The sequence below is a fragment of the Amblyomma mixtum genome, chromosome 9 (assembly GCF_055824585.1).
Source record: "Amblyomma mixtum isolate Tamu chromosome 9, ASM5582458v1, whole genome shotgun sequence".
Classification (NCBI taxonomy): Eukaryota; Metazoa; Arthropoda; class Arachnida; order Ixodida; family Ixodidae; genus Amblyomma; species Amblyomma mixtum.
This window is the reverse complement of record NC_143020.1, coordinates 83444401-83555073: the sequence shown is the minus strand read 5'-3', so window position 1 is coordinate 83555073 and position 110673 is coordinate 83444401. Positions and strand designations below refer to the sequence as shown.

The following is a 110673-nucleotide window of genomic DNA, read 5'->3' as shown; positions in this document are numbered from 1 at the left end:
TACAGATTTTTTTTTTTGTTCAGTGTCTGAACATTCTTCGTTGCACGCGATGGAAATAAGCAATGAAAGACGGGCTTGTAAGCAGCGGTAGAGATACTTAAGGAAAAAATTTATTACGCAAAGGGGCAATGCGGATATGCATTCGCTCGCTGGCATGCGATAATGATTAGGTCCAGAAAGGTGCTATTCTAATGAAATGCAGCTGTGATGAAATGATTGTGTTACGCCGATGCGCTGAAATTTTTCTGCTTATGTATATAAAAAAGTGAAATCGTTAGTGGACGGCTTCGTCACGTGTTCTCGGGCTGCTGGATCTTGAATTATCTGACGTGCGCTTGTAGCTGGTATCTGCCTTTCGGTGTCGCATTGTGTTGTTGGTGTCTCAGATGAGAGGCTTATGCTTGTAGGCGTTCTTCTGTAGAATGCTTTGGCGACGGCTTACGCGACCGCTTTCTCAAGGCTTAAGGGATGTGTAGCTGTGTGCGTCAAGCCTCACATTCGCAAGTGCAGCTGGCTCACTGGGTCATTGGACGCCTCGATCCCGCTGTGAGTAGACGGTGGCGTCCACCAATTGAGGCAGTTATGCACCTTTCCTGTCTCAAAACCAGCGGGAAGGTCTAGTTTTTTTTGTTTTTTTTTTTGGGGGGGGGGGGTTTAGAGGGAGGAAATGGCGCAGTAACTGCTGTCTCACTTATCTCGGTGGACACCCGAACCGCGCCGTAAGGGAAGAGAGCAAGGTGGGAGGAAAAGGAGAAAGGAATAAATAGGCGCCGCAATGGAGGGTTGTGGATTAATTTCGACCACCTAGAGGGATATTTAACGTGCACTGACATCGCAGAGCACACGCGCGCCTGCGTTTCGCCTCCATCGAAACGCTGCCGCCGCAGCCGGGTTCGATCCCAGCAACTCCGGCTTAGTAGCCGGATGGCCTAACCTGTGATATTTAGGAAAGGAAAGGCGCGTAACTGGCTGCATGGGTCAGTGGACACCTCTATCGCTCTTTATAGTACGAGGCGGTTATGTGCACCTGCAAAAAACCGTGCTTTTTCACAATATTCCGTGCTTGGCAATGCTAAATCAGCAGCCATTTTAACCTCTGAGTGCCCGGATGTGCGTCCACCGAAGTGCGCAAGTGTCCAGTGTGCATCAAGGGTGGAGGCTGCCCACGGACATGCACAGGCACGCGCACGCACGCACACACACACACACGCGCCCACGCACACACACACAAACACACACACACACGCGCGCGCGCGCGCGCGCGCGCACGCACGCATGCATGCACACACACGCACGCACGCCACACACATACACACACGCACAAACACACACACATACATACAAACACAAAACACACAACCCCTATTGGGATTCGAACTAGTCGCGGCGCAACAGGGAAGCTTCGATTTTCTGACGCCTTTGGTGATGATGATGATGACGATGTCATCAGGCTTAATCTACTCGGCCATCTCCGAAGCTTGTTTTTCTTTTGTCTTATGGAATATCACGAACCTCCCTGACTTTCTCTTGCCTTACTTGACTGGGCCGAATTCAGCGATCTCGGCATGCGCCCTCACGCCACCATCACTTCCTTATTCCGCCTGCGCATCAAAATTCCGGTAGGCGCACACGAAGAAGCGGCAACCAATCTGGAGGTTTAACTTGCGCAGCATGTATCTCCTGCGCTAAAATGCACTGTACTCTGAACAGTGACCTCGTTGAAAGCGGTGTTTCTGCGTGTTCATCCATCATGCGGCTTTTCCACACGATAAGCAGTCCTATTAACACGAAAAGTTCACACGAAATTTCAGCGTCTTTCATCACAAGAAGAAATGTTATAGTGTAAGACGTGATCTTAATGTCCTTTTTAAGAGTCTCCTGCAGTTTCTGTCAAACGAACACAAATAGTTTTTATTGGTAGCACCGGTAGCAATTCACTGACGGTGGCACAAACGTCCCTTGGAACGATGCACGGCCTATGCGCGTAAGTCGAAAAAAAGTTTTTCTACTGACGCGTTTGGTCCAAAAAACGCTTTGAAGTCCAAAAAAGAAAGGCTAGGTAAGGCTGCACGTTTATACGAAGAAGTAATGACCGATGAGAACCTTTCTCATCTGCATTTCGAGAGGCCGTACAGGCGTTACAAGAAAAAGCGGAGAGGAAACCGAATGTATCAGCGCAAAATTTTCTCACGGCCATGTCCAGAAAAGACATATGAGGACTTAATCACCCGATAAGCACAGCGGCCGGGAAGGGGTCGTTTGTGGTTTTGAAAAATTAAATACCTTGAATCTAGTTAGTGGACAAAAACGTGATAGGCTTTTACAGTAGTTAAACCGAGTAGACATGCGAAATGATGTGATAATTCCGCGCCTCATCTTTCTGGCATCTGCAAGTGCACACAATCTCGTTTCTCGATGAGGGTAGCTGATTGGGCAAGTTGGTTGTTCATCATGAAGACTGCAGAGCTCGGAAACATGGACAACACGAAGTATAGACTACGTGGGCTAAATCGCCTAACCGCGTTTCTCGTTCTTCATCTCCACACCCTCTATCCACTCAGCGGAAGCTGGCGCTACTCCCTCCTCCCATTGGCTACAGCTGGCGCGACGCTGGTCCGAACTAACTCGAGTTTACCCGAGTTACTCCGAGGTTTCACACAAGATTCGTGGTTGGGTTTGACCCCGTTTAGTAGTCCTTTCGTGCCAAAAGTACAAGACGGGTTCACCAAACTCTATCAACACATTAAAAAATCTGGTTGACGCATAAGCTTCCTTTGATAGCGTCCCAGAAAGGTCACAAAATTTATGTAGCTAATTTACCCTTTTCTTCACACAATGCAGCACTTGCAAAAGTGTCACAGTGCAACGTTGCAACGAAGGTGTTGCTAAATATGTCCGTACAGAAACAAAGTGCTACCAACCCACCCAAGCTTGCATTTTATTATCATACGCTTTTTGTCAGAATTAAAGATGGAGACGACATGAGCACAGGCCAAAGTCTTAATTTTACACGTTCCTGGTGAGAAGCCACGATTTGCAGTGTTTTTGGAGACACAGAGCTTTAGGGGTCCGAGATGCATAACGCAAGCTTCAAAGGCGCTGTCCAACAGGTGATTGAAATAAACTTGATTGATGGGGAAGGGGGTGACTGTTAAGTTGGTTTTGTGGTGAAGAAAAAGTGCCTTCTCTGTACATACCTGCCGATACGAAGGAGAGCTTCCTCTCCCAATAGTGTACGGTGACGTAGAGGGTTCCCGTGTAAGCATGCTGCGTAGGAGCAATTCCCGACTCAAAAGTTTCGCTTGACAGACCTGTTACTCGAGCGACGGAGTCTCAGAAACTGCTCAGGCTGAAGGGTTTTTTAGATGCAAAATCCACCAGCTTTTCTCCTTATATATCTCATCAGATGAATACTGAAGTATGCATAGCCACTTTACTTATATTTTGAGTTCATTTTATTTCGCGGCTTTTACCGTGAATTCCTATCTTTTTGCGGCGGACAGTAAGCTGAGGTAGGTGCACTGACTACATTTTGCGCTGAGAAAATTTTGCATATTTTTATTCAATATATAAGTGTCACACAGAACAGTAAACAACATAATAAGGTTGATTAAAATGCATCTACGTTTAGCACTTTTTTTGTCTGAACCCGTTCGAACCCGTTTGAACCGGTTCGGAGCTGACCGAACCGGTTCGAACCGGAACGGAATGTTGCTCTGGAGCCGAACCCGGAACTGAACCCAAAAGGCGTGAACCCGAACCCGAACCGAACCCGAAAAAATTCCGGTTCGACACCCTGCGCACAGTACACGAGCCACTAGAATTTCGCCTTCATCGGAATTCGACCACCGCGGCCGGTACCGAACCCGCGTCTTTCGGGTCAGCAGCCGACCACCACAACCACTGAGCCACCGCGACGGCAACATTTAAAGGACCGTCCAAAAGTAGCTTCATAAATGATGTCCCACAGAAGTAACAGCAATGGAATAAACACAGCTCCTTTTCAGTATTGCAGCATCTTTTGGACTTAGGTTCGCAGAGATGCCTCGTTCAATTTTTCAAGCTAGCAGCGCATCCACACTGACCCCTACAGAATCCCACGCAACGTTTTTCCGAAGGTTCTGCTCCATGTTATGATTCAGCATTTTTCGGTGGGAACACAAAGACTCACCTTCAGTTTTTCGAATAATAGAAAATGAATGCCGGCCCTGATTCACATTTTATTACAGGTGTTGTTCCGCCATGCTAAGCTTTACTCCTCGCTTCTATATGTTTTAAATTGTCATATTCACAACGTCAATCATATTGTATAGGGGTGTCAAGTTGCTGCGCTCGTTCCAAAAGTGCTACAACAAATCGCACAGACTTCACAAGGAAACGAGAAGTACCTCTTAAAAAACGGCTCATGTCCTTTGAGCAACTCGGCGTATTTTCAATGGGCATCTATTTCGACAGCCTACGCGCCTTGAACACGCTGATGCTCTAGACTCACCCCGAACCCAAGACTTGACACTCATACTTCGTGGAGCACGCCGTGCATGGCTTCCATAAGATAGCCCGAACACTGATATTCCACAGACATCAACATGGAAACGGCGTTCTGGAGCCGCGACTATCTGCAACTTTTCGCAAAGGACGTAGAACTGCCACTGAATGAATATTTTACAAATTTTCAGCGCCATCACCTGCTGTTGTTTTCATTCATGTTTATTCGGCTGTGCAAACCCCCTTTCATGCTCTTAATGGAGAGTTTCTTCTTGAAAAACCCCGCGAGAAATCTTTGGAAAGTATTGTATGCAATCACGTTTTCATTTACGCCGGGAAACAAAGAATGGCGCAGTGGTGGGCGTAAAAAATTTTATGCACCCATAAATTTAAATATTTTCCGCGCAATGTAGCGCATCTAACAGAGCTGTCTTTTCAATTATACGAAAAAAATGCAGGGCATGAAATGCTTACGAAGAAAAAAATTCTTGCCAAAATTTGAGACATACAAAAATTCATATCAATATTTGATATCTTCAGTTAGAAAATACGAGAATAAAAAATCTTGAATATATGCTTTGTGCGTTAGGTAGTCAGAAAGGAGTTCTGAAAGTTACAGAACTTCTCGTAGTAAACCTTCTATAAAGAAAACAGATAATATAGTGTCCGCAAAACACTTTGGGCTACTCAGCAGTGCAGTGAAAGAGTCAACCCAAGGGCCGTATTCGAGAAACCTCGATCCGCTACACTGCTTATGGCACGAAAATTGTTCAGAAGATGCCCGGTACCTTCAGAGAAGCCGGGAAAGCAGCAAATCTCCTCGGAAGGGGTGAAAACGAAAGTTATAAATGGTCGCCTGTACATATTTCGGAATTGGCGTAGCAGTTATTTCTGTCCGAACTGAATTCAGATGAGTGGATGTCATTCTTTCACACAAAGCTGACACTTGCGTGTACAAATTCAAGTGTCGTTGTTGCGGAATCGCGCGAACATAGATGTTGTTGAGCAGGTGCGGTGTGAGACGAAGACGCCACATCGGACACCATGCCCGCCGAGATTGCTCCGCGTCAAAAGATTGTGCGGAAAGTTTAAAAATACTCCCTCATATGGCTCACGAAAAGCAAAATAAGGAGAAAATAAAATACTTCTCTTTTCCAACATGCTGAATGGCATTACTTGTCTAGAAAAGGCGCGGATCGCGGGCACAACGGGTCATTTCTTGCCATCGGTCATATTGAACAAATTGAATGGACAGTTTTTGAAAAAGACATGGCGCTACAAGTATACGCACAAAAAGGCGAGGAGATGAAGGACAGGCGCTAACTCTCAACTGTTTGTTCCGAAAGTGAAGGACATGTATCTATAGCATCAAGCAACAGCCACTTTCACACTTTCTGTGCCTTATCGTTTCTGACACTTATCGGAAAGAATTCTCGTGTCTGCATTGAAAGTCCAACACTGCCACGCACAAGTCAGTCGAAGCATGGCATACGCAAAGGGGTGCTTTTTTTCTGTATGCGAAAGGCTTCTTACACAACCCTCGCCTGCATCCTCTTGCTTCTGCCTAGAATCTGCCTAGACTGTAGGCGACGTGAACGCAGTACAACACTCGACGAACTCTCCACACCGTCTCTGCTTATTAGGGATGTGATGCATCTGGCAACGAAGGATGTTGGAGAGGATTCTGCCACATGCTGGCCAAACAGCTGGCCAGTAATGGATTCTTTGTCTTTGCAGGATTCTCGAATGAAAACAGCGACGGCGCGAAGGTTCTCAAAAAAGTGGACAGCATTTTGATTCTGCAGATGGGTGTTACGAGGCAAGGAGAAATTGATCAAGTTTACCAAACATTAGAAGACCGCTTGGCTCGAAAAGGTAAGCACTTTCAAGGGGCTGCTGAGAATTGTGAGGTTTTTGAACTTGGTTACCATCATGCAGTGTACTTGTTGCTGTAAAGGGACGCTGAGGGCAGCTTCTTTCAAGTTTTTACTGTAGTAAAAATGGATTCTATCGTTCTTCCTGGCTATGTCGGTGTTTTTTGGCAGAAAATGTACTAATTTGAGACAAAACTATATTTAGCCCCTCCCCCACCCCCACCCCCTCCACTTCGATTCTCACTCAATACATTCACAGCAAAAGGGAGACCATGGTCAACGACTTGGGGTATATGGTGATCTAGCCTGGCCTCAGGTATCCGAGCCAAGAAATATCTCTCGGCGTCACCGTTATTCAGAGAAACTGCCAATGATGTCAATGCCTGCATTACTTTTTTTTTTCTTTTTTAACTGGTAAAAACGGCAGGAACTCGACAGGTGCATTACTTTGACCTGAGCTTCCCGGCACAACCCTCCCGCAACACCCCCCCCCCCCCCCCCCCCCTGATTTCGAGCAAGGGAAGGTTATTGTTCCGGCATAGCGAGCGCCACACCTAGGCATCGGACATGCACATAAGCTCTACCATTCGCCACACTTGTGGCGAATGGTAGTGCTTATGTGCATGTCCGAAAAAAATTATAGCATACATCCAAAACTGAAAGTGTGACATGCACCATTTGTCGCAAAAGAGTAGTAACACCTACATATGACTGCATAGACGAAAGTGCACCCGGGGCCTTCAGTTTGCATATGTGAGTGCGTCTGTACGCTTTCTTTTTTTTTTTTGGGGGGGGGGGGGGGCTGCTGTTGGCATGGATGGGAAGGGAGACAGTACATTAATGCTCCTTTCCCGAATTACTTTCAGTGAAAAGAGCGGCCAAAACTATAGTAGCCTATCTAGTCCTCGAGAGCAGGAGTAAGCATGCAGTACCTCGCTGGAAACACATAGCGCATTCTAGTATTCCTCCTTGATGGTAGTAGCCGCAAACCGCCATTGTTCAGTGCCTTCGGCTGCTCAAAATGCCCGCTTCAACTTTCGAGTTCGGCGCCGTGCATTGTCCTTCTGGCTGCATTCACACTGGTGGCTCAGAGGCGCTGCGAGTTGATTATCGTTCCCAGCAACCTGAGTAGCTTCCCGACCAGCGATGGAGGTGCTTAAGAGCGCGCGCTGGCCCCCATGCAAAGATAGAGATGGCAAGGTCGTGTTTGACAGGAGCTAGATGTTGGAAAGAGGTTCAGCTTGACCGGGGAAACTGTAATCTTCCAGACATGTGTCTTTGACTTAAGCGCATGTGTCTTTGGCTCGTTCTTCGACTAAAACTGCATCGATATGGGCCCATGTTGTGTGGTGTACTGGGACACAACCTGTCATTTGAAAGAATGGGGCTAGCACAGTGTGCAACCCATCCGAGAATTGCTACCCGTGGTACTGTAAAGCATTTCGTGATTATGCGTACTCTTGACGACGCGAGAGGCTGCCATTATTCGAGCTAGGCAGCGCATTGTCTCCTTGGTTGCTTTCGCCCTTTAGCACCCCTCACCATCAGACGCCTTTCCTAGCTGCACAGCTTGTCATTTGACGCTCCACAGCGCTCGCCCGTTCATCAGCGTTAGAGGCCGCCGCGGTGAAGGAAAAAATCGGTGAAGGAAAAAGTCAAAAAGTAAAGGTCAGCGGAAAACAGGAATGCAAGCGAGATCAGGACAGGGAACATATAGAACGTACAAGCAGGAAATTACCAAAGAAAATATTTACGATAATTTTAGGGGAAGGTCTTCGACACCAGGACGGAATTATTTGTGGAATCAGCGTTCGGAGGCCCGTCTTCGTTTCATTTCTCACTGCGCAACCTGCGTCGAGGTCGGATGCTCACGATGACGCACTCATGCTTTAGCCTTCAAGCACTCAAGCAATCTCAAGTGCCCTTTGAATTTCTTTTCTACTCGAAGGATCGTTTATTGCTCTCTAGCAAATGGACAAGGCAGCACAGTAAACAACTACTCTAGCCATGGAGCGTTGCGCCCAAGTACGGGGTGAAAAAAACTGGCTGAGGTTCAACTAGGCTTTACATACTACAACTTCAAGTAAGAGCGCAAAACGCGTATGGGGCACATAAAACGAGAACACACAACAAGCGCTGTACTAGAAATGTAATTAGCCAGAACAGCAGCTTTGGCTTGTTGGCTATTCATCTTCAAGTAACAGCGCAAAAACACAGACGGGACACATAGAACGAGAACACGAGAACACACAACGGGCGAAAGCAAAGCCGGTGGTATTTATAGCTTAGAACGGTGTGACGCCATTTCTGCCTCATCGAAGACGTCACATCAGGCGATGCGAATCTCAGCACTAAAGGTCAAGGTCAAAGGTCAAGTGACAACCGGTCATTGGTCACATGATTGCTGGTCATTAGCTATGACCATATCATAAAGGCATATCATGGCCAAGCGCACCAAGACACATAGTCATACACTGTTAGTCTTGAAGTTGTGTGTTGGATTGACCTTGGTCGGGCTTCAAGGTCAAACGCGCAAAGCCAGGCGGAATTCTAAGGTCAAGTGAAGACTGGTCATCGGTCATCTGGTTGCTGGTCATTAGATATGGCCATAGCATGCAGGCATATCAGGGCTAAGCGAAGCAAGACACATAGTAATACACTGTTAGTCTTGGAGGCATACGCTCGGTTTGACCTTGGGCAAGCTTCAAGGTCAAACGCGCAAAGCCAGGCGAAACTCTGCATTTTTATAGCAGAGCCTTTACGGCTTTCCCTAAGGTAGAAAAGTTCTTTGAAGGTGAGGACAGGGGTTCTCCTTACCATACAGAGATTTAGAGCTTCAGGGCTGGCATAATAGTTTAAATATACGACTGAGAAGCAAAACCATGCAGCCTGGTTACTTTTGACAAAGGCTGTACCTTGAGTTGTGAATGTTTCGTTCTAAAACCACGAAAGGCGCCAGCGCACGCGAAAGAGTAGAGAAGCGGTTCACCTCATATGGATCTGCGCTCCCAGCCCGCGCGGTCAATCACGCACAATAGCCGAGTGATTCGTAGACGGTGGCGGTCTCCTGGGCAGACGTGTCGGATGCGTGTGCGTGCATGGTTTCCGCCAAAAGACAAAGATCCTCGGGAGAAACAGCCTCTTCACGGGCTGCGGAGAGGAGGTCTCGGCAGTTCTGAAAGCGGAAAGACGACAGGCCTTTTCGCCGACGTTTGTGGTGGCATGTGCCCTTCCCTCGAAAACCTTTCGCAACAGCGAGCGCATAACCTCACATGATAATTACGCGTGGCCGTTACTGTAGGTCGGGGGATTGATGCGTATCCCGAAAATGCACTGGAGTGACCGTAGCGAAGGCTTCGAGCGCTCGTTCTCACGCGCTTGCCAGCCAGGCAGCTGTGACAGTTGTCATCTATGCCCGAGGCTTCACTGCACTGCGGAGAAGGTTCGAGGCGGGAACACGGATCTCAGCGTTCATTTTCGTTACTTTTTGTTCACAATATACAGTGTCCTTAGCGGGCTTACTTCGTACTTTGGCTTTTTGTCCTTTTTCACCTTTTCAAAGGACAGCCTTGCTCACCACGGCTTTATTGGTCAATTTTTATACCCTTTCAGCGCCTGCATCTGTTTTAACGCGGTGCCGTTAAGGAGCTCCTGTCGCAGAAAATTCGCTGTCGGCGTTGTCGGCCGTGAGCGAAATATCCACGAAAAAACCTCAGAGAAGCAATCTAGGAGGCAAGTGGAACTTTTAGGTCACGTGACCTTGCCCCGTCATCACGAACTGCCCACCGGATTGTGAGCAAACTGCCCGCCGCGGCAGGTGGCGGTTAAATTAATGATTGATCGCTCGGGAAGAGCAATATGGGTCGCTTAAGGGCCTCCGGTGGCAGCACCTCCCATCCCAAGGCAGTGGCGAATCGTTTAACCAGTGCAACACTGCGCCAGGAGTTGAAATGAGGACTACCAGGATCGATTAATGTAAAGTATAGAATGACCAATTCGTATAAATGAGAATTCAACCCGTTACGCTATCTCGTCATACCCTTAAGTGTCCCCTCCAATTTTTTGCATCCTTTTTTTTTCGTTCAATAACTTACTATTCCTTATTTATGCTTCCTACTGTGAGTGCTGCTCTATGTTATACATTAAAAATTGGTCACCTAATAAAATATTATTGTTTGTTGGCAATATTTGGAATCTCTAATCTTTATTTTGAAACGAATTCGAGCGCACAACAACACGCACACAAGAGAGGAAAGACACAGGACAGGCGCTAACTTCATCTGATTTATTCGCAGGTAAGAGAAAAGCTTATATACATAAATGGAGACATGCGCAGTAAAGAAACACATCGTCAAGATACTTGGCAGAGGCGGTGATAATACGGCACGTGAACTATTAGAAACCTTTCACATCAGGAAGAGGGGGCATGACTGTGTGAGTGACACGTCTGTTAATCTTTTGCACGCAGAGTACAGGTATCTCGAGCACGCATTGTGAACTGACGATGTGTTTCTTTACTGCGCATGTCTCCATTTATGCATATAATCTGCTCTCTTACCTGCGAATAAATCAGATGAAGTTAGCGCCTGTCCTGTGTCTTTCCTCTCTTGTGTGCGTGTTGTTGTGCGCTTGAATTCGTTTCAGAATAAGCTATGCACCATCTAGCCCAAACAGAAGTTTTGTTAAATTCTCTAATCTTTACGACCCTTATTCTCACTACAGAGCATGATGGCCATGTCCGCGGGCCTGTAACCTTTTGCCAATCTGCTCTGTCCCCTTTTCCATTCTTTGAAATCATGCTTCCTGTCTGTAATGCTGAGTAGCATTAAAAAGCTGAGTGGAGCATTTTTACGTTTACGTCTCTCTGTTCCAATTAATGTTTGGTGTGTTTTTACAGCAACAAGAAACGCTCTGTCTTTAAACCGATAGGGTGGTCGGCCGGAACATCTTGCAAGCTGTACTCCATTTAGAGGCATGTCAGATTAACGAAAAAAACACTCCACTGCTCCCTGAGATTGTGAAAATATATAGGTGCACGCGACAGACATCTGCTGTGTGTTAATGTTGTCAAAATGACAAAAAAAGAAACAACTACTGCAAGAGCGCGAGTAATCTGGAGCAGGTGATAACAAAGACCACTTCTGATGTCAGTGATTTCAAAACGATGCTATTTATTTAGCTAATAACATAAATTTTCTAATAAAAGTTTATTAAATGGCCACTTCGCACCTTGTGTCATACCAGTTTTGGGAACGTAAAAAAAGTTATTCTCTAAATCCCTGTAGGGCTAGCAAATGCGGTGCAATTCGTTTTTTGCACGCAGCAAACAACAAAGTGCATCAGATGTGAAAGAAGTTCAAAGCAAACGGAAATCGCATGGTCTCGTGCTGCAATTTGTACGGCGCCCGATTCGAACCGTGACCATCAGTGTACCGCGGAATACAGTTTTTTTTTGTCCGTCGTACACAAAAACGACAGCCAAGTAGTTGGCGATTACTTGTTTTTCATGCAACAAGAGAAGAAAAGAAAAGAAATTGGTTTATGGGGGTCTAACGTCCCAAAGCGCCTAAGGCTATGGGGGACGCCGTAGTGAAGGGCTCCGGAAATTTCGACCACCTGGGGTTCTTTAACGCGCACTGACACCGCACAGTACACGGGCCTCTAGAATTTCGCCTCCATCGAAATTCGACCGCCGTGGCCGGGATCGAACCCGCGTCTTTCGGGTCAGACACCGAGTGCCATAACGACTGAGCCACCGCGGTGACGGAAAATAAATTAGATGTCATGGTTCATTAACGCAGACTTTTCGCATTGGCCACTCCAAGCATCACTATACGTCACCAGCGGACGTCATGTTTGCAGTGAACTTCCTACTTACCTGATGCCCTCTGTTGTTCCTGTTCTGTGTTTAAAAATGGACCGGATAACCTCACGCTGCATGGCTACAGAGTACGCATATAAGGAGTGTTTCACCTAAGACTTCACACAATTTTTAAAAAATACTTTTTGGGTTTAAAAAGCGCTTTTTTCGACATATCATTTTCATCGGTTTTGTACATCAAAATGCAGCTAAGGCGTGCTAACTAGCAGGCTGGTTCACTAATACCGAATAGCTAACTTTTTAACTATTAATGTTAGGCTCCTTAATTATGAAGAGGCGTGTAGCCAACCGTAATTAATATCCATATCAGTTTTCAAGATTTTGAAAACGCGGTTACCTTCGGCGCTGTGGCCCAACAACTGTTAGCTATTTCGACCAGTTGCGTGCACTGGAGAGGTTGTTTTGACTGTAAGCTTCTCGGAAGGGCATGTATTTCGGCATGACGTAGCCAAAATGATGTGGCTAAAATGATATAGACAGATGTAGCCGAGGTTAACCGCATTTTCGAAATTGTAAAAGCTGATATGGATACTACGGTGGGCTACACGCCTCCCTTTAATTAAGAAGCCCGACAGTAATACTCAAAAAAGTTAACTGGTTTGGTTTGATTTAGGGGGTTTAACGTCCCAAAGCGACTCAGGCTATAAGAGACGGCGTAGTGAAGGGCTCCCGAAATTTCGACCAACTGGGGTTCTTTAACGTGCACTGACATCGCACAGTACACGGGCCTCTGGAATTTCGCTTCTATCGAAATTCGACCGCCGCGGCCGGGATCGGACCCGCGTCTTTCGGGTCAGTAGCCAAGCACCATAACAACTGAGCCACCGCAGCGGCTTAAAAAAAACTATTCAATATGAGTTAACCAGCCTGCTAGTTAGCATCTTAGTTCTATTGTGATGTACAACGCAGCTGACATTTTTATGCCGAAAAAAGCACTCTTCTAACCCAAAAAGACTACTTTTTTATTGTAAAGTCTTAAGTGAAAAATCTTGTATATCTTCCACAAGAGAATACTTGGACATGGAGGCGACTACCAAGGAGAGTTCCTTCTAATTATGCACACCATATACGCAAACGGCCACATTATGGACAACCAACTAGCACCCTGTACACTGGTGTGAATAAGAGTAAAAATAAGAAATAAAAAATAATTCAAAATAAATATGCTACTCTGCATTGTCTCGGTCTCCAAGGTATGCTCATTACTTTCGTTACGCAGGACAAGACAGTGCAAGCAACTACACGGTAACAGTAGTCCACATATACTGTGTTATTTCATATCCTTTGTTCCTATGGCTATCAGCGCTGTATATTAGGCTTAGTGTATTATCATTAAGTGTTCTAGAAGCGTGCAACATGCTATTCATTCTCATGCATACGCTGCAGGAGATGTTCCAGACACGCCTCCCATGTTGCCACGGGAGCAGGCGCAAGCTTTCCTCGCATTGTTTCTTTTCATGCAGTTTCAGTTCCAAAGCCTCTTTCTCAATACCACACCATCACCTTTTTCTATCTGCAAAAAAGGGAGACGATGCTTGCTGCATCTTGTTCATTCTACACCGAATGACAGCGCTCAGGCGGCGTACCAAAGAATGACCTTGAAGGTACGCGCTTTAACTGGGGAGACATCAGAGAGGCCTTCGCCCCGCAGTGGACGTAGTCAGGCTGATTATGATGATGCTTTGCGACTACCCTTGGTCATTTCTTTACCTTCGCGGCGCGCATTTACCTTCTTCATCACCTCTGACGCCTCTTCAAGGAACTAACAGTGCACATCACCAACGAATGTCCGAAGTGAATCAACACTCCTGCTCAACGTCTATAGAGCGTCAGGTCGCCTTCAGAAGTCATGGTCACTGTGTCCCTTCTAACACTTCCAGCAGCCATTCTTTTATGGCTGGTGGCAACACGAATACCTTTACTGCTTTATGTTGCGACACACGCGGGTCTAGCATTGGTGTCGCTTAGCTTCGCGTATTGGATGCTGTGGCATGCTCGCCGAGTGGTCTTCAACGGACTCGTCGATCCCAAAGGGAAGGCCGTTCTCATCACGGGTGAGTACGCCGCTCCTCTCTCGTCCTTCTGCGAAATGGGACACCACGTTGTGGTTAGAAGACGCTGCCCTTCAGGTCTGAGCTTGGATTCAAGGCAGATTAATGGGGATCAGCGAAAGCCTGGTGAAAGTAGCGTGCCTTGTAGTGCGATTTTAGACGATAAAATTCTGAAAGAAGAAGGAAACCAGGGCAGTTAGTGCGGCTGACTAATGGCAGCAGCATTGCAGGCAAACTCATGCGCTGTGTTGCTTCGTAATGCGTGATCCGCTAAACTCATCTCAGTTTTCTGTTTTCGCTGCCCATAACAGCGCATTTTGAACGTGACCGTCTGCCAACTTTACATGGTGCGTGCTTTTAAAAACGAAGGTACGACATTGTCCTTGGCACACTATCCCGTGATATTTCAAGGATTTTCCAAGAGTAACCTCATACACGTTGTCGCATAGAAGAAACAAAAATAGAATAAAAGTAATTCCTCTTCAAGGCACTGCAGCACCTTTAGGACTTGATAGGTCCATAAAGAACTCTCGTTCAGTGTTTAGCAGACAAGGGTAGGGAAATGAGGGGCTCGTTAAGACAGATTTGAACGAATCAAACAGCCACCGAAACCACCGAAAGCGTAAGAAAATGTTAATATCTGTTTAATTTCTGCTGTTAATCAATTGAAAATAAGAGTGCAAATAATTTTATGGCCAAAAGTGAATTGATTAAAAAGCATATAGAAGAAAAATTACAAGATGGTTGCAAAGGCTTAACGCTAGATTCCGCGACAGCTGTTATGGTACTTATATTTTACCATATGTTGGGGTAGAACATGCGATAGCGACATCATATCTCTATATTCTAGATGGCTTTTTTTAGTCTTCCCCACATACCCGCCTTTCCACAAGTTCTCCTGTCCAGTCTGCCGCTGCAGCGATGCCACCGATAGACCTCTCCTGGGGTGGCGCATTCCGCAGCAGTTGCCACACATGGACCGTGCTACATTCCTCCGTTCTTGACATTACCTCTTTCTTGCAAGGTAACCCCACTCCGAATGCTCGTATGCTCTAGCTGAATACTCCCCCTTCCGTGGTAACCATTCTCCGCCTTCTTCCCCGAGAACTACCCGCTGTGTGGTTCGCCCACCGGTAGCGAATTCCTCCACTCACACCACCATACTCACTCATACCACACCCTCTACAGCCACTACTGCTATTACTACTACAACTACAATTGCTACACTAAAACGACAAACGCCATCTAAATTCTGTTTTTTCAATTAAAGAGATTCCCTCTCCCTCTCTCACTAAAACGGCGGCGACAACGACACGCGCTTAGCAGCTGTCGCTGTGAGACAAGCAAGTACGGTGGGATCCAAACCTACGACCTCCAAATGGCGCATGCGGCGCAATTCTGAGGTCGCCGGTTGGGATCCCGCCGGTGGTATGCGGTTATAAGGCGCATTCAGAGGTCATGGGCTTGAATTTCACCGGCGGCATGCCGGTGTTTTTTCTTCCACTTTCTTATCAATTATCTTTTGAGCCATAAGTTAATTACACTGTTATTTTTCATTGATTTAACACCTCATGCCAGAATCGCGTGCAACATCTTTCGTAAAGTTTTGCTTGCTGTTAGGCTTTATAATTTTTTTATGTAAACATAATGAGAGATATAATAAAGGCCAGCGAATGTTGGCCATTATTCAAATTTTATTATATACGGTTGCCAGCCATATTAAGGCGTACGTCTCGCTGTTATACCTTTTTCATTTGTCGTGTGCACACCCATATGCGTATCCTACAAGCACGACGAGTTGTTCCACTCGTTGCACAAGTGGTAGAACACATCCCACAGAGTTTGAAACGAATCGCTCAAGAAGAGTCTTAAAAAAAGTTCTGGCCATTCTGGGTTCTTGATGCGCCAGTCCATTCAACCCTTTAGCTGATTCTCAATGAGCATGCATTTCGATAGCTTGCGCAGCTTGAGCGAGGGTTTTTTCTAGTTTCTCTCCGAACTTTAGACTTGACATGTAGACTATACTTATAGCACTTTACGCATGGCTTACATAAAACAGCAGAAACACTTATTTCAGCGAAAACTATAACATTGACATGGCATTCTGGACCCAGCACTGTCTGCAACTTATCACAAAGTACGTTGAAACTGCTACAAAATGTACATTGTTGCCCAATGACAGCGCTATGATCTCCTATTGTTTGAAGTCTTTATTGAACAGCTGTGAAAACGTCCTTCAATGTCCTTCAGTGACAGGTGTTTAATTCAGTACACCACGAGAAAGCCAAGGAAATAATTTTATGCATTTAAAGCTGCCATCATGGCGGTACAGCACTAATCGAACTCTCCGCACCCCATTTGCTTATAACGGATGAATGCATTTGGCAACGCAGGATGCGACAGAGGTTTCGGCCACAAGTTGGCCAGACAGCTGGCTGGCGATGGATTCTTCGTCTTTGCGGGATGCTTGAATGAATACAGTCATGGAGCAAACGTACTCAAAGAGGTCGAGAACATTTTGGTACTCCAGATGGACGTTACAAAGCAAGGAGAAATCGATCGAGCGTATCAAACCGTAGAAGACCACTTGGACGGAAAAGGTAAATATTTTCTAGCAACTCTTCGTCAGATGGTGTATTTATAATTCACTTTAAAACCGCGCTAAAGACAATTGCATCTAATTTTTTTTCTTTAGGAAAAGAATTATAGGCGATTGATACGGCAGAGTGTGCTTTAGCATTAGGGTGCTCCACGGACGGATCTGAGTTCAGAGTGCGAGCGGGTGGCTTAATCTATTCGTCAAAAAATGGGAGGACACTTTGGAAATTCTAAAGTTAGTTCGGTGAAAGCCTGCGGCCACTCCTCTGCTTATTTCCATGACTTTGTTCTTGCATGGCGCTTCCCCGAACCGCTTGGCGCGGAATCACTGGGCCGCTTGGGAGCCATCCGACTCACTCACTCGACTGCAACGGCACATCTGGCAAAGGAGCGCCGGCGCAGCGCGTATTCGCTCCGCCTGCCGGTACAGTTGACGTCACTGTTGCTATGCGCAGCTGCGCATGCGCGTCGGCGCCGCCACCTGTCGCCGAGGGGCGAGGAGGGTGTGCGCCGGTGCGGGGGGGAGGGAGAGGGGGGGGGACGGGGCACAGCTGGCACTGTTCCAGGCTTTGGATGTAACGGACGGACGGTCACCGCGAATATGAGCCATTAAAGGCTTTCGCCTTAAAAGCGAAGCACCAGGATGGGGGAAATCTTGTGTCCATTAAAAAACTTTTAGATACACGGCGGCACTTTCTGGCCATTGTCCGCGAAAATAGCATGGCGAAACGCTGTGCGCATGCGTTGTCCAGTTATCGCCACCTGCAGAGGTGAAGCTCGCAGGAGTGGTGATAACAGGATTAAACATCCACATGGCTTTTCTCTGCCCACGGCTGAGACGTCCACCTGGCAGATTGGAAATGGCACGTCACGTTATGCTTGGTCAATGTACAAGGGTGCTTCATTTGAATTCACGTTAAGCAGGCGCTCGGGGAGGGATGGGACCATCCCTTAAGACGCTCGTCTTGGTCTCCGTGGTAGCAGCACGAGTACAGGCGGATGAGCCGCTGAAGGAGACGCTGTGAGCAGGGCAGCGATGAAGCGTCGTCCGAGGGTGCTCGCCCTCAAAAACAGTTCATGAAAACGGAAGCTGCGCGGGACAGAGACTGTGAGAAGAAAGCTGGCAAACACTAAGCAGGGGGCCAAGATGGTTGGGAACACCGTCCACCCGCAGACACAGACCTCGGGGGGAATGCCAACCGACATAGTGTTCCCCCCCTCAACAGCTCCACTGAGATTCCTACGGGTCAAGCGCCACGCTAGCACAGAAGAAAGGCGATCTTTTGTCTCGGGTAACTCGAACGCACGGACGGCCCCCAGGGCTTTGTGCGAATGAATCTGATGAGCTCACTCCGTCTGGCATGAGAACATCGACGTCACGCAGACCTAGTCGGGGTAAACATTCGCTAAAGAAGTTAAGCTGTTGAGTCGGACGTCGTTGTCTCTAAAGCGCTGCCCATCCGAGGAACATCTCTTCGTTTGTCGCTAGCCTACGTTATTGTTTTAGCACCAATTAAGGGTGTTTCTGTGTCAGCTTATTATCGTGTTCAATGGGGCCGGGCTTCGTCAAGCTGCTCATACGCAGCTTTTTTCCGTCACTCCCTTTCTTCATTTTGAAGAGAGATTTTATTTCATTTCATTCCATTTCATATTTTTTTCCCAAGAGCTTGGCCCGCAATGGGCGGCTTGCGCGCTCCTGCGCTTCAGATCACGGGGTGGGGTGGACCGTTTGGATGTCAGGCGTGCACTAGCGGAAAACATCCACATAGTCTATTTAACCTACCACCACTACAAAGCTCAGATTCCAGTTAGTGATCATAGCACGAGATTTTATAGATGCATTCCAACTCCAATTTCTCTTCAATGTCCATTCAAAGTTCATTTGAGAATTTCAGTGAGTGTTATGTCTCGCTTGGGTGCATAATCTCGCGCGTCGCACACACAGGTGCTTCCAGCGATTACCCATAGTAATAAACGTTATAAAGCTGAGATTTGCACGCATACGTTCCTGACAAGTTACTACCTTTACATGGTCACAAGCAATTATTCCTTGCATAAATTCGAAGCATACTTTATTAAATGTTGGTATGAAACTGTATAACGTCCTCGATTTTCTTCCTCGATGCTTACTGCAGAGATCTGGGCGGTAATCGCGAATGCTGGAGTCGCTGTCATGGGCTACATCGAGTGGCAGCCTATGAGCAGAGTAAGGTCCGTCTTCGATGTCAACACGTTTGGAGCCCTGTCGGTCTCAACCGCATTCCTGCCCCTGCTACGGAAGTCTCAGGGAAGACTGGTCCTGGTCTCAAGCTTCTTTGGTACGTACACTTTCATGTCTCTTGTCAAATGCGCAGACATGTGGCACTACGACAATTGCATTAGTTTGTAATAGTGGATATGAACCTCCATGAATTATCTTACGTTCATGGTCCTTATTCATGACTGGTGAACGCATACATCACAAATGACAGAATAATAGCTGCTATAGTTCCACATTAGTGCGCGTCGTCAAATTTTTAAGCTGAAATTACAAATCTACCACAGCACGCTGTTATAAGCAAGGGAATGAAGAACAAGAAGCTCGTAAAATCATTCCACCTGTTTCTATACGTACACTGTATAGGTACGAATGACAACAAGAAAGATGAAGCTCACAGATACCGTTCCAGATAAGTCTGAAACACTGTCCTCGTGCATTTCCGATAGATACCGGATTCGGTTAGTTAAGCCCAACGACAAACCACCATTAGTGTGCCCGTTCATGCCTAGTTCGCCTCTGCTTGGCATAAGCTCTTCCCTGCTCATGTTTTTACAAGCCTTGAGAACATATCCTAGCGCCATCAACTCTGACCCACTGTGCGGCTGTTACCGTCCGCAGGTCGTTTGACAATGCCAGAATTCGTGAACTACTGCATGACCAAGAGCGCCCTCACCTCACTAGCTGACGGTCTCCGGCGACAGTACTTCAACAAGGGCCTGCACGTCTGCACGGTCGAACCAGGAGCATACAGGTTTGCTACTCGTCTATTCATATGACATGATAGAAATTTTCCATGCATTGAAAAGCTGCCAAAGAAAATCATGCTTGCCGGAGGTTTCACTCTGACAAGTAGTGCACTTCAAAGAAACTTAATGGTGTGTCATATCATTCTTTTAGCTCCCGTTCCGAGCAAGACTGTTGTGTTCAGAAAACATGAGATCAAATACAGCGAAAATCGTCTTCGCTAATAGTTCGCAGTCAGTCGGCACATGCCTGAGGAGGTTCTAAAAGGGTAACTAGCTAGTTCCTGGGCTACTCACTGATAGCCCAAAACTTAAAACGCAAATAGCTTTGGCGCGTTGCGGTCATGTTTCGATGGTAAGTGTTTTCTAGGAACCCTCTTGTTCTAAGTTTTCTGTTCATGCGGCGCTCAATATATCAATTTACAGCAAACATGTTTCCGCCTGAATAGCATATCAAGACCTAAAGAAAGTCATTTCATCAGTTTTGCAGCTAAGAACCGCAACGGGTATTCTTTCTTCGCCATGTACAAAATTTCTAACAGGCGACAGTGGTAGACATCTGCAATATCCAAATCCGAGGATCTGTCACATAAACAGCCGATAGAATTACTTTTTATCATAAGACGCCTGGCATTCAGAAAAAAACGCTGGTAATGTATTTGGTGGCAAAATTTGTCTACGTTACAGTGGCGCACCGCATGCAGGCATGTTGCAAGGTGTGATAGAAAATTTTCTTAGTAACACCCACAACTCTCTAATCAGGTCCTTCTTGACTACAGTCCCCTGAAAACTCCTTCAGTTTAGAAAAACAAAGAAAATTGCGGTTCCTGATATTTTTCTTATATTCAGTGAACATTTATTTCCTGGCATACCTTGCCTCCCAAATTTTCTTAAAAGAAAAAAATTGCCACAGTAGAACATTACTGAACCCGGATGACCAAGCTCATTGCTGCTTTATTTGCTCTGCTCACTATCTAACTTAAGAAAAACATCCTGTCTTCTACAGGAAGGATGCTGAATTTACATCAAACTAAAAAATTCATCCTATCAGTAGCATACTCTCAGAAAAACCTGAGTTTGTTTTGTACGCAGTTATGAACGACTCGCCTTAGAGGGTTAACGACGAATGTGTTTTTATGAATGATGCGTCAGCTGGGCCTATGAGAGTGGCTGATTTGTATATCAGTGTTTGAGCAAGTTTTACAATTTTCAAATGTGGTCATCTTGTTCCACCTGTACTTATGACGTTCATGAGAGGTGCTTTTTTGTCACATTTTACCATGTATTCACACAAACCAAGTTCAAGACACTTCCCTACTGAAAGTACTGTGACCCGGCAACGCCTAGCCATGCGCGAAAAATCCGCCTTTTTCATATGTGGCGTTCTAGTTGGCGAAACCGGTTGAAAACAAAGGCACAAGGACGACGCATGCGCAATGTGTGTTTGACAGCTGCCGCCATCTGTCGCATGCGCTTGTCATAAACATTAACTGCGCTTGCGCCGTAGGGGCTGGCGGTTTGTTTTCAACCAGAGGAGCTGGAGAAGGATAGGCGCGCATGCGCAAAGTGGCGGTATGAAAACGGTGGATTTTGAAAGCACCACGCGCAACTTATACTGCATTCGTTTTGGAGTTGTGTTATTAACGATGCACGAAAGCACTACAGAAAAGTTTTCACGAGTCTGCCCAAGAGCCATTCATGTCGTGTCGATTTATGGCTAGGTGAAGTCCATTATTATCTGCTGCATATTATTCTATAGGTGTAATTCTCTAAAACTTACCTCTTATTTGACTCCGTTACTGTCTGTGAAGCTCACCTCTGCTCCTACATTTACCTCCAACCAAGACCAAATTCCCCCGCCGCTTTGGCTCAGTGGTTACGGCGCACGGCTGCTGGCCCGAAAGACGCGAGTTCAATCCCGGCCGCGGCGGTGGATCTTCGATGGAGGCGAAATTGTAGAGACGCGTGTACTCTGCGTTGTCAGTGCACGTTAAAGAACCCCAGGCGGTCGAAATTTCCGGAGTCCTTCACTATGCCGTCCCTCATAGCCTGAGTCGATTTGGGACGTTAAACCCCAATAAGCCAATAAGTCTCTAGGTGTAATTTTGTAAAACTTACCTTTTTTCGGCTCCGTTACTGTCTGTGAAGCTCACCTCAGTTCCTACGTTTACCTCAAACCAAGACCAAATTCAAGGACTTGCAAGTCGGCGTACCATGGAAAGAACTTCTTATTTTCTTCGTCGCTCTCAAAAACGATTGCCAGGTAGTTGGCGATGATTTACCTTGCACTAAGCAACGAAGGAAAAAGTTACACGCTTTGGTGCAATAGGGTGGGAGGTTCGAATTCACTACCGTAAGCATTTCCAACATTTCATCAGCAGACGCTACGTTTGCATCAACTTCCTGAGCACCTCATGCGCTCTGTTCTTTCTGTTCGTGCAAAACAAAAAGGCAGATTTTCTCGTGGTGCAGAGCAACCAGAATTTTTTTTTTCCTTCAAAAACTGGTATAGGATCACCTAGTCCGTAGCTACGAACTCGCCATTGATTCAAGCCGTCAGGATGCGCGAAATAAAAATTAATGGAGACTTTTCGTTAAAGACATACTTCATTAGCTTATTTCTTTAATTTATTGATGCTACCCAAAGCTGGCAGTTTACTTTTCAAACAATTTTCCTCCATTTCGGCCGGCAATATTTTTTTTGCATTTTCGTAAATTTGCGCTGAAACGTTCACCATGTTATGAATTTATCCGTTTCTGTCCCCAAGCGTTTTTACCACAATCTGGACATACGTCGTAAAAATCTTTAAATGTGTGTAAAATAACTGCCAGCGTAATTATTACAGCACATAAAATTACTGACTGCCACTGCGGCAGACAGTTTCTTCCTTAGAAAATTCTATTTTGAACACCCTAATCTTAGGAATTCTTCAAACGTCGCTTAAATGCAAGCTGTGTTGTGGATTCAGCAAGTTTCTGAACAACAAGATCTGATTAAGACATTATTACTTCATGACGTTTTAAACAGCAAGATTCTATACGTTCCCACGTAGTCAGTTACCGCCTAGAAGGGCAGACCTGTTTCATAATGTGATAATTTAATTATTTAGCCCTCGCACTCTTCCTTTTTTTACAGAACTGACATCGTTGACCATTCCTGGATGGAAGACCTATTCGATCAAGACTTGAAGCTACTTCACGAAAAAGTGCGCAGTCGCGTCAATGACAAATCCGTGGCCAACTTCAAGCACACTGCCGACGTTCTGCACACGGCATTCATGAGAGACGACTTGCAAGAAGCTATCGACGCCATTAAAATGGCAGTGCGGGAGCGGATTCCGCGAGCCAATTACAAACCAGGTGGAGCTCTATTGGCCATTGTTAGATGGCTGCACAACGTCACGCCGGATGAAATGGCTGACGAAGTCATACACGCAGCTCGCAGGCTGTCGATGCTGGTGAAGAGGAAATAACGCCTGCTTCAGTTCAGATATTTCAATACATTTTCAAGACGTTTCTGAGACATCCAATCTGCGCCCACATGCTGAGGAGTTCCAAACAAGTACGCTGCACTTTGGACTGCGTATTCATGTTGTGCAGCACCGCCTCTTGGACGCACCAGGCGCGAGATGTGGAGGACAGCTGCGCCATTTGTGGGTATCTCGCGACACCTACGCACAAAACTAGAGGAATCTTTCCTTGCTTACCGCTTGAGGATGACGGAAAGATAAAATGGGACATTCGGTCTTTTGCGTGATCGTGAAGGCGGTCAAGCAAATGTCGATATCTCAAGTATGCAGATATACTGACTTCTAACATTTTTAGGTCTAATATTCAGGATAGTGCATGCTCGTCCACCTCTACACAGCTAATTTAAGCCCGACGCCAAAGCATCATTAGCCTCATAAATATTGTTCTACTGAGCGCTAATATTGTGTCATTATTTCACATCATGCAACATCTACCCCCAGTTTCAGCCCCTGCCCATCTAAAGGTAAGCCACAAAGAGTGCTGGTATGCTGGTAATATATATCTACCTTCTGTTCAAAATACCTCCAAAGTGACGCCATGGTGAGTGCAGGGTTTTGCGACCGCGTGTATTCTTTAATCTTTAACAGTGCCACTTCCACAATCCTTCTAAGGCCAACAAGCGTAAAGTTTATGCAGGGGGGTTCACTGAACTCGTCGGGAATCATGGGGTGGTAACGGAGCCCAATGGTCGTGAACGTGAACGTGAATTCTCGCTGGACTTCACTTGAACTCAACTTCTGAACTTGCCAACTGGAATCCAGCCTTGGCTGTTATTAGCCTATATCGAGGTGGATCTTCTATGCCAGCTGGATACAGTGATTTTTTTACATGAACTGATATCAGAGGGCACCCGTAAAGACATTAGAGTAGCAACGTTGTACATGAGTTGACAGAACACAGCCTCTCAAATTTAGATGGTGACTTTTGCAATTCTAGTACAGACTAGAGTGGGGCAAGCCAAGGAAGTTTAGACACTTTCATCTAGTTTGCACGGCTGCCACAGCATGCCGCGTGCCGCTGAACACTTAAAAACACTGCGGAAATTTCGAATTTTCGGTAAACGCCACTGGATTTTTATGGTAGTCTGAAAAAGTTCGCGTGAGTGCAGGAAGTAGTTTATGGACTGGATCTTGCACCGACTAGGAAGCGTAAGCCGTGATAATCAAGATATTCAAACAGGATCTCTCGGGACTCTATAGTTTTTTTTTTTTCAAAATTACAAGTTTAAAACAACCCTTTCAGTTGCGTACTGCTCGCAGCTGGTGGCCGACAGATGTCGCTAGTTGCACAATGTGGGGAAAGCTGGGCTTGGCAACAATATTAAAGGCACTTGTCCCGGCGTTTTCAGTCTTTCTTTCGTCGTGTGTGTTTGCTGAGATCTCAGCGTGTCAACTAGCATAGCTGTGCCTACTACTGTAGTAATTTTCGCACCACTGTACGAGTAAATCCGAAAAATTCTCAGAACTACCATCAACAACACCCAAAAGCGGAAGAGTAGAGGAGGTCTCAGTAGGTAGTCAGCTAAGCGCGGTAAACATGACATGGTCGGAGAAAAAATGCCATACCGGTCCAAGCAATACCTCTCTTGTATATAGTGTAAATAAAGGTTTTACACCACCACCACCACCAGAAGCCATGACGAGAACACAGTGGATTCAGGAGCAAAGACGAGGGGTAATCTGCTACTCAGTGTGAAGAAAGAATTTTCTCGAAATACAACAGGACTACAAAGGTCAACGACGCAAGGTTATAATAAAAGCGGAGAAAACGCATATAAAGGATTATAAATGCCTTGCACACGTGATGTTCTTTTTCGAGGCTACCGTTCTGAGAAGATGGTTCACACTGATGGACTCGACTCGCAGCTGGAAAGAAATGTATACATCTCCATAGAAGGAAAGGCGGAAATGTGCGAGAAAAACAGTGAGTACGGATTACAGCGCGGAGACCCGAGAATAGACTGGGGAAATCAAGTTTGGATGATTTAAGAGGAGCCGGAAATTAGTTACTAAGAAGATAGTTTTGTGCCAGTGGAGGGGGCGGTGTCCACACTGCCCTTCACGACGTGATGCACGTCATGAAATGCTTGCAGACAGGAACAACCGAAGTTAACTCTTTGCTGTCCATCAGCAGCTGTATGTGCTGTTACGTTCTGGGCGAGCCGAGTGAGACGCGTGACGGCGTTCTGGGCCAGCCGAGTAGGACGCTCGCCGGCGTTCTGGACCAGCCGAGTGAGACGCGCGCCGGCGCTCTGGGGATGCTATATCGCGCGTTGTTAGCGCGTCTTGTCCCTCCTACAATGCAGCCAATCTTTACCGTGTTTTTACTAAACCTTCTGGCGTCTGCGTCATCGTGGATGCTTGCTCCCCGAATACCCTGGCTTCTGGACATAGCGACCAATGTCGGGTTACTCGTGCTCACAGTGTTTTGCGGATACTGGCTCCTCTTCCTTCTATTCCTTCTTCAATTCTTTCTACTAAATCCTTGTATTCTAAGCGAAAATCTTACAGTACAGGGCGTGTTATCAATCTCCCAAAAAAAACACGGCATCACGACAAAACACTGCCAGAACTGCCGACACAGACGGCAGTTCACTGTTCATGGCACAAACGTATTCTTAGCACGAAGCCCAAGTTCTGACAGGTAAGGTCGACGAGTGAAGTTTTGAAAAAGAAGGTAATTGCGCCCAATTTAATACACGTCCGTTGTACCCGCTTTAATACACTGTTGATTAGAATGGTCACGTAAGGCTGCCAATAAATCGGTACAAGAAATAACGTCTCAATCACAACTTTTGTCATCTCATTTCTGCAGAGACTGCATAGGTACTGTAAGCAAAAACGTACAGTAAGGAAATCCGCTCGTACGGATTGGTTAAACTGGGATTTTACATGCACATCGCGTGGTTTTTCACGTAATCTGGCAGCTTACGACTGTATGCTAATAACTATTTGTGTTACTATAACAGAACTAATTTAGGGAGTAGTGTTTAAGCGAGTATATGAAAGTGCATGTCGGTGAAGGACGAGTGTACACGAACGACTGCATGTTTGCGTCACGTGACATAGGCGCGTCATGTCATTTGGTAACATTACTAGAACACATGACCGGGTAATAATAAGCTAATCAGGTCAAGTGGAGTCGCTGACGGTACCCATAATAAACCCTATCACGTCATACTCTTAAAGGCGGCACAAAATTTTTTTTAGCTCCAAAGCGCGCTCGCCTTCCTTCGCTGCTCCAGCTGTATTACATGCCGCCGCGTTCAGCAGCTTTTCTTCTCATGCTGTGCAGTACGCTCAGCGTCTTTCTCTGTCTTTGCTGTTTTGACGCGCCGTAGCACTTATCCATTCATCAGTCATAGCGACGCGTTCGTCCACCCCGGACGCCTCCTTCCTTCGTGAACGGCCATGTTGTAACAGGCGTCTACAGACTTAACACGACTGACGGAAAGCGTGGCCTGGACTGCCGCCAGCACCGCGAAGCGATAGCCACCGGGTGCGAAATAATGCTGTCGGTACGTTTACTGCGGCTGACGGCAGGTGGTGCGCAGCTCGCTTTGCTTTCTCGCCTGTGCAGATCGCCACGTAGACAGCACACTCAATACGGAGGCGTTTCTCTGCGTTTTCCCCGCCAATGTCGCACGCCCGGGCAACGCGTGGCAGTTTTCTTATCGCGGGAACCTGAAATCGCGCGCTACGCTGCCTCAGCTCGCGCGCGTTGCGAGTTTGGTACGAAAGCTGCCGAACTAACAAAGAAAATGTTATGTGCAGTGCGGTGCGCTTCCAGTTTGACCATATATGCAGCAACTTCAGGCGGCGATCAGGCACAAGCGAAAAAGCAGTCATAGCAAGCTCCACACCAGCTGTAGTCAGCCGCCGTAAAAATAACGAGAGCATTATCTCGCACCCGATGACTATCGCTTCGGGTAGGTGGCGCAGGCGGCGCTCGACGCAGGTGGCAGTCCCAGCTACGCTTTCCTTCATTCGTAATAAGCCTGTGGGCGCCTGTAAAGGTTCTATTTGCTAAGCAGTCAAGCTTTTCTATCTCTTGATCCAGCTTGCTCTCTTTCACGGCCCAGACAGCAGCGCTGCTAACGCCGAGCACTTGGAAGCGCCGAACGAACGCATGAAACGCATAATGAAGATAATGCACAATTTGCAACATGTAGCGCCAGAGTCTACCAGTCACGCTACGCAGCGTGATAAGCTCTTTTTTGCGAAAGCAACACTACGGGAGTCACCGAGTCATTTCGTGGAACTGACGAAAGGCCATACTGCGCATGCGCGAGGAGCAGTGACGTTACACGGCGCACAGCTGGCGCGCCGCCGCTGTCGCTGCACGGGTGACTCAGAGGTGCCGCCGCATAGCAAGCGTGCCGGGGCCGCCGCCGCTGCCGCGCGCTCTCCATCGCCTCTCTCTCTCTCCTCGTTGCTTTCGCTATCCACCAGGTTTAACCAGAGCTAAACCACTGCCAATTTTTTTCAGCTAACTGTCATTCGGACTGTTTAAGATAGATTCTACCTCCTGTTCGACCATGTTCGACTCCAGGTTTCACTTCATAGTAGGCCTCAGAATCGGCTTCGTGTTCGTGACCTCATGTTGGCCGTGGTTTTGCAGAACACCCATCGCGAACCACGTCAAGCTGGAGGAGTCCTTCGACCGTGACGTCCAGCTGTTCCCGAAAAGGATGCACTGCGCCATCAACGGGCGCTCGGTCGCCCACTGCAAGCGCACAGCAGATGTACTTCACTCGCTTGTTATAAGCGAAAGGCTGCAAGAAGCCGTGGAATCTATGGAGGTGGCCATCCGTGAATGGCTGCCCCGAGCATGCTACTGTCCCGGTGGTCTCCGGGACTGGCTGCATGACATCACGCCGATTGAGATGGCCGACGAAGTCATCGACGCGATTCGCAGTATTTCTGTGGTAGAGAAAAGCAGGTAGCTTTTAGAGATACCTAAAACACCTTTCAAACGGCAATGAACAACAGTACTTAATCTTTCTGAGTACAGTGTGATACCGAACCTCATTTCTCAAATCTTTTTCACTTAGACTATCCTCGACGTGAGAGATATGGACACTTCCTGTTAAGGGCGATGAATAGGCCTATTCTTTTACAATCGCTTATCATCATTACCTAATGCCCATTACGATAAGTAATGAACATAATATGTATATAACCACAAAGGTTCTTACCGGGTGCATGTCTGTGCGCTGCTGAATGGCGATAACGTAATGGGCTAAATCTTCTAATTCAGTCTCCCACCTTGTGTTTTTACAAGTGCATTGCTCAATTCTTTATAGAATTTGCCGTCCTTGTTCTTTAGGTATTTATGCTTTCACTATGCCTGTAATGCCTAGATGTACCCTTAGCATCCTTCGTGACCAAACCAAGCTGGCAACGAGCTTAAAATCGTTACCGAAGCGCAAAAAAAAACAAAGCGTCTTAAGAAAGTGGAGTGGCAAGATATGTGGGATGAACAGGAAAGGCTGTGAAGAAGAGCGCATATTGTAGGAAAAAACCTTAATTATTTAACCTGAACCATAAATTAAGAGCACGTATTTGCGACCACAAATACCTGGTCACTGTGTGATGAGGAAGAACAGGTTGATCATTAATAGTGGTCTTAAGAATTGGGTCGGACAGTGTTTGTGGCCACTGCGGCGTTTTTTGCTAGATATGGCTTTCACATCATCAAACGCAGCGCAGCTATTTCGACACACGATGGCTCTTTGCCTTCATGAACAGCCGGCACGGGCTAGTGCGTGGAGCAGGAGCGAGGCTAAAGCTAAGCTCGGCTCTACCACGCTGCAGTCGACGGTGCAGTGGGCCGGCATTGATGCCAAAATTTCTTGGTGTCAAGGAGCACAGTGCAAGTTGCACCGTCGCGCTTGACAACTGGCTCGCGCGGGCGCCGCAACCACCGTCGCCATATCGGCCTGCCGGAGTAATGAGGTCATCGCGCATTGCCAGCAGCTGATTTCGTTCACTCAAACCACGTTTGAGAGCAGCACAATCGTGGCGCGCGAATGCGCTAGTCACGTGACTTTTTTGTATTTCGCATGCTTTCTTTGGAGCTCGGAAAAAATATACACGTGAGCCTTTCTTCATTGCAAATCAATGGAATGGGGTTTCTGAAGGTGCTCTCCGACTTTGCTATTCACATTTCCTGTCTAAAGTCAATATTTACGCGTTTAAAAATTTTTTAAATTACTAATTAATTAATTGAAAAACAAAAAAATGCCTATGATGCGCAAGCCGGTTGGTAGGTGCATGTAAGTGGCTTCCCTGGCCTACCTCAAATATCTTATTTTTTAACCCTTGGCTAAAGTTAGCCTGGACACCCTGTACACCTGGCTGACATTCCAAGTTGTGGTGCTTGGGCATCATGCTGCCGCGTGTTATCACTTTATTACGTCATGTAACCACCTCGGTCATCGTGGCAATCACTGGGATACAATGTCGTTGCTATGGTGGCCGCCATCTTGAATTCTATTCATGGAATCAGCATAACTCGGAGGATCGAAACGCGACCAGTAGGGCTAGCGCTTTAAAAACGTGATTGTAAAAGAGGAATTGGGTTTCAAGATGCTGTATTGCAGGAGGTTGCTGAGGACGAACGCTGTGCCAACACTGCTCTAATACGCAATGCCTGTTAAGTTGGCTGTTTGTGGAGGGGTCAGCTGTGAAGAGAAAGGAAGTGGTGGTAAGTTTAGCAGATATCAAGAAGGTGTCCTATATTATTATTTAACACCAACTGCCCAAATCGTTGCAAAAATCCCGCCAGAACCAAAACACTTGTGGCTAAATTCTGAAACGTTTACAGAATGGCGCGTCTTAGAACCGTAAGTGCGGTGGGCCGCAACATCGTGCAGAATGTACATAATTTCGAGACACGTCATGTCAAAAAGAAACCCATTTTCCCGGCTCCATGAGACATGTGAGAAACCGCAGGATGCGCTACAGAATACCCCTGTGTTTTAACTTTGCAGGAATAACAAAGGTAAAAAAAAAACAGCAGCTGCAAAAGCTCCTGAGATCTGGAGCACCTCACAAAAAAAGCACAAAAAAATGGAAATAAAACCCACCAAAAGCTTTTTTTGTCCTTGAAAGACGCACAAAGCGCTGCTGCGACCGCGAAACGTCCTATACCCCCCCCCCCCCCCCCCCCTTTATTCGCGACAATTACAGCCTCGCGAACGGCCCCCATTGTCTTCTTGCTCAATGCGAGTACATGCTGGCGGAAGCAACGGTCTACCGTTTTTACGCGCATACTAGGGGGTGCATAAATCCGTGCCCGCAGTTAAAGTTCTCAAGAAGCCCGGTTTTCAGATGTCGAAAAAATTAATCGCAAAAATCTAAGGTTTGCAGCTCCTGTTGCGGACTTCATGGAATTTGGATTTTTAGTAAGGTATGTTAAAACACGGCGTCCAACATTTCTATTTCTTTTTTTCATTCACATGCACGAAGAGAGAGTATGTGCTCCGATTTTCCATCCGCTATGCTGATCTGAATAAAATTTTTTGCGTGTAAAAAAAAAGTGAAAATTTGGAGACTGTTAGAATCCAAAATTCCCCTTCTGATTCGCGATTTTCGCCGTAAAGAATTGATGGCCCATAAGAATGTATGTATTCCTAACTTTTTTCCTCCAACTTTTAACGCTAAAACAATTACAAGTTTTACTTCATAACGAATGCAGCTACGAAATTGTTCTGCTCTAAAATTGTTTAAGCGTTTCAATCCAGGCAGAAATGAACTCTTGAATTACACTAAGCGTGGTGTTCTCAATTCAATTACTTTATTGGCTGTAAATGTATTATTGCAGAAAATGCCGAAAGCTAGAAAAAAGGCATATCAAATTTAGCAGGCCCTGCCGTGTCCAACGTTCTCGGGCAGAAATATTTGAAAATTGGAAAATTGTAAGACACTGTTGCGGAAATATTGAAGTTAAGTGTCCATTCTTCTGTGTTCAAAATCTTTCTATTAGAGTGCTTTCATCGTTCGCATCGAAGAGTTAAGACTGCCATAGAAAACCAATAACGAATGCTTTTGACGATAGCAAAAACGCCAATAGCTAAAATATGTAAACCTGCCCACGAGAGATCAGCAAATATATTAATAGTTACACCGAAATCTTAAAATATATGAAAAAAATGTATTCACAAACTTGTTCGCGCTTAAAAATGCCTTTTTCCAGAATTGGTGGATATGAATATGCAATTTTTTGATATTCTGAGCTTGGTTGGAGACACATCGGACGCCAAATTTTCGTTGAGCATTCCTCTCACATTTTTCCTCCTTCTCTTAAAAGTGGACCGGGGGTGATCTCTCTCTCTCCACTTCCTTACCTAAATTTATCTTAACTTTATTCAGTTCAATTTCTACCTGCCCCCGGTCTCAGGTTTAAATTAAAGTATTTGACTAAGTTGTTAAGATTCCAAGGTATATATTGCAGCGAACAGCCTTCGCTATAAACATTTCAACAGGTCCTTGTACCGCTAGAGCCAACTAATGCAGAAATTCAATGTAAAGGCATCCTGCGAAAGTTTGTCGACAAGAGCAAATAGAGATTAATGGAGCACACTTACACTGTAATGAGTAAGTCGTGAAATTCAGCGAGATAAAGCATATAAATGGTTTTTCTCTTTTAAACAGGGCCTCTTTCATCGCCTACATAACCTCTTCCTCCACGGCACACTTCATGTCTCGGTCCGCTCTAAGATGTACAGTTATCCTGTCTTCCCTTATATCACCCTGTCACCTTTGCAAAGCCATTCAGAAGCTTTTGGCAGCATATATTTTTCTACCGCCTCCCGCACGCACACCCAGCCAACCAATGAAAAGTGTCGCGGCGAAGAAGAAAAAAACAAGCGGCCACTTATAAAAATTAGTCGTTTTACAGCAAAGGAACAGTGTTTCCGACTTTTCGACCGAACATTTAAGTCGTTTGTGTTTCATATCCTCTTCAATGATGCCTATTGCATTTTGCAGAGAGCTTTCAATTTTCACGTCACTCCATCCGCGGATATAATCTCATTTCTGCCTGATTGAACTGCTTAATCAATTTTCGTTAACAATAAGTTCGTGGCTGCATTCTTTATACAGTAAGACTTGTAACTGTTCTATCATTAAAAGCTTGAGGAAAAAAGTTAAGAATGTTTACATATTTGTTGTTCATCAATTTTTTGCGGTAAAAATCGCAAATCTGAAGCAGAATTCGAATTCTAACAGTACCCTACAGCTAGTGCCATCCTGAAACTTTTAGGTGAAAGTGCAAATTTTGCGATGAGGCAGCAACTTTGCTCCACATGTTGTGGACATGTCCGAATAAGAACTATAGCTCGCGCACTCTAGAATCCTAGGAGGGGGGGGGGGGGGGGGGGGGTTTCAGCAGCCCAGACCTAACGTCCAACAGGACGTCATCGTTTAAGCATTTGCTGCTCCTGCGTCCCAAGGGATTCCGGCCGACGGCTAGGGGCGACGTGGGAGATGGACTTCTCTCCTGGCGTTCACTGACTGGTGTTTCAATAAAGTTTCTCTTTCTCTCTCTCTTCAGCAAAATAAATGGCGCAGTAACTGTGTCACAGGAGAAAAGAGAGGAGGAGAGTACGAAGGAAGTGCAAGCATTCGTAAGAAGAAACCGAGGTCAGAGCACAAGAAAAGAGATTCGCAGGACGCAACGGGTACGTCCTCTTAAAGGATGAGGGAGGACGTTTAGAAGAGGGCTTGGACTTTACCTGTAAAAGGATCAGGAGGAAAGGTTGAAGGAGGAGGGTAACGGGAGCAGGCATGGAGAACGATGCCAACGGGCTGCTTCAATGGAGGCGAAACGCAAAATTCGCCCATCGGTTGTGCGTCCAGAACTCGACGGTCACCGGCGGGTCGCAGCAAGTGACGGCAACGTGCACAGGACCAGCGGCGTGCGACAGCTCATCGCAGCGTTCGGTGAAAGTGGCGGTGGATTGCGACGTCAAGGAGCTGGCAATGCGGATCGACGCATCGAAACCGTGAGTTTCCTTGGTCGCATTGCTCACGTCCCTGTGCGTGTGTTCGAGCCGGTAGGACAGTTGAGGGGTACATACGGCGGTATGGAGGGTTATCCATGCCGGCCCTCACTCGATGTGAGGTATCGAGTGGAATTGGCGAAGGCGCGCTTAGCTTACTATCAGTCTGAGCTTGCAAAAGTGAATGGAGGAAAGGCGCCGCTATGCGAGGAAAAACCTCCGGATTTGCAGGCGTTAGACGCAAGGCGCCAGCAGCTAGAGTTCGAGTTGGCTAAGCTCAAAGAGTCTAGGAGAGCTAGTCAACTAACCAGGGAGAACTGCTCCGAGTCCCGAGCGGAGAGGACGCCAGTGCTGGAAGGCAAAGGCCTGTCAAGTAAAGGTCAAGAAAACAGCCAGGCAGAAGTAAGAAGTGAGCCAGATTTCTGCGAAGCTGGAATCGCAGTTGAAGAAAGTATCGTGACGAAACGCAGCGTCGCGGTATTAGAGGCGGCGAACGCGCACTCCGAGGATCCGGCCGCCCAGGTTAGCTCTACCTCAAATGACACCAGGGACGCGGACGCTAGTTCAGGCTTGTTGGAAATCACTCTAATTCCAAAAACGCGGTCTCAAGCGGGCTGCGAAAAAGAGCATTTCGTTCAGCAGGGGGCGGTCGGTAAGGACAGACGTCAGATCGACGAGCGAGTGAAAGGAGGAAATCTGGCGTTGCTGCAACCGCACACTATGTCGGGCATAGGGTATGAAGTGCCCCATAGCGTTGTTGGTGGCAGGAGCATCCCATCCGAGGCAGAGAGCGGAGGTAGGCCTGTTGGGCCGATCAGACCGAGCGCCGCGCGGCTGTCAAACGCACCCAACGGGTGCCCGATCAGTTCATTCGAGGACGGCGAGATGCACGGCGACTTGCCACGGGGCAAACTGGGGTCGGGCGACTGCTAGGGAGCTCATGCAGCCTCAGACTATGGCACGGGGCCAGCGGGCGCTGATCAAGCACGGAGCGGCGGTTTCAAAGTTTGCTCGTGCAGTAAAGGTGCAGATGGCCCCGGGCGAGGTGGAGTGGCAGGAGGCAGGTGCGTGGCTTTCACCTTGAAAGTCGGCGCGTGGAACAGTTCGTTCCGTACTGCAGTACGCCAGATCAAGTGTAGTAAAACCGGCCTCACTGGTACGGTTAGACTGAGAAGGGGATATGCCCCTTGCGCAGGGCGCGGCCCGTGCTGGCGCGCCGGAGAGAGCGTGCCCTCGGGAGCGTCGTGTGGTCAGGGATTTGGACCCATCGAGGGCCGGCATGTGTTTGATCCTGGAGGGCACCGGCTGTTGAGTTGGCACCAGCCTAATGAGCCGAGCGGCAGTTAGGCGTTAATTGTGTTGAGACGCGTAGTGGCTCGAACGCACACAAGGACGCTCGGTGCGACTAAGGAGGCTCACGTGGCCACTTACAGACGTCGTGCGAGTGCTACTGAACGCTCAAGTTGCGAGTGTCTGTTTGTGTGTGTGTGCTCGTTCGCAAGCAGGACGAGGGTGTCTACTTGGAGGTGGTGAACTGGGTACAACCCACCAATTCTGACGCCGTGTTCCGTGCCACCGTGTGTATTTGTGGAATTTGCTTATGTTGTGTGTGCATTTTTCATTTTGCTTTTGGTTTTGTTGGTGCCAGCGCTGGTGTAGCTGCGGTATGTCACCCACAGGGTGGTTTTGTGACCCGTACCGATCCCTTCTTGTTATAATTCTAAAAGTGGCATTTGAGCCCTTTGTAGAATCTTGGGAAGGGCGTGTAAGGGATCGGTAGCGTACGCGGGGTCATCGGAACGCGGCTGGGGGCGCTCAAAGCGAAGCGTCTCCTTTCTTGGAACGCGGCCGCTCGCGAACGCGCCGGCAAGTACGGGTGTTCCCCCACCCTGCGGAACCGATTCGCGCACGTGCTGACACGAATGTGTATTTGTGTTTGTTTTTATTGTTATTTTGTGGTGGAGAGGGTGATTTACCCTACAGGAGTTGGAGGGCTGGCCAGGCTCTCGATAAACCAATCATGTGAACATTGTAACATGATTGGAAGCCACCAAATGTGGGCCGGGCCTTTAGGGCTTTAAAACCGGGCCCCGGAGCTGGAAGCGGGGTTCTGTGCTAAGGTCAGGTGCTATGCATCTTCGGCTACGCCGAGTAGGGGCCTCCCCTAGTGTTAGCCAGTTCCACCTTTTTGTTGTTGTGTATCTCTTTGCCGTTTAATGTATCTCCAGTGCCTAAACTTGTATATGCTTATGCTGTAAATACCTGTATATAAAACTTGAAGTATTCGCCTTACCCCTGCATCTCAACTCATCACGAGAGCGGTGCAAGGGAAGAAAAGAACCTAGGAAATTTACTATAGTGTCCACGCAAAGCTTTCAATTTTCACTCGAACACCCACAAAGACCACATCTAAATAACTGTTGTAGAAGAATATGAGCAAATCAACTCATGTTCTCTTTAACTATCCCCCAGGCGGTTGAAATTGTTCCTTAGCCCAACATTACGGCAACTCTTCTTTCACTCCCACCTTCCTGCCTTTCCTCACAGTGCTGTTGAGGTCTCCACCGAGAAGTGATGCAGTTACTCCGTCTTCCATCTCCTCAAAAGCAATTTTTTCCTGCTTGGCATTGCCCATACGCGTGTCCTCGGCCAGCACATTTCTAGGTCCAATGCTCCTGCTGCGAACGCTTATGTGTGTGCGAATAGTAGTATAGCAAGAACTTTTATTACAACCCTTGTTCCACTCGTCCCTATTTCTTTGTGCGAACTCTGGCCCACCTCTTCTTAGTTTGCGCAAGACTTAAGTTATTGCGCGCGGCAGACGCGAACTTCAGCTCCAAATGGAAACTGCAGGACTGGCTGCGAGGCACCAACACCCTCCGCCACGCGCACTCTATGCAGTGAAGCGCCCCCTAAAGCTGCCGCCCTTCGGACACTGACACTGCCTCGGTGCTTGCTGTGGCGCACCGTCTGCATACGCAGAGTTTTATGTTATTTAAGTTCTTAAAGCTTTTTATTGTTACTCAAAACCGAGTGGGTTTCTTCCTTCATTACCCGACCGTCACCTCAATTACTTGGAGGAAAAAAAATGCTTTGTCTCGTGGCCGCATATTTTTCCTCTTCTAGCAGCGCCAAGCCACGCATATTACTGCGCGTAGAACGCGTTCGCATGTAAGGGTTTTGCCTCAACGTCTGGTGCGGCTCTTGCCTTCACTCCAGGACGGTTTTCAAGAGAACAAGAATAGTCGCGAGTCATGAGCGCTTCAAGTTCTTACTTTGTTCCGAAGTTTACACAAGCTTCATAGTTTGCTTCTGTAAGACATGGTGACGGTGGCGCAGCTAACGCTTCCGGCTGCAGTTGTGCTGTGGCTTGTGGCTTCGCGCATTCCTGTTTTGCTGGCCGTAGCGACAAACGTGGGCCTGGTGCTGCTTACTCTGAGCTGTGGTTACTGGTTGCTGTGGCACGCTCGTCGAACCTTTTTTAATGGACTCGTCGAGCCAACAGGGAAGGCCGTACTCATCACAGGTGAGCAAGCTGAACGTTTGTGGCCCCACCGAAAATCACACTGTTCTTTATGATATTTTAGGTTATGTTCGGTTCTGTTGTGATGCGACATCTTACCTTATGCTTTGTTATGTTTTATTACGTTATCTGATGTTATCTTTTTACGTTGCGTTATGTTATCTTATATTGCAATATGTTTTAGTACCTTATCTTATGTTATCTTTTTTGCGTTATGTTTTGTCACCTTATGTTACGCTATGTCATGTTATGTTAACTTATATTGTGTTATGTTATATAAAGCTATGCAAAAACGAAGACAAGTCCTCTTGTTGAAGCACTGGCAAGCAGCCTGAGGTTTTCCCCTCTTCTGCTAACTTTGGGATTACCAAGAACCATGTGACCAACCTCTCCCTACCATAAGTTATGTTAAGTTGTGTACTCTTATCAATCAATTAATCAATTTTATTTCTGCCCCAAAAAGTGACAGAGGAGCTGCAGAAAAAGCTGTCATAGACAGCTTGACTAAGCCGCAGCCCCCTTATACCGGGCAGCAGTGACAGGCGACGAAGAAATAACAAAAAACAAAAGAAAACAACTCAGAGCAAAACACATTATTAACACCAAGAAAAATCTTACCTCTAGTTTGTACATACATGGTCTGTTCTGAAAGTAGTAGGACTCATTTTTTTAAACAAAATTTATTCAAGAGAATAGTACAAAGGATTACAATTTTTCAAGGTAGCACCCTTCCGCACCTGCACGCTGCTGCCAATGAGTTTATAGTTTTCGTACGCCTCCAGGAACGCCTGGACCGGAATGCTGTTTAGCTCCCTCGTCACGGCCAGTTGAACCACCTCTACCGATCCGTGATGTTTCCCCTCAAGCGTCGATTTTATTCTCGGGAATAGAAAAAAGTCTGGCGGGGCCAAGTCGAGGCTGTAGGGTGGCTGAGGTAGCGTTGCCGCCTTGCGCTGGGCAAAAAATCGGGGTCCTCATTCACATAATGAAGAAGATCCTACCGGTTGGCCTTTTCCTCCTCTGACAACACTTCCGGCACCAGCTTCGCGCACGCTTTCCTCATGGATAAGTTTTCTGTCACGATCTCAAAAACTTGGGTTTGAGGAATGCTCAAGTCATCAGCAATCATTCTGATACTCATTCTACGATCACTGTTAAGTAAATGTTTCACTCGCTACACATTTTCGTTGGTCTTGCTGGTCGAAGGGCGTCTGGAGCGTTCGTCTTCCTCCACTCTTTCCTTACCTTCTCGGAACAGCTTGTGCCACTCAAAAAACACCTGATCTACTCATGGAAGCGTCACCGTATGCCTCCTTAATCATATTTTGAGTCTCTTTGCCCGTTTTATCAAGATTTGCTCAAAATTTGATGGCGTATCGCTGATCCAGTAAACGCTCGACGATTCGGCGTGACGAGACGTTTCGACAGGGGTTCACAGTACAAGCGACCTCCTCTCTTCAACGGCCGAGAGCCGACTGCCGATTTTCCCCAGCATTCCCAATATCCCCCTTCAACGATCCTGCACGCGCAGACCACCTCTCCTCCGCCCGTTCGCCCAGGAAAAAACCAGTCCTACTACTTTCAGAACAGACCCTGTATATGCAATTTACATGGTCATCCAAACATCATTCCATAAGTTAAGTATCTTTTAGCAGTACAACAAAAAGCACAATGAATCAAACAATACAAATTAGAGAAATCAAAAAACACCACTTCGTCCTGTTTAAAGAAAAAAAATCATTTTGTAACACAGTCTATGTATAAGCTGTTATGTAAACTATGTCCATGTTATGTAAACTTAAGTTATATTGTTTTATGTTATGTTTTGTTATGTTACGTTTGTTATGTTAGGTTTGTTATTTTATGTTATGTTATGTTATGTTTGTTATGTTGTCTTATGTTATGTGGGTATAATTCCCATACCGACACGTGGTCTACGAGAGGAACCAAAGTGAAAGGCTAAAAATTGTTTTCAAACACGTAGGATTCTTTAGTAGGCAATGACATTGGACAGCACAGGGAAGCATTTGCATTTCGCCTTCATCGAAATGCGCGCGCAACGGCCCGGATCGATTCCTTGACGTTGGGCTCAATAGCCGGACGCCATAGCCCCGCAGCCGGTGATCAGACATACATTTTGTGGAGAGAAATACGTTGGTAGTGAGACATACATTTCTATGACTCCTTGGTCGCCTAATTGCGACATCTTTAAAGGGCGTAAAAGAAGAAAGGCAAGATACCGCGACAAAATCTAAAGTCAGTGCCAAGTGCCTTTACTTACTTTGAGAGATTGTCATCAGGTTTATAAAGTACAGAACCCCGTGCAAACATAACCCAGCAAAAAAAAAAGTATTGATGAAACAATTAGCTGAAGTGCAATCAAATGACAAGTTTGGTGGGCGTGCCTCTTGCTTCAACGGAATAACTGCTGCATTCGTCAAAGCTGCTGCATCCAGAGGCAAGCACCGTACCATAGGCTTACCTCTGACTTCATTTCATCACGCGGCATCATTATTTTCTTCTGTTGATTTACTTCAGCGTACCAATAAGCGAACTCCTCAGAGCTGTTAATTCAGAAACAACTGCCTGAAAGAATAGCAGTTCAAAGAGGTGATTCCCTACTGTTTTCCTGTTTTTGTTCTACTTTGCTTTCACAACCTTTCTTTCTTTAAGCCACAAGAAGCATTTTTGTGTCCGTCAAAAGCTCTTCCTTAGTATCAAGACAACGAAACGAAAAATAGAACGCACATCACAGAGGCTGCTAGTAGCGTTTACTTTCGGTGTTCAGTAGTCGATTAGGCTCAGTACCTCACCCATTTGGAAGACGGGATGGTTGAAGAAGATGCGATAGTTCCCAGATAGCCCAGCTGTGACCTTTTCTGGAGAAATCGTGCTCTGCGTAGAGCGCGAGCGCCCTGTCACGCTGCTTAGCGCTCTCACCGCTCTCAGGCGCACATAACATTATTAGGCCAACGCGTTTGATAGCCTTTACTAGCGAGTTAGTAAAAGCCATTGAATATGAGTGGCACCACTGCTCAGTAGTGTATTGTGCGACTCGGCAGGAAATATTCTGCGAAAACACAACACACGACCAAGCAAGCTCCATCGACGTGAACTTAAGACTATTCAGAGCAACTTTCATACCGTGTGACGAAGCAATTGCCTTACCACGTGAAAATACAGTGGGATTGTCACATCACGTGACCATTCAAGTAGCGACGAAGTATTTAAACTTTCATACCCCGTGACCATTTCAGTATACACACAGTATACAAGGGAACTTTCACACCACATGACTATTACATTAGCACCACTATACGCAAGGCGATTTCTTTCAACTTTCTTACCAAGCGACCTAGCAGTAGCCAGTCTGTGATTTTATTTTAAACTTTTCATACAACCTGACTCTATATTAGCGGCGGCATCTCCAAGACAATTTCTTTTAAACTTTCGTACCACGTGACCTTCCCCTTACCCCTCCGTGTCCAAGTAACTTCATCTGAAATGTGAAAGGTCGAGGCTTCAGAGACCCATCGGCTTTTTCAAGATTCGTAGTGAAATCGCATTAAAGGAGGTGCACAATTTCCCCCCCAAAAAATGCAGTGAGAACGTTGCATCTAACTTCGCAGGATGCGACACAGGATTCGGTCACATGCTCGCCAAACAGCTGGCCGGCGACGGGTTCTTCGTCTTCGCTGGATGCTTGCACGAAAATGGCGACGGCGCGAGGACGCTCAAGAAAGAAGAGAACATTCTCGTACTGCAGATGGACGTTACAAAAGAAGAGGAGATCAGCCGAGCACTGCAAGCCGTAGAAGACAGCCTGGATAGAAGAGGTGAGGCTTCTAGGTGACTTTTTAAGCGCTAAGTTTCTTGTATAATAACAACAGAACGATAAGAAATGAAGTGCGGCAGCCAACTGCTCCTGATTCATTTTGCATCTGCAGATTTTAACGCTCGATGAGTGTTTAATAAGCGAAATGTATTGAGCCTCAGGGGGCCCTTGAGTGTCAGACGTAACCATGAGCAAATTCAGCTCAGTTGCTTGTCTATGCAATCGACGTAGATAATCTATAGCCTGAACAAAACGTTTTCTACAGTGTGCCTCCCTAAACAGGTGCGCCTCCAACTTTCATCACAGAAAGGATTAAAATACGAGACAGGCTTCTGACGTCACTTAGTAAACAACTCTCTAAAATCATTCCTTGGTAATGCATGCCCACAATCGTGCACGGTCTTTACCTAGACCGGCCCCACCCCCCTCCTCCCCTCGCGCGGCCGATAGCGGCTGACGATATCTTGCATGCGGTTGGCTTAAGTGCTGTTCGTAAGTCGTACTATCTTGAACTACGATAAACACTATAATTTTTTTTGTTGCCACGCTGATGCGAATAAAGGATCTTGATAAATTGTATACTTGTCCTACTAAAACTTTTCTTTCCAACTGTTCTCATCGACTTGGGCTGAATATTTAAATGAGGCGGGCAGGGCCTGTGCGGCTTCTCGCGCATTTTGGATAACCTGGGGATAAGCCACGCCTCTGCTGTACTGACGAGTGCACTGCAGGTTAGAACGGCCATGTCGTGTCAAAGGATCGCTTAGGCGTCCCGCAGATGACTGCCCTGTTGGCTCCCTGCCACGGAGTCGCTGTAGTTATGAGGCCCTAATTAGTACATGTGTTTCAAGCAGTCTCCACCGAGTTCCGCCAAAACGCACTGACTTGCAGAGAAGCAGTAAAGTTCAGTATTAAATTCTTGTACCTCATTGTCATGTTAGTGCTTTTCATACGCTTGAGGTTTCTTTAATAAAATTATTATTCTTTTTGCGCAAGCGCAGTTCCATATTAAACTTTTTTACACTGTTTATCGCTTTTGCATGTAAGACTTTGTTACTAATGTAAAATCTTATCATAATTTAGTTCTGTTGATGCGTGTCTTCGTGTATTTTTTTTGTTCTTGATAAGCAGTTGTGCATGCCATTTTTTTAACCAAACTCACGTTTCAAGTATGCTTCTGAAAGCACTGCTATGTGAAACTTTGTATCTGTATGTCTCCACCGGCTTGGTCTTCCGAGACTGCAGTATCTCTCCAGTAAATAAATAAATACGGCATATGCGCTCCACGCAGACCTGTGGGCAGTGGTCGCCAACGCTGGAGCTGCCTCCCTTGGTTACATCGAGTGGCAGCCCATGAGCCGAGTGCGATCCCTCTTCGACGTGAACACTTTCGGCGCCCTATCGGTTTCCACTGCCTTTCTGCCATTGCTGAAGAGGTCCCGCGGCAGACTCGTCCTGGTCTCAAGCGTATTGGGTACGTACAACCAGCAATCCATTTTTAGTAGTGTGATAGAGAAGGGGAGTTCTTCCTGTTACATCAATTTGGGAACGCGAGCGCGAGCATCCCGATTCGTTATCGTATTCTTAGTGTTGAGCCTTCGTTATGATTTGATTTTGATTATGACCAATGCCCTCTAGTTAGTTGTCTTGAAGTGGCGACAAATTGGTCGCCTCAAAAGCAAAGCTGGTAACATGAAGTCGAAGGGGGACAACTCTCAGCGCCAGCTAGTGGAGGCAAAAAAAATCTGGAGGCATGGTTGTGTGAACGAAATACAATCAGCAATTAACACTCACAAATTAATGCTACTATTTCAAAGAAGGGTTCCCCACGAAGCTAGTAATAGCCGTTACAGCACGTACCACTAATGTTGGTTTTTCAGTGTTGGTTTTCAATTTGTTACTGCGTTCAAATATAACTGTATTGCTTTCATAATGCGATACGGAAGTCGTTATCTATTATATGAAGTAGTCTGATGGCGCTTTTAAGATTTCGAGCGCGTTTATTCTTATTGTGGCCAAAACGAAGTCTCCAGCATTAAAATGAGTTCTTTCTGAATTCTTTTGGAGCCTGTTGTGCCATTGGAGGATCGGGTAGGCATTACTATTTTATATTCTTTTTGTACACCAAATCTAAGGTCAATCTTCATTTTGGGAAATTAACGAAATTAATTTTGAAAACTAGTTAAGCTCAACTTTTGTTTTCTTCGTTCTCTACGATGCTGTTTCGCAACTCCCAGTTAACGCACCATTGGCTGCGTAAAGCTTTTCCATACTTTTTTCTCACGTTCTGTAGCGTTGCCGAGATTAAATCGGTTTAATTGCAATGAGTTTCTATATATAGCGCTGCGCTAGCTAACTTAGCACACAAAGCAAGGACTTACACTCGCTATAATTGCTGCGGTTCGCAGGACGCGTTACTACGCCGGAGTTCGTTGCTTACTGCATGTCCAAGTGCTCTGTGACGTCGCTGGCGGATGGTCTGCGACGGCAGTACTTCAGCAGAGGTTTGCACGTCTGCACGGTCGAACCTGGTGGATACAGGTATGCTCATACCTTTTTTAACTTCGGCAAAGCAGCTTAATTCATTTGTTTGTTTGTTTGTTTGTTTGTTTGTTTGTTTGTTTGTTTGTTTGTTTGTTTGTTTGTTTGTTTGTTTGTTTGTTTGTTTGTTTGTTTGTTTGTTTGTTTGTTTGTTTGGTCGTTTGTTTGTTTGTTTGTTTGTCTGTTTGTTTGTGTACGTATTTATTTCTCAATTTTCATACCCACAACGCCCGAAGGTATTACAGGATTTGACATTTTTCGAAGCGCTAAAAGAACAAGGACGCAGAGGGAACAGACAGGAACGAGCGCTCGTCCCTGTCTGTTCCCTCTGCGTCCTTGTTGTTTTAGCGCTTCTGAAAATGTCAAATCTGCACCAACTAGCCCGATCCGCTACCCTTCTGTATTAAAGGATGATTCGCAGAGTACACAGGTTGCGGTGATAAGGACATGCTGCTCTGATTGTGGCACATCGCACGGTTCGCCAATACAATCATCATTGCCATCAACAGCGACATCTATAAACAAACAATTCCATCCAGAGCGGATTGAAAAAAAAAGAAGAAGACTGAAAGGCGCTAATACTTCAACTGCCCTTTTGCACATTAGACACATGAAGACATCGCGGACATCTGTGATGTGTCTTGAATGTGTAGTTTTCACGATCAATACCAATTTTGCGATTGTAAAAGCTGTGCAACAACAATAATCGTCGTCTCTTTGCTCCTAATTCTAATGACTCTCAACCTGGCGAATGCTTTACTTTTGACATAATGAGTTCCCAGCTAAAGTCGTTAAAGATATATCGCGCTCTTATGGGCTGTATTTTTTTATGTTTCGTTCTTTCTTGAGCTGTCCGCTTTATAAATCAACAGTATCTAGCACTCCACGGATTTTTCTGCTGCCACAATGCAACGCTGAAGGAACAAGTATGACCTCTAAGGAACAATGACCTCTAAGGAACAAGTATTTCCTTAGAGGTCATTGTGAGAAACAAGCTTACAGAAACGGAGGACAGACCAGGAAAGGAGAAAGCAGGCCCGCTGCATTATTTAGCTGGACAGCCTAGTCATACAGCCTTTCAAATTAATCCACATACAAATGCCGACTGATAATTAGCCAGCCATAAGGCTGGTCTTGACGCAGAAACCAGTTACAGCTGACTAGGGGCCTCCTTTTCAGTCATTTTGAAGTTCAAGTTTCGTGCACATCTCCGGGTTTTTTTTTTTTTAAGTGTGCCCAACAAACGCATTGTGCATTAATGACGCGCTGTTTCCGAGCTTACGTGATGTTATCTAACAAACATTCTGCGGCACTCCAAGTACACTTGCGAGGGCCACCACTGCATGCACGAGTGAAGCCCTATTGCACACGGGCTTTTCAACAAAGCTGCCAACAAGTAGGCTTTGGCTTGAGATTAGTTTTTAAGGCGAAAGCCTTTAACGCCTCATCGTTGTCGACAGATGGTTGTCAGCAGAAGGTTGTCAGCAGAAGGTTGTCAGCAGAAGGTTGTCAGCAGAGGTGTCACGCTTTTCGGTTGGTCGAAATGGTTATGACGTCAGAGTGCGCGGATTCGCAGTGATGAGGTCACCTACGGATGCCTGACGCCCCCTTTTGGAGCAGACGACAAATAATCAGAAAAATAAGCAGACGCTTTAAGCCCCCGACAAGGGGCGTAAGGCGTTCGTGGGTGACCTCATCACATACCTCATTACTGCGAACAGAGCCATGGATGCAACCAAACTCATCGAAGCAGAGAGAGAGTCGTGCTAAAGAAGCAGTCAATGTCGGCAGTCAAAGTGTCTAGTTGTAATGTGCAGTCAAAGTGTGTAGTCAAATAAAGCACCAGTACAGCGCAAACAGTATCGCAGTCAGTGCCAAACAGTGCACCAGGAAAGGCTTTCGCCTTGCAGCACTTTAGAGTGCCAAAGTGCCCCCTAAATTTTTTCGCTGTGTTGACCGACCTGTCCCTTACTCTTACAGGACATCACTACACGACCACTCCCGGATGGAGCAGGAGTTTGACAGAGACCTGAATCTACTCCCGGAGAGAGTGCGCAAATGCGTGAACGAACGTTCCGTCGCCAACTTCAAGCACGCTTCCCACGTGCTGCACTCGGCTTTCATGAGGGACGACTTGCAGGAAGCTGTGGACGCGATTAAGATGGCCATACGAGAAACAGTGCCCCGAACCAGCTACAAACCAGGCGGACCTCTTCTGGGCATCGTTCGATGGCTGCACAACATCGCGCCGGCTGAGATGGCCGATGAAGTCATACATGCAGCACGCAGAACATCCATGCTCGTGACGAAGAAATAGCTCCTGTTGGTGGCTGAAATTTCGCCAGGTTGCTCAATTTTTTTCAGGATAGCCAAGTCCTGCATACTTGGAAAAGAATTTTGGTTATTGGAATAATGTATAGTAGTGTTATTGAAATATTCTACGTAATGGTTCATTCCTTCGATTTGTAGCAAAATCCTTCTTTTTAAGTTTTTCAATCGCTCGCATCGAGCTTTTAATTAAGACTGCCATTCAAAACCAATGGAGAACGTTTTTCACTATAACAAAAATGTCAATATAAAAAAATGACAGCTTCCCGATGGGAGATCTGTGGATATAGTAATGTTCGTTATAGTGAAACCTTACATTATATGAAAAAGTTGCGTTCATAAACTTTTTCCCGTTGATAAATGTTCTTGTCCAGAATTCTGTATGGAAAGCATCGTCGTCTTCTGGCTTCCGTGTGCTGCCCTATAGTCGATGCCATCTAGTTCACTTTCAGCGAAGCACATTAGAGGAGCACTGAGCTCGACAGAACTTTAGGTCATAGTTTTGATCTATTGCTAATCTGGAATGGGAGCAAAGGTTTTCGCATCCTACTTTCTCAGCGTTACGTGGGGGTACAATGAGCGTGTAAAACGTGGGTGAGAGACGCCAGCAATGAAGTGAAGACAAAGCAGGCGTAAACATGACAGCGGCAGACTTTCTAGGAAGTAGACAAGGCCAGTTTCAGCATGCGTAGTCGTCTTACTTTGTCTGCGTTTCTTCATTGTTTTCTCTCTTTCGCGTATTCGCAGATTTTCCCAACATTGTGTGTTATCCGAACCAAACTATTTGGCGCAATAAGAAAGTAAGGCAGAACATACAGCTCACTGAAAAATAAAGTACCCTGATTCGACATGGTAATATTCATCTACTCTGTGAAAAAAACAATTACTGAGCTAAACTGAGCCAGAACACTAGTGTGGTGCTCAAAGCAAAGCACCGACCTGTGCCAGTGGACTCAGAGCTCATGACAACGAACTTTCCTTATGTTTGGTTAGGAAGTAATGTCTGCGAGGCTTATTAATTTCTTTTGGCAAAAAAAGAAAATAAAAAGCGCCATCGATGTCATTTAGAAGTTTTCAAAAAATTTACGCTTCTCTTACGGGTTTGTCGACGTCAAAAGTGAAATATACTACTTTAGAGCCATATTGACGCCGAAACAGTGATGAATATTAGTCAACTACAGCATTGATGGTTCCTACAGAGTTGTAAGTTCAGCTGATCTTGACACTGAACTGAAGAAGGTTAGCTTCTTTAAAAAGGAAGGAATCATTTTGACCGCAAGTTCTTGTTCTGCAGAGTTTTTTACGTGACAAATGAGACATGCAAAAAAGGGCACACGCAGGAACTGAACGAGGAGTGGCGCCACCGTTTATACGCGTGCACTTAATTACTTTGAACAAGTTGTATTTTCATAATGGCCACATTTCTGCCTATTCTTAACAAACATTCTGCACACACACTTAAAACTGCTTACGCGTCATAATGCAAAAGCCCTAAAGTGCTGAGTCATGCTACGTTGCACAATGGCTATTAGTCATGACTATGACTATGCATAATGTTTGTACAACTATTTACACCTAACATTACTTGTAAAGTACTGAGTCATGTTACGTTACAAAAGTAAAGTGCCTAGTCATTTGTCATGACTGTGACTACACGTCATGACCGCGCATACTCTGTACGAACTCTATACGCCTCACCTTATGTTACTTGTAAGGTGCTGCTTAATGCCACGCAGCAGAGGAAAAGTGCTGTGTCATGTTACATTAGAGAACGATTATGGATCATGAAATTATCACTTGAATGCACGTCGTGAATACGCATACTTTGTACAAACTCTATAACCTTGCAAAACGTCACTTGTAGAGCACTTAATCGTGATACACAGCAGAATGATTAAGTGAAGATTATGACAACGGGTCAATACTGCATAAGCTACTCCATTAGGGAATCAGATTAATAGGTTTATGCTTAATTGAATCCCACCTAGAAAACTTATGCAAATGGTTGTCAATGACCGCACATCGTCAACATTAAAAATATTTTTTATGGAGTCCCACAGGGCAGCATTTTAGGCCCGTTTCTCTTCAATATATATATTAATGGCATATTTTACATGCCCTTACCTATGACTTTAATAGCTTACGCTGACGATCTCACAATACTTTTGCACGCTGAGAATGAAAGAGATCTATTATTGTATGGAAACCAATATTTAGAGTATTTGCGCGAATGGTCGGGAAACAATTGTTTAAGAGTAAACGCTAGGAAAACTAACGCAATTATCTTCTGTCCAAAGAACAAGTCTATCACCGTTAATTTTTATCTCATGCTGGGTGACACTAGAATTGAAGTTGTAGACACTATAAAATGCCTCGGCGTGGTGCTCACGGAAACCCTTAGTTGGGACAAATATATAACTACTATTCACAAGAAAATGAATCGAGTCAATGGTGCCCTGTGTCGACATAGATACACACTTTCAACAAAGATAAAGATTCTTATCTATAATGCATACTTACTTCCTATTATTACCTATTGCATAAGTTTCGGGAGTACCACAAAAACCATAACAAACACAAGATCTTAGTTGCACAGAAATGTGCTGTCAGATTGATTGCAAATGTGCCATGGCATTCCCATGCGTTTCCTTACTTTAAGCAATATGGTATTCTGTCTGTTGATATATTACACCCGTTCAAATTATTAGGTGCATACAAAAATGCAGTTAAAACAAATAATCAACTGTTGCTTGCAGCCTTTAATCTGCATCAATACACACCAGTGTACAATATACACGTTGTCTTTTACCCCGGCTTCTACACTTTTGCCGTACCTTGTATAGTAAACAGACCTTATCCTATAACTTAGGAAATTACCTTAACAATTGGGCAGCAAATAAGACACCTCAAAGACACCTTAAAGGAACAGTTACTATATGTCATGTGCATTTTCGAGTCTATTGTGGCATCATTGTGAATAGGTTTGGTGTATTGTAATGCATATTGATCCTATTATTTATGTGCGTTTCTCTTGTGTACGCGATCAGGGTTACACCGTTGTTGTCCTTTTTCTTTTTTTATTTTAACGGGGACATCAAGCTTACCTTAAGTCTAATGTTCGCGAAACACACTGCTGTCGATGTATTCATGCAGCACTGGGGACTACTTCAAGCTCCATTTGGCAGCTTTTTGTCCAGTGTCCCCTTTTTCCGCTGTAATGTGTGTGGAGAAATAAACTTTCCATTCCATTCAATTCCATTCCAACAAGTTACCTTTCATCATCGATGACTATGTATGTTCGCTTACATGTGTTTGACATCATACACCTGCGGTCTGACATGGCGAACGCCGGCTTTTCTGCTAATGGAACATTAATTCTTTCGCATTATTAAATAAGTTTAGATTTCTCAGGTATGCCCCACTCCCTCTCCCGTAAATGTACATACACGCACGCACGCGCGCACGCGCACGCACGCACGCACGCACACGCACACGCACGCGCACACGCACGCACGCACACGCACGCGCACGCACGCACACGCACGCACGCACACGCACGCACGCACACGCACGCACACGCGCTCGCGCACGCACGCACGCGCTCGCACACGCACGCACACACGCACGCGCACGCACGCACGCACGCATGCTTGCACGCATGCACGCATACATGCATGCACGCACGCATACACGCATACATGCATGCACGCATGCATACACGCATGCACGCATGCACGCATGCATACATGCATACATGCATGCACTCATGCATACATGCATACACGCATACATGCATGCATGCATGCACGCACGCACGCATACATACATACATACATACATACATACATACATACATACATACATACATACATACATACATACATACATACATACATACATACATACATACATACATACATACATACATACATACATACATACATACATACATACATACATACATACATACATACATACATACATACATACAATGTACAGTCTGCCAAAAGTAACCAGGCTGCACGGTTTCCATCTCAGACATATTAATGCTATTATGCCAGCCCTCAAGCCCTAAATCTCTATATGGTTAGGGGAACCCCAGTCCTCACCTTCAAAAAGCTTTTCGATCTTAAGGGAAGCCGTAAGGGCCCCACTATACGAATGAGAAGCAAACAGTGCAGCCTGGTTACTTTTGGCAAAGACTGCGCATGCCTATAGACCCGCATGCATACATACGTACATCTGTACATGTTTACATGGAATAATATATGCGTTTCAGTCAATCATATTCACATGAATGCAAGCACATGCACGGACCTCATCTTGACAACAAAAAGCCGGAACATTGGAACAAATTCCAAAAGTAATCGGTCCACCAATGCAAAAACATTGTGCCCTTGAAGGCATCACCACCACGCCGGATTAATACGGTTGGAGTGGACGTTTTACAATTTCAGTAAATGAATTTGTTCCAATAAACGCCTTTATACAAGCTATGTGCGGAACACAGTGTTTTTTACTAAGAAACATTTCCTTAATTCTACAGAAAATGGTGGGGAAGGTGTACTGTTACTCACAGTGTTGAATGCGTTGTGGGCGCTTAGAGTCTATTTTCTAGGGAAACGCCACAAAAAATTGTTACAATGTTCATGCTTTGCTTCGTAATGCAGACGAGAAATCTCGTTTCTGATAGTGCGAACTAAAGCGGCTTTTGTGGAAATGTTATCCTGTTAATAACACAAATTTTAGAAAAAATATATTTCTATACCACAACCCACTCACTCTAATACCTGCACCAGGAAAACAATACATCCTTTGAGAAAGATGTCCACCAGTCAAAGTAGCGTTAGCTATGACTGGTACTATTCCCAGCATCGCTCCTCTCTTGAAAATAAACACAACAAAAGCATAAATCCTCTTGCCTCGGCATTAAAATGCAGTGTGAGTATTGGAACTTGTGGGAAACAACTGAATGTAATTTTGACAGAGTTCTCCTAGAAGAGCCTCAAATTCTCAAATCAAGCGCTGATATATGGCACGAATTTAGTAATTTTATGACCAAACAAATATCAGTGCACAGCAGAAAAACCTTCTTCTACGAAGCTCTCTTTGTTACTGGGGCAGTCATTTATAGAATGAGGGAATTGTTTCCCCTGCGGGTCATAAAAAAATTCCCATGTCAAGAGTTTCGCGTACCATTGTGTTAATCTGTTACATAGGTTTTTACCAACACGTCTTGCATAAATATACTACGCAAAGCTCACTTTCAACTATCCGGAAGGTTTCATGACGCTGACAACATCGGCCTCAGAAAATTCTCTGTGGACTGGAGTGTGTCGCGACGGCTTTAAATAAGCCTGCATACATTTGCACTTTCTCTGTCTCGTTTCACTAGCTGACTTCTTGGTACGAGACCAAGAGTGTGTTTTTCCTCATTATCTTCCCATCATCTCATTTTCTCCCCTCGAGAACAATTGCTCTGTCCCGTGACCACGCGTTGTCCTGTCTTTCTTTATGCCATTAACACATGAAGGTCGGTGAGCCGGGAACGAGCTTTCTCGTGTGTTTTGCCTCTACGGCTGGCGCAGCCCTTGGCTTCAGATTGCACGTTTGACTCCAAGACAGTTTCTCGCCGAACAAACGAAGGGCGTGAGAGGCAGCAGCGAAGTCGCTGCTTCGGTCCGCACTTCATAACACGTCGGGATTCGCATGTGCAGGATATGCTGACGGTGGCCCAGCTGACGCTTCCAGCTGCAGTTGTGCTGTGGCTTGTGGCTTCGCGCATTCCTGTTTTACTGGCCGCGGCGACAAACGTAGGCCTAACGCTGCTTACTCTGAGCTGTGGATACTGGTTGATATGGCACGTACGTCGAGCCTTCTTCAACGGACTCGTCGATCCTAAAGGGAAGGCTGTTTTGATCACAGGTGAGATCTTGTACGTGGTCTTAGCGCGAAACATTAAGTTGGCAGTATGTTCTATAACATTTTAATGGGATGATCTGAGGTGGTTGTGGCTGCCTTTTGTGACTACATAAAACAGGGAAAGCAGGATATCTTAAGACAAAATTATTAAGTATATATTCTACCCTACCTAATTTATTTAAAGTGATGCCTTCGGACGTGTAGACGTAAGGAATAAGAAATTGAAAGCGCTTGAACGCACAAGACTGGCAACAAAAAAGATAATCAAACAGCATGAGGAAGTGAAATCGAAATGTGGGCAATGTTATTTTTCTTTCCTCTGGGAATCAAACTTCCTCACAAAATACAGGCTTCTAACACTTCAGTTAGATTTTAATCTCGCTGCATTTGTCGCATTTTTAGCCTTTTTATTTATTATTTGTCTTCGATACATATGCGCGCATTGTTGCGAAGTATTATCGGAGAACATCATCAACTAGCGTAGTCGAAAATTCGACCTCTCGTGTTCTTACTGCGTGGGGTGTCTTTCTTCGACATTCTTGCCTTAATAGGGTACATCACACATGAGGAACTTATTCCAAAACTTCTTCCACTAAATCAAGGTATCCATGAACGCGATCGCGCCGATCACGACGATCGCGCGAAGATTAAAAACACCTGACTAGCTCTTTCTCTGTCCATGTTATTTTTGTTCTTGTTGACGTTTAATGTGCTCAGTTTCTGATTATAAAGGTAGTTTCCAACTAGCCCAGTTAGCAACTTTACTGCAAGAAGCTGCTCGTCTTAGAGCCTTATCAATGCTCTTGTACTGCTCCTGGGGCTCTAGATGCTGATGATCTGGGGTTCAGAATAAAGGAGGGAAGCAGTCGAGAACGCCTTTTTTTATAGAGCGCAAGCGCGTCATGGGTACCTAAGAGAACCAAAGAGGTGTCTTCTATCTCAGGCCTTCTCAGGTCAGACCAGGCCCGGCCTCAGGTCAGTCCTACATCTTGGAACGCACATAAAACGTGTATCCTTCCACATCACTGCAGCGTAAAAAAAGACGAGCACAAAGGAAGAAAACACTTACGACACGGACAAACGCTGCACTCACAACTGATTTTATTTCGCCAGCAATGGGAAATATAAACATTCCGCCGCGAATGAGCGCGCAGGAAAGTACACATGCCATGAATAACAAAGATACATAATCACCCATCAGATACATCTTATCGTATGGCAGAGAAAAGATCACATTCCGCTTCGTACGATTGAATAGAAGTATCGCTTACGCAAAAATCACCCGTTTTCTTTATATGGTAAGCTTCTAGTAGTTCACGTGCAGTTTGATCTTTGATTTTGCCTAGAATCCTTGCACCGTCAAAAAAGGCTACACGTTTTAACTACACGTTTTAATAAAACGTGTAGATAACTCAAGTACTGAACAGACTATATTACAGCATTTACTGAACAACGTAGAGAATATGTAGCGCGATTGCTGAGCGGCGCACGAGTACAGCTAGGCAGAAAATTCTTTTCCAAAAGCTACCGTGCTTTCCTAAACATAAGGCATTGAACGTTTTGCACACGCCACGGCAGGATGCGACACAGGGTTCGGTCACATGCTGGCCAAGCAACTGGCAAGCGACGGGTTCTTTATCTTCGCTGGCTGCTTGGATGAAAATGGCGACGGCGCGAGAGACCTCAAGAAAGCTGAGGACATACTCGTACTGCAAATGGACGTTACAAAGGATAAGCAAGTCACCCGAGCTCGCAAAGTAGTAGAAGATAGTCTGGACGGCAGAGGTAAGACTTTTTATGCAACTATACATGGTGATAAATGTCTTGCATCATATCAACACAGCTTAAGAACTATATGAGATACAGCGGCCAATTACTCATGCTTCGCATGCGCTGCTTCTGAGCATTTCGAAGCGCGCAGTAAGCTCGCCTGGTTTGTCTGAACTATGTTCAATTATTTGCCAGCGTAGCCATCACCCAGTTCTACTTCATTTCTTGTTCTAGCGGCTTACGCAGTCATGTTCTTGACGAAAACAAACTTCGTCACATATTCCTGCTCACGCGTTTCTGCCACTTTATCAGGGGAATGGGGAGTGGTGATGGAGATGCTTAGGTGCACTCGACATTTGCCCTACATTAATCCCGTCGTCAAATATGCCACCAGTCCCTCATATTCAAAGGATACGTTTCCCGTCTTCGCTGCCCCAGAGGGCAAGTGTCCCACGAAATGTTCAAAGGGGCCTCCTACTGCTCCTCTCTGGGTTCGTGTACTTTCAGGGAACACAACGCAAACGGTGCTGGCTGAACATAAAACGCCGGAGACAAGTTGCTCAAAATACAACTGTTGATATCCAATTCTCTATAGTTATGCATCAGTAGAAATAAAGACCACATGGGAAGTGGCATGCTATAGAGCACCGCAGTGCAAACTATCTTTACACGACCAGAGCAGTCAGCCGGCCAGGCCGAGCATCCGATGCTCGGTTTTGCAAACTTAGGTGGCCCACCCTGAGTTTAGAATACAATAAATTACAAAAAAAAAGATTCTAAGGACGATTACGATTCTCCCTAATGCTTAATTTGAGAGTAGCTTCCTTGGCGTTTCAATCTGTCTAGGCTCATTGTTTTCCTTTGCTGGGTCGTCGGCAAGCCTGGCGACGATTTAGTTCTATGGTAGTATTAATTGAAAAAGACGACGATGTACAACACACAGTGCGAGAGTGCGTTGCAGTTTAGCACAATTTTCATTCCGATTTCCCAAGGATCTCACAAAATTGGTCTTTTTTTTCACATATTCGTCTATTTATATTTAAGAGCCGCTTGAGATCAACATGGACGAGTTCTCTAGAATTTCGCCTCTATCGAAATTCGACCGGCGTAGCCGGGATCGAACCCGTGTCTTTGGGAGCACTATAACCACTGAGCCACCGCGGCGGCTCAAAAGAAATATTATGCTACATATCAGAAGAATGGAGCACATTGAAAGTATTGAAAGTATTCATTTTAAATAACAGTATCTTGCAACTTTCCCATTTTCAAAATGTTTATCCCAGATTGATCGACATGAGTTGGCCTAAAGAAAAGTTGTCTAAGTGGGCTAGTAAAAATAACACCTGTTTACAAGGGAGCGGTTGCCCTTATGAAGGGTCACGTGCAACCAACGCTGTTATTTCGTAGCCCCGGATATAGCAAAAATACTGGCTATATTTTCTAGGTTACATAAGAATTTCTGCTCGCCTATTTTATCTTTTTTTTTCAATTACATCGTTATTTTTTTCTGTGCATTTTTTTTATACAAAGCCAAAAAAATCTGGCGCAGAGTGACTAAAACTCCTTCAGAAATACCAGCAGGTGCTAATGGCACCCAGTGAGTCAATGGCGAATTCTGGAATTTAAAAAAAAACTAAAAAAAACTTCGGTGAAACTTTTAAGCGTAGGACATGATAAAAGGCGTTAATGCCAAAGCCGAGGCTCTCGAGGTCACTTTTTGGCCGGCACCATGGGCAAAGGCGTTCGCGGCGAAGAGCATACTGCTGCCGGTTATCCCTTGCCGGTTAGCCCTTGCATCGGCCTCGCCATGCCAGTGTCACCATTGATAAACGTTGCTAGCTGACCACACGGTCGTCAAAAATGGCGGTCCATGTTAGCGTATAGGTAGCAGAAGTTCCAACTCGTGAACAGCTACTCTGCCTGCTGCACTAGTTCAGAAAATATTTCTCTCAGCTCAGCGCTGTCGGTGTGCCGCGGGCTTGCAAAAATGTTGAAAATTCAGCACCCATTGGCCCCATATCAGCTCAAGTCGCCATGGTCACACATTACCATTATTAACTTCACGGAACTTCAAGCTATGGTAAAAGGTGACGGCAGCCTTCCTTGCCAATAAAACAGTGTAAATGGCTACGAGGATGCTGTAGTCGAGTGCCTGTAAACTCTACAAGTCCGTAGGCTTCAAATTGTTGCTGTCGACTTAAACAGAATCGCTAAGACTAACTTTATCAGCCTAGCACAATATTCGCATTTAAGACCATTCACCGTACTTTTTGCATGTGCTAACCGCAGAGCTCTGGGCAGTGGTCTCAAACGCTGGAGTTGCGATCCTCGGCTACATCGAGTGGCAGCCCATAGAAAAAGTGAGACACGTCTTCGATGTCAACACGCTGGGAACCCTATCAGTGACTGTGACTTTTCTGCCCCTGCTGAAGAAATCTCAGGGAAGATTGGTCCTGGTCTCAAGCTTCTTTGGTTCGTATTACATTCACTTTGTTTCATTTTTTTGATGACGCCAGAGGAAACGAGCAATGTCACTGTAGCGTCACCTTGGGAGTACGAGTGTGTCAAACCTCTGCCACCGTAATGTACGCAGTTCTCGTTTGGAAATTATCTGGCTAAATGGCGATTAGTACACTTCATAGAGTAACGCTATGACATTAAGGTTTTATAGGAGGGCACAGCACTTTTCTGTCAAGTCACTTTCCTCTGTAACTGAGAGACAGACAAAAGGAAAGAACTGTGTGCGGTTTTCAGATACTTGTGCGCGCTTAGCTTCCCATCAAGTCAGCAAAAAATAGAACAGTGAAACGATAACTCGGAAGTGTTCAAGTTGTTATTGTTGTTAATAAAAAAGCACAAAACAAACTAAGACCTATGCTACTCTGCTCAACAAAGATGACGCGAATAGCGGGCACCCTGGGCAATCTGTCTAGCTGATTACAATAATGATTTACATTTTACTCGTGCTGACTTGCAATCCGCTAATTTCCTCATACAGTGCCACCTGCTATGTGCTTCGTCAAATCTCGAAAGCTTTATAGCCTTCCTTTAGCTCTTCTAAGCAACGTGCAAACGATTATGCCCCCTTTATTACTTTTTCTGACTTCGTAGCCCTTACACGTTGTTCACTTTGCGGTACATGAAAATTGTAGCTTGTACAATTACAGCGAGTTTGTTGTTCTCTTTTAGAAATTACAGGTCGTACGCTGAAATTTCATTCTGCTCGTTCTCCATGTTTGCTGTTTGCCAACACCAAGTTAACAAGACCACAGGGCTCCTCTAGCCCATAGAGGTTTTTTCCTCGAGGTGCGAAGCCTCGTGCTGTTTACATAAAGTAAACTGATTGCAGTGCACTTCTACGAGGCGTGTCCGGAAAGTAACAATACTCTTCGCGCAGCCTGCTCAGTTACAAAGCCAGGCGAGAGGCGAGAGCAATGTCGTATACCCTGATCCTTAGGCTTCCTTCAACACTGTGGTTTTCAGCGCTCCACCAACGAATGGCCGAGTAGCACACTTTAGAAATATCTACACAAATCCAGATTCCGGGACAGTAATACGGGATGTAATCCAGGATGAGCTTCCTCCTTGCCCTCTAGAGGCGATCCACCAGCGGCCATTCGCAGTCTGACCTGGACTGTTTATGGTGCTATTAAGAATCGACATAGTGTGGTTAAGTGATTCCGCGAATTCTCTGAAGGCAGAGCCGATGTTAACGACGAAAAAACGAGTGGGAGCCCGTCTGTTGTCACTGGTGACGTTTGCAAAATCAAAATGGAATTTTTTCGAATGGGCGGATGACGGTGAGGCATGTTTCCTAAACTCGAACTTCATGCACCCGGACGAAGTAGATAATTGAAGGCCAACAGCGCAACGACGCAGACAAAGTAGAAGAAAACACATGGGTAGAAACATGGGTTTTGTCTGTGTACTAGCTGATAAGTTGGCCACTTTTTCTATAAAATTGTACTGCTTTCCTTGAATAAATTTCAGTTGTGAGTCAGCGTTTGTCCTGTGTTTTCTTCTACTTTGTCTGCGTCGTTGCGCCCGTTTGGCTATAGTGTTGAAGTAGATAACTCTGCTGCATACAGAGAATCCTTGGAACAGTTAGGGCAGTGGATTAAAAGCAAACGGCAAGCACTGTTGACAGGGGGCGTACGCCTGCCTCATGTGAGCGGCCGGGTCCATACCGCGCACGCCGCCACCTCACTTCTGGCAAGATTCAAGTGGAAGATTTTTGAGCATGCCCACAGAGCCCGGACCTGGCGCCTGGTTATTTTCCCTCGTTTGCTCTTCTGAAGAAACATCTCTCACTGGAAACCCATTCAGCGATAACAAGTTCACAAGACAAGTCATTACGTAGTAGTTTACTGTGTCGGCTGGAGACTCTTTTTGACCATTGCATCCATAAGCTGAATCCCAAGCTAAACAATTGTTTGGACAATATCGGCACATAAATAAACGTAATATGATTACTTTTCAGTTAATGATTTGTGAGGTGTAATTTTTCCGCAGCCGTGCTGGCCTTTGCATCTTCATTTTCCGGATGCGCGTAGTAACTCAAGTGGAAATGCTAGCTAGCCTTGCAGAGAAGCAGAATTAACAACTACTATGGCGTAAACTGTTCGCAGGACGCATGACCATGCCCGAGTTTGTGGCCTACTGCATGTCCAAGTGCGCTGTGACCTCGCTGGCGGATGGCCTGCGGCGCCAATACTTCAACAAAGGCCTCCACGTCTGCACGATTGAACCAGGAGCATACAGGTTTGTATCTGCTTTACACTCGGCTCGGGTGAGATAAGTTTCTGGGGCATCACTATCATTTTAAAATAAAGCGGAAGAGTAGACGAAGTTCCTCTGATCCGTTAAGGGATTTCTCGAAAATTTGTTCCCTAGAGACGAATAACATCTCAGTGCATCATTTTGTGCTTCGATGAAAAGTACTGAGGCATCCATGAAGGCCATAATGAAGTAAAATGTTATCTGATGGCAATAAAACGTGCACTGAGAAGTCACAAATTTTCAGTGCCTTTAAGAGAAATTCTTTCCAGTAATTAGTCCTCGTGCTTGAGTTCACCCGTAGTGTAAGCCATACCCAAAAATTCTCGACAAAAGCATTTTTGGACGCGAAATAGTTTGAGCGCAATATATTGTATATATCAGCAGACCTCCCGTCGGCAGGCTTACATTTCATTTTTTGCTATCGATTTTCTTGATACCGTCAAGAGCGTTTGCCTTTGATTTTCTATGTCTGTCTTAACTGTTCGATGCAAGCGATGGAAACACTACAAAAGAAATATTTTTCTACATATAGAAAGAATGGACCATTACCTTCAATATTTCTATAGCAGTATCTCACAGTTTTGCAATTTTCAAAATTTTCGTCCAAGAATGTTGGACATGAAAGGAAAAGAAGAGCCCATTTAAGTAGGCAAGATCTTGTCAATACATCCAAAGCCATACTACTAGAGCTAATTCAAAACTACTGTTTTTGGTTCTTTCTCACGAACGTACAGCCTTTGCTTCTTCTTCCCCCTTTTGCAGAACGGGTATAGTTGACCATCCCCGGATGGAGGAAGAGTTTGACCGAGACTTGGATCTGCTTCCCGAGAGAGTGCGTAAAGGCGTCAACAAGCACGCTGTCGCCAACTTCAAGCACACCGCCGAAGTGCTTCACACTTCGTTCATGAGGGATGACTTGCAGGAGGTTGTCGACGCCATGCAGATGGCCGTACGAGAAATGCTGCCCCGAGCGAGCTACAAACCCGGGGGACCATTGCTGGACATCGTTCGATGGCTGCACAACATCGCACCCACTGAGATGGCAGACGAAGTCATACACGCGGCGCGACGGATATCTATGCTTGTGAAAAAAAAGTAGCTTCCGTGCTTGGGTGAATTTTTTTCTTTTAATTACTAGAACTTTCGGGATCACTGAGAAGGAAGCTTCCTGCTTTGCTGACTTTTATGTGCAACCCTGTACCACAATGTGGTTTGAATCACTACCAAGGAAAGCGAGAAAGGAGATCCCCGAATTCGACAGAACTTCAGACCACAGCTTGGGTGAATTGCAATCCTTGGCTCAAAATAAAGTATTTTTCCTTTTTGAATATCAGTGAGAATGTTACAGACGCGGGGAGCACTTTGAGGCTTGCACTTCCCACATGCAACCGCTGCCAGCCAATGGAAACCACACATCTGCATGTCCCGAATTCTTGGAAAAAAATTTGAATATTTCTAATATTGTAAGCTACTGTGAGGGAAATATTGAAGGTAATGGTCCATTCTTCCAATGCATAGCAAAATATTTTTTTAAAGCTTTTCCATCGCTCGCATCCAGCAGTTAGGACTACCACAGAAAACCAATGCGGAACGCTTTTCACGATAGCAAAAACATTAATAGCAAAAAAAATATAAGCCTGCTCATGGAAGATCTGCGGATACATCTGCGGAGTGAAACCTTACAATAATGAAAAGAATTCCGTTCATAAAACTTTTTCCGGTGGAAAAATGCTTTTGTACATAATTGTTGCATATGATGCGCAAGAAAGATAAACAAGGTGAAAAGTTCTCAGCGCGAAAGATAACAAGGTCAAATATTTCCAGATTATACCCTGTGCTAACTCAAAGCTATTACTGCATTCGAGCCCAACGAATACAATCAACACATTGGGCCCACATACCAGCAGGCCTACTGAACTTTTGCGCTCACCTAGAGAGTGGTGTGCTAAGCAGCAAAGTAGGCACTTTTGGCGGAAGGCCTGCGGTTCCAGATACCACGTTTCTGAGTGCAGTCGCCGTCCCGATTACCTTAGAAACATTTTTCTTTCCTTTCATATAAAAAAATATGCAAGCTCAGGTTGCCAGAAATTCTTCGGTGAAATGCTGTATGCTTATTTTAAAATTTTTGCATCTGCGCAAAGCGACTACCTGTTCAACTTTTGGCAGTTACATCATGCCGGTGTTACTTGGTAAATATCACTCCACTATCTTTTATGCGCAAATTGTTAAAAACGTTTAAAACGTTCAATCCTCCGCGGTGGATTAGTGGTTATGGTGCTCGGCTGCTGACCCGAAATACGCGGGTTCGATCCCGGCCGCGACGGTCGCATTTACGTGGAGGCGAAATGCTAGACGCCCGTATACTGTGCGATGTCAGTGCATCTTAAAGAACCCCGGGTTGTCAAAATTATCTGGAGCTCTCCACTACGACGTACCTCATTGGCTGAGTCACTTTGGGACGTGAAGCCCCATAAAACCGAACTGTTAAAAATGTTGCTTCAGTGACACATTTGCGCTGTAAGGTGCTAGGTTCCATCAAGGCGAGTGTAGATGTGTTGCGCAAGCGTTCATTTATTTATTTATTTATTTATTTATTTATTTAGTTAGTTAGTTAGTTAGTTTGTTAGTTAGTTAGTTAGTTAGTTTGTTAGTTAGTTAGTTAGTTAGTTAGTTAGTTAGTTAGTTAGTTAGTTAGTTAGTTAGTTAGTTAGTTAGTTAGTTAGTTAGTTAGTTAGTTAGTTAGTTAGTTAGTTAGTTAGTTAGTTAGTTAGTTAGTTAGTTAGTTAGTTAGTTAGTTAGTTAGTTAGTTAGTTAGTTAGTTAGTTAGTTAGTTAGTTAGTTAGTTAGTTAGTTAGTTAGTTAGTTAGTTATTGATTTATTTATTTATTCGTTTATGTAATTATTCTTCTGCCTATTTTTGTATTTATCTATTTGTTTATTTAATGTACCTACAGCACCCATGAGGCATTCTCGAAGGGGATTAACGACTGTAATAACACATGCAAAGAAGATATTGGAAACATTTCACATAAGCGCCCCATCTGCAGATGCGACAAGCAAAGTCTGCCCAACAGCTCTGGCTGCAAAATCGTTGCATAGTGCACAAAGGCTTCTTATGATAGCCCATTGTAAACGCATAATGCAACTAAGCATCATTTTTTTTTTTACTATAGGGACGGTTAAAAAAAGAAGCACTTTAGGTCGTGATATGTAGACAGGTTGTTCGTCTGCTTTATTATTACACTCTTCTTAGCGAGTGAGCGCATGGCACTTGACCCGTCGACTGGCTTAAAAGTCGCTTTTGTAGTAAACGTTGAGCCAACTTCTTTCCTCCTCGGCCTGCTCGTTAGGTTTGGACATTATAATCTCATTATAATTCTTCACGCGTTTCTTCTTCCTTATCGTTTCCTCTGTCTTTCAATGAAGGTACGCATTACTTTCCCCGGCGTGCCAGGCCTTTTCATGAAACAACAGAGGGAACCCGGGGGATCTGCGCCCTTCAATGCGACACCCTTTCTCAGAGACAGAGGCGCCGAAAACAGCCTCACACGTGTCAAACTTTCTTTTACGCCTACAATGTGCATAAATTTTTTCTTTCCTTGGCCTTTGCCACAAGTGTATTTTCTCTCCTTGTGGACACTATCTTCTCTAGTACAAAGTTAGCGAGTTATCTTGTGGACTCCTTCATATAACTCCACTCTGGAAGTGGCTACCTTAAAGTCGGTGCGCAACGTCTCTCAACCCCCGCCATGCACCACTACCTGAACGCGGCTCGACTGACTCCATTGGCAGCTGCGTTGCTGTGGATGATTGCTACACGCATACCCTTAATCCTATACATGGTAACCAACGTTGGATTGCTGGTGTTGGCACTGTTTTCGGGGTACTGGTTGCTGTGGCACGCCCTCCGAGCACTCGTCAACGGACTCGTTGATACCGATGACAAATGCGTCATCATCACAGGTGAGGAGGTTCTTACTAGCTCACTGAGTGCTAAACGTTGTGCTTGCTACTTCATACGAAGCCGGGAGATATCCTAGGGTACGAAGTAGGTTCCAGTGACAGTTCAAAGTCTGGAAAATAAGCACCTCGTAAGTACAAATTACAGGGGTGCTCATTTTTTCCTTAGTTATACTACCGGCTTCGCAATTGGTTGCATTTTTTGCCTTTCTTTCTGGCTGACGCAGCTAACGTGACACTTCGTTACGAGTATGAAATGTTTATAAGCCGCATTATGCTGGCTTTAGTTGGGCTCGTACTTCTGATTATCTGAGTTAAATTGCGTTAACAATAATAACAATAACTTCTGAACCAGTTTAGTTGGCTCCCAACCTTTTCGTACGCGAGCAGCTTTTACATACCTTGTTTCGATCCCTCTCCATGTATGATGTGGAAAGAATAATGCAATCTATAAATATGTATTTGTAACGCACTACAAATAAAAACCTGAAATAATTCTTGAACACTGGGGCTTTACGCTTGCAGCTGTATGCCTGCCATTCTTTCTTTTTTAATGCGCTACGATTATATGATTCATTGACAACGAAAGCCAGCATTGTTGTCCACAGAAACGGTCCGAAAACTCCAATTAGATCATCAGCACAGCTGCCATAGCAACCATAACAGTCAAAGGAGAACCCGATATATACACAGACAGCCAATGGCCTTTAGGTCAAAGGCCTTTGTGGTGAACACATTAAGGGTGAACCCTTCTGACACAAAGGCCTTCAACCTAAACTCCTTTTGGCGTAACGGTTTTCAACCTAAACGCCTTCCGCATAAAAGCCTTCACCAAAGGTGTTTACCCCAAAGGTCATGAGGCCTTAGTGGCAGTTACTAACTAGTAGTAACTATTAAATAAATTCGGGTAAATAGTAGCCCAAGATCAGACATAAATGCTTTTTCATTCACAGCTCGTAAGTAGTCAACTGCCCTCCATAATTTTTCCGACTACATTTTTCCGCTTTTCCCGGCATCATCACGCCAGCTTTGATAGAAATGAACACGATTGAGACACCGCAAAGATGTGGCGCCGTTTTAAAGCGATAGCTCTATTCAGTGCAGAAACTCGAGTTTGTGTTCAAGTGACCTTCAAATTCCTTTTGGACTTGGCAATTCGTAGCAACAGTCTTAAGTCAGATGCCGAAGCATACTTTGTCTATAGCCGATACGATTGTGTCCTTAAATCGGCCCTAGTCGCTACAAACATTGGCCCACACCCGGAATATAGCCCTTTTGGATATAGTCCTCATGGATTTGGACTAACATCGATATCCAGGTCCTTTTAACTATGACCAATACAATGGTGGCCTCCAAATTTCACCCGGGCCCGTCTAAAAGTTGGCCCTCCGCACCCCCTGATTACACCTTCTTGGACTTAAACCAAAATCGACATCCAGGCTAATTTGACTATGGCCAACCCGAAGGTCACCCCCAAATTTGTACTGGGTCATTTCCAAATTTGGCCCACCCTACCTCTGAAACCTGACTTTCCAATTTGAACCAAAATCTATATCCAGGCCTACTTGACTATGGCCAACATGATGGTGACCCCCAATACAAATCCCTCTCCTATGTATAAATAATCCATTCCCGAACTGATTATTCATACAGAGGAGAGGGATTTCTATTGGCTCTTGCGTTCCGTCTGTCTTGAGCAGCATTTTTCTTGCGGTGGCTCCCAAATTCGGACTGGGTCATTTCCAAATTTGGCCCATCCCACCCCAAAAACATGACCTCATATTTAGACCAAAGTCGATATCCAGGCTTATTTGTATGTACTTAATACTATGGGGACCTCAAACTTGACCTGGGCCAAACCAAAATAGCAAAATCACAGTAGAAGGAAGAACTGCTATCAAAAGGAAGAAACAGCGCGAACAAACACGGACACACGAAGAAACGACACACACACGAGCGCTGACTCACAACTGAATTTTTATTCTGGTGGAAAGACGCTTAAATAGAAAACATGAGGGGGTGAGTAACAGGGCTGCTGCAGCGATAACCGGCAATCAGTATGGTCGCATCGCAAGATGGCAAAAAACACAACAGGGAACAAAAGAAAGTTATAAGCGATAAAAAGACGGTGTAAAGGGCCGGGAAACGGTGGTCAGGTAGGTAACAATAACAAAATACAATGAAAAAATACCCAAAAGGGCGGGGATTGGTAAACACTATGAAGGCCACAGACAAAATTGTATGGGTAAAAACATAAAAATATAAAAAATATGAAAACGTGAAGAGGTAAAAGTTAAAAAAAACGTGCCCAAAAGGGGGTGTGGAACTAAAAGCAAGATGAAAGCAGTACCAACGAGGATTCCGTGAATTAATAAGCTGTGTGTGGCGCACCAGAAACCTTAGGTATTTTTCAAGCCACCCAGAAAATCTAGCTATTTTTTTTTTACAAGGAGAGGGATGGAGTACTGACGCATTCTTGACCGGCATAATGGATTTTCAAGGCTTCAACGATTTCCCTCGTCAACCTATCTCGTCCTCGCCCAATATTGGTGCAACGATTAAAGTCAGGGGTGCAGATTCCTTCAGGGGTGTCTTCTCCACTCTTGCACTTCTTACAGTGCTTAGCCAGGCGCCACGAAATGGCTATACTTTTAACATTGTTTTGATGTTCTTAGAGTCTGATATTGATACACCTTCCTGTTTGACCAATGTGTGGTGTCTGGTTCAGACCAGACGCATGACACGGGACCACGCAAGCGCAGTATGCAGAAACACTCTCCTTTATTCGTCACAGTCAAGCCACTTATATAGGAAATCATATTGAATGACGATGGCGATATGTACACTGAAAGAAACGAAACTGAAACAAGAAAGGATACAACATCGCCTCCCGCTTGAAAATACAACATAGTAATTTACAACAACCAAAATAACACGAACTAAACACTTATTGTTCAGGTAAAGAAAACCCAAATCTTTCTACAGGTCGGCGTACCCTAGTGCTTCGACGCAAAGGTTGCTCCACCGAATCTTCTAAAGGAGCAACCACTTCTTCAGTAACTTCAGCCCTTGTTTCCGGCAATCGCAACAATTCACCCTGTTCAGCGCCTGCGCGGCTTTCAGGCCCAGCGGTAGCCGAGTAGTGATGAGGCAATTCCCATGCCCATTGTTCTATTGTCTGCGATTGATTGCAGGGAACCCGAACTAGTTTAGACGCGTTCCAGCAACGACCGTCGCTCATCAAAAAGCTATTTTTGCCTTTTCTGCCGACAATCTTGAAAGGTCCCATGTAATTTACCGACGCTTTCCCACCGCCTGCTGGCTTGCGTACACGAACGAAGTCCCCTACTCTAAAGGCTGGTCTTTTCGCACCTCGCCTCCTGTCCGTATACTGTTTTGCATACATCTGCTTCGCCTTAACCCTAGCAGGAACATTCGAACCGGCATGGACACTCTCTCTTGTCGGCAAACCCACTGTATTGAGTCTTGTCCTTGGCTGACGCCCGTGGAGCAACTTAGCTGGCGACACACCCGTTGTCGCATGCGGCGTGGACCTATATATGCCGAGATAGTCAACCACAGCAGCCTGGAGGGGCCGCTGTTCCAATCGGGCAACCTGCATGAAATCTTTCAGCACGCGATTAAAACGTTCAATCGCGCCGTTTCCCTGTGGATAGTACAGAGAAGAACAACGATGCGCAATACCCCTCTCTCTCAAGAATGTTTCAAACATTTGCGATCGAAACTGAGGCCCATTATCTGTGACAATTTCTTCCGGATAGCCTTCTCGGCTGAACACAGTCTGCAAAAATCGACCACACTCTGTGACGTTACTGTAGATGAAAAGGCAACCTCAGGCCACTTGGAATGATAATCGATCAGCGATATCATGTACCTACACTTTGAAGGGGCCCAGTCAATCGGTCCCACTATATCCATTGCTAGCTTCTGCCATGGTAGCGCTGTAAACGTCAACGGCTGCAGCGGTGCAAACGACGGTTTAGCGGACTTGTCCGCGGCCTGGCAGATATGACAAAAATGAATTGCTTCTTCTACCTGTTTATTCAAACGCGGCCACCAGTAAAGATCACGTAGTCTCTGCTTCGTCCTCACAATTCCTGGGTGACCTTCGTGCGCAAAACCAACCAGGAGCGAGGTTAATTCACTCGGAACAACTACCTGCTCGCCGCGCATCAAAAGGCCATCAACGAAAGAAAGCTCTTCCCGCACGTTAAAGTACGGCATTACTTCTGCTGGCAAAGCTTTTCTAGGCGCCCAACCATGTACCACGTGCACAACAACCTGTTGCAGTGTGCTGTCTGCAGCAGTGGCCACCTGCAGCCGTTCCTTTGTTAGGCACTCTGATACAACGGACACAATTTCTTCCTGCATCGTCTGCTGCGAATCACAGTCAAGAGGTAGGCGTGAAAGCGCATCGGCCACGACATTTTGCGATCCCTTTTGGTACTCTACGTCGAAGTTATAGTACAAAAGTCGAGCTGACCATCTGGATATACGCAAAGGTCGGCGTCCTGTACCGGCAGCTGAAAGTAACGTCACCAGTGCCTGGTGGTCCGTACGTAACAAAAATTTTCTACCCCACAAGTAGACGTGCCAGCGCTCGCACGCGAAGAGACAAGCAAGGGCCTCCCGTTCCCCAGCGGAGTACTTCCGCTCAGCAGGAGTCAGGGCACGTGATGCGAAGGCCACCGTGCGTACGCTGTCACCATCGCGTTGCTGAAGAACGGCTCCCAGACCCTTATCAGAAGCATCTGTCGTAACAATTACATCAAGGTCTGGGTTAAACATTTGTATGACTGGGCTTGAAGACAAAGCTGTCTTAACAAGCTGGAAGCTACGCTCAGCCGCATCATCCCACGTGAACTGTTGACCAGACCGCAGGAGCCTTCTAAGCGGCTCGACGAGATCAGCAAATCGCGGCACAAATCGAGCATAGTAACCAGCGAGACCCAAAAATGACCTCAAAGTGGCAACATCGTGAGGAGCAGGCACTTTGACAATAGCGTCAACCTTAGACTGCAATGGTGTGAGCCCTTTTGAGCTCACCGTATGCCCTAAAAAGGATAGTTCTGAAACAGCAAATGTGCATTTCTGGTTGAGCTTCAAACCTGAATCACCAATGCGTTTTAGCACCTGGTGTAGATTCTTGTGGTGCTCCTCACGTGTCTTGCCCCACACAATCACATCATCAATGTAACAAAGTACGCCTTTACAATATTTCAAAATATGCTGCATCATTCTCTGAAAGGCTGAAGGGGCAGATGCAAGGCCAAAACACACTCTCTTAAAACGAAACAATCCTTCGTGTGTGATAAAGGTGGTTAGTCCCCGACTTTCCGGAGTCAGTTCTAGCTGGTGGTATGCCGACGCTAAGTCGAGCTTTGAGAAGCACGTTCCTCCAGCTAGTTCATGAAGTAATTCCTCTGTATGAGGAAGAGGAAAAGCATCGGCAATTACTGCCTTGTTCACTTCACGTAGGTCCACACACAACCTAATTGAACCGTCCTTCTTCCTCACGACGACGATCGGTGAAATCCACTCCGATGCGTCGACAGGTTCAATTATATCTTCGGCCAGCAGGCGTTGTATCTCTACCGATACCTGTTGCCGTAGCGTGAGCGGCAGGCGTCGGAGTTTCGCAACGACTGGTTTCACAGATGAACGACAGTTAACATGGTGAACAAAGCCTTTCACATGTCCTAACTGTTCTGTGAACAAGTGCGCAAACTGGTGCGTAAATTCTGAAGGCAGTGAATCAGGGCATGTCACCTGGCAGCAATTCAAGGTTGAGCCGTTGATAGTGATTCCCAGGCTCCGAACGGCATCAAGCCCCAGCAGCGAAGTGCCCTTGGTTGTGACATGAAAAAGCACACTGGCTCTGTTTCCCTTGTAAGATACGTCATCAAGAAAGCAACCGCTTAACTTGATTTGTTCTCCGGAATAGTTGCACAAATTGGCAGTCGGCGGTCGTAATGAGTACGTGTCGGCTAGATATTTGTGGTAGTGCTCTTCACTGAGCAAAGAAACCGTAGCGCCTGTGTCGACAATCAACGACAATCTTATCTTCCCGATAGAAATGTTGGCTCGAATATCCTTCGCCGACGCATTACGGTCACCGATTTGAAGTACCGTGACGGCGTTGGCCTTCTCGGGCTTTCGAACGGCATATTTCTTTTTCTTCGATTTGCACATGCTTGAAAAGTGACCAATTTTTCCACAAGAGTGGCAACGCTTGTTCCTCGCCGGACATGCAGTCGAGTTAGCCATATGCGATGACGAGCCGCACCTGTAGCAACTTCCTTACTCAGAGTCTGACCTTTTTCGCACATCTTGAATCTTGTTCACAGTGCTATGCGCGAATTCCCCGAGCTCTTGTTGTGTTTGCTCAATTTGCTTCCCGATGTCAACAGCACGCTGCAATGTAAGCGAAGACCCTTCATAAAGCATGCGTTCACGTGTTGTTCGTGACGAAGTGCCTTCCAGTAATTGGTCTCGAATCATACTATCGGTAGCACTGCCAAAATTGCAAGTAAACGCAAGGTCCCGAAGACTGTTTGTAAATGCTTGAAATGTCTCACCAGGCAGTTGTCTTTGGCGAAACCGGCGCCGCTCCACCAAATCATTCGTAGCGCTCGCGAAATGCGTATCCAGTGCAGCAAGCGCGTCCTTGAACTGGTCCACCTCTTCCTTCTTGTCCCCCTTGTCCTCGGCCTTGGCGTCCGCAGTCACGTCTGCTCCTTGTGCAAGGATGCTGTAGAATATTCGCTGGCCTTCAACCCCGAACGAGTTTAGCAGAATTGCCTTGCAACGCTTCGGCTTCAGTTCATCGCCGCCAATGGCCTCCAGGAAATTCAGGAATACGCGTTTCCACTGCTGCCAAGGCACAGCCGGGTCACCGGGTGCAGGCAAGAAAGGGGGTGGTGCTGGGAAACACCCGAGTGACATGGCTCCGATACTGATTCTCGCAATATGTGGTGTGAGCAAATTTCACTTATCTGCGTTCTTGCGCTCCTCCGGCGTCCTTGCGCTCCTCCGTCGTTCTTGCGCTCCTCCGTCGTTCTTGCGCTCCTCCGTCGTTCTTGCGCTCCTCCGTCGTTCTTGCGCTTCTCCGTCGTTCTTGCGCTCCTCCGTCGTTCTTGCGCTCCTCCGTCGTTCTTGCGCTCCTCCGGCGTTCTTGCGCTCCTCCGGCGTTCTTGCGCTCCTCCGGCGTTCTTGCGCTCCTCCGGCGTTCTTGCGCTCCTCCGGCGTTCCTGCGCTCCTCCGGCGTTCCTGCGCACCTCCGGCGTTCTTGCGCACCTCCGGCGTTCTTGCGCTACTCCTGGCCGCCGATGAGATCGTGGCTGCAAGGGCTCCGTGTCGCCTTGCCCCGTAGGCGGTTCATCCTCGTCGCCAATATGTGGTGTCTGGTTCAGACCAGACGCATGACACGGGACCACGCAAGCGCAGTATGCAGAAACACTCTCCTTTATTCGTCACAGTCAAGCCACTTATATAGGAAATCATATTGAATGACGATGGCGATATGTACACTGAAAGAAACGAAACTGAAACAAGAAAGGATACAACACGATGTACCTCTTCCCACATGACACTGGCACCGAGTAAATTATTCCTGAATCACAGGGGACATATTGGTCAGTGTGTGTCACCCTGCACCCTGGGGGTTGGAACAGAGGGCGAAAAGCTTGTTGCGAGCCATGAAGACGACATCCACGCCGGCGCGCTGTGCGACTTTTTTTAGACGATGACTGACTGTGTGGAGGTAGGGCTTTACAACAATATATCTGCGCTCATTGTTTGAAGTATCAGGTTCGATGTGCTGCCAGGACTTCTTGATCATGGAGCCAGCTACGGAGACTAGCAGATGTAAAGGGTAGTCTGCTGCTAAAAGGCTATCGGTCTGGTTATTGAAGCTGTCCAGGAAGAAATGCTCACATGATTTTTGCAGCGCGTTTTGGAAGCGCGGTTTTACTATGCCACGCTTAACAAGTTTTGTGTGGGCTGGTGCAAATAGCAGGAATGCCTTCTTGCCTCTAGGTTGGTAAGACCAGCAGGTGTGGTTATCAGAAAATCGGAGGCTCAGGTCAAGAAATCTGATTGACTGCTCGTTGGGTGTTTCATGCGTCAAAGGGAGAGGAATGCATCGTTCAAATAAGGAAAGGGCCTGCGATACTGCTGAGGTAAAAGATTCGTGGCTGTAATTTAAAAGAACTAGATAGTCGTCGACGTACCGGTAAATTTTTACCACAGTTGTGAGTTGTGAGTCAGCGCTCGTGTGTGTGTCGTTTTTTAGTGTGTCCGTGTTTGTTCGCGCTGTTTCTTCCTTTTAAATGAATTACCAACTAGCCCGGAACCTTGCTCTTCTGAACAGCTATCACTCCACCACTCTGTGTAACAGAGTTAAACCACTAGTCATTTTTAGGGGAACTGCCTTCCCAAACGTGCCTCTACAAATATTCAGCGACATGTCCCTTGACACGGTGAACATTTCTGCACCTCTACCACAATATTTCGTGAAAGCGTACAGAGCGAGAATTAAGACGAAAGATTTTGCTCGAGTTTCCGGACATGAAACATGTTAAAAATGCTCGAGCGTGTGTTTACGCCCGCGCATAACTCCACAGCCCGCCTGCGGTTCAGCAACACTCACACTGAACAGCGCGCTGGTGCAGCAAACTCTACGTCTGTAAGGCCAATATTCACAGAAAGCTCAAGTGCAAGCATGGCGTGAGAACTGAAATAAATGAGACGTTCAGTACGCCTAGCCTCGCTGTGCTTAAAGCTCGGCTACCTGGCGGACAACTCAGCCAGTGATGTTCTAACGGATGAGGCACGCGTGTCTCGTTCCTTCACAGGTTTTTCAGCAGATAATAGGTCATGGAGAATTTTCTTTTTCGTTCGCCGTAAACTTCCGGTTTGGTTTATGTGGGTTCAACGTCCCAAAGCGACTCAGGCTATGAAGGACGCCGTAGTGGAGGGCTCGAAAAAATTTGACCCCTGGGTTTCCTTAACGTGCACTGACATCGCATAGTGCACGGGCCTCTAGGATTTCGGCTTCATCGAAATGCGACTGCCGCGGTTAGCGTAGAACCCGCATCTTTCAGGTCAGCAGCCGAGCGCCATAACCACAGAGCCACCGTAGCGGCTACCGTAAACTTTCGTCGCCGATACAACACGATTACTTCTACAAGGATGTCGTAGCAAAACAACGGTGACCAACGACAATGGTGTTCGACAGCGGTGAACGTGACAGATTTACCTTAATGTCAAGTCGTAAACGATATAGGTCTGATATACGACACGCATTTCCCGCTCAGTCGGGCTTCGTCTTTGATAATCGTCTGCTCGACAGAGCACACGTGATCAACGAGCTTTTCATCTCTAATCTTAATCAATCTTAATCTTTCGAAAAATGGCTGTCAGGCTGGCAAAACTTTTGAAGTCGCACTGCAGACGTATACATTACGACGTGCCCCATACGCGGAGCTAGGGCCCTGCACATGCACGAAAGCGAGCTGAAATGAGGTAGCGAAAGAAGAAAGCGCGTAGTAGGTATCGCCACATTCTATTTTTCGGCAGGAGGTGACGCTGCCATCAGGAGCAGAAGCGCCGTTCGACGGTGCTTTCGGAACCTATTATCAACGGTAATTTTGTGCTTAAAATCACCTTACTCGCTGGCTATTCTAAGTAAGACGTTCAAAGATGGTATAAGTGCGGTGAAATATTAATGTTATGGCCTTGGGACGTGTAAATCAGAGCGGCAACGTCACATTTCACAGCACCATCTAAACGAAGCAATGTAATAAAGGCCCTGACAGCGGGCGCAGATGAGGCAACTCAGAGTAGCGTCATCTCGGTACGGATTAGCAGAGCGGCAACCAATGTTTCTCGCCATTGGAAACGTCGTCACGCCACCTAACTACTTCTAGCTCAGTGCTGCTTACATTTTTAAGAAGGCATGCGCCATTTAAACGGCGTTTACACCTAAGTATGCGTGTCAGCACTCCATGCATACACCGACTTTCAAAAGGCATTGTGGGCATTGTACTCCGCCGACCCATTCCACTCTATGCGACAAAGCTTAATTACTTATTTCCTCCTTGCTTTTGTTGTCCTAGCATGAAGGCTAGACAAAGCAACGATTAAGTATTCCATAGCCGACCGCGCTGTCTCTAGTCGCTGAACCTGCCTTGCCAACAATAAAAATTAAAATTCGTTGCTCCGCTCAAAAAGCTGATAACTTCTTCTAGGAAGCTTCTCACTGGGTTGCGCTGTGCGTGCCAAACATGTTCGCCCGTCAGTGGGACAGTTCATACTGGTCTGCCATGGTGTTGAAAGCGACCTCCTCTTCAGACGTCACCTCATCTTCTTTGTATTCTGTTTTTATTCCAGAATTCAGCCCCCTTCTGGCTTTCCAACTCTTTTACATCAGTACATTAGAGATTACTTTTGCCGGCCCCACAAAAATGCGCTTTCTTTTCGTCACTGCATCCCACTCCGGCTTGCGTCCAACACCTCGGAGCTCTAGAAATGTACAACCTGACCGCGGCTCGGTTAACTTGTGTGGCGGCTGCGTTGATGTGGTTCCTCGCGCTGCGGATACCTTGGCTCCTGTATTTGGCGACCAACGTGGGGTTGCTCCTGATAACGGTCACTACAGGATATTGGTTGCTGTGGTATGCTCACCGAGCCCTCTTTAATGGAAACGTTGATCCCAAAGGAAAGTGCGTCCTCATTACAGGTGAGAAGGCTGTTTGTTTCATCCAGGTTTCAAAACCTATTTAGAGCACCGATCCTAGGTACCCGTTCTTGTGTTCCGCGTTGTAGTTGTTGGCGTGGTCGGTGTAGTCGGCGTAGCACGCCACCTGAGAGGCGCGCGACAGTTAACGTGTTGGCAGGTGGTAGCAGAGCAAAACGCCATCTGCCAATGCAAAAGCGAAGGAATGGACAACCTGAAGGTGGCTGCCACGGGAAGTTCTCGGAAGGTGGTTAGCAGCGTAGCACGCCACCTGTCAGCCTTGGCAGGTGACTATTTATTTATTTATTTAGCAAATACTGCCGGCCTGTGTTACAGGCCTTAGGCAGGAGTGGGGTACAAACATATTGATAAAAATGACAAATGACAAACATATTGATAAAAATGACAAATGACAAACATATTGATAAAAATGACAAAAGAAGCGGATAGCGAACAGAGAAAAAACCAGAACATACAACATAAAATCGATTACAAAGGCATAGAAGATATGATGACATCGAACCTGGCAGCAAACGAAGGCTACCGAAGGGTAGATCTGCAGATATATTGATTATAGTGGAATCTTACGGTACATGAAAAATGACGTGGGAAGAGCTGCGCTCAGACTTCTCATTACCGACTATCGTAATCGTCTGTACATTATTTTAAAAATACTTGGTTTTTTCAGTGTTTGGAGCACCAAAACACTCTTGTTATCTAAGCACTGATAGACTTCCTTGCATTTTAATACAACTGAGAATCAGAAGCGTATTGGTGCAATTGATGGTGATAACAAAAATTTATATTTGTAACATAAGCTCGGAGATTACGAGCAACCTACAGCTGTGAGGATCAGTGTTGTCTAGTTCGGCTTTTGTCATTTTTATTGAAGACTCCCGCAAACTATTAAAGAAGAGCACAAAATTGTAATTCTGGCTCTCATTAGCGTTTATAAAATATTTCTTTCTTTTGTCCTTGGTAGCTGTTTCGGTGTTTTTTGAGGTCTGCGACGTAGACGTTTTTCTCTTAATGATCTCTACACTGAGAAATATCAAGTGAAGAATTCTTCAGCACCAGTTTTAATTGTGAGGCAATTGTGGAATTTTGTATGTTACTGTTATGACAATGGAGGTAATGATCCGTTCTTCCGAATGCGCAGCAAAATCTTTCTTTCGAAGTGTGTCCATCGCTCGCGTCGAGTTGACAACACTTCCATTTAAAACCAGTGAGGAACGTTTTTGCCTATAGCAAGGTTGTTGATAGAAAGAAAATGCAAGCCTGCTTAGGGTAGATCTGCAGATATATTGATTATAGTGGAATCTTACGGTATATGAAAAAATGCGTTCACAAACAAATTTCTGAAGACAAACTCTCTTGTCGGAATTCGCGGACTTCAGTTGATGAAAATCTCTTGTCTGTGAAATAGAAATGGCGGCCAATGTAAATGCGCCATTTGTTAATTTTTTTTCGCGGCGCCTCAAGAAAATATCTACCTCATAGAAAATTCCCCTTCTCACCCGTTTTGTTCTTGCGTTACGTCTTCTTCAAATTGGATTCCGGTCGCACTGAAATACTCACTTCGTATGCGTAATCACTTCGTATCTGTTAGTTCTGTCAATCAGAGCAAGAAAACCGCTCGCAGACAGGCCGTTACCGAAAACCACCGTGCCCCGTTCTGGTTTGGTTTGGTTTATGGGGTTTAACGTCCCAAAGCGACTGAGGCTATGAGAGACGCCGTAGTGAAGGGCTCCGGAAATTTCGACCACCTGGGGTTCTTTAACGTGCACTGACATCGCACAGTACACGGGCCTCTAGAATTTCTCCTCCAAAGAAATTCCAGCCGCCGCGGCCGGGATCGAACCCGCGTCTTTTGGGACAGCAGCCGAGCACCATAGCCACTGAGCCACCGCGGCGGCACCGTGCCCCGTTCTCTCCGCCGCTTCCTCACTTCTTTAAGAATTTCGTTCTCGCCAATGCGCGTACCTCGAACACGTGAACGCAACTTCTTATCATAGGCCCCACCTTTTCATGGGCATCATCGAACGGACCTTGAATATTTACGCATAGCAAAGTGCGGTCACATGCCCGACACAAGAAAGTCCAGAACTATTTTATAACGCACATCAAAGATATGTACTATCACCAAGAAATGAAACTCGAACAAGACAACTGAACCACGCACTGCAAAATAAGTAGCTCTTAGCCAGGGGAAGCTGAACACTAGCTCCTGCTATTTTAATTTTGAAGGCATGAAGACTCTTCTTTAGAAGTGTTGCTCAACCGCGCTTGTATTTCCAATACAGGAGCTAATACGTTGGTATGTTTGTGTTGCCACCTCAGTTTTCTTGTTCGCGTTTCATTCGTTGCTGATAGTACGTCAAGAGGTGTCACATATGCGCTCACTGTGGCCTTGTTCATTCAAAGATAGTATCTTTTACTGTGCAGGATGCGACACCGGATTCGGACACATGTTGGCTACGCAGTTGGCCGAAGAAGGGTTCTTCGTCTTCGCTGGTTGCCTGGATGAAAATGCTGATGGTCCCAAAGTGCTCAAGAGGTCCACGAACATCCAAGTGATGCAGATGGACGTGACGAAAGAGGAGGACGTTGCTGAAGCATTTCGAAGCGTGCAGGACACCCTTGGCGACAGAAGTACGGGTCTTTAAAATGGCTGGCAGCGCTGGTCACCCGTTGCTGTGTTGATGGCCAGGTTGAGGCATTTATAGACAGCGGTTGTGACAGACCCTTCCCGCCGCTGCCATTTTGAATCGCAGCTTGACGAGGCAGTCGTATTGTGTACAGAAGTCACGGGCATGAGATGACGGTTTTCATATGATTTTATGGGCACAGTTATCCATCATTACTATCGTCAGCAGCAGCCCATACTGTACACCAGGGGTTCTCAAACTGGGTTCCACGGAACACAGGGGTTCCGCGGGCTGTCTTCTTGTGTTCCGCGAGAACCCTCACTGGCCCTGACCCGGCAGCTGATATGAGACTGGCTCTGAGTGCTGCTGAGCCATGCTTTGGCTTGCTCTCAAAAGGGAAGCAGTACCACCCATCACATTAGTATTCGTATTAATCGGTGCAATAAACATTTAACTTTTGCAACTCTCTCTTTGCAAAAATGCACTCGACAACATTGCTGGTAAGTGAAAGCGGGGTGGGGGGTTCCCTGGAACTTATTGAAGGCTTTTGGGGTTCCTCCAAGCAAAAACGTTTGAGAACCCCTGCTGTACACAATGATATCTAATTCACTCTTCCCTGCGCTCCTCTGGACACCTTATAAGCGCCATTAATCGGAACACTTCATAACGTTCAAGAGTTCCGTGGGAGGTAAGCGCATTAGACGAACGGGCAGCTTTGCGGCTTTGTACCGTACTCCTGAATCGCTACTACGGCTGTTGTGACAAGGGCAGTGCAGCTGTCGATGAAAGGTGACAAGTGATCATGTCCAACATTCTGGGACAAAGTTTTGAAAATTTAAAAACTGTAAGACACTGTTATGTAAACATTGAAGGTAATGGTCTATACTTCTGATATGTAGCAAAATCTTTCTTTTAAACTGTTTACATCTATCGCATCGAACAGTTACGACTGCCATAAAAAAAACAATCGGGAACGGCTTTGACGATAACAAAACGTTAATAGAAAAAAAATGCAAGACTGCCGTCGGGTGATGCGAGCATATCTTGATTGATATAGTGATACCTTGCATTATAGGGAAAAAAAATGCGTCCATAAAGGGTTTCCAGCACAAAAATGGTTTTGTCCAAAATTTTTTGGTATGTGCGGTTTCTTTCATTATTCCAAATGGCTTTTCAGGATATCAAAGTGGACTTCGGCATGTGCTTTTGAGACTTTGAGACCGTTCTCGACAGACATACAATGAAAAAGACGTTAGGGCTGGAAAAAGTGCTCACACAACTTATCAGAGTGTTTTCGAGCACGTAAGCAACAGGCACTAGAGTATAGCTCTGCAGCTTAAAATGCAGCCACTGTGCAGAACACGATGGATGATTGGCAAGCAACGGTACATGATGGTGCTAGCTTCCCGCTAGTTTTCGTTTCAGTGACAGTACATGGTTCGCGCGACCGCTGCAAGACCATCTATGCCATTATTATCTTTGCCGCTATTCTTTCGCACATTTGTTCGTGGCCCATTCAGCTCGAAAGTTACCAAGGCCAGACCTATCGCTGTGCACTATTGGGATATGTTGCTAAATAAGAAAAATGTTTGTTTTAGCCAGCTTAGTTTGTTACTGAATTATTCTTTGATTGATTGATTGACTGATTGATTGATTGATTGATTGAATGATTGATTGATTGATTGATTGATTGATTGATTGATTGATTGATTGATTGATTGATTGATTGATTGATTGATTGATTGATTGATTGATTGATTGATTGATTGATTGATTGATTGATTGATTGATTGATTGATTGATTGATTGATTGATTGATTGATTGATTGATTGATTGCGCCGCCGTGGTGGCTCAGTGGTTATGGTGCTCGGCTGCTGACCCGAAAGACGCGGGTTCGATCCCGGCCGCGGCGGCTGTATTTCTTTGGAGGAGAAATTCGAGGCTCCTGTACTGTGCGATGTCAGTGCACGTTAAAGAACCCCAGATGGTCGAAATTTCCGGAGCCCTCCACTACGGCGTCCCTCATAGCCCGAGTCGCTTTGGGACGTTAAACCCCATAAACCAACCAACCATTGACAGATTGATTGATTTAAACATTCGTTCTTTCATTCAATCGTTCATTGAAAGTTTTATTGAGCCCATAATTTTTGGTCTCTTAGATTTACCTGCAGACCGGTCTGGTGAACAAAAAGGGCTGAGGTGTATCTAGGTGTAACTCACCACCTCAAATATACCTACGTATTTTTGTATCTTCCGAAAATCGCAGACTGCTGGTCCAACTGAATGCTACACAGAATGCACACTTATGATCAGCGCCTGTGCTCCACGAAAGTCAGCGCTGCTGGTGGTTTTTCCCCCGACAAGCAACGTTTCGTTAAAAACCTGCATGTATTTCTTGTCACTCCGGCCTTGCCACATGTCAGGTCAGTGGACGCAATGAAACACGACTGTAGCCGGCGCCTCTGTGTCTTCTTCCGTTCATGCAGAGCTGTGGGCCGTGGTTGCCAACGCCGGAGTAGGCTGCGTAGGTTACATCGAGTGGCAGCCCCTGAGTCGGGTACGCTCCGTTTTCGACGTCAACACGTTCGGTGTCCTCTCGGTCTGCACCACCTTCCTGCCGCTGCTCAAGAAGGCTCGCGGCAGGCTGGTGCTCGTCACCAGCATCATGGGTTTGTACCTTCAGCTACTTCCTGCATTTGCGTACTGTTACCAGTGAGCGAGCTATAAACCCGGTAAGGCTAGCGTTCTTACATTACCGTGGTGCCAGAGTACTACTATGCGGAACAGGCTCCTTCTAATCGTTTCTCATCATCATCATCATCATTATCAACCTGACTGCGAAAAATGCAGAGCAAAGGCATCTCCCATGTCTCTCCAGTTAGCCCTGTCCTCTGCCAGCTGCAGCCATCGTATCCCCGCAAACTTGTCAATCTTAACCGCCCACCTAACTTTCTTCTGCACCCTTTAAGGACCAGCCTTCACATTACATGCCCTGCCCAAGCCCATTTCTTCATCTTGGTTTCGACTAGAATGTCACTAACCCGCGTTTGTTCCCTCTTCCACTGGGCCCGCTACCGGTCTCCTAACGTTACACCTATCATTATTCTTTACATGGCTCGCCGCATTGTCCATAACTTAAGCTGAACCCTTTTCGGTTAGCCTCCAAGTTTCTGCCCCATAGGTGTGTACCGGTAGTGTGAAGCTGCTTTTTACTTTTCTCTTGATGGATATTGGTAAACTTATCTGTTTCTTCTCTGGTTAAGAAGCCTCTTGGTCGGAAAAAACTCAAAGCTTTTAACAACGACCTGCCTCAACGTCCGCCAACCTTCCTTGCTACTTACAAGCCCTTCAACCTAAACCTACCTTTTGTCTCCTAACTTTCTACTAATCGTAAAACCTTGTATTCTTCAGTCGTTCAGTCTTGTTGTAATATTATGTGCTATATCTTGATTCGCCTGCTACAACCTTGCATTACTGCCCTTCGTGTATATGCCTGTATTGATGAACTTAAAGGTCTCTTTCTTAAAGCGCAGAGCTGCCTCCTTTTTTCTTTGAATGTAAATCCACCTCACATGTTCTTTTGTGTAAATAATGATTAGATTAAAAACTGCAAGCTCAGGGTTTCCAACCGATCGCATATGAACTTCAGTGCGCCACACCTGATCGTAAACATGATAATTACGCGTGTAGCTGCACCGCCAAGGTCACAAGTGCTATTATAGCTTAAAATCCCGATGTAATCGATCGCATACCTCAAAACTATGATTACAATCTCGTTAACATGAGACAAGGTCCTCACCAGTTAGAGATCTTACGTTGCTTCAAAACTCCGTCGTAAATTGTTTCCTTCAGAGATGGTTTTTGCGATATCCTAATCAAAGACTCTGACCCTAAATGAATCCTGGGCGTACCCTCTGACTCGAGTGTGTTGCCCGCGAAGCCATTTAAACATCTTTTCTCAGCCTTGTTCACTGCTTCGTGCTAGAAGCTTGAACGGTGGGCCTTTGTCTTTACTTCGCAGGATTATGCGGCTGCCCGCACACCCTTGAAAAGCGCCAACGCTGCCAGCAGCTCGGTTATGAAACAGCCCTTTCTCAGGCAACCACCACAGAGCGAAAGAGCTCATTAGTAAGGCAGGCAGAGCGCCTTGTCTCCTCTAGCCTACCACTTTACCCGACCCCCCCCCCCCCCCCCCCCCTTTCTCAGGGATAAGGAAACAAGCAAAGCTACGAAGGTTGCTGAGAAGGTCCTTCATGCAGCCGATTGCGCGTCCTAAATGGCTAATCCTAAGAAGGCTGCATTTCGATGGAGCCGAAATGCTAGAGGCCCGTGTACTGTGCGATGTGAGTGCAGGTTAAAGAACCCCAGGTGGTCGAAATTTCCGGAGCCCTTCACTACGGCGTCCCTCATAGCCTGACTCGCTTCGGAACGTTAAACCCCAATAGACCAAACAAACTAATCTTAATAAGGCGAGTGAGTCTTAAGCAAAAATGACTAAATGTGAACAAGCAAGCAGGTTTTGTGTATGCGGAAAAGTTCAGTTTGTACGTTGAACACTCATTCCTTCCTTTCATGGCTCCCTTCAATCAATCAATTAATTCATTAATTAATAATTAATTAATGAAACGTCTTTAGCCCTGAAGAGGCGGTAAAAACCTCAATCAGAACATAAAGCCAAAGTTTCGGATCTCTTTTTGTGCCCAGGTCGGATGACGCTGCCTGAATGCCTTGCCTACTGCATGTCCAAGAGCGCCTGCACCACGCTCGCCGACGGTCTTCGCCGCCAGTACTTCAATAGAGGAATCCACGTGTGCACGGTTGAGCCCGTAGCCTACAGGTTTGCTCGCTGCTTGCAGTATTCTTTGTGATGCTGGCGATTTCGCTCTTTTCATCTTAAAGCTCATGCTAGAAAATTTGACCTCCGCGCAGTAATGGAGTGCTGTAATCAGGTTGTTTAATCGACCATCACGCAATACTTAGAAAACAAGTAAGCACTAAACCTTCATCGCGTTTTAAAGGAGACTTTGCAGTTTGTCATCCTTAGAGGAAACACGACAAATAGTTAAACTGGCTCTTAACTCGAGAAAAGTATGTTTCACTTCAAAGAGAAAAAAACTGGTGGGGTTGAAAGTAGTTTAATTGAGTAGCCGTGCGAATGCATGTGTTTGGCCAGGCTGGTTGATAGTTTTGCTTTTCTGGGTCGTCGGCAAGTCTGGCGGTGATATTTAGACTCAGGTTAAACTCTGATCTGATGTGTTCGCACAGCATATGGAAGTTGATGAAGATGACGATGTGCAATGCACAGTGCGTGTGTGCTGCAGTTTAACCTTAAGCATTACACGCCCCGCCGCGAGTTCGAAAAGCAGTAGCGGCCATATTCTATTTCGGCACCCTCAATATTAGAGACGCCACAATATTCTTGGTTGGGTGCGACCCCGTTAAGTAGTGATTTCGCACACAACGGCGCAGAGAGCTGGAAGAGATGAGCCTCTCTATTGACTCGAAGAACAAAGAAACGGTCGTCCCAGGAGCCTGCAGAGAGGGAAAAGGACGCGAAAGTGATCAATCTGCATGCGATCTGACTTGTCGGTTGAGAACTGTGACCACGATGCGGCAATTTAACGGCGTCTTAAATCTACTCTCAGAAAACAAACACCTGTGTTGGTGCAGATTGACAAAGTGTCAAACGAAAACAATAACAAAACACGAACCTTTGGCCAAAAAAGCACCTTCACCATGCAGACCTTTCAACAAGTTATATAACGACTCAATCTATGGGAACGTCGATTTGAAAACTTTCACTTTGTGCGAATAGCTTTGCGCACAATCTTCAGGAGGAGCGCGGAAGCTATGAAAAAGAGGATATAGCGCGAAACTTGAAGCTTTCAGCCAGGTCCATGGATGCACCTCATATTTCGCATTAACGCCATTGTTAAAACAATAAAATACGGACCTGTCAACCTGCCTGTGCTGCAGACCGCGTTTGCGTATAGTCTATGTCAGGTACAAAGAACCCGCTACACCCTTTACTCGATCAGATGGTCGGCAGTGTTTCTGGGCTAACATGGCATCTCTGGAGCCATACAGTTCAGGACGTTGGCTAGCACTGCCCTCCTATCTGCTGCTTCGGAACACTGGTGCTGTTTCCGGCTTTGGACTCACGGCAACTTGCATTCGTGTTATAGTCCTTGCCATCTGTGTGATGGCTGAGGTCTGGCCCGACGTATGCTTTAGGCATTTGCAAAATGCACTCTTTAATTCGTACTAGAATATATGTCGCCTTTTAATTACGCGCGTCATGTTCATCGTCTTGCAGAACACGAATGATGGACCACACAAACATGGAGAAGACCTTCGACCGCGATGTCGCCCTGCTACCGGAAAGCATCCGCAGCGCCATCAGCGAGCGGTCCGTCGCGAGGTCCAAGCACTCGGCGCGGGTGCTCCACTCTCTCATCACGAGAGACCAGCCGCAAGAAGCAGTGGACGCCATGAAGCTGGCCGTTCGGGAACGACTTCCCCGCTCATCGTACAAGCCCGGTGGTCTCCGGAACAACGTCATGCGCTGGCTGTACGACATCGGGCCTACAGAGATGGTTGACGAGGCTATCGATGCAGCGCGCAGACTGGCCGCGCTTACGCGAAAGAAATAGTACAGCGAAACCTCTCACCTCTTAGCTCGACGTGAAGAGCCCCGAAAGATCGAAATCTCATCGCGCAGAGTGCTCATCTAGAATTACCACCACCACCGAGAGCTATATAAAGTGCGATGCATGACTGAGCACGTCGTATTCTTGTTTAAAACTGGAATGTGAAGACTTTGGAAGAAGAAAATATACCCCACTCTGGTGCAGTTCTGGGGTGATCGTACATGGAGGGAATGACGTTTGTAACGTGACAGCGTTAAAGGCCCGGTTCTTCAGCAAATCCGGTTTTGGCGTTGTCGGCGTGGGTGTTGTGAGCAAAAATTTACGAGGATGACTCTGGAAGGTGGGGCTCAGAGAGCAACCTCCTAAGACCGGTGACCTTGCGACGTGATCAAAACTTGCCGATCGGATAGTAAGCAGACCGTCTAACGTGGCAGGTGGCAGTTAAATTTATGGTTTGTCTCTCGCGAAGAGCAACCTGGGCCGCACAGGGCCCACCGCTGGAAGCACTTGCCATCGGAAGGCAGTAGCGCATTGCTTAATCTCTGCGCCACTGCGCTTGGAGGGGTATGAAGACTCACAGGGATGTACTGAGGTAAAGTAGAGAATGACCAATTATTCATATGAAGAAATTAACCCATTGCGCTACCGCGTCGCACTCTTAGGGCAGTGCTTAACTGTCTTCTCCAATTTTTTTTTTGGAAGTTGAATGAAGCTTTCAAATGAAGAAATGAACTTACTCTACACCCGTGGTTTAAGGCGGGAATTCAAGAAGGAAACAAAAATGCTGCCCAGCCTTCTGGCTGCACAAAGTGAGATTTCTTACAAAAGTGTCATAGACCATAGCGTAATTGTCATGAACCAGCGTGGATTGGATCAACTGTGTTTGTTCTGCAGGTGAATAATTCGCCTTACGGGCTCCTTCTCGCACATGCTAATGGCGCAAACACAAGACTATGACCCATAACCCTGCCATTTATCTTACAGAAAAAAACAGCCTGTGCTAAATTACAAACGCTTAAATCCAAGCATTCAACCCAGCATACATCTTAACAGATCGTCTGCATATAACAACTCAGTGCTAGTGCAGACCCTGTAATGTGACCAGCTCGAAGACTTGGTACAATCTGCAGGCGATAGATCAAAGTGTTGTACAGCGGTGTCTTTATTGTGTAGTAATGTAAGGGGACCATATCATACAGTACTCGCTGATTGGTCGAACTGCTGTCCACTTTCTTAAACTTTAATCGCCTTTCATGCACTGGTTGCACTAAATTACTCTCACGGCAAGTTTGTGTTTTCAGTACACTGCATCTATCTTGCTCAAGGAAGCTCGCAATAAATATCACACAAAAAAAGCCGCACAGAAAAAAAAATTAACTATCATACTCTGTGATTATCGAGAGCAGCAGCTTGGGATTGTTGGTCTTTCATTCTAAAGCTAACAGCGCAGATAGTAGACAGGAACAGGATACTTAAGTCCAACAAGCCTGCGAGTATAGGTTAAAATGAACGAGTGTGGTGAGTGAAACGATCAATGGTGGTGCATTAAAGGCAGCATTGGTGCACCGCTGTTGGTTTCCTGATGTTCAGTGATATATGCGTTGGCCCAAGTGTGAGAGATTCTGCGCCGCATTTTTATTCAACACATGCTATTTCAATCAACGCTGTCAAAGCAGTATATTTCACTTTCAAGTGCCCACCCGCAGATCTTTACACGACGTAAATTTCCAGTAACGAAGCATTTGCCGCCTTAAATATCCCTGTGGCTTTCTATAATAGCACGCAGCACATATTATGTAACAGATCAGGATTGAGAAGCAACACTTTAGGCAATTGCGAAGTTCTGATTCGTTCGCATCACTTAGCAGGTAAAAAAAATTTTTAAAAAGAAACAAACGCATCAGATGTAGCTCTGCACGCATCAGTCTACCATTTCGCCACACCCATAGCGTCAGCATCCAATGCCCACCATGACGGGGCATCCAAACGTCCGAGAAAACGTCGGCAAAGTCATGGCGGCCACCCGTAGCGCCGTTGTCGCCGAGGTTCGTCCAGCGCCACCTCCGGGCACCGCGCAGAACGTGTGGCCCAAGCGGAGGTAGAAGAGCTGCGCGAGCGCCATCTGTTTGCCCACCCGCGATTCTCGCAGCACAGACGCCCTGAAGGAGATCTCGGAAGCCCACCGCACCTGGACCACCTCCTGCCACCAGGGTTCGTCTCCGGTGAAGTCGAGTCGTGAAGCGTCTCTCGCGTAAGAGGCCAGGCAGTGGATGTGCTCGGCCAAGTCCCAGCCTGAGCTTTGAAGCGCCGGTCGCAAAAAAAATGCTTCACTAATGGCAGGCATGGTGCTCTGAACAAGGTATCTACCACGTCTATCGGCAGTGGGATGCTTACTAAATATAGCAGTACACTCACTGCCAAAATCAATCAGGCTGCAGTTACGGGTCCAAATGTGTGGTCACAGCACAATTTTTCAATAAAGGCACTCACGGCGTCCTGTAAAGTATCATCATCATCATTAAGAGGATGCTCATTACGCGATATCATAAAAGCCCCCTTGCGACGAAAAGTCGGTGGTCCCACATACTTGCACCTGCCAGGGTTGGTACGCGGAAGAGCGAACTATGTCCTGCCAAATGCTATGGTTGGCAGGTGGCAGTGTGGAGAGAGGGAAGACACCCTGTCCCCTCCTAGGGGAGTGAAGGGAAATACGAGAAGGTTGCTGTCACCGGAATAAACCTATCAGCTGCAGTCATGCATGGCAGCTCACGAGGAGGCTCTTACGCTATCGTGTTGTCAGAGATAATAGTAAGTAGATCTGGTCCCTCTTAGCCTGAGTCGCTTCCGGACGTTAAACTCCCATAAAAAAAAGAAAAAAAGAAAGAAAGTAAGAAAGAAAGAGAGAAAGAAAGAAAGAAAGAAAGAAAGAAAGAAAGAAAGAAAGAAATAAAGAAATAAAGAAAGAGAGAAAGAAAGAAAGAAAGAAAGAAAGAAAGAAAGAAAGAAAGAAAGAAAGAAAGAAAGAAAGAAAGAAAGAAAGAAAGAAAGAAAGAAAGAAAGAAAGAAAGAAAGAAAGATCTCCAAGGTTTTAACAGTGTCAGTAGCCTAACCCTGTGATGAAAAGGAAAAGAATAAACGCTAAGAAGAGAGTAACCGTGTCAGGTATGTAAGCGTTGATGCATCGGTGTTTGTTCTGGCGAAATTACTATATCCTTGTGATTGATACGTTTCCTCCTCTTAGCTGAAATTAGCTTTATAGAGTTGAATGTGTGGTGGCATGACCTGCGGAATCGGTCCTATAGAGGACCATATAAAGGACTATGGAGGATGTAAAATACAGAATATGAGACAGGATATACAGTCTTCTATATCCTATAGACGACTATAGAGGAAGTTAACCATCGTGCTCGCACGTGGCCTACAAACACGTATAGCAGTCACGTCGTGGGTTTCTTCATGGCTGCGTTCTGTGGTGCCTTCGTCACTACCACCACGCCTTGTAACCCACCACTCCGCACCCAGCTCCATCCACACTGACAATCGAAAGCACTGCACGTAAAACTCAAAGATACCTGTTATTTAAAGATGGCGGCCAGGGAGACCCAGCTTGGAAAGCCAGCCTGGCCAGGTAGTATCCGAGGGTGCCGTAGTTGAGGACGTGCTCTCCCATTTGAGCGTAGTAGAAATCGGGAATTAGGAGGCGTTCCGCAACCTGACCGTCACTCCAGGAAGTGGAGAGCGCATCGAAGTCCAGTAAAGGCCTTCCAGGCCGTCCCCCGCTGGCCATGAACAGGACAGCGTTGGCAATGAAGTCTGATTCATAGACTGCCATGAACGAAGGGTTGGTGTCGTTGGAAAGTGGGAGCACTGTGACGAGAGAGCAGAAGAAATTCGGGGAACATTTAAGCTCCGCCTTAAGGCTGACGGCGATAGCGTTAATGGATCCCTACAGCGGCATCGGCTCCTCTTTGTATATCACTTCGCAGACGCAGACACTATTCTTTGTTTCCTTTTTTAAACGGTCTTTAGTTTGCTTATTTTTATTTTTCTTCATTTCTTGCCACAGTACACACAAGGCCTCCCTTTAACTAAGTCGTAGAAAGGTTCCTCAGAGGTCGAGAGGTTGTGCTCAATGCTTACAACACATAAGGCAGTCCCATCTAGACCATTTTTCTTCCCAGCGCATTGGCTTTTCTTTCTTCAGAGGCACTACGTGGCATAATGGCGCCACGACCCTCACGACCAATTATGGATTGTTTGGTGACGTCATTAATGCACTACTGTGCAATAGTTGTGGTGTGTGACCTCAGACTCCACAAACCACCGTGTGACCTCTAACGTCAACACCAAACATGAGTCGCTACCAGTGTTGCGACGTCACATCCCTTTCGACCGAAAGGGAATTACCGTCCCATAGAGACTGGGGTTCGCCTCAAACAAGAAGTTTACGGCTGTCGCGTTAAAAAAAAAACATGTGGATAAAGGAAGTGGCTTAAGAGCGACACAGACTGGAGACAGTGCCGCGCTCTACACAGGGCCGACCGACCGCACTGCTTGTAAACAGTTTCACTTTCAGGAGAGCCTCATGGTTCACTGTATGATCTCACATCTTTCAGTTCTACCCATGACGCTTACACACGAATTATGTGGCCTTCATTGGTGTGTGTAGCGCTCCTCAGTGATTTCCTGAGCCATATTATTGCCTCGAAACTCTATCCTGACATCATGCACGGTAACAAGAGCAATCAAACAGTTGTTACAATGCACTCACTTCGCATGGGATAGCTGGCTGATTCCATCTTCGCGTAGTCCAAGACGGCACCCTGGGATATTTCTAGCTGCATATTAGCAGCCGTCAGCACGCCGGAGACCATGCGTTTCAAATCGGCCGCTGCCTCCCAACCGACGAATTCGGTCACTATCCAGCGACGATATACTTCTCCTAACATCGTCTCCAATGCCGTGATGCAGACTTCGTATTTAACATCGTCGTCTGGCAGGTGGCGGTGGACCTTAACCCGCTCCTCGAGGGCGAAGAACTCGGCAAGTGGTACAAGCATCAAGTATACCTTGGTCGCCAGCATGTCCTTCTGGCGGGAAAGGGCTTCCAGGATGCCTTGCACGCCATCGAGATTAGTGACACGCGCCATCAGTGGCAAGGTCATCAGCTCTTTAGAAGCTTGTGCCACCAACACTGCCGTCCAGTTCCACTGGGACGAATCGAGCTTGTGGATCGGAACATCTACCGGAGCAGTAGGAGGACTAGACACCAAGTTGAAGATGACGTCGTCGATTTTCAATATGGCGTCCGCCACATTCTCGAAATATCGACTGCCGTTTCCAGGGCTTTCATCTACAAGCAGTTGATGATGTGCGCCCTCATTGCCGTGGTTTTTGCTGTCCAGCAACGTCTTGACGGCGCGCGTCACAATCACGTGACGGAACTCGGCGCTCACGTGACGCAGTATGGCGGTGCCAGGAGAAATGTCGATGAATTGGCCGTCGTACGTGACGTTCAGAGCGGACAGTAGACGGAAGCTCAACAAGTGGGTCATGGCCAGGAAAAATGACTCCTGGAACGTCTTCGCCTGGAGCCACAGGGCGGTGAATATGTTGGCCGCTCGCCAAGCGGTGGTCAGATTTAGCGGCTGCGTCCAGAAAGAAAACACAGGCTTACTGACTCAACTCATGCTATGAGGGACGCCGTAGTGAAGGGCTGCGGAAATTTCGACCACCTGGGGTTCATTAACGTGCACTCATATCGCACAGTACACAGACCTCTATGAAGGCGAAATTCTAGAGGCCCGTGTACTGTGCGATGTCAGTGCACGTTAAAGAACCCCAGGTGGTCGAAATTTCCGGAGCCCTTCACTAGGGCGTCCCTCATAGCCTGAATTGCTTCGAGACGTTAAACCCCAATAAACAAACAAACAAACATCTTTTAGCATAACTTTTTTTTTTTGCAAGCGGATTTCACTTTATCTTCCTCATCTTCAAATGCATCAGCCTGCAACGTAGTTTGGCAGCTATCGTAACATCTCCAGCGAACAGCAGAGTGGCTCCTCTTCATCGAGAACAACGAACTGCTTCAAACGAGAGTTTTAGCACAAAGTTGCTCTGTACCACTAAAGTTATTGCTACTTAATACCCGCCGCGATGGTTTAGTAGCTATGACGCTCGGCTGCAGAGCCTAAAGTCGCAGGATCGGATCCTGGCCGCGGCGGCCGCATTTCGATAACGGCCAAACGCAAAAATACCCTCGTCTTCTGCGATGTCAATCTACGTTAAAGAGCGTCTATTGATCTAAACTGATCCGCAGCCATCTACTACCGCGTAGCTCAAAGCCAGTGCGAGGCTATGTAACGATGAGCCTAAAGTGCGATGCCACGCCATTATTCCCATCACCGGGCGCAGGTTGTGGATGTCCAGCAAGCAAATAGGCAGTTACATGCAAGCCCAATACCGTTAGTGAAAATGCAGCAGCAGTAAGTTCAAACGTGCTACTATCTGCGGACGAGCTCAGTATCCGCGCGAAGCTAGGTCGTCCTAAAAACTGTTGCGGTAGCGGTACGCTCTGAACCTGAATAGGCCTATATGGGAGTAAAAAGGGACAAGGCTGTCCTTTAACGCACTCCATTTTTAAAAAAAAAGTGCGTTAGAGGAAAGCTTAGTGCCTTTTAACTCCTTTGTGTTTAGAGTGTATACTGGAACACTAGGTAAATGCCCTCCTTAGTAGATTTTGTTCGCTCAAACTGGCATTACTTTATTTTTCATATTCGGCCTGCAGTACGGTCACCTGAACTACTTAAAAAGCACGCATCCGATTTTGCAAGAATAGAGTAATCGCAGAGCCAAGTTCACAAGCCCTGCTGAAAAGCGGCGGCAGTGCCACGCTCCGCGCTTTCACCCACCCTGTCGGCGAAAAACGCCAGGCAAGACGCGTACACTTGTCCCATCTGGTTGACCTGCTCGTCATACGGAGTCGACCCGGCCGCGACCCTCCAGAGGCTGTCGTTTACGGCGGCCACGTAGTCGCTCCTCAGTGACGCCATGTACGAGACGTTCCGGTCGGCGGCGCTCCTGCTGAACGCCTTCCTCGTGGACGGGGCCAGTGGACTCCAATGACCGCACACGAACGCGTAGAAGTTTGTGCACGGGTCGGCTGAAACGTCCATAGCGGCGGCGATGACCTTGACGGCGCTCAGGCAGCCGGCAGAGCTGCAATGTTTGTCCATCTCCTGGACGAACAAGACGGCGGTAGTCAGCTATGTTCCCCGCCATAAAATTCACATCTGATTACCAAGCTTCCTCGACGCAGCCGACATCGATGTACTCACGCATTTTGAAAATTGAAAATTGGTTTTTGAGGAAAGGAAATGGCACAGTGATTGCCTCATATCTTGGGCGACATCCTAGCCGCGCCGTAAGGAAGGGAGAAAGGTGGGAGTGAAAGAAGATAAAGAGGTGCCGTAGTGGAGGGCTCCGGAATAATTTCGACCACCCGGAGACATTTAACATGCGTTGACATCGCACAGCACACGGGCGCCTTTGCGTTTCGCATCCATCGAAACGCGGCCACGGCGGTCGGATTCGAGCCAGGGAGCTCGGGCTCAGTAGCCATGCGCCCTAACCACTGAGCCACCGTGGCACAATATTGCCACGTATCATTGTAGTGTTTGTTCGTTCACGCTCAAGGCTGCAGGAAAGGGTTGTTATCACTTTTGTTCGTGGCGCGAGAAGCGACCAGACTAATCTCGATTGATCGCAGCCATGAAGTGCTGCATCTAGGTTTTTCTAGATTACTGTAGATGATGTTGTCCTGTTATCTGGAAGTTTCCTTGCCGCCTTTAAATTGAGCGATGCCGCGAGCGGCGGACATTCGAAGTTCGACGACTGACGAGCACGCTTGTTGCTTACGCCGCCGCCGAGTGATGCAGTTCTTTTGCGGGCGCAAGTCCGCCCAAATAAATAGCTTCGTTTGCAAGCCTTGTTGCTGTATTCCTCACCGCTGGCCTGCCGTCACTACAACGTGACATCTGGTGGAGGTGCTGGGTAGCTTTCCAGGTACCGGACAACCCCTGCAAGTCGTGAAGACAGCCCTTTGAGTTATTCGCCGGAAGACCTGACTCCAGTCTACCACGCAGCCTCTGGAGCCTCCAGCCATGACTTACGCCGCAGCAGTGCGCCGTCCTGTACCTCGACGACGAGACCCAAGCCCCTATCGCCCTTAGCCAGCTGCGCTGGAGCGCCGGCCTCTCGCCCCAACTCGCCCGTCCTACGAGCATCGTACACGGCTGAGGAAATGCGTCGAGTGGAGAACACCCGACCAGCGCCGCCCACAACGCTTCCACTGCGGAGAAGCCGGTCACATTCTCCGGCACTGTCCATACAGGAGAATGGGCATCCGAGGGTTCTCTTACGACGCTCCACGACCCCGACCCGGCCAGCGACCAGCCGAAATCGAGGAGTTTTTACGTCGGGAAGAATACTCATCGCCGAGCCGCCTATCACGTTCCCCGTCGCCATCGTCCCCGCGCTTTGTTTCTCCTAGCCGAGGCTACGCCGTGCGTGGACGCTCCCCCAGCCCACGAAGGTTAAACTAAATAAAGCAGCCTCTGGAGGTGAGGTTGCTTCTAAGCGCAATGACAAAGATCCTCCATCGACGAGTACTCGAGACCATGCCTCAACTACGACGACAACACCGACGACAACACCGACGACGACAACACCGACGACGACAACACCGACGACGACAACACCGACGACGACAACACCGACGACGACAACACCGACGACGACAACGCCGACGACGACGCGGCCAGACTTGAAGCTTTTACCGCTGCCCAGTAAAGTAACGTCGCAGTACGCCCACCGCAGCCTCACTACTCGGCGAAGCCGAGATCGGACACCGAAGACAACGTACAATACCAGAACGCGAACAAGTGACCTTGAAGTTACGGTCGACGGTCACGCGGTTACTGCCTTGGTGGACACGGGAGCTGACTACTCTGTCATGAGTGGCCCACTCGCTGTCCGACTCAGGAAGGTAACAACAACTTGGGTTGGCCCGCTGATTCGCACCGCAGGTGGCAACCTGATTACGCCGTCAGGACGCTGCACCGCGAGAGTTACTGTAAATGGGAGAACCTATGCGACAACCTTCCTGATCCTACAGCAATGCTCGAGAGACGTGATTTTGGGAATGGACTTCCTGAACGAACATCGGGCGATCATCGACCTTCGATCTAAGTCGATCAAGCTTTCCACGGAAAAAGCCATACCTGTTGCGACGAGCGCGACTCATCACGTTGCCTTAAACGTCCTCGATGAAGCATTGAGCGTGCCGCCCCGATCAAGTGTTCTCGTCGGCATAGGTACTGGAGACATCGAAAATGCCGAAGGTGTTATCGAGGGGAACACCCAGTTACTCCTGGATCGAGGATTGGGCGTCGCGAGGGGAGTCGCCGAAATCCGAAATGGCCGAGCCCAGGTGTTGCTAACCAACTTCACCGAAGAATACCGGCATCTAAACAAAGGTACGACGATCGCTTTCCTCGACGAGCTGGCAGACATCAGAGACGTATTTGCCCTACCCGACCAACCTGCAGAACTATCTGAACAAGGCCATCAACCCACGTTCGACATCAACCCAGCATTACCCCGGAGCAGACAAGACCAAATACGCAGTCTTCTTCAAAGGTACACCGATTGCTTCTCATCAGCATCGAATGTGCGACGAACCCGGCTTGCCAAGCACCGCATTGTCACAGACGAACACGCACGACCACTGCGACAGAGCCCCTACCGCGTATCGCCGTTAGAACGCCAAGCTATCCGCAAGCAAGTTGAGGAAATGCTTCGTGACGACGTCATCCAGCCATCGAGGAGCCCCTGGGCAGCACCGGTCGTCCTAGTAAAAAAGAAAGACGGCACCCTTCGCTTTTGCGTCGATTACCGCCGCCTGAACAACATTACGAAGAAGGATGTCTACCCCCTCCCCCGCATCGACGATACACTGGACCGGCTGTGCAACGCTAAGTACTTCTCATCGATGGACCTGAAGAGCGGCTACTGGCAAATTGAAGTCGACGAAAGAGATCGCGAGAAGACTGCGTTCATCACGCCAGACGGACTCTTCGAGTTCAAGGTGATGCCATTCGGCCTCTGCTCTGCCCCAGCGACGTTCCAGCGAGTAATGGATACGGTGCTCGCAGGCTTGAAATGGCAGATTTGCCTAGTCTACTTAGATGACGTTGTTGTCTTCTCCTCAAGCTTTGAAGACCACCTCAGAAGGCTTCGGATAGTGCTGGAAACGATCAAGTCTTCAGGCCTGACACTGAAACGAGAGAAGTGCCACTTCGCTTACGAGGAGCTGCTGTTCCTTGGTCACGTCGTAAGCAAGGATGGAGTTCGCCCAGACCCCAAGAAGACGGCTGCGATCGCAGAGTTTCCACAGCCTAATGACAAGAAGGCTATACGCAGATTCCTTGGATTATGCGCTTATTACCGGCGATTCGTCAAGAACTTTTCGCGCATCGCTGAACCTTTGACCCAACTTACCAAGGCTGACGTGCCTTTTAAATGGGAAAGGCCGCAAGAGGAAGCTTTCAACGAACTGAAGCGGCGCTTACAGTCCCCTCCTGTGCTCGGGCACTTTGATGAAAACGCCGAAACCGAAGTTCATACCGATGCAAGCAGTGTGGGCTTAGGAGCGGTCCTCGTTCAGAAAAATGGCAGACAGGAGAAGGTTATCGCGTACGCTAGCCGTTCACTGTCGAAAGCCGAGGCCAACTACTCGACCACCGAGAAAGAATGTCTCGCCATTATTTGGGCCACGTCGAAATTTCGCCCCTACCTGTACGGACGACCATTCAAGGTTGTGAGCGATCACCATGCTCTGTGCTGGCTAGCCAATTTGAAAGATCCCTCCGGCCGCCTTGCTCGTTGGAGCCTGCGCCTTCAAGAATTCGACATAACTGTAGTCTACAAATCTGGCCGCAAGCATTCCGACGCAGACTGCTTGTCGCGAGCCCCCGTCGACGCAGCACCGGAAGAGGAAGACGACGACGCTTTCTTAGGACCGGTAAGCGCGAGCAGTTTCGCGCAGCAGCAGCGCTCGGATCCTGAGTTGCAAAGCCTGGTTGATTATCTGCAAGGCAAGACCGCATCGCCTCCCCGAGGGTTCAAGCGCCAACTGTCGTCCTTCGTCCTTCACAATAATGTCCTTCTGAAGAAGAACTTCGCGCCCAACAGGACAGTGCATCTTCTTGTCGTGCCAAAAAATCTCAGGCAAGAAATTATGCAGGCATGTCATGATGAGCCGACTGCAGGGCATCTCGGGATTGCTCGCACGTTGCACCGCATCCAGGAGAAGTACTATTGGCCGCGGCTAGCTACCGACGTTTCGCATTACGTGAAAACGTGCCGTGAGTGTCAACGACGCAAAACGCCTCCGACTAGACCAGCCGGACTCCTGAACCCCATACCACCGCCAACTAAGCCCTTTCAGCAAATCGGGATGGACCTACTCGGCCCCTTTCCTACTTCATCATCAGGTAGCAAGTGGATCATCGTGGCCACCGACTACATGACCCGCTACGCCGAAGCAAAAGCGTTGCCTAGTGGTACCGCAACAGAAGTTGCAAAATTTTTTGTCGAACAAATTCTCCTCCGACACGGCGCACCCGAAGTACTCATCACAGACAGAGGAACAGCATTTACAGCGGAACTGACGCAAGCCATTTTAAAGTACAGCCAGACAAGTCATCGGAGGACAACTGCCTATCATCCGCAAACCAACGGACTCACAGAGCGTCTGAATAAGACCATCGCAGACATGCTCTCCATGTTCATCGACGCCGAACACAAGACGTGGGACTCTATTCTGCCCTACGTGATCTTCGCCTATAATACTGCCACCCAGGAGACAACCAGATTTACTCCATTCCAGCTAGTATACGGCAGGAAGCCCACAACAACACTCGACGCAATGCTCCCGCACGTTTCCGACGAAGACAACCTCGACGTCGCCGCCTACCTTCATCGCGCCGAGGAAGCCCGAAGACTTGCACGGCTTCGCATTCAAGACCAGCAGCACACCGACGCCCGACGCTACAATCTGCGCCGACGAGACACGCATTACAAGCCAGGTGATCGGGTTTGGATATGGACGCCAGTTCGCCGCCGCGGATTGAGCGAAAAGTTGCTGCGACGCTACTTTGGCCCGTACAGGGTTCTCCGTCGCATCGGTGACCTCGACTATGAAGTCATCCCCGACGGCACGACAGCATCTCAGCGACGCCGCCCACGCCCGGAAGTCGTACATGTCGTACGCCTGAAGCCATATTATGAACGCTGAAGGACTCGAAGTTTCATTCTCCGTGTTTATTTTCATTTTAAAGCATCGAGACGATGCTTCTTTGGAAGGGGGGTAATGCCACGTATCATTGTAGTGTTTGTTCGTTCACGCTCAAGGCTGCAGGAAAGGGTTGTTATCACTTTTGTTCGTGGCGCGAGAAGCGACCAGACTAATCTCGATTGATCGCAGCCATGAAGTGCTGCATCTAGGTTTTTCTAGATTACTGTAGATGATGTTGTCCTGTTATCTGGAAGTTTCCTTGCCGCCTTTAAATTGAGCGATGCCGCGAGCGGCGGACATTCGAAGTTCGACGACTGACGAGCACGCTTGTTGCTTACGCCGCCGCCGAGTGATGCAGTTCTTTTGCGGGCGCAAGTCCGCCCAAATAAATAGCTTCGTTTGCAAGCCTTGTTGCTGTATTCCTCACCGCTGGCCTGCCGTCACTACAACGTGACAATATCTCTTCCTCTCACCAACCATGCACCGTCATTAAATGTTTTCAACACTTTAATCCATGATGGCTCACATTCTTTCATAATTGTAGACTGCGTTATGCTTAACTTAAGAAAATATCAAACAAGAACAGACAAAAACCGTTTTTTTTTCTGACTTACTGTAAAGGGATAGGTCTATCTTTTGTCTGTCGTCAGGGAAAATGCGATATTCTCCACAGACAAGAAATAAATCTAGCAATTTTTTGTGCCATTTACAGCCAGAGCTTGTCACTAATCTCGCCAGAAGGAAGGGGCGTCTAATTTAGAAAATATGAGTCTTAAAATGCAAGAACCTTAGCCACACACTTCCACAAATACTAAGGAGCCGATATCTACGACGGAGCCAATATCTAAGACAGTATAACATGCGCTTTCTCTGATACAGTGGTCATGTTCTCAATACAGATGCGGCATTTTTTTTTCTTCGTGTTCTTAAAAAGAAAGAAGTTTTATCCTCCTTGTTATAACCGCCCCATTCGGCACACCACTGTTCGACCGCAAAAAAGGGCACTTGCATCCGTATCGTTCTCCTAACCGTACCTCGACGCGCTCCTGTCTTGTCAGAAAATACACTCTTTCGGTTGTTGCTTTTGTGGTCCCATCACTATTCTACCCGACAAGACGAGATCTCATTAAAGGGTCCCTGAAACGGTATCCATGTAGGCAAAGAGAAGTTGAAGTATTGATAGACATTGAACTATCCATCATCCTACCGCAAAAATTTTTGATCTACCTTGTGTGGAACCAGAGATGATGGCTATTAAAAATGACCACCAGCCTTTTCCCTCTCAACTCGTACACCGGAGCGAACCATAAAAAAATAAAGATTAGAGGCCGGGACCATGCTCCGCCCACAAATACGCCATCGACGAGATCGGTTTGTTTACTTCCGGTTGACGCGCTCTTTCGCTCGCTCGCTCGCTTTCCCGCTGTCTCTGCTGTGTTCACCTGTGTCTTGCAACCGTCGCTGCGGCTTCTCTCGTACTATGAACCCCGAGCTGAAGGAACGACTTTTGCGGATGAGTGCCGAAATGGGATTTCAGCCTTAAGGCGGGGACATATGTGCGAAAAGTGTGTGCGATTCGCTGCGGCGCGCCGTTGTGAACGACGTCGTAACGACCGATCGCAGCTCGTCGCCTGCATCCAACCTGCTGGATGTCAACGACGAGCCGCGCGCGGAAAAAAGCAACGACGGGAAGCGGGAGCCAATACGAGCGCGGAGAGCGGCAGTGTCATGATGCCGTACAGCGCGCTGCTCAGGGCGCTCGGGGCCGAGCCACGCCGGACCGGCCTGCCAGCCTTGATGCCGGCCGCCGGCGACTGAGAAACGCGCTAGTATTGTTTGTTCTCGTCCATAGCAAGCCCTTGGATAGATGCATGTCAAAAATGAATAATTTCTGACGATCATTGGCCAATACCGAATCATTTATGGCTGAGAAAATGGCATTTAAAAATTTACTGGCATTCGATTAAAAGTAATAACGTTCACACATAAAGGGTCTGCTTACCGTCGTTTCGAACTGAACGGCTATTTAGGCGAAGTGACTGGCCTTCCGAACTTGCGCCCAAAGCCAGGAGTTGGCGCATGCATTTTACCTTTGAAATAGGCAGGTGAAGGCCGCACCTACATTCGGTTTTGTCATGTTTTCTAACTTTTAAACCTCTTTGTCCACTTTGTGATTAGAGCGCAGTAACCTATCGATACAGACCAACTTCAACTGGTCTTCACTGACCTTTGAATTAATTTATTTATTTATTTATTTTATTGATTTCAAGATACCCCTAAAGGCCCTCTTCACGAGGGTATTACATAGGGGATGGTAAATATTCGAACATCAATATAAAAGGAACATCTGACATGAGTAACAGTGCAAAAAAAAACAAGTAAGAGCTATAACTGACATTCAGCAAGTATCAAAATGGGGCGGAACAAGTAAACGCAAAATGAACAGAATGAAAAAAAAACAAAGATAACAACAACGTAATAAACAGAACGAAAAAACAAAACTCAAACACATTACGGTGAGCAGAACAGAGCTAGAAGAGAACTACACATCGCTTCGATTTTTTAAAAGTTCATGAAATGATGTCGCATCCGTTTCAGTGGCGATTGTGAAAGGCAGCCGGTTCCAATCAATAATGGTTTTGGGTATGAATGATTTGGCAAAACTTGAAGTCTGACATGCGATGCGTATGATCCTGTAAGGAGAGCAACCTCGACAGCACGTTCTATTATTATTACAAAAAGCGACAGGAGGAGCTAGTATACCGCCAAGAACTCAAGCCTAACCTGCCCTAATCAACCAAAGTGGCGCACCTTCACCCAGGCAGCCGGTGCGAAAGCTGCACCGTGCCAGCCGCGAGCTCCCACGAGCCGGATGAGCAGCAGCACAATGGTCACAAAGATGGCGAACAGGAAGGCCACGAGACCGACGGTGAACCCGTCCGGCCGGTATAAGCCCGAAGAGTCTGCCGAATGGCAGCTCCCCCGTAGGTCTGCCGATATGCCGGAGCTGCCCTGGTCGGGGAAGACGGTCGTCTCGGCCACCAGCCTGGGGCCTTTGGTGGCGGCCGCATTGACGCTGGCGACCGGGTCATCGACTCGCTTTTCAAGCCCGAGCTGGGAAAGGGGGTAGAGAGTGCGTCACACTGCTGATTGAATACAAGAAGGCAGCAAAATAGCGATTATCTTGCATCCTCAACTACAAATGGCGGATTCCCTGAACTTTCGCTGCTGCCGAGGCAGGAACACCTGGTCCCGTGACCGCTTTATAACTACTAGCAGTAATATTTATGTCACTATAAGTAATATCAGTAACAGTAATACTAATAATTTGTAATGGTAGAAAGATTTTCCCGTAGCAGTAGTAACAGTACTACTCGCAGCATCAACTGTCGTTGCAGAGTAGAAGCAATGGAAAAGTAGCTAAAGTTTCATCAATATGGCCACCATCACTGCTGCGTGCAAATAAATCGTTGAGAGGAGCCAGATAGTATAAATGAAGACCAGTTAAAGGAGAACAACTAAAGTAGCCGCTTGTGAGACGTGAAGTCGCTGAATGCTCTTGTCACGCCCACTGGTTAGCGGTGAGCACCGCGATATCTGATGCAACTTCTTCGGCCTGTACATTGTGGCTCTGGAACTCTTCAAAATCGACGTGCGAACCGAGCATATATTCACTTGCCAATTCAGATTACAGCAGGCAAGGAAAATCAGCGACTCAAATCAATGCAGGCAAAAACGTACAATGGCCGTTAGTTACAGTCGCGAAGAGACTTGCCTTGTCAGCGATGTGACCATGTTCCCGCTGCGAGCTAACCTCTTCGTCCGTAGTGTCGTCCTTGTCATCCTGGTGGTTATCAATTACAGGCAGGTTCTGTACCACAGGTGAGGGTCTCACCCGCGAATGTCCTCCCAAAGACAGAGGTTTGGGATGAACCGTTGACCTGGAGCTCTGAACCTCTTTTTGAGTGGGCAGCTTGATTATGTCGGACTTCGTGCGTTGCAGACTCCTGGCTGCAGAAAAGGGTTCTCCTTCTGGAAGCATACCTCGGACCTCTGAAGTGTTCCTGGGTGTTCCTGGGTGTTCAACTGCGGTCTTGAGTTCCACGACGTCAGGTAACGAGGCACTGGTTTCGCCAGAGGAGCTAGCCTTGTCGTGCTTCGGTACTTTGTCAGATGAGTCTTCCAACTTCCTTCGGTGTGACTTCGGGTGCTGCCTCAACGTAGACCCTTGTTCACCCATCGCAGCTTTCGTAACATTAGCCCTCTTCCCTTTCGGCTTTCGGCCGCTATGGTGGGAACTTTCACCTCGGCCCTCCGAGCCTACCGCTTTCTTGGCTGCGTAACTAAGTTTCTTTTCTCTTTCCATCAGTGATGTTGCTGCTGTCTAGTTGAGCTGCGCACACTTATCGGAATTGTCCTGCCTCTCACAAGAAGCGCTGCCGTAGCGATCTCATCCCAGGCGAACGCACAAAGCCGGAAGCCAATCTGACCGTTTGTAAAAGCTCGGTATCTGCAGTGCTCTTTTCAGAGATGGCCCCGAGGCTGCGCCCTATAATGTACTACGTGCCTTGAGTACGGTGAAAGAGCCTGTAGGGTTGTCAAGGTAGCCCTTCCGTGGCGTTGCTCAGCCCAGGACCGGACAGGCTTTGTTCAGGGTGCGACTAGGAAAGGACAGCTTCTTCTTCTACCTTTCATCCCTCCGCCACTGGCACGCTAGAACGACACGCGCTGTACAAATAACACTATTCTTTTTTTCTCAGATTAGATTTGTATATTCGCAACAGTTAACATTCTTCAGTTTCGGTATTAAAAAAATGTTGGTCTGCTGCGAAGTTGAAAAGGTGCAGCAACATAGGGAATATACTTAGCATTTCTTTCTGGAATCTCATCGACTGCCTTGCCAAAGCTTATAGCATTTTCTTTTCTATGCTTTATTATATTATATTTTGAACTAATCTCTTCCTCTTTTTTTTCACTCTTTCTACCTCTCTCTTCAATCGAAACTCATACCTTTTTTCACTCCCTGCCCTCCTTGTAGTAGACTCCCCCGGTTTAGCGCTCCCGTGTGCTTTTCTTCTGCCTTAAGTATGCACAGGTGAATAGCAACCTCTCCCTCCCGATTCTTGGCCGATCACCCAGTGTGGGTATGTGCCATCTTTTCAAAGGCTAACAACAACAACTTAACATAGCCTGAGCCGCTGTTAGGATTGACGATAGAGCATATAGGAATTTTTTCGATATGCAGTCTCACTTTTCGCTGTAAAAAAAAAAAAAACTATGCACCCGGAGCTTCTCAGTGAGACCTTACAAAGAACCGTCTCTGTGCGCGGAGGCCACGCTCTGTGCCTTGTTGTGTCGATTATGCTCCTCAAGTGGCAGTGAGGTTGCATATGCCACCCGTCACCGTTTTTGCGATGATTTCATGAAAAAATCATGTGCTGGCGGGATTTGCGCATAAAGATTCAGCAAAAATTCCCTCAACGCTCATGAACTGACCATGTAAATGCCAACTCTAGCTGGTTGTGCGAAATGCTTAACCGTTCTTATTCGGTCGTCCCTCCAGTCCTAACCTCGCGGTCTTAACGTCTGAAGTCCACTTTTCGGGCGCGACATTTGAAGCCCAGACGAGTCTGCCATCAGCACCGGTTTCTTGACTTTCCCGCTTTTTAATACCTCGCAAGAGAGACTCTACCCAACGGGCTCCGGACGCAACGCGTTTAAAGCTAGTAGGTATCGCTTATGAGTTACGTCCCGAGCAAGCCCAATCACGGGAATCTGCGCGACGTCTCTCTGCCTCGTTCATGGGATTCCTTTCGCTGTCACCAACCCGCGCAGCAATTGTAAGCAGATATTGCCCGCTGCATCTATATGCCCTACTCCACTGCAATCTGCGCCGGTACCCCACATTCGACGTCGGCCGTCGGCGCATATCTATCGTGCATGTGATACGCGGTGACGTCTTGTCTTGTTGTTGCGCCCCTCCTGCCCGCTCATAAGTCTTTCCCATCGAACACTCTAGCTCTGGTCACGCCTTGTTCCATGCCTGTGGTGACACGGACCCACCAGTACAGCAGAAGCGGATGCAGCCATTACGAAACTAGGGCCACTCGCTGTTAATAGCTAGCGCCGCAAAAATTCGATCCTTTCGATAAGTGAGCTGAGCCTCATCGCTAGTTCGTAGCACAGTACAGCAATCAGACTAACCTGAGGGCCCAGCATTTCTAAACAAGCATGTTGCCTCTACAGGCGGGGTCAGCCACTTCCTACTAGACCTTGTTAAGTTTTGACTAATTAACCTCTACAGATTTCCTTTCTTCTTTAATTCCCGTAAAGCCCAGCGCATAATATGCGACAAACAGCGTATAAATACGACTAATTTTGATTTCTGTAACTACGCAAAGTTGCTAAAATTCCCGCAGAAAATGTCTTCTCCAACATATTTATCAAGGCAATAGTCTGAGCGAAAGCGGCAAGAGATGGGCTAGACCGGCTAAAAGATAAATTTATGCAGAAGCTAACCCCAGCGGCAGAAGACACTAAGCTTTCTCTGGTCGTAATGCTGCACTGTCACGTGATGGAGCAGTACTGAATTTTTCACTTGGTTTACTGTATGGGCTTGCGTAAGGTTCTATTTAAAGTATACTGACTAAATAAACCCCAAAGTTAAGAATAAACAATGACTGCATCAAACTTGTTTTTTTATATCATTTTTGCTTCGGAAACATTCCTGTCGCGCTTCCAAGCATATGGATCCCTTCGTCGATTACTTCTGCTGGTAGGAGGTCCATCAGCAGCCGGTAAATCTTATCGATACAACCGCCAGACGTGTAGTAAGCCTTGGGCGCCCGCTCTAGCACGGCAGTCCTCATAACGTCAGCGGCCTCACGAGGGTCGTCTCGCAAAAACCATGAAGCGAGACGTCTACTAGCGAGCTTAGTCCTGTTCACAAACTTCTCGTCGAGTCCTCCTCGAATCTTTGGAGGCAGCATGTTTAGGTCGGCGTCCATATTCTTTTCCAGTAGGTTATGGTCGGCAATGGCAGTCCTGAAATGTACGGTGATTTTTTATGAACCCAAGGCTTCATCTTTTCAAGAACGAAAGTGTCACCTGCCACATGAGCACAGCTATACATCGACAGGAAAGAAGAGATACCTTTCTTTACCTGTGATGATAGCTGCTGTAAAATATGTAATAATTTAAGTGTATTAATTTAATATAATATATGTATTTAAGTAATTTATGAAGTGTATGTATTAATTTAAGTATTAATTAATTCTACATCTTGCTCAACCAATTGACGTTGGGGTATGAGTCTGTTCGCAGTTGCCGCCATATGACGGACTCTGATTAGCGTTTTATGTGGACCAGATGGTCAAGGAAGCCCCTCACACTAAGCAACACGGGGCGCGATTTCACTGGCATTGAACGCTTCGAGGTGTTTCCCGGAAAATCTCGACTTTGCACACACGGAAGAACGAATACTTTCAAGTCACGGTAGGATTTACACACCTCGAGTAGACTAGAATATACCTGCTTTCAGTGGAACGAAAATGCTGCAATCTACGGACACGCAAAGTTCAAATAGGAGTTGCCTTTGGAGCTGGTGAGGCCTCTTATGTAACGTCTTTGCAAAAGGTAACCAGGGTCCACGGTTTCGAGTCTCTCTCGAACAGTGGAGCCCCTACAGCTTCCCTGATGGTCTTAAAAGGGGAGGATAAGCGGTATAATTATCTTACAAAGATGGAGAGCTGTAGGGGTGGTATATTCGGAAGTGTTTCATTATACGACTAAGAAGCAAACCTTGCAGCCCGGTTTCCTTTGGCAAATACGCTGCTCCTCCAGCCAGTCATTGCCTATAGATCGATTGCACGTGCGTGTCTTAGTGGTCACCGTTGCAATTCAATAACGGATAAAACGTGGTTGATATTTCGTTGTACCTGCTTCTTTCACATGTCTGTACTTACCTGTATCCCGTCGGTTCGACTGTACAGACGTGGACGCCCGTGCCGTAGTACTCCCGCCGTAGTCCGTCCGCCAGGGAAATGGCGGCCCTCTTAGACATGCTGTACGCCAAGTACTGGGGAACTTGGAGCCTGCCTGGGTTTCGAAGAAAACTACGGAGAATGTTTACTACATTCGAATCGGAGTGAAAGCGCGGATTCGTGCTATGTAGAAGACGACGGTGAGCAGGCAGTGCCGCGGGACGGAGCAGACGGAAGCTGATGAAGACGACGCTCTCCAAAACACAGCGCGATAATTCCATCTTTAATTCCTCGCAATGCGTACCCAAAGTTAATCATTAGCTTGGCACCAAAAGGTAATCCATTAGCTTGGCACCAATTTGCCTTCTTTGGGCTCTCCTCACTGAACCCTGGCCAATCCCCCGTCGTGGGTATGTGCCATGCCACTAAGGCAACAACAACAACAACAACGACTGTGGTGCATTTTAACACGAGGCGTGTTGGCTGCGGCGAAAGCCTAGTAATTTAGGAGAAAATCTTTCTGTAGCGTCCTCTGCAGCACATCCCGAAACAAAATCGCGTATTTGTAGTCTATAAAAAATGTTCAATTGTTTCCGGCACATTGCATAAGCGGCAGTTTACAGAAGACACAAAAATGTTTTTCCTATCGGGCCACGTGTCGCCAGGTAGAGTTTTGGTGCGTAATTTATAGAAAAATGTTTTGGTAGAAGGAGAAACTGGCATTATACGCACTCGCTTTAAAACGTCATGACTCCTAAATTCCTACAGTGTGCGCTACCTTGTTGTTTCCTAACCTGACTCGAAACCCTATGATATGATTCTTCTGATTGGACTTCATGGCCTTTGGAAAACGCGCATGCAATACCGCAACGTTGAGCCTGTTGTTTCGCCCAGAATTCATTTTAGCAGAATATTGCTGCAGGTAACGGACACTTACGAAGGATTATACTTTTGACCGAATCGGTTTCCTCTCCTGATGCGCTGTATATCCTTGCCGGCCTTTTAGTTCTGTTATGTTTTCTATAAAGTTTGTGCCATGTAGCGCCTACCTAGGTTCTATGTAAATAGTTTTTGTGTGTAGCCACACGGCTAGGCTCCATTTATACAAAAAAATTTTAAAAATACGAAGCACTCTTGACGTCAAACATGCAACAGAAAAGAAGAAAAAAAGAGTCCACTCTTCATTCACTACAAAGCCAGTCATGAAATAGAAAGACCAAACTTAGATCATTGACTCCACAAGAGGCCCTAGGTTTTGACTCGTTCCTGCAGTAGCCCTGCAATTCAGAGCGACCCGTTAAGAAACGAAGCACTGGTGCGAACGGTGATAAACTATGCATATACTTACACCGCTGTATAAAATTCTAGTGTGCTCGAAGCTTGAGTACGCCGCCTCAGTATGAGATCCATGGATTAACCCTCTCATTTCTTTACTTGAATCCACTGAAAATCGCTCTCAAAGATCTATAATGTCTAATTACCACCGTCATGACAGTGTTTCCCAAATGAAACGAACACTTAATCTTCCATATCTTTCCATACGACGTCGCCTTTCTCGCCTGTGTATTTTTCATGAAGTATATTACACTAACAATAGCTTAAAGCAATCTAATTACACTAACAATAGCTTAAAGCAATCTCTATTTACTCCTCCAATGTACTCATCGTCTCGCAGAGATCACCACCTAAAGTTACGTGTCCCACTGTGCAGTACAGACAAGTTCGTAAACTCCTTCATCCCCAAAACTGCATCACATTGGAACCACCTTCCCTCCTCCGCCGTCACCTTACGAATCATGTCAAATTCAAGGATGCTCTTTGTACTTGCCTGCTGTAACCACTCATTTTTGTATGCTCTGTTTATTTTCTGGTTATTATCTCACTCCTCCCTGTAATGCCTTACCGACCCTGAGAGTAATAAAATGAACGGTGAAGGTCCTCCAAATATTCAGAGGGGCGCCTAGTTACACTGTGTTTACAGTACGATAGGATTAGAAGCTGCTGATGTCATAACTACGAGTTTGGTGTCACTCGTGCATGGTGGTGTTAGCAAAACATGGCATGTCTTTTGCACACAACCAGACATTCCATTGAGTCATCTATAGCAGGTGGTTAAAGGCTTCCTCGCAAGGTGTCTCGAGGTGGCGACGCGGATGTTTTGTTTCCACTCCCGGCCTAGCCACGTGACTTCCATTCAGCCAATGGCGATAATCCGGGCTGTAACGTCACCTTCCTGAAGCCAGTCAGTGAATTTCATGACCAAGTACAATTCTTCTTTCTTTTTTCAAATGAGGCTTCAACGCTATCGCAGTAAAAACATTTTCTATGTCTTCATTTGAAGAAAAAAATGTTTTACGCACCCAACAGGCTGGAGACAATGACGATCCTTCCTCGTGCCTTCTTCAGGAGTGGCAGGAACGCGGTAGCCACGGACAGAACGCCGAATGTGTTGACGTCGAACACTCGGCGCACTCGACTCATTGGCTGGAAGTCTATGTAGCCCATGCTCGCCACGCCGGCGTTGCGCACTACGGCCCATAAAACTGCAGGAAAGGGTAGAAATGGTAAGCGTATCAATATTCAGAAACTGTTCGACCTTGCAAAGAGAAAAGCTTTCTGAATGTGATCTTATTTTGTTTCTTCTAGAAACGGTAAAAAAGCGGCTACCTGCCCTGTGTGGTTACGACATAGGTTGGCTTGCGTCATGGCATGCTGTGGATGCTTAGCAAGCATGAAGCAGCCCTGCATAAATATCATTAGGCTACCATTCCTTCAGCGCACAAGTTGGCGGGAAATTTGAGATTGATTATAACGGTTGTTAGAACCCAGGTATCCAATCACGTATTATGAGAACTTCTTGCTGGGCTAGTTGGTAATTCATTGTAAAGTAAAGGCGCCAAAAACCACACACACATAACACAAGAGAACGGGACAGAGCGCCACTCACAACTAGTTTATTTTGCAGAACCCGGATGCATATAACGTCTACCTCGAGACTTTTCCTGTTCAATCCGGGTCTCCCTGCTGGTAATGACGCCACATCGTCTTTGGGGATCCGCTTATGACTAAAATAGGGATTTTACGGGTGATAGTTCGACTATTCGCGCACCCGTTTGCTGGTGAGGCAGAAATAGTTACGCTTGGGTAGGCAAAAAAAAGAAAGAAGTGTTTTGAGACTTTCTCCACAAATTCCTCCTTGAAAGCGAAAAATTCTTGTGACCGTTTCATTTTTTTTTTTCACTCCACGGCGGAAAAGAGACACCAATAGCTACGCCGTTTGATGCATGCGCCACCTCGCCCTTAAAGTAGTATGAATGCCCTGCTTCCCACAACACGGCGAACGTCAGCATAGCAACGTCACTCACCTCGACTGCCCAGTTGTTTTTCCACTGTTTCCATCGCCGAGTCAACCTCTTCTTCTAAGGTGACATCCATCTGCGGTACATGGACGCCGGGTCGCTCATTTAAAGCCCTGGCACCCCTCCAGAGGCGTCCAGGCATCCAGCGAACACGAGGAATCCATCGCTGGCTAGTCGCTCGGCCAAGTAATGACCGATACCGGTATCGCACCCTGCGAGATTGTGAAATCCCGTAGAGACACTTAAGGCTGCTTACGTGAGGAAATGGAAAGCGTCAGTTTTGGCGCGGCCCAGTTTTTCCATTAAAGCTTTTTTTTTTCTGCGAGATAGTTCGTCTGCGTAGTTTGTTGTGCGCAAGCCAGTATCCTATGTGATGTCAGTGCATGTCAAAAAAGCGCCAGGCTGTCTAAATTACCTGTAGCCCTCCACTACGGCGTCCCTCACAGCTTGAGTCGCTTTGGGACCTTAAACCCCATAAAACCAAAACCTAACATCGAATCCTCATTTACTTCTATATATTTCGCAGAGAATGTTCTGCTTTATACCCGCAAAAGGCTCAGAAACGTATCTGCGGCCGAGAATTCGGCTTTGCGAAACTCACCCGTGATGAGCACTGCTTTTCCGCTGGGCTTCACCGAACCGTTGAGGAGCAGTCGTCGGCCGTACCACAGGGACCAGTAGCCAACGAGCAGAGTAAGCATGGCGAAGCCGAATGTGGTGGCGATTTGCTGCACAACGGGTACCGTTGATCCAAGGGCCCACAGGCACGGAGCGACGAGCACCAGGAGTCTGGTTATTGTCACCATGCTGGATCGTGCTCTCGCTCCAGAAGCACCAACACCCCTACAATCAAAAGAGTGAGAGTGGTAAACAAGAGGAGAACCAAGGTTCGGTAAGCACACTACAATTGTCGCTTCTCGCAAGATTAAAAAATTCAGGGGGGCACTTTGTTGACCCAAAGTGCGGTGAGACGAAAGCCTTAAGCGCGGTATTGCTGCTTGTGTCACTGATGTGTGGTTAAGATGTTAATTAAGTACACAATTGTTTGTGAATATTAAATGCAGGAGACACTGGAGGGCGTTTGGGAGGCATCCGTCTGATTCGACGCCTTTCTGCAAACACTCTCCAGCGTCCTAGACAAGGAGAACTACATATGCGTTGGCAGGAAGTAGCGTAGCCATTAGCACGCTCGGCTGCGGAACGGAAGGATGGTGGTTCGAATCCCATCGTGCACAAAGATTTTTGTTTTCTGGGCTAACTAGAAAAAGCGTAACACCTCTGCTGACAAGTCTGCTGACAACCTTCTGTCGACAACGATAAGGCATTAAAGGCTTTCACCTTAAAAACAATCGTGGGTATTCCCTGCTCCTTTCCTGGTCAGGACGCGGCCCTAGTGACACAGTTCATACATAGAACGGCGCTTCCGACATCGGGTGCTTTCGTGCCCAACCACAACCTCCCAAAGTTTAAATCCGAATGCCCATCGCTCTCTGCCACGCGGTGTTTTATCGTTGAAATATATTTGCTTTTTTTAAACTGCCGTACATTAAGAAATGTATAAACGACAGGATAGGGGCGCAACTTCCAATTTTAATGACGTCACACGAAGCCAGGCAAACTCTAATAATAACAGGAAATCGCAAATAAGCAAAATAGGGAGGTGAGTGGGCGTGTCAGAACAATACCTTAACGAATAACAAGGTGGCTAGAGCGATATGTACAAATACCAAGATAAGAAAGGAACTCACGGACACGTCGTTATAACATCTTGAGCTAATAACCAAGTCGAAAAAGCTAACCGCCATAAAAATACGTACGAAACTTTATAAAATACACAATGAACAAGTGAAATGTAGACGCGGACAAGTGTGTAATGGCGGTACAAAAATTAAAAACATATTGAAAACATTAAAATGCATAAAAATCATATGCGTGTAGAAAATACACACTTGTAATTTCTTTTAACAATTAAAGAAGATAAAATCACTTTTTTCTTTCTTATCTTCAGTTTTAGCTGCAAATCGAGTTTCGTCAAGTATGAGAGGGCCGATCATACAGACGCGACAAGGTGAAGGGAGGTTCCCACCAAAATTGTTCCTCAGTTCAAACTCTGCCTCGGGCGTGTTCATTGAAGCACTAAACTCCCAGTTTACCCCGCACAAGTGTTCCCGCAGGTCAACGGGACATCAATTACCACGTTGTAAGCGCCCTCTGTGAATCTGTTTGCATGTTTTACGGAACGAGCCTTGCTTTCCTGATAAAAATCGCCTATCCCTGCTGAAAAAAGTTGTATGATGCAATAAACTCATACAGTTTGTCGTACAGATATTATACGATTATCGTACAGATCATGAGCTTGGCGCATGATAGCCTTAGTCGCTTATGCGCCATTAAATCCAACTCAACTATCGTACAGATCACAAAGAATTATCATACAAATGCCATACGTTTCTGCAAAATCATACAGTTATCATAAGGATGTCATAGGACGTACAATTGGAAAAATGCAGCTTGCGTTCCATCAAAACCAGGTTCCTCTCATAACTTGTTCATGTAAATGAATGGTGGAAGAGTGATCTGTACCATGTGTATATTTTTCTTTTCTTAATAGTATTTCATCTACAAACTAACAGAGTATGAATTGATATGTGATTACTTTGTGTGCTGTTTCGCTGTATGCCATGTACAGGGGGGGGGGGGGGGGGCGGCTCATTCAAGCGAAAATTTTTTTCGCTTTCTGCCGCCGGTGCCTACCCACATCTTTTTGGTGTAAATAAAAATGAATGAATGAATGAATGAATGAATGAATGAATGAATGAATGAATGAATGAATGAATGAATGAATGAATGAATGAATGAATACAAATTTAACGATATTTCTATGATGAAGCCTCTATGAGACTATTGCATCATACAACTTTTTACAACAGGGATAGACAGTCTATAGACTTCTTATAGACTTCATTGCCTTCCTATAGATATTTCTTTTGGCTATTCATAGTGTGTAGACTGTCTATAGACGAACGTCTACTAAAAGTATGCGGCCATAAGTCTATACATTGTCTATAGACGACCTATAGCATTTGTATGGCCTATATACTGTTCTCTAGGATTTGTTTATAAAGAGCATATAGACTTTATAGACAGAAGTTTATAGACAGTCTGTTTAGTAGGTTTAGATTTATTGGGGTTTAACGTCCCAAAGCAACTCCGGCTATGAGGGACGCCGTAGTGAAGGGCTATGGAAATTTCGACCACCTGGGGATCTCTAACGTGCACTGACATCGCACAGTACACGGGGCTCTAGAATTTCACCTTCATCGAAATTCGGCCGCCGCGGCCGGGAGCGAACCCGCGTCTATAGACTGTCTAAACAAATTTTTGGAAGGGTTGAAAGCTCTGGATAACATTGAACACAGTCACTTTAGTGGGTGCTAAAAAAAACAAGCTGCACACAGAGTCTAGAAGCAACCTTTTTGAAACTGTGCAGTCCCGAAATTAGGAGGAGACTGGCGTCGACTGACATCCCTTGCATGCTTTATCACGCGAAATGAGTGCAACCATTGGAGTCGAAATACCTCGCAACAAGCGTGCTCTAAATGTTCCACTAAATGGAGCAGTCTAGAAATGCGACTGTCTCTATGTCTGCAATATACATATTCACTCTAGCCGCAATGTTTAAGAAGTTTGTTAGTAAATTCTTTTTAATTAGATGCCTGACGTTGACAGTTATAATTTTACTTTTTGTTCCTCCCTGACAGCACAATGTGCAGCGGTGGATTTCAAGCATGCCGCAGGTGGGATCCGAACACACGACCTCCAAATTTCCTGTCCGGTGCTCTACCAACTGAGCTACGGCGACGACTGTCCAATCTTCTGCTTTCGGCGGTATTTATGTGTAGTTTGGCCGAACTTTGAGAGTGTTCACCAACGCCACCCTCGTCCATAGCGGCGGACATAATGCGTCCGGTATTACTGCGAGTGCTACGTAGGAGCATGGTGCAACGGTGAAAGCGGAAGCTGTGCGAGAACCCTCTTTGCTACCTGTGGCATCAAGACTGCCAGAATCGAGGCCCTCGTTAACAACTGAGCAGACATGGGAAGGGACAATAGGAGCTCGTTATATAAATGTGGTGCATTTAGACAAAACGTATACAGACTAAGTCAAAGTCGGTACAGAAAAGCGAAGTAACCCGTCCTATACTTAATATATAGCACCAGCACACTTACCTGAACGTCTTCAAGAACGACCACAGTTTAACGGCCGGTCTTTTATTGGCCCTCGCCGCTGGACTGGACTTTGTGCCACGCATACAAGTCAAGAAGTGCGGTGTGAGTACAGTTCACGGCGAGAAACGTATACAAGTCGCAGAAGCGCAGTCTAGCCTAGCGCACTGCGCGTTCCGTGCTTCGATGACGTAAGGCGCAAGAGGGCGTTTTGCATTACTTTGCACGACTCGAAACATGCCTTAGTCGGACTGTTTGCACAATGCACGCCTTTGGGCTTGCTCTGTGCTCAGCGTTACACGCGCTAATTAGAGAAATCATCATAATGACGGAGCGAGGAGAGAGAGCTTCTATAAGACGTGGACAGCAGCGCTGAATAGACCACGCGCCGCCAGTAAGCGGTGTCCAAATAAGTCTTGACAGCGAGGCGAGAACAATCCATCGCTTAAGCAACCCGCGACACGTACGTGTGAAACAATACGAGCCAGTGGTCCCTTTCTGTTTAACATGGAACAACGAGACAGTGCGCTCGTTTGATAGAAGCACGTGCTGTCTGGGCTGTTGCTGCCGCGGTAGGAGGAAGACAACCAGAGGGCGTTACT

General features: G+C 46.5%; 5 protein-coding genes and 1 pseudogene across 5 annotated transcripts; 4 read left to right on the top strand and 2 right to left on the bottom strand.

The window, feature by feature from the left end:
- The first annotated feature begins 14089 nt into the window (after positions 1 to 14089).
- LOC149329916 (retinol dehydrogenase 7-like) lies at positions 14090 to 23365 on the top strand. The gene is made up of 5 exons (XM_089560652.1): positions 14090 to 14294; positions 16685 to 16891; positions 19025 to 19207; positions 19768 to 19900; positions 23029 to 23365. Exons 1-5 carry the CDS (start codon positions 14090 to 14092, stop codon positions 23363 to 23365), a joined length of 1065 nt encoding a protein of 354 aa, XP_089416778.1.
- Positions 23366 to 36348: 12983 nt separating this feature from the next.
- On the top strand, positions 36349 to 48186 carry LOC149329915 (retinol dehydrogenase 7-like). Its single transcript, XM_089560653.1, has 5 exons — positions 36349 to 36955; positions 40582 to 40788; positions 42079 to 42261; positions 43196 to 43328; positions 45309 to 48186. The coding sequence occupies exons 1-5, from the start codon at positions 36751 to 36753 to the stop codon at positions 45643 to 45645; spliced, it is 1065 nt and encodes a 354-aa protein (XP_089416779.1). The 5' UTR covers positions 36349 to 36750; the 3' UTR covers positions 45646 to 48186.
- A 3004-nt stretch (positions 48187 to 51190) lies between these two features.
- LOC149329914 (retinol dehydrogenase 7-like) lies at positions 51191 to 59449 on the top strand. Its single transcript, XM_089560650.1, has 5 exons — positions 51191 to 51581; positions 53157 to 53363; positions 55638 to 55820; positions 57977 to 58109; positions 58890 to 59449. The coding sequence occupies exons 1-5, from the start codon at positions 51377 to 51379 to the stop codon at positions 59224 to 59226; spliced, it is 1065 nt and encodes a 354-aa protein (XP_089416776.1). The 5' UTR covers positions 51191 to 51376; the 3' UTR covers positions 59227 to 59449.
- Positions 59450 to 72638: 13189 nt separating this feature from the next.
- On the top strand, positions 72639 to 82148 carry LOC149329913 (short-chain dehydrogenase/reductase family 9C member 7-like). The gene is made up of 5 exons (XM_089559687.1): positions 72639 to 72849; positions 75292 to 75498; positions 77982 to 78164; positions 80200 to 80332; positions 81812 to 82148. Exons 1-5 carry the CDS (start codon positions 72639 to 72641, stop codon positions 82146 to 82148), a joined length of 1071 nt encoding a protein of 356 aa, XP_089415813.1.
- Positions 82149 to 84096: 1948 nt separating this feature from the next.
- LOC149329912 (uncharacterized) lies at positions 84097 to 89320 on the bottom strand. The gene is made up of 4 exons (XM_089559320.1): positions 89057 to 89320; positions 86917 to 87793; positions 85718 to 86012; positions 84097 to 84442 (listed from the first exon to the last, which is right to left on the bottom strand). The coding sequence occupies exons 1-4, from the start codon at positions 89318 to 89320 to the stop codon at positions 84097 to 84099; spliced, it is 1782 nt and encodes a 593-aa protein (XP_089415446.1).
- An 11887-nt stretch (positions 89321 to 101207) lies between these two features.
- On the bottom strand, positions 101208 to 106650 carry LOC149329911 (retinol dehydrogenase 5-like; annotated as a pseudogene).
- Positions 106651 to 110673: the final 4023 nt, after the last annotated feature.

Coding starts and splice junctions, on each gene's coding strand:
- LOC149329916 (XM_089560652.1), top strand. CDS start 14,090: ATGGTCACTGTGTCCCTTCTAACACTTCCAGCAGCCATTCTTTTATGG. Junction 14,295..16,684: donor GAAGGCCGTTCTCATCACGG/GTGAGTACGCCG, acceptor TTGGCAACGCAG/GATGCGACAGAGGTTTCGGC. Junction 16,892..19,024: donor AGACCACTTGGACGGAAAAG/GTAAATATTTTC, acceptor TGCTTACTGCAG/AGATCTGGGCGGTAATCGCG.
- LOC149329915 (XM_089560653.1), top strand. CDS start 36,751: ATGGTGACGGTGGCGCAGCTAACGCTTCCGGCTGCAGTTGTGCTGTGG. Junction 42,262..43,195: donor CCTGGTCTCAAGCGTATTGG/GTACGTACAACC, acceptor TGCGGTTCGCAG/GACGCGTTACTACGCCGGAG. Junction 43,329..45,308: donor GTCGAACCTGGTGGATACAG/GTATGCTCATAC, acceptor TTACTCTTACAG/GACATCACTACACGACCACT.
- LOC149329914 (XM_089560650.1), top strand. CDS start 51,377: ATGCTGACGGTGGCCCAGCTGACGCTTCCAGCTGCAGTTGTGCTGTGG. Junction 51,582..53,156: donor GAAGGCTGTTTTGATCACAG/GTGAGATCTTGT, acceptor ACGCCACGGCAG/GATGCGACACAGGGTTCGGT. Junction 58,110..58,889: donor ATTGAACCAGGAGCATACAG/GTTTGTATCTGC, acceptor CCCCTTTTGCAG/AACGGGTATAGTTGACCATC.
- LOC149329913 (XM_089559687.1), top strand. CDS start 72,639: ATGTACAACCTGACCGCGGCTCGGTTAACTTGTGTGGCGGCTGCGTTG. Junction 72,850..75,291: donor AAAGTGCGTCCTCATTACAG/GTGAGAAGGCTG, acceptor TTTACTGTGCAG/GATGCGACACCGGATTCGGA. Junction 78,165..80,199: donor GCTCGTCACCAGCATCATGG/GTTTGTACCTTC, acceptor TTTTGTGCCCAG/GTCGGATGACGCTGCCTGAA.
- LOC149329912 (XM_089559320.1), bottom strand. CDS start 89,320: ATGGACGTTTCAGCCGACCCGTGCACAAACTTCTACGCGTTCGTGTGC. Junction 87,794..89,056: donor TGGCGTTTTTCGCCGACAGG/GTGGGTGAAAGC, acceptor TTCTGGACGCAG/CCGCTAAATCTGACCACCGC. Junction 86,013..86,916: donor AGCCAGCTATCCCATGCGAA/GTGAGTGCATTG, acceptor CTCTCGTCACAG/TGCTCCCACTTTCCAACGAC.